The sequence below is a fragment of the Erpetoichthys calabaricus genome, chromosome 14 (genome assembly GCF_900747795.2).
Source record: "Erpetoichthys calabaricus chromosome 14, fErpCal1.3, whole genome shotgun sequence".
NCBI classification, from domain to species: Eukaryota; Metazoa; Chordata; class Cladistia; order Polypteriformes; family Polypteridae; genus Erpetoichthys; species Erpetoichthys calabaricus.
Genome location: NC_041407.2, coordinates 80,626,095 through 80,770,273, shown reverse-complemented (window position 1 = coordinate 80,770,273; position 144,179 = coordinate 80,626,095). Strand labels below are relative to the sequence as shown.

The following is a 144,179-nucleotide window of genomic DNA, read 5'->3' as shown; positions in this document are numbered from 1 at the left end:
TTCTGTCAACTCCATTATGTTACGTACTGCTACTGAAATAAATGAATGAAAAAGTAAGCAACAAAAATGTATTTTGTGATACATTTAATTATTTATATTTGCTTTTCATGTTATTTATTGTCACATTTCACCATACTTTTATTTGCGTACTTAATTTTATTTTGTCTGAAATATTCATCTGTACACAGGAACTATCCCTTATTCTTTCAAGGAAAATTTGGTTGCCCTAATCTTGAGAAAGAACAGCAGTGTGATGAAGCGTACCAAAGGGACTCTGAGGTTTAAAGGGTGAAGAAGCAGTCTGTATATGAAGAATGATTTAATATCTGCAAAAAATCAGCAGGTGATTTAAAGGGTGCTACCAGGCTGTAGACTCGCCTAACTGTAAGGTTTGAATGCTGAGGGAGAGCAAGAATTGTGCTAACAAATTGGTGGGCACATCAGTGCTACTATAAGAGATGCCCCTTCGGTCTCAGCTTTTAAATCCCGGCTGAAAACTCACTACTTCAGTTTAGTATACCCTGACTAGAGCTGCTGATTAACTATACAGACTGAATCTCTGTTGTTAGTCATTAGCACTAAAACATAAGTAATATGATAGTTATCATTTGTTACTAATCCTCACCTATTCTGTTTCTCTTGTCTGTCTCTTCTCTTCTCGGAACTCGAATGTGGCACTTGGTGCCACGGCCAACCTGCCAAGTTGTTTTGCCTGCCTAAGGTAAAGTCATCCCTGATGGAGGATCTCAGGAATTGTGGGGTAGAGGGGTTCTTTCATCGGATTGGCTGGCCCAGCACTGACTCAGCTGTGGAATGGCCAATGGGGGAGGCAGCTTGATGGCTGAGGTCTCCAGGACTCTAAACAAATCCAAATCATATTATGTGATATCATCTACTGTTAAATTCTGCTCCGCACTTGTACATTTTTTTATTTTTATACTGTATTGAAGATTTGTTCTGTTCTGTGTATTGTACTGTATTGTATTGACCCCCTTCTTTTTGACACCCACTGCACGCCCAACCTACCTGGAAAGGGGTCTCTCTTTGAACGGCCTTTCCCAAGGTTTCTTCCATTTTTTTTCCCTACTAGGTTTTTTTGGGAGTTTTTCCTTGTCTTCTTAGAGAGTCGAGGCTGGGGGGCTGTCAAGAGGCAGGGCCTGTTAAAGCCCATTGCGGCACTTCTTGTGTGATTTTAGGCTACACAAAAATAAATTATATTGTATTTTATTGTATCAGGTGTGGTATGCCTATATAATACTGTCTGGAAGGCCATGTTAAAACAAGTCAGCCAAACTCAGAACTGCAAAGAAAGGAAACAAATAATAAAGATGCCAGTGCATCACTAAGTACATTAAAGCACAGTTCTAAATGTGCCCACCTTGAGTCCCTGTGTGAATGTGTTCATGCCCTCTTATGCACTGGCACCCTGTCCAGGACTGAAGCCTGCATTATATCCAGTACTGCTGACATCTCTAACCCATGAATTAAAAACTACAGATTCAGTAATGGATGGCTTTGTATGAGAAGAAATGCATCCCAATATTTGTAAGAAGCAGACCCTTCGCAGGGACTAATAGGGGGGGGGGGGGGGGGGTCTATATTACGGTGCATCTCATGGAGTTATGTTGCACTCAGAAATGTACTGCCTGTTGTTTGAAAGGTGGCTTCAGTTCTCCAGGAACCTTTTTTTTAAAGTGACCCCCTGGTTGTCTGCATATTTTTAATACCTGTGAGGCTGCCACCTGTTGGAGACATCCATAATTACCTTAAAGGCAATTCATTCTGTAGATGTTGACAAGCTGGGTAGAATGAGTGACCCTTACATCTGCAGCTTCAAACCTTGTATGCTAAGCCATTAGAGGAACTACCAGACTTTTCATTATTTCTATATTCTAAGGTCCTTTGTAATTATACGTAAAGATGTAATCTCTCTTTGCCCCGGGGACGCTGTCACAATAGGTCTGCAGTGGTGTAAAAATACCACCAGTTAATTTAAATGCATATGACCTAAAGGCTACAGAATTTAATCCCTATGCCCCTTCAACTAAAGCTCTTTGAAATTTTCTCAGAAGCAGGTCTAAAATATTTGTCGTCTCTACCTGCCTGGACCCTTCTAACATCAAACTGGAAAAAATTTTTGAACGGTCAGATTATTGCTTATCCGCATCCAAGCAGGATTAGAGAGGGAAACAGATTGCAGGTTTTCTTTCTTTCTTCTTTCCAACTCCTTCACTGGCCCCCCCAACACTTTGAAAGCTTTGTGCCATAGAGAAATTAGAGAACCACTCACAGGATGAAATGAAAGGTTGTCTCTTTCTGACGTTGTAAAGGGGCTTACTATGTATTAACATGATGACAAAGAGTGATGGTAATTCTGGGCGAAACAGGGCACTAGAGTCTTCTTTTTTTTACATTTCTTCTTTATTTACTTTATGAACACAATTCCATATCATGGTTGTGGAGAACAGGAGCTTAGCTCAGCAGCCCTGGGTGTAAAGCTGTTAAACGTGAATATTTTAAAGTTGCTGTTTAAGTTGTATGTTTTTGAGATGTAGAAATAAAATTAAGAAAATCGATGTGCACATGGAGAGAACATGCAAATTCCACACAAAGACAAAGTCAGAATTAGAAGTTAGGAGCTGTGAGATAGCTACCCACTTCTAAATGTGCATTATAATGTTTAGAAGTTAGCTTTTCAGTTTTTCATCGGCTGCAGAGAAGAATGAATATAATCAAGATTGCGCTCAGGTGGCTGTCTGGAGAAACCTGAAGATGTGCTTGTTGTGATGTGAGATTTTACATATAACTTGATGAATATTTTGTACTGTATATCTTTATTTGTAATTTAGACAAAGCAATGTAATTTAGTGTTTACCCCCCTCCCCCTTAGGAATGGGGGATGTGTGTTTTAAACCAGTTTGGCAAGTGTTTCTTTGCTAAAGTCATTTCTACCCCCGCAAATGGGCTAAGGTGTACCTTAACATATGGTTTGGGGGCAGGTGTTAAGATGTTCTATTTCCCCCATTGGTCTGAAGTATGGCTGTTTGGAATTGGCTTGGTTCAGAAGCCTTTAAGTACCATGATGTGCTATTGGCTCTCGGGGTTGGACAGAACATCTATAAATGTATGTGTTTAACCTCAGTATCTTTCTCTTACCAACCAACATATGATGAAGAAGCATCTCTCTTGCTAACCTGTGATGATGAAGAGAACACAATGAACAGCACAGCTCAGCAGCCATTTTGAACAGACATGTGGCTGAAAGCTGAGCACCAATGATGCCTTAACTAGAGATATTTAAGTAACCAGAAGACTGTGTGCCACCTGAACTACATATCATCATTTAATCAGGTTTTATGGTTGCCAATATTCAAATATACTTTGCATTTTGTTATTATTTATGAATATTATCAATAATACTATTACATTATTTAAACTGTAACTTAACTTCTGCTTGTCTTTTTGCCTGAGGTTATAAATATAGAAGGGAAGGTGGGGATAAGTTATATACAATAATACCTTATAAACAGTGGTAAGTCTGTGAGATTAGGCATTCTAAGGCTACATATTAATAATACAATAGGGGAAAGTAGAGCAATATATATTACTCTAGACAAAACAATTGGCGTAGTCAGCAGGATTTTGCAGTAACCATTGTTTTGCACCTTGTCAGACAAAACAATTGCCGTAGTCTGGCAGGATTTTGGGAAGACAAAACAGTGCTCAGGTATGACCACCTGAAGAAGAGTTTGTAGTGGACTCTTGGTGAGTGCCACTTGGTGAATGACACACAAATGACCAAAGCATGCAGTGTGGAGAAGGATCACAGCTCTGCAAATGATTCCACCTGCAGAAAACCACTTAAAGTGACCGCCTACAAGAGGTGTGGACAGATGTGACCACCTGAAAAAAAGTTTTTAACTAACAGAAAATGCTCACTGGAGAATGCTACAAAAATCAAATTATGCCATGTAAAGAAGGATGTATAGTTGACCAAATAATCCAACAAAAGAAGGGCTCACATATGGCAGAATAAGGACAAGTGATGAAGGGTACTGTACTGAAAGCCATCTGAAGAACAATTCATTTATATTTGACCTACAAAGCCATTTGAAGAAGGCCATCTGGAGAACGCGACAGAACTGACAGTATGAGGCCATGGGAAGAGTTTTGCACTGCAGACCAAATTATATTGCTGGCAGAAGGACATGTGGACAGGGAGGCACAGTTGACTGAAGGAAGTGCACAGGAGAAGCACTAGGGTGGATCCTTGTCTACATCTCAAAAGAGTGGAGCAGAAGTCTGATGAGGTCAGATGGACTAGGAAGTTGAACCTCGGTGTCTAAAGCATGGCTTTTGCAGTGTTATTTCCTTGGCTAGTTTCAAGTTCTTTCTCTAAATGTCTGTTCTTTATCATTTTGACTCCACAACTCTCAGATAAGTCTTTTCTTCTCCTCTTCATCTTTGCCTTGAATCTCGTTGCTGTGACGACTCACGGAAGCGCATGCCTATAGCAGCCGCATTGACTTTTTGCCTGTGTTCTGTGTGATGTTGTTCACCATGGAAACAAAAAGTAAAGGTTCATGAAAGTCTAAGAGCAATGAATGGTAATATACAAATGATCTGTAAAAGTATATCGGCAAGGTAGGCGCGATTTCATAGTTTTACAGAAATTCTAGTGGACCAGGGGACATTTCTTTAAATTGTTCCTTAGCGGCACTGTGCAGACATGTCCTTGAGTTAGGTAGTTCTTACTTTCAGATGCCCAAGAACATATGAGAAGGAAGCAAGTTTATAGCTTTGAAGCTGGCAATCAGTCCTGTTACAGCTTCAGTTGGAGATACTTTTGCATTCACCTTTGAGGCCAAGATTGTCTTAAACCAACTCTCCACATAAAGTAACAAATCTGTATGGGCCATTAACAGGACCCGTTTAGTCAAAAGGTTCTCCTCTAAAAATGACAAATGGATTTAAGTTTTAATATATTGCTAACCAGCAATATAACTGTACAGAAACCTCACTGTTGGCTAGGGGGCAAAGAATTTAGAAGTGATATTGGAGTATTAAAAGCAAGCATCTAACTGCACGCTGTTTACCTGTTTATCCCATTTCCAGACATTGTTAAATATAATATGTTATAATTTGTCCCACAAACTTCATTCATTTCAAATTGTTGACCCCTGTCATTCGTCCACTTTCTTCATTTTGCATACCTGATTTTAGTGGACATGAGGCAGGAACAATTCCTCGATGAGGCACTAGATAACAATGCACCATATTTCATTGTATGTTTAATCTCATTTGAGGTGTATGAGAGATGAAGCTTTATACCTGAAAGCACACAGAAGCTGTTGAGTAAATGTATTCATTCATTTTATAATCATAATTCCAACTCACTGGCAGGCGCTGTCCTTGAACAGACTGCCAGGACAGTGCAGGATATTTTCTGTCATGTCCTCTTGGACTACTTTAGAGCCTGCAATTAATATTTGTGGCGTAAGAGAAAAAACCCACGCACAGTCCACACAGACAATGCCAGCCACACATAGTAATAATTATTATTATCAAATTCTCCACTCTGCTTAGTCCAATTCAGGTTTATTGAACCAATCAAAACAATATCAAGAGAAAAGTGGGAACCAGTCCAGAACAGGGCACTGGTTTGAATCTGCCAATTATACTAGCCTGTACAGCCAGTGACCAAATGGAGGATTCAAATCCAGAATGCTGACTCTGTGAGACATCAGCACTGAACACTATACCATTGCTGTTATTACTGATAATTAGCAGTATGGTGGTGCAGCGGTAACTTATATTGTCTCATACCTTCACAGTCCTATCTTTGTTGATCTTGCATGATCCCCCTAATCCATAAATGTTTTCTTGGAGTATTCTAATTTTTTTCACACCCCCTAAAGATGCATCTGCCAAGCTAATTGGTGTTTCTAATTGACCTCGTATCTATGAGTGTGTGCATCTGCCCTTCAGTTAACTAGCACGCTTACTCCAAGTGTTGTTGGGATGGGCAACAGCTCCCTGTAACCCTGACACTGCATAAGTGGGTTAGAACAGGGGTCGCCAACTCCAGTCCTGGAGGATCACCGTGGCTGCAGGTTTTCATTCTAACCCTTTTCTTAATGAGTGACCTGTTTTTGCTGCTAATTAACTTCACCATCCATCCATCCATTTTCCAATCCGCTATATCCTAAATACTGCAGTGGGTTGGCACCCTGCCCGGGATTGGTTCCTGCCTTGTGCCCTGTGTTGGCTGGGATTGGCTCCAGCAGACCCCCGTGACCCTGTGTTCGGATTCAGCGGGTTGGAAAATGGATGGATGGATGGATATATCCTAAATACAGGGTCATGGGGGTCTGGTGGAGTAGAACCCAGCCAACACAGGGTGCAAGGCAGGAAACAAACCCTGGGCAGGGTGCCAGCCCACCGCAGGGCACATGCACACACACACACTCCCACTAGGGACAATTTAGGATTGCCAATGCACCTAACCAGCATGTCTTTGGACTGTGGGAGGAAACTGGAGTACCCAGAGGAAACCCACACAGACACGGGGAGAACATGCAAACTTCATGCACGGAGGACCCAGGAAGCGAACCCGGGTCTCCTAACTGCTAGGCAGGAGTGCTGCCACTGTGCCACCGTGCTGCCCTAATTAACTTCTTTTGAATTATTTTTAATTGATTTGCTCTTGAAGACTCAGACCCCTTAATTGTTTATTTTTCCTTAATTATCAACCAAACAATAATGAGATACAAAATAAGCCAAAACAACTGGTGTCCATCATACAATATCTGAAAATAAAGAAAGGTGAAGGTCTCAGGAATGTTGATCTGCTCAGGTCCCCAAAACATTTTAACGCTGTTCTTAGAAAAGAGAAAATCAACAATTTCAGAAATATCTGCTAATGCACAACGAGAGCAGCAACAAGCCACGGAATTAAAGAGCGGGTTTAATTAACGGCAAGAATGGGCGCCTCATTAAACAGCTGGTTTGGAGTGAAATTGGTTGGAGTTTGAGGCCCTGACTTAGCTGGTCTTCTGTTGGCTCCCTCACTTCACATTTCATTTCTGTTTGGGTGCCATTTAAGGAAAGAAATTAAGCAATTCAGAGGATCGATGAAGAAATACAGGGGAACAAATCTGACAAATTAGCAATTCAGTTAAAATGATTACACAAGAAGTTAATTAACAGCACAAACAGGGCACTCATTAAAAAATTAAAATGCAGCCATGGTGGTCCTCCAGGACCGTGAGTTGGTGACCCCTAGGTTAGAAAATGGATGGATGGATTCTTGTTGTTCTTCTTCATCTTTCGGCTGTTCCTGTTAGGGGTAATTGATTAATCATGCTTATATCAGTAATCTGTTGATATGCAATTGAGAAAAGTGACATTTTTGCATTTGTCTAAAGTTTTAAGAAATACATTTAAAACTTCAAAACATTTTTTTTCTCCTAGTTAGACCAACCACCAGCTGGGTATGATACCTATGGGTTCCTGAGATGAAGTCTTCTGCCTGGGAAATCCAGCCATCTGATAGCACTGATTGAACTGTAAGTACAGAGAAAGTGTCGGGCAGCTATGGTTGTATTTAAGTAGGACACAGGAAACTGAAAATAACTGGAAATGCCATTCAGGTGTGTGTTAGCACACCAAAAAAGCAATAATCACAATGGAAACCTTAAATAAAGATGTCTAATCGTAGGAAGCGTTGAAAGTAGAAAACAACAGATTGGTGTAGAATAAAATGCCACAAAACTGATCAAGTGTTAACTTGCTTGCATTTATTGCTAGTCTCACATAAAATTAGGAAAATGGGAATGAGAGGAATCAATTGATATCAATCAGTCAATTAAATTATTATTTTGGCCAATTCCACTAGTTAATTAGAGGATTTGGCGAGGCTTTCATTTGATTTCCCTTGATGTTCTTAGTAGATGGTTTTCCTGTCCATTAGACTTACATTAAAGTAAATTATACAGTTTTTAAAGTTTGGAAAACGCATGGCATTACATCATTTAGAGATGTGTATCTAAATAATGTTTTTGCATCCTATGAACAATTACACTCTAAATTTAATTTCCCATCAACACAATTTTTCCACTACCTTCTAATAAGAAACTTTGCTAAACAATATCTTCCCAATTTTCCTCACCTCCCACCTATTTCTGTTCCAGAAGAGATACTGATCAGTCTTGAGGACTCGGACAACATGTTTATAATATTTAAAACCATTTTAAAGTCCCTTCCTTTTAAAGATCCCAGAGCACAGTGGGAAAAGGATCTCTTACTCAACATTTCAGAAAAGGAGTGGAAGGCAGCCATGCACAGAATTCACTTGAGCTCCATATGCGCAAAGCATTCAATTATTCAGCTTAAATTTTTTTATCGAGCACATCTGTCTCGTTTAAAATTGTCCAAAATGTTTCCAGGTCAAGAGACAACCTGTGAACATTGCAATCGAGCTCCAGCCTCATTGGGCCACATGTATTGGACCTGCACCAAATTAACATCATTCTGGACAAAAGGTTTTATATGCCTATCAGACAGCCTTGGTGTCCCAATCCCCCCTAACCCATTAACAGCTGTGTTTGGTGGATTCCCAGATGGGAGACCAGACAAACAAACTGTGATTGCCTTTGCTTCACTAATAACAAGTAGACTTATCGTGCTCAACTGGAAGAATCCTAACCCACTTCTGCTAAGTCAGCAGGTAACTGATGTTACATACTATTTGAAATTGAAATAAATCAAATTCTCTCTTAGAGGATCGGTTCAAAACTTTTTTTAAAATCTGGGAGGATTTAATCAATAATATTTTAGAATATTGGGGAAAAGAATTCTCTTCCCTTTTTTTCTACTGTTAAAGTTTTATTCTGACTGTTGGCCTTCCTCTCATTCTCATGGGTGAGGATGGAATTGAATTTAGTTTTGTTAAGTTTGGCTTAATTGTATGGAATGTTACATGCTTTTAATAAATTCAATAAAAGAAAAAAAAACGTTTTTTGTTTCAAGAAGCATAATAATACAATTTATTGATAAACACAAAGATTATAGAAATGTAATAACTGTTTATGTCGAAATTGTCAGAAAGACATATAACACAGTATCCGCACTTTGTTCATTTGAGGGTTCTTTAAATTTCTTGAAAAGTGCTCTCATTTAGTGTTTTGCTTTTGAAGTTTTAATGTAATGTTATAGTTGGTAAGAGAAGGCTAAACTGCTTGGCTGCAACTTGAGGCTTTTGATTCCAAAGGAAGTAAAAGCTTGTAAATAATACAAGTTTATCTGACAGAGTCATGAATTTGTTGTACAGTTTCAATCAAACATGAGAAAGCAGGTCCTTTATTAGCTTCTTGAAATGTATCTACAATAGTTTTTCTATACCAAGCCTTTTTAAGATGATGTTCAATGCTGTACAGAGTCATTGTGTGTCTTTGTCCTGGGTTCAGGTGCTTGCAGTAGAATGTACTGGTTGTCTTTGCCCAATGGTACTTCGTCCATGCTATGGTCTTGTCTTCCTCAGCTCCCTAGTAGACTCTGTAGCTCCATCCATCCATTTTCCAACCCACTGAATCTGAACACAGGGTCATGGGGGTCTGCTGGAGCCAATCCCAGCCAACACAGGGCACAAGGCAGGAAACAATCCCGGGCAGGGTGCCAACCCACTGCAGGACACAGACTCTGTAACTTCATAGAAAAAACGATGACTATCTCTGGCTTGAGAGTGTAGGCACTGACGTTCCTCTTCTGAAGTAATGCTGCTTCTCAATCTTCTCTGACTTGGCTCGGTCACTGACACAGTGCTTTAGCTTGGAGGAGGTGACACTTGAGCCAGTTCAGGATGTCCATTTTAAAGGTTCTACAGTAAGGTGACCATCCGTCCCCGTTTTCCGGGGACAGCCCCCTTTTTCGGACAACTGTCCCCGCTCAGAAACATGTCCCCGTTTTGTCCCCGGTTTAACATTTCGTCCCCGGTTTCAGCTGGTTCACTTTTTTGAATGTATCTCATCACCACGATAATTTGAACTCGGCGCGCATGCGCAGTGTTTTGATGGAGGTTATGCTTTACCGCATCCTGCAACTTTGGCGGGAAATCACGTGATAAGCTTTCGCTTTGTAGTCTACGCTTCTCTAGCCCCAAATGTCCCCGGATTGGCCCAAAAAATTCTGGTCACCTTATCTACAGAGAGTAGATATCTAACATTTTGTCCCCGGTTTCAGCTGGTTCACTTTTTTGAATGTATCTCATCACCACGATAATTTGAACTCGGCGTGTGTGCGCAGTATTTTGATGGAGGTTATGCTTTACCACATCCTGCAACTTTGGCGAGAAATCACGTCATAAGCTTTCGCTTTGTAGTCTACACTCATCCAAACCCCGTCCCCCTTACCCCCCATGTCCCCGGATTGGCCCAAAAAATTCTGGTCACCTTATCTACAGAGAGTAGCTTCTTGCTCAAATGAATTAAAGATGTGCATGCACTGGATTTGAGGAGAGGTGTATCTTCTGGTGGTTGGATCAAAGTCCCTTTCACCTACTGTGCCAGTGTCTGTTATGTGTTATCATGTCCATCAGAGTTTTTGATTGTAAGCTTAAACATGATTTCCCTTTTGACTGAAGCAGTCTCCACAGACATGTCAAATCATCATGGATTAACGCCTCTTGCTGTCAAACGGCACTCAGCCCAAATGTTGGTAATGCTGCCGTTTAACTGTTCATTTTAGGGTTCACTTTGAAATGCAGCTCGATTCAAAGTCTGCTTCCTTAACAGGCCTTGTGTGCTGCCGATGGTATAGAAAAGTTGGGCATTTTCCTGCATCAGTGGGCACAAAGCCATCAAAGAGTACAATAATTACAGTATATACCCATAATCATTCATATGGGTTTTTTTTCTTTCTTAAATATTATATCTTTTTATAAATAATTATTCAGTCTGTGAAGAGCTACCAGACTTTCCCAATATGAAATGCCTCCCTAGAGCACATTTTATTAGCTGGCACCCAACCCTCTTTCTTAAAAATGCACTATAAAAATACTGTTCCTTCTACACCTGCAAGAGAACTGTGTTAGGGAAGCAGAGAGTAAGGGATATGCCACATTGAAGGACAATTGTCAAGCGTGTGGGTTCCACATAAGTATTGGAAAACAAATATTCAGAACAGAATTGCATGGCATCAGCTTGTGCATCAAGTGACTAGTTCGAGTACTCTTTACCAGCTAGCCTAATACGCCGCCGGAAAGTCCAACGCTTGTCTAACCAGGCCACTTCCAGATTCGAATAGAGGCGCATGGTGCAGTTGAAGTGAATTTCAGGAAACATAGGTTTTAAAAATGATTACGTCAACATGTCCACAGGAAGCCTTTATTCTTATTATTCAAATGTACAGATCTTCATTCATAAATTAATTGCAACAAAGTTAAAGTGCTAGTGTCTTATCTTTGTACTGCGTCAGTTCACACAGGCGCTGTTACTTATTCTGGTGGGTGAGCAGGAGAGTTGGAAGAGTGAAAGCCTTTGAGATTTTCTGTGGTCAGGTTGGAGCTTTGAAAGCAACACATGAGACTGGACGTCAGTCCTTTAAACCCAGCAGTCAGCGGTGTGGACACAGCTAGAAGCTTAGAATTTGAAAGCTAGAGTCATAGGAGGGGGTCTTTAAAGATTGTGCTTATGTTGATGATGTCATTTAAAATGTATTTGATTTTCAATATGCTGATTATACTGTGTTCTATTTATAGCTGTTATCGCAGATTCTTTGTGTTACTGCATAGACATCTTCTTTGGTGACAGGCAGGATGCTGACTAGACTGTAAACTACAAACATATAATGTCTTCACTCTCATCTGGAGGAGCTGCCAGTTTTACTCTTCTGTCGGGGGAGTTCAGGGCGTTTGGTTTATCACTGTTTACTGCCTCACTCTTGTAGCAGAGCAGCACTTATTTCATGCATTCTTAAACCATTCAACTTTGTAATATGAATTGTGTAAAAAATACTAAAGAGACAAAAGTATGTATTTTTTATGAATTTTGATTTGAATGGTATGGAATCCAGAGGCAGCAGATAACGTAAAGCATAGCACCTGTGAGTAGCAATGCACAAGAGAGAGAAAATGGCATCAAGGTAAAAATGTCTTTTATTAAGAGAGAGAGAGAGAGAAAGGCTTTGTTAGGCTGTTGGGACACCACAAGACCTCCTTCACGTCCTTAAATTAAAAGAGAGTACTGTAGTTCTACTATTTTTTTTTCAAGAATAGGTTTGAGCAGCGCAGAGTTTGCATGAGAGACTCATCATTTTAAGGTGTTTAGAAGATTAAGACCTAACTATGTGTCTTTTTCGTAAGTATTGTATGGGACCAGCCGAAAGAAGAAGAAGAAGAAGATTGTGGGGTCTAGCCTGCTAAACGATCAGTCCAATTATAGTGCTTACCTCAGTGGTGCTAATAGTGTTAACAGTAAGGTGGAAAATGTTTATGCTAAGGTCACAGCTGACATAATGGCCCCTGACAAGACAGTTAAAAAATCCTCCAGCACTACCTTGGAAGACCTGAAGAGTGTCTGGTTATAAGAGAACATTCAAGAGAGCCGAGTGAAAATGGAGAAAACAAGCTGATAGTCTATTATGCAATATTGAAGGCTACAATAACTGAATATAACAACGCAGTACACCTTGAGAGGCAGTCCTATTTCTCTAAAATTATAAATGATCATGCTGGCAATCCAAGAGTTTTATTTTCAACTACTGATCGTCTTCTAAACCCAGCTCACTCAATGGAATGCCTCCTAAAAACTACTAGTGAAACTTGTGAGGCTTTTTCTATATGTCATAAACACAAAATAAGTGATATAAGAAATAATATATTACATCTCCCCAGAGTTAATCTAATTGACCCCCAGCATGCTCTTTTAAGTGAGTGGCATTCTTTCACTGGAATAGATCGACCCAAACTATGTAGAATGGCATCCTTGACCCTGCAGTATCAACAGGCTTTTTCAAAGGAGTCTCCAGTGTCCTTATTGATAATGTACTTGACATAGTGAAGTCCTCATTAGATATGGGGGTCTTCCCTGACTGCTTTAATATTGCAGTTGTTAAACCCCTGCTCAAGAAAATAATCTTGACTCCTCTGTCTTTGACATTAGACCAATTTGTAACCTGCCTTTCTTAAGTAAAATTCTAGAAAAGGCCATTATTAAGCAGCTCAATGATTATTTAATTAAATTTTCTATTCTGGAAAAGTTCAAGTCAGGTTTTAGAACAAACCATAGTACAGGAACTGCGCTGGTAAAAGTAGTAAATGATTTGCAGGTTAGTAGTCTGTTCTTGTTCTCTAAGACTTGAGTGTGGCATTTGACACCATAGATCACAGTATTCTTATATAAATCGACTTAGACAATGGGTGATCCTCTCTGGCAGCATCTTAAATTGGTTTTAGTCTTACTTAACATGTACAAAATTCTTTGTTAGTTGTGGTTCGGAGACCCATAATATTGTATATGGTGTACCATAAAGATCTTTTCTGGGTCTGCTGCACTTGTAGCAACCGCAAAATATAAAAAGGCGATTCCTACACTTCACAACCCGTACAGGGGGGTGGACGATGTTTGAAAGCATAATAGCACAACCATATTTGGTCCTCGTCCCCTCTTGCCACGATTCCCTTCTTAATATTTTGCTGCAAATAAAACGCAACAGGAAGTGGAACAGAAAAAATAAATTAACAGTTGCTGTTACATTAACTTGACTGGTGCCTGAGTGCCCCTTAGTGAACCCCTTCCCCAGACGCCCTCCCTCGCGCCCAAATACTAACCCCCAGTTTGACACAGACAAAAAAAAGAAAAAAAGTAAATAATAAGAAAAACTGTTCTTTGAGAATGCAAAAGGAAGATTTCACTTAGTCCAAAATATAGCAAAACAAGAAACACTGCAGTTTAATTCCTCCGTGAAGGCAAGAAACACAACCGTCCTTTGGCGGAACGGCTTCTCCGCGGACTATCACAAAAAATGAAACTCAGGAATCCGACTCACCAGACGGGAGCACCCGGAGAACACCAGACCCTGGCCTCTTCTTGGGGATTTGTCCTTGAATATTTCTTCGGGGTGGCCACCCATGAATAGCAGACGTCCCTGGGTGAAGTAAAATCCTGAATAGTTCTTAGAGCGTGGATAGTCGCTGCGATGCCTTCAGCCTTATCCTTTCTTTTTTCCTCCCCAACTTGTTCCGCCATTCCCCTTAAAAAGAGAAAGTTTCCCGCCGAAAATCCTTGCCCCTCTCGGTTGTTATGGCAACCTTACGCTGGCAACAGGCAGCTGGAAAGTGAACTCCGGCAGGATCCTCCCAGAACGGGACGTCACCAAAGGTGCCTGAAGGGCTATTTAAAACACCCTCCCAGTCACCATTATAAAGTGACGGACAATTCAGAAGGCTAACCCAACTGTCCGTTATGTAGCCTTGCTACATAGTCCCCCCCCCACAGGTTTCCCCAAGGGGGGACCGAAATATGGTTTAATGCTACTTACATTAACCGTATCTATTTTGGACTCAGAGTTAGTCCCTTTCTGTACCCGGTAATTATTCGGTCCAAGCTGCTTTAAAATAATAGCTGGTCCTACCCACTTGGGCGCAAGCTTAGAGGAAAATTTGCGAGCAGCATCAGACAAGTGATGAGTTCGAACCCAGACCAAGTCTCCCCCCTCGTAGTGCACTTTCCGATGACGGGCATTATAATACTTGGCTTGTCTTGAAGTTGACCTGACCAACCTAGCCTGTACCTTCTTTCGTAACTCCTCTAGAGTTGCCAGCGTACGATATTGGGGAGTATCTGGCAAAGGGATGGATTCCATTAACTGATCAAGTGGGCCTCTGATTTGATGACCCAGGGCAACCAGTGCAGGAGTTTCACCCAACGCCTCATGCTCCGCCGTGTTAATGGCAAACCGTAATTCAGGAAGCCATTTGTCCCAGTCTTGATGACAATCTCCAATGTAGGATGCAACCATTGTTTTCAGGGTCCTGTTCACCCTCTCTGTTAGATTGCTCTGGGGATGGTATGCTGTTGTCAATTTTCGCTTTACCCCCCAAGCTAAATATAACCTTTCCATTATTTCACTGGTGAACTGAGGACCACGGTCCGATACAATGAACTTGGGGACCCCCCACCAAGTAAAAATCTCATTTTTTAAGAGGGTGCAGATCCGGTGAGTCTTAGCATCGGGCAGAGCAAAAAGCTCTACCCATTTAGAAAAATAGTCCACTACCACCATCAATATAGTTTTCTTGGTGGTTGAAGATGGCTGTGGTCCCATCAAGTCGACTCCCAACATCTCTCCTGGCTCCGAAGGAATCATGGATTGAAGCTCCCCTGCTGGTTTACCAGGTGGAGTTTTATACTTTTGACAGATCTGACACTTTTTAACGTAGTCCCACACATCTCTGCGGACAGATGGCCACCATGCCACTTCTAGTAACCTCAGTAGGGTTTTTAACTTCCCCAGGTGTCCACCAAAAGGGCTATCGGGATAATAATGTAGGAATTCACGTATATATTTTTCTGGGAGTACCAGTTGGAGCTTGGTGCCCTAACAACCGAGAGGGGCAAGGATTTTCGGCGGGAAACTTTCTCTTTTTAAGGGGAATGGCAGAACAAGTTGGGGAGGAAAAAAGAAAGGATAAGGCTGAAGGCATCGCAGCGACTATCCACGCTCTAAGAACTATTCAGGATTTTACTTCACCCAGGGACGTCTGCTATTCATGGGTGGCCACCCCGAAGAAATATTCAAGGACGAATCCCCGAGAAGAGGCCAGGGTCTGGTGTTCTCCGGGTGCTCCTGACTGGTGAGTCGGATTCCTGAGTTTCATTCTTCGTGATAGTCCGCGGAGAAGCCGTTCCGCCAAAGGACGGTTGTGTTTCCTGCCTTCACGGACGAACTAAACTGCAGTATTTCTTGTTTTCCTATATTTTGGACTAAGTGAAATCTTCCTTTTGCATTCTCAAAGAACAGTTTTTCTTATTATTTACTTTTTTTCTTTTTTTTGTCTGTGTCAAACTGGGGGTTAGTATTTGGGCGCTAGGGAGGGCGTCTGGGGAAGGGGTTCACTAAGGGGCACTCAGGCACCAGTCAAGTTAATGTAACAGCAACTGTTAATTTATTTTTTCTGTTCCACTTCCTGTTGCGTTTTATTTGCAGCAAATTATTAAGAAGGGAATTGTGGCAAGAGGGGACGAGGACCGAATATGATTGTGCTATTATGCTTTCAAACATCGTCCACCCCCCTGTACGGGTTGTGAAGTGTAGGAATCGCCTTTCCGTATTTTGCGGTTGCTACACACTTTTCAATCTATATGCTTCAATTAGGTCAGATAATCTCAAAGCACAAGGTGAGCTACCACAGCTATGCAGGTGACACACAGCTTCATTTATCGATAGCACCTGATGACCCTGATGCTCATGGCTTTCTGATCCGATGTCTTGGCAGAATTTCCAATTAGATGAGTAGAAACTTTTTCAATCTAAATAAGGAGAAAGCAGAAATGTTAGTGATTGGCAAACATGGATATAGTGAGGGTATTAGAGATTAACTTTATCCCTTCGGTTTAAAAGTCAAGGAGGAAGTAAAGAATTTAGGGGTAATCATTGACTCTGACCTAAACTGTAAATCACATATTAACCAGAGTACTAGGACTGCATTTTTTCACTTAAGGACTATAGTATGTGATGGATGGCCGGCTAAATATTCCGGCCCACACCTCCAGGCCGCCTAGTGGAGCCCTCCCAACAGCATGGAGGTTCCCCGAATTTCAGCAGGGCCTTATGGACCTTGTAGTTTGTATACACAACCCTGCTGGATACCTTGGGGACCACCGGGAGTCGCTGTAGGGAGGCTGTTGGACTCTTACGTGCCCTATAACCCGAAAGTGCGTCATGATCACATGACAAGAAGAAACAACGTGTTTCCGGGTTGAAGAAACGGACTTTTACCGTGACCCGGAAGTAATGAGAACTTTTGGATTGTTGGACAGGAACACCTCTGGATCAGGGGGTATAAAAGAACTCTGGGAAAGCCCAGACATTGAGCTGAGCTGGGAGGAAGGGTGGCGAAGTGTCTGGGAGAGGAGGAGTGTTTATTGTGCTTTATTATTGATATTTGTATTTGTATGTGTAGTGTGGAGTGGAGGGTGCTTAGTGCACAGTATTATCATAAAAATAAAAAGTCTTGGACTTTTACCTGGTGTTTGGCGTGGTACCTGAGGGTTCGAGAGGTCGATAACAACCTCAAATGTTACAAGTAGCAAAAGTTGGACCTCTTATAACTTTACAAGATGCTTGAAAATTACTTCATGAATTTGTTTTAGTCAACTAGTCAGAATCTTAAGTAGGAAAAGAAAATTTGAACACATCTTATCAGTTTTAGCGTTGTTACATTGTTTACCCATGTCATACAGAACTGACTTTAAAACGGTACTAATGGTTTATAAAGCTTTAGATAATCCTATATTCTGGAATGCCTCTCCCCTACACACCAAGTCATAACCTTCAATCTTTGAATGGACCTCTCTTTATAATTCCAAGAGCCAATCTTAAAAGAAGTGGTGAGGCGGCCTTTTGCTGTTATGCACTTACAATCTGGAATACTTTACCAATAGGAAATCGCCAGGCGAATACTGTGAAATATTTTAATAAACTGCTAAAAAGCCATTATTTTAATCTGGCTTTTTCGTAGCTATATTTTAGTTGTGTTCCTGATAGACTATCTGGGCATAGAATTATCATATTCTTCAGGGATCCGTAAACTGTACTAATCCCCACTATTCTCTGCTGTTTTTTCTGGTTCTTCTGTGGTGGTGATCTGTGCTACCACCAGCTGATCAAGGCACCATGTAGGCCCCTGCGTTGATGGAATGAAGGTGGGTGCCCCAGTTGTCTACAAGACCAACATCATTAAATGTGAAGCATGAAAACAAAGAGGACTGATTTGAGAATGTTAATGTTAGATAGAATGCCCAGAGTGGGCTGAGCGATTTCCTTTAGCATTGGAACTCCTACAGATTTTGTTTTTTTTTTTCTTTTTCTCCGTCCTAACTGGAGATTTAGTTTTTCTTCTTTTCGTTCCTGCCATCTGACCGTACCTTTATTTTTGTTACTTATTCTTTAATGTTATTGCCTAATCTTATTTGTTTTTCTTTTCATGCAACTTTCTCTTTGCCATCTTATAAAGTGCTTTAAGCTACATTGTTTCTATGAAAATGTGCTATATAAATAAATCCTAGAAATTTGATTCTGTTCATCTGGACAAAGTTTTTCAGTGGGAGAAATATTTTGAGACTTATCCAAGTCTCTTCCTCAGTCTCAATTGACTGCAGGTTTCCCCAACCTTATAAACAGTACCTTTGCTTAATCACAGAGACTAGCACCATTGACAAAGGGCCAGTTGATCAGTGATATGCAAATTGTCCACTGATTAGTAGACGTGTGAACCATTCATAGAGGGTTGAGGAATGGCTGCAATCACAGCATTGTAAGATGGCGACAGATGTACCCTTAGGCCCCCTCTTCTGTTCAGAGATGGTCGTTCCTTTTTCACGTAAATGGCCTCCTTGATTCCTCTCTCAAACCAGCGCCCCTCCCTGTCCAGGATGTGCACCTCTTCATCTTTAAAGGAGTGACCACTATCCTGTAGATGTAAATAGACTGCGGAGTCCTGGCCTGACGAGGAAGCTCTTCTGTGTTGTGACATGCACTTAGCCAGTGGCTGCTTGGTTTCCCCGATGTACAATTCATGGCACTCCTCCTGGCACTTAACTGCGTAAACTATGTTACTCTGTTTGTGCCGTGGGACCCGATCCTTGGGATGGACCAATCTTTGGCGTAGCGTGTTTTGGGGTTTGAAAGCCACTGAGACCTGTGGCCTCATGTATAACGGCGTGCGTAGAACTCACACTATAACATAGCGTAAGCACAAAAGCGGGATTGTGCGTACGCACAGAAAAATCCAGATGCAGGAATCTGTGCGCACGCATACTTTCACGTTCTTCCACTACATAAATCCCGATTTGCGTGAAAAGTAACGCACGTGCACGCGCCTTCTGTCCCGCCCCAACTCCTCCCAGAATTACGCCTCTTTGAATATGCAAATCAATATAAATAGCCTTCTGTGAAAAGACAATGGGAAAAGCACGGGAGAAAATATAAGAATTTCAGCGAATACCAAGTGGAGGCAAAGGAAAAACGTACTATTTGTTGGTTTAAACAGTGGTATAATCAACAAAAGGAAGCTGATCGAGTGACAGCGTGTCGGAGAAACTCGAAGGCTCAACTTCACAAAGTCGCACAGTGCCCGAAATAAAAAAGATGTTGTCACATATCAAAGTCGCCGTGAAAAAGCGAGTCGTAGCCCACCGTCTGAGTGTCATATGAAAGCTTATTAGGGTACAGACAAAAAAAAGGCACACAGTGGAGAAAAAAGCACGAAATGTCAACTTTAATCTCGAAATTTCCACTTTAATCACGTAGTTTATTTTGCCATTAAAGTAGAACATCATAAACTTCATCTTAAAATCGTTTAATTTACTAGTTTCTCAAATCCCATTGTAACTAAAGTGGCATGTTAAATGCTTTTTTCTGTATTTGATCTTCTATGTGCTCTATGTGTATGAATCACTACCTGCTTTTTAAACGGGCTTTCTCTTTCACCGACAGGACACATAATCCATTACATTCGTGATATTACAGCTCTCTGAATAATTAAAATACTGAGATGTATACGTGATATCTTTTTCATGATGATAGGAATGAAAGCATGTTATTAAACATGGGAACACGGGTGGCGCAGTGCTTGTTCATGTCTCACGCAAGAGGCTTGCTGCGCCATGCGCAACCTTCAATGAAATAATTTATCACAGCAGTACTGTCTCTTTCAAACGTACTAACCTCCAATTCCTGTCCTTACTTTTCTTTCTCCAAAAACTCAATCGCCACACAATAAGCTATGTAATAGACGTGAAGCCATCTGTAAGCTTAGAACTTCGATTCTTCAAAACTTTTAAGGAACATTGAAATATCTTAGTAGTACGTGTTTAATTATTATATCCGTCTATCTTTCCAGTGTCGCGTCAGCACCAGCAAGAATACAGAGCAAGGCAGGAACAATTACTGAACTAGCTAGCGCTGCGGTACCGTGTCCTCACATGTTTAATTATAAACAATACAGATTATTTAAATGAAGTTAAAGTTTTATCTGTATAATATAATCAACATGTTTTGCTGCATTTTGTCTTAGAAATGAATACCGTCATCACATGTAAATACGCGCTTTATAAAGTGGCGCAGGTTGTGCAATATTATAACTGTAGTGCAAGTTTACAGTGGGGTAATTGTACTTATAAGTCCAAATATTTCTACAAGGAGCACTTGATGGACTGATTTAGTGCCTTTAGAGTTCTTGGGATTAAACTGTTTCTAAACCGCGAAGTCCGTACAGGGACTAAAGCGTTTGCTGTGGCTCAGGCAGCATCTGCTTCATGCTGTGTACCGATAATTCTCTTTCCAATCAGCTGCTGCTGTGATTTCCCACTCAGATACAGTGATATAAATACTCCGAGTGGTGCAGTGAGAGTAATGTGGAAAAAGATGATCTGCTGTGGCAGCCCTTAACGGGATCAGCTGAAAGAAGATGCAGTGAGAGTTACAACGCTAAAGCAGTTATGGTATTTGGAATACTATGGCTATTCCCTGGACCATTATATTGCTACAGGTTAATTACAATCAGATGCATTACACTAATAAACAATATGCAGTTAATTTCAGTGTATTTATAAAGCCGCGCCAGGAATGTGGGTCTAAGAAAGAAAGGGTGATCACACAGGAACAGTAGCACTGCTTTGACACTGGGTGCCGCCAGTCTGCAAAACCGGGCGGATAAATTGCGTACGCCAAGGAATGAGTTACCGTGGAAATGTGCGTGGCTTTACGCCAAGTTTAGGTTTTATACATCGCGATTTGAGCGTGGAAAGGTTCGTACGCAACATTTCTGTGCGTACGCACCGTTTATACATGAGGCCCCTGGTGTTTCGAGAAAATGCGCCTCAGCTGTTCCGATACTCCTGACACATACGGGATCACTAAGGGTTTTCGCTTAGGCAGTGGATGTCCTTCCTCTCTCATGAATCGCTTGGAGCGTTCTTTAGGTGTCCTCCCTGCTTTGACAAAGGACCAGCTGGGATATCCACATTTACTCAGGGCCTTTTTGACATGGTGTTCTTCTGCTTCCCTGGCCTCTGAGTCTGTGGGAATGGTGTTAGCTCTGTGTTGTAGAGTCCTAATGACACCTAGTTTGTGCTCTAGTGGATGGTGAGAGTCAAACCTTAGATACTGGTCCGTATGTGTGGGTTTACGGTACACATCCACTTTCAAATGTCCCCCGTTGACGATGGAAATTTCACAGTCTAAGAAGGCTAGCTTGTTATTTTTCATATCCTCTCTGGTGAACTTGATGTGTTTGTCCACCCCGTTGATGTGGTCTGTGAACTGTGGTACCTCCTGAGATCTGATTTTCACCCAGGTGTCATCCACATATCTGAACCAATGGCTCGGTGGTGTTCCAGGATAGGATGATAGAGCCCTCTTTTCCACTTCTTCCATATATAGATTGGCTACTATAGGTGAAACAGGGGAACCCATGGCACACCCGTGCTTCTGCCTGTAGTACTGGCTTTTGTATATGAAATATGTTGATTGAAGACACAGTTCCAAAAGCAGGCACACTTGGTCTGCGCTGAGAGAGGTTCTTTTACTGAGAGTGGGGTCATTCTGTAATCTCTTACGTACTACCTCCACTGCTTCAGTCACTGGGACACAAGTGAATAGAGATGTAACATCAAATGAGACCAAGGTTTCTTCTGCCTCCATAATGACCTCTCTCACTTTCTCCACGAAATCCAATGTGTTCTGAATGTGGTGTTTTGAGCTGCCTACCACCGGGTTAAGAACAGCGGCCAGGAACTTGGAGATGTTATACGTGACTGAATTGATCATGCAGACAATGGGTCTTAAAGGAGCACGTCTACTAATCAGTGGACAATTTGCATATCACTGATCAACTGGCCCTTTGTCAATGGTGCTAGTCTCTGTGATTAAGCAAAGGTACTGTTTATAAGGTTGGGGAAACCTGCAGTCAATTGAGACTGAGGAAGAGACTTGGATAAGTCTCGAAATATTTCTCCCACTGAAAAACTTTGTCCAGATGAACAGAATCAAATTTCTAGGATTTCCATACCTGGATTATTGAGCATGCATCGAGATATATAAATAAATGTTGTGTTTTTGTTATTTAGGAGGAGAGGACAAAAAAACAAAACCATGTTATCACACCCAAACGTTTCAGGCAGTGATAATGAACTTGGCATATTGTTTAGTTTGAGCCTACAGTACTTACAGTGAAGGCCAAATTATACATCAGGGATGTGATGGTGGATCAACACAAAAATTGCACATCAATCAAAAATGGCTATGTGTACTTGCTTGAAGTTTTGTATTTACATTAGTATTTATTCAATTCAAACAAAATCTTCATGGAAATTCACTGGGGTGTCACACTGGAAGAGCCAACATCAGAAAAACTCACATTACTCCAAACAGCTAAGCGGATATTCAGAAAATTGTGCAAGTATATTACAGAAAACCCAACTTCACCATAGAGAGCTTATGCAGATTCAAAAGTTTCATCATGAGTTGGAGTTAAATAAGGAGAACAACACAAAAAGTGGCAGTTTGGTCCAGTTTTATCCTTGATTCATTTATTCAACAAGCCATCTGGTTTATTAAAGTGAGGTTTAACATTTATTAATGAAACCACAATAAACCAGGAAACACAAAGATTTTGCATTTATGGTCCCAAGCTAACAAAGAGTTACCACAATTATGGAATCCAATCATTCACAAAAAGAACACATTCTCAACTCAGTAGTGCAGACAAATTGATAAAGAAGTAGTGTAGATGACAGATGAGAAAGCTGTCAAAAGGGCTAACATTTAAAAAACACATACTTATTTGACAAAATATGTGACAATGTTAAGAAAAATAAATATTTGCTTTCTTACCTTAATCCATCATACATATTTAAGTGCCATGGAGGACAGACAGGCATCCCAACTAGGAAGGAGACTGAGATCTTGCCTGGCCAGGGCACCATAATGGAAGGGCCACAGGACTGGAGACAAAACATGGCCAGAACACCTTATAATCTTCATCCCAGCTGGAATCAAACTGTAATAAATGGACTGGGTGAACGTGGATACTGGGAGAAGTTCATACCCTCACATGAAATGTGGCTGAACATTGGGAATCCAAGTGTGGAAGTACAGCCTTGTTGGGGTCCTTGGGTGCCACCAGAGGGCACAGCAGCGGGAGGACAATACTGGTTTTCATATAACCCAGAAGTGCTCCCGATGTGCAGTATGGTGACAGCAGAAGTAGTCACGGGTCCTGCTTGAAAAGGAGGTTACAACCTCACAATATGGAGTCAGAAGGTAGGGGACGACACACTTGGAGGAAGGAAGGAGGGATGAAATTGATCTCATTTATAATCGTGATATTGGTCTTTTGATGGATGATTATTGGAAAAGTGTGGCAGACATATAAATATGCTGAGCATTACTGTATCTGCAGTTTGGGGGTCAGGGACGGCATCTGGTGGCCTACATTGACGTAGTCAGCAGGATTTCCTGGCCATCAGGGTCCTCAAAAAATTTTATGTAACCACCAGGGGGATGGCCGAGCCCCAAACCGCAGACACAGTAATGTCCAACACAATTCTAGGTAACCATATTAAATATGTACATGGGCATTGACTGGCATAGGTTGTTGCTTTCTATTTAAACTTTATGACTGACTCCATGGCATGGTTATCCTAGGTTTGCTTTTCTGTGTTCTTTTGTAGTATGCTGTGTTAGCTGCGAGCAGACTAATCTCATTTGTTGGATTCATAGTTTTTGTTGTTGTTATTTTTTGACTGACTATATTGTGCTTTTATTTTTTATTTCCTGCTGCTGTACAGGCTTTTCAGTAGCCCATGAGCTACAATAATTGGCAGTCAGTAGCACTTTATCGATACATGGCATTGAATAAACACTCTGGCTTGAACGGTTTTGATTCTGTCAGGTATGAAGTTGTATTGAGATGAATGCCAACATCTGCTCCTGATTTTTGTTTCTGCTTTCTTTATGGTTTGAATTGCATTCTATAGAAAGGATGCAGTTCCATGCTAGGCTTGGTTTTGTTTAGTATGTTGTTTTGAAGTGCAACTCTTTGACAGACGTCTGGTTGTTGTCTTAGGCAGTTGGGTATGTCCTGCCAGATGTGAACGATGACAGTCATTAATTAGCCAAATCTCAGCTCTTTGTTCTTGTACTTTTTTATGTTTTCATTGGCTGACTGTTCTACATAAAGTACCCCGTTTGTTTAGTTATTTAGGTTTTCCAGGAAGCAAAACCTGAAAAAGTCTCTAAAATAACAAAACTTGTGAATGCTTACACCCATCAAATCCAGACTGTACTGTATGAATTCAGCATGTCCTGTAGGGCCTATCTCCTAAAGAAATTTTCTCCTGGGTTGTTTTTTGTTTTGTTTTTTTATTTTTTTCATTCTAAAGTGTCATTAAGAAAATAATCAAAGCTTTATTGAGATGACTGTGTGGGCTTAAATTCCTGAATAATTAAACCGATTATTTTGAGAGAAAAATATCCCACTCTCTTTCTCTCTTAGCAAGTTCTGGCAGCTCATTCAGGCCGGTGGGCTGTTGGGGAGGCCTCAAATAAACACGCTCCAGTTGCTCTGACTGATTCTTAATATATTTCATGTCCTACTGCATGTGGTTCACGCCGATAGGAGCAATGGCCTCTGCAACTCTCAAATTAATGTCTACAGTGCCTTCTTCTTTATGGACAATGCATAGCCCACAGACACAGAGCTGTGCTGCCCCATCTCCTTCCATAAGAATGACAAAAGCAGTTGTGACACAGGACACAGTTGGATTAGAAAACTTGCTTTGTGTATTTAATGGGCAAGTAAGTTTAAATGTATAGCGTGTGTATGCAGCCTGTACACTTGACAATATTTCTACTACTACTATTGTAACTGTGGTTCTTAGAATGAACAAACATTTTGTAACATTTGTATGAAATTAATTCTTACTGAGTGTCTCTGCTCTGTGCCCTAAATCAAAGAAGTTAGTTAAAAACTGCCAGACACATTGCATATTCTCCTATTAATTTTAAATGCTTCATTTAGATGTTTTCTTTGTCTTAGATTTCATCTTCAGTCTTCATTCCTTGGTTCTACCCCACAGTTCATCTTCACAGGACATTTGTATCTTCCTCATGACAAGTATTCTATAAACATGCATGTAGACTCTCGAGTGTCTTCTGCTGTATATAACCACACTCTTACATACAGTACTAGCCATGCCTCAGTACACTGTCTAATCGTGGTGACATGTCATCTTAGACTTCAGAGTCTCCTTTATAAGGTTTACTTCCTACTTTTACTTATAGGGACCTAATCAATGAATTTGTTAAATGGTGCGACTCAAACCACCTACACCTGAACACCAGCAAAACCAAGGAGCTGGTGGTGGATTTTAGGAGGCCCAGACCCCTCATAGACCCAGTGATCATCAAAGGTGACTGTGTGCAGATGGTGCAGACCTATAAATACCTGGGAGTGCAGCTGGATGATAAATTGGACTGGACTGCCAATACTGATGCTCTGTGTAAGAAAGGACAGAGCCGGTTATACTACCTTAGAAGGCTGGCGTCCTTCAACATCTGCAATAAGATGCTGCAGATGTTCTATCAGACGGTTGTGGCGAGCGCCCTCTTCTACGCGGTGGTGTGCTGGGGAGGCAGCATTAAGAAGAAAGACGCCTCACGCCTGGACAAACTGGTGAGGAAGGCAGGCTCTATTGTTGGCATGGAGCTGGACAGCTTGACATCTGTGGCAGAGCGACGGGTGCTTAACAGGCTCCTATCAATTATGGAGAATCCACTGCATCCACTAAACAGTGTCATCTCCAGACAGAAGAGCAGCTTCAGCGACAGACTGCCGTCACTGTCCTGCTCCACTGACAGACTGAGAAGATCGTTCCTCCCCCACACTATGCGACTCTTAATTCCACCCAGGGGGGTAAACGTTAACATTATATAAAATTATTGTCTGTTTTTACCTGCATTATTGTCAATCTTTAATTTAATATTGTTTTTTGTATCAGTATGCTGCTGCAGGAGTATTTGAATTTCCCCATGGGATTAATAAAGTATCTATCTATCTATCTTCATCCTCATCCCGTTACTTTGTTTTCCACATATCTGACCAGCTCTGAAATGTATCTGAATCTCTCTGCACAGATGTGGTTGCCTGATGGGTATCGACCAAATGTATGATCATTCATAAATGATTATCAGTTAGTAATTTTTTTAGTAATTTTTGGTTGAAATTCTGTTTTCAACCCAAGATGTGATAAGTGATTATTATTAAATCTTGAAAAGGTATGGCGGTGCACTGCTTCCTCACAATCTAGCATTCTGAGTTTAAATCCCTTTCTCCGTCGCCATCTATGTGGTGTTTGCACATCTTCCCTTTGTCTGCCTGTATTTCTCCATATTTACTCTGGTTTTTCTCTCAGAAGCCATTACATCCTCCTTGTCTTAACTGGTCCCATACAACTAAGTATTTTTATGTGTGTGTCTTGCCATGAACTGGTGCTCCTTTCTCCCACTGCCTTTTGGGTGACTTTGCCATTATTTTCTCTGGCCTTCCACATCCCTGATCAAATTAAATGGCCTTGAGTATGTTATGCTATATCTACTTTACATATATAAAATCCTAAGCCTAAAAGTGCAACGATTTTGTATAACAATTTTAGGTGATGCTTTGATGTCACATTTTTTGTCAGGCTTTAAATCAGGCTTATTTTAAAACCTACATATATATGTTTGGTATCATTCTTTTCAGAATTTATCAAACTTTAATGTGATGTTGTTAGATTTTCAGATTCTTATTCCGTTTTTAGATTATAAACTAAAAAATATCAAGAACCCACGTCCCACGAGACGAGACTTTGTGCCATGAGATTTACCCATGCCCGGGGCCGGAAATAAAAGACAAAGATTAGATGACAAAGACAGCTGCTATACAGGCTTTTAAATGTTTGAAATGCTGTATGAGATGTAGATCATGTGGCATGACAGCAGCAACAATCCAGCAGCTGATCGAGCAAAGAGGAGGTAAAAAAAAAAAACGTATTTGTTTCCCATTGTATCAACGTTTAAGAGGGGGTTTCGGAGTTCAGCTCCCCTCTTCACAACACGAGCGGCAGAGATGCAAATTGGCTGGTGTGTAGTGCAGGCAGGGGGGGGGGGGGGGGGCAGGCAAGCAAATCGAGCAGGGGGTAAGCGCCCTAGTAATTTGATATAACATTGTAGTAAAATACTGAGAGAAAAATAACTGCAGTGCTGCTCACTGTGAATGGCACTATATAAAACAAATATTAATTGAGTTGACATGGGTGTTAGCTAAAATGAAACTACTAGTCTATTGAGATCTCCAATTAATTTAAATATCTTCATTGTTCCCAGCTTTATTAAGTGGATTATTCTTCATGCTTTCTGCACATTTAAAATTATGTATACAGTAGCATGTTAATTTTCTAAAATAATCTGCAAGATAACAACACTGTGTTTTTTCCTGAAGTCAAGCCAGGATCAGCCTTCATTTATTTTAATCGTAAAGCTTCTCAGTGACTTTCCTGGAAAACGATATGTCAGTCAGAAGAGTCTGGTAATCTTCTTGAGGAGCTCATTTCTGGGAGGCGGTACTACTGCCTGCGACAGCATAGGCTGGGAATTAAGAAGGTGGCAGGTGGCAGAAGATCAAAAAGACGTCTTTGTTTTCTTCTGCTGTCTTTGTCACTCCTGTCTACTTGTGTAGAAAGAACTGGCATTTAGCTTCACTTACATCATTCCAGCTTGATGGTGAACTACAGTACAGCTTCCATCAGTGAATACCTGAATGATCCTAAACCATTCTCATGATTATAAGTTATTCTCATAATGAGTGATTTTACAGAATTTCAGTGACACTTCCCCATGCCTATAGGGGCTTTTAAGGGTATAGAGGAATTGAAATAGGCACTGGTTATGCTAAGCTTTAAAATTAATTAGCACTAATTGTTAAATTTCTCCCTAGGCCATAGATTTTCCCTTAGGTCCACTGGTAATGCGGGTATAATGATAAAATTATGTGGAGATACTGACTGTCTTATTCAGTCACAATCGCTTATTTTATGTCAAGAACAGGACAGAATGTTGTTTGAAACTGATCTTTGTCTTGCAATATTTCAAGCTGTCTTTCTTTAACCCCCTGGGTTGTAGTTGAATCCTGTTTTGTTAAGTTTTGATTTTTTTTCGCTCCTGCTTTCTTTTTTTTTAACTTTCTGATGTCTTTTGATTGTGTACAATGTTATTTTCTTCAAATAAAATAAATAAAAAATCAGGTTCATAGTAAATGACTAAAATAACAAAATAATGATCCAGCAAAGGGGTTAGGACTCTCCAGCCTGTGCATTGCGTTGTGTAATCGTCACCCTGTACCTGGCCCCATCTCCATTAGGAATTTCTCCTTGGGTTATTGAATTTTAGCAGGGCTTCTGACACCTTGTGTTTCACTTTTCGCTTAGGCCTGTGTCTTGGAGATAAAGTTAAAGGGCTGGAAAGTATGTAGCTGTGAAGTGATCAAGAAAATAGTGATGTGTTGACCATGGAAATTTTGTCTCAATAGCACAATATGCTCCACAAGCCAATAGGCCTAAAGAACTCGATAGGACAGTTCGGATTTACCAGAGATGACGCCTTGTGCATTGTTTTTGTAAATATTTGTTTTTGTAAAAATATCTCTGGAATACTTTTTGGTGGAGGTATTTATTTGGGTTATGGGTTTTGGTGCACTGTTTATTTTTGTATATAGTCACTATTTTTGAACATCATTTATTTACTGTTTTTGTGTGTCTTTTGCGGTATTGAACTGTGTTTTAATATATAAATTCCGCAGGACATTATTTTTTTTAAGTGCACCTGTAAATAAAACTTCACTTTATTTTTAAAAACCCAACCCTTTTTGTGTCCGTGTCTCCCTGTCATCCATTATCATCCTGGTCACGCTCGGTCCCATTTACTAGACATCCAGAGTGTAGACTGGTGATTTGATTCCCACTACACGGGTTGTCACACCTTGATTATGCTAATAGACCGCATCTCGAATATCTACGTGGCATTGCACATAATCTACAGCTTCAAGTGTAACTTGCTTTCACCTTTTTATACATTCAGTCATTGCCTTTATGTAATAAATTTTCTGTAATAATTTTGTTGCGTTTGCCTTTATTCGGCGCTCAATTGAGGTCACCCTTTTGAAGATCGCTTTTATTTATGTGCGCTTTTATTCGCCGCGCCCAATTGAGGTCGCCCTTTTGAAGGTCGCCTTTATGTGCGCGCCCTTATTGACGGATACCGAATAAACTTCTTAAATTAGACACATGAACAGTAATAATGTGTTCTTATCCATTAGACACTCTAATAGTAGTGCATTAAACCTAATACTGGAGGGGTGATGCTGTTACTACAGAAATCACTTAAGGAAGTGTTAACCAGGTAACGCAAATTTACTCGACTACAAATAAACACGTTATGTCTGTCATAATGCATGGGTAAGATCTGATTAACAGAAATAGTTACAAAATGACTGAATAATAAATACAAGCTTATTTTATTTGAAAGTTATAATCTTGAAACAAAAGGGGGTTAAACAGTTTCAAACAAATTTGTAAAAATATAGTGTTAGTCTTTTCTGACTTTAGATTTCTTGGAAGCTTGCTTCCAGGATGTCTAAAATTACAATAAATTCCAGCAGCTCATCCAGCACCTTAGTTCAGAGTCGCTGAACTTGAGAAGAGGTTTCTTGGCTGTATTATAATTGAGGATTGAACAGATCTGCACTAGTGTTGTTTAGGTAGATTGTGTGCACCCCTGAATTTGGGCAGGAAAGTCTTCAGTCGAGAGGGATTACAGATTGGTGGGTCACAGTCACTTAGCATGAAGTAAGAGATGCTCAGTGTCCAGGGGTATCAACCTAAGATCTGAAGGTGTCCATCTTTTTAAAAAAATTGCTGAGGTGAAAGGTGATTCTGATGACTCCGAGGTGTTGTCAGGAATGAGGAGCCGAAACAGGCCATATCCAAAACAATTCCTGGAGAGACCGCTTCAAAAAAAAAACTGCAAAGAGAGATCCAAAGCCCTCAGAGTGTGATGTATAACCATGCCTCCCATTGCAGATAATATTATCCACATATAATTTAATAACAATATAAAAAAAACAGTATATAGTGTTACAAACTCCACACAGAGTCATAGCAAGGTTTGTGGCAGCCACCCGTATAATTGGTATCCCGGCTGTACGAGCCATTTTCATAGTTATATAAGATTCATAAATATTTTACTAGATGACAATGCATAATCTATGGGAGGTTCCTAAAACCCCCATAAGTAGAATTGTATTGGTATATTCTTGCCATTTCTAACAGCTTTGAGTAAACATTATTCTTCAGTTAGTGACAGCCTTGCTACGTGTAAGGTGTAGAGGCATACGGCTTTAAACCGTGACCATGCCTGTGCACATGCCTATGTGCTTATGGGCCTATGGGCCTTTTTGAGTGTGTAAAGTAACTCGTAAAACAGCACTTATTTAAGTGCAGAACCATACACTTATAGTGTACAGAAGAAGAAGCTAAGAATCTTTAAGTATAGAAGAAGGAGTAAAGAACTTTTAAGTACAGAAATAACTAAAGTTTCTCAAGAAAAGCTAAGTTTAGAGAACATACATTTTTTCTTTTATTTGGACGGAGTGGTGGCTCTGAGGCTAGGGATATGCACTGGCGATCGGAAGGTTGCCGGTTCGAATCCCGTAAATGCCAAAAGGGACTCTGCTCTGTTGGGCCCTTCAGCAAGGCCCTTAACCTGCAATTGCTGAGCGCTTTGAGTAGTGAGAAAAGAGCTATATAAATGCAAAACAATTAAAAAAAAAAAATTATTCTACGTGTGTAACTATTTTTTCTTTTATTCTTGTGTGGATTATTTGCTTTTAACTTTCACTAAATAATTTTAAAACGAACTTTTGGACTGAGAGATTTCTTTCGACGCGCGTTTTACCCGTGCTTGATCACGCCTTGCGCTTCAGTGGCTACACTGGCTGCAATGTTGAAAAAGTGGATACAGCATTGATGTGCACAAAACCGAGTCCAAAACAGAACTGAGGGAATAGGGAAAAGGTGGAGGCTTTTAAAGGGGAAGACAGGAAGTGAGGTCAAAAGGTCGGGCTCATGAGGGTCTTCAGCCATAGGCTCGAGCCCGGATGTGACATCACTGGGGCCGGAGCCAGCAAGATCTTCTTCCATAGGTTCGGTCCCGGAAGTGACATCAAGAGGGCCAGGTGGAATCTTCCGTGACTGGTCTGCAGGAAAGGGAGAAAAAGAGTCAGTGTACTCTGTCACATCCTGGTCTGAATCGGAGTTGCCCTTACTGAAGCCCTTTAGCTGCCTCCCATGTGCACATGTGTTACAACAGGTTGATATTATAGCAAGGGGAAATTTTAATTATCTGACTATAAATTGAGAAAACACAGCTAATGGCAGAGTTCAAGAATTGGAGTTAATAGATGTTAATTGATTGAATTGTTTTAAGAATATTTTAAAAATCAATGATGGAAGAAATGCCTGTCTAGACTTCCATCCATCCATCCATCCATCCATCCATCCATCCATCCATCCTCTTCCACTTATCCGAGATCGGGTCGCGGAGGCAGCAGCTTGAGCAGAGACGCCCAGACTTCCCTCTCTCTGGCCACTTCTACCAGCTTTTCCAGGGGAATCTCAAGGCATTCCCAGGCCAGCCGAGAGACATAGTCCCTCCAGCGTATCCTGGGGCCTCCTCCCAGTTAGATGTATCAGGAAGGTGTCCAGGAGGCATTCTGATCAGATGCCTGAGCCACCTCATCTGACTCCTCTTGATGCGGAGGAGCAGTGGCTCTACTCTGAGCTCCTCCCGTCTGTCTAGACTTAATATTCACTAATAAACAAGACAAACTACAGGGTGTAAAGTAAATCGATCTGTTAGGATCAAATTCTGCCACTGTTTTGGCAGAATATGTATATATAAACGAAAATTGTTTTCAGGCACATTTTGAGCAAAAGTGTCAAAGAAAAACACTGGGACTAAACTTTAGGCAATTAAGATGGCTGAGGAGCAGTGGTTCAGTTCATACATTGCAGGACAATTCCATACCAAAATGTATAATATAAGTGTTTGCAATTTTGAAAGAACTCTTCAAGAGCTGAGTAAGGAATTAAACAAAAAATTACAAAATGCTTTTATAAAGTATCTAAGTTAAACAACGCTAATACTACCCATAGGGCTTATGGGTTCTTTGAGCAGAGAATATCTTAAAAATATTAGGGTGAAATGAAATATACAAAAATGGAAATAGCAGATGCTCTCAGTTCATGTGAAGAAGTTGGAAATATTCCAGTCCCTACAGGGAATATTAATGAAGTACTAAATGATTTTGAGATACGGAGAGAGAGAAGTACTGCTGCAACTACAAAAGCTGTAAGCACATAAGTCACTGAGACCAGACACTATTTATTCAACAGCACTCTAGGAACCAGCAACTACATTAAAACAATAAGCTGGTAAATGCTTAATGCATATTTTTCTGAAATTATTGCACTCTGGAAATGTTTGTAAAAACTGGAAGCTAACAAGCGTCATCCCGTTATATAACAAGGTCTGGGCCTAGTAACTAAAGGCCAATTTGCTTAAAGTGAATCACAGGCACATTAATGAAGGCAATTATGAAAGACAAAATTGAGCAACACTTCAAGTACAGGTGTATTAGCAGTAAGCGGACGTGGGTTTCTTTTTAGGGAGGTCATGTTTCATAAATATGCATATCATTTCACGAGGAAGCAAAACAAGACTTGGTTGAGTATTATTTTCAAAAAGCTTTTGGTAAGATACTGTATTAAACTAAAAGATATGAGAATTCAGGCACTGTGTGTCTGATGAGTATACAAAACTGGCCTAAAACACAGAAAGCAACGAGTTGTGGTGTGAGGAACTTTTCTGAATTAGGTGATGTTAAAAGTAGCAGTCCTTAGAGATTACTGCTCTGCTGCTGCTCGTTTTAATTTATGTGAATGTTTTATATACAAATCTTGCTAATAAGCAAGCTAACTTTGCCAATGACCCTAAACTGGGTGTTAGTGAATAACCTGGACAGAATTGAGGCTTGGGCAGATACAGTATGTAGCAGATGAAGTTTAGACTTAACGGTGTTATGTGTCCAGAACAAATTTATTAGTAAAATATTACAGGGCAATGTTTTCAATGAACTCAAGCTCTTTATCCCTTTTCTTCGATATTGGAGTGTTTTTGCTCAAAATAAAAATAAAAATAAAAAACCTTTAGCATTCTAAAATACTAATAACTGTTTCTTTTGGATTGAGTGTTTTATTTTTGACCTGTGATATTCATAGATTTACATTCTCATTGTTCCCAAAGTTGTCATATTGTGTTAAGGGAAGCTTAAAACATTCAAATCTGTTGAAATCTCATACTTGACACTCTGCCTCACTACGTTGCTTAAATATTTACTTAATGATATATAGAGTTTGTGTTTGTCTCTGTAACTGGCATTCTGACAGTCGGCCAGTGGTAGAATTGTATTTAAGGATGCCAAACACTTGTAAATCCACTCAAAATGAAGGAGAAAGTAATAAATGTAAAGTTGTACACATAGGAAGCAATATACAAGATGTTGTTATATAAAGGGGTGGGAAGTGGGCTCTGAAACTTTAAAGGATATTTTATGAAAAGGACTTTGGATTGTAGCGGATTTTTCACTTTTCACCACTAGAAAGTGTAAAGAAGCAGTTTAAGATGGAGAGCCCATAGGATGTTGGCTTACACAGCACAGGTCAAGTGAAGGTATCTATCTTTAAGAGGCCCATAATGCTTGTGAGGCCTCATCTCTAATATTGACTGCACTTTTGCTTTCCATATTCCAAAAAGACATCAATGGTATGGAAAATCCAACTAACAAACTTATTCCTGGACCGTGGGTTGTAATGCAAGAGGTTGCATCATTTCAGTTTAAGCATTTAAAGATTAAGGGATGCCATGATAGAAGAGTTTAAAATTATGAAAGGAATTATAACAGGTAAATGCTGTTTCTTTAAAACAAGTTCTTCAAAAAAAACATACGGGTGTAGATCAGTGTTTCCCAAATTCGGTCCTGTGGACCCCCTGTGGCTGCAGGTTTTTATTCCAACCAGATTCCTAATCAGTGATAACACCTGATAACGCTGATCTCATTTATTTAGCTGCTATTATTTTTCTTTTATTCAACATTCAGAAAAGCACAGCAGCATGATTTTTACATCTATAAGACATTTAGAAATATTTCTGCTTTTGCTATAGATTTAAATACGTAACTCTGTTTTGTTAATGTCATTATATTTTGCCCTTTCTCTGTGCAGTTTTCCCCCTTTTTTGTATCTTATTAATGAGAATTAAAAACGATCAGAGCAGACACGCAGGCAAACAACACGGAATAATCAAAGGCTGCAACTACTTTAGCATCAGACCCACTAATGAGTAAATAATGGATTAATTAAACAATTAGTACACCTAGAAAAGTAGAATGAAAATCAAGATGAAAATAGTTGTTTTTTTTTTAATTTTTATTGTAATCATTCCATACAAATAGATCAATTTATAACCCAACAAAACTGAAAAGATGAAAATATTGTTAAAAAAAAAAAAACATTATTCCCATATAACTGCTTGGTACATTTTAATATATATATATATATATATATATATATAAATATATATATATATATATATATATATATATATATATACACAGTATATATATATATATATATATTTTTTAACATATTTAGTTTTCTAATTTCTATATTGTTCCCAAAACACAGAACTTGGAAAATAACACATCACTTAATTAGCACAGGAGTCCAATTAAAAACAGAATCGGGTTGGAACAAAAACCTGCAGCCACGGGGGGTCCCCAGGACCGAGGCTGGGAAACACTGGTGTAGATGGAAGTTATTTAAGGGTGGGCTGTGCAGAAATGTTAAAAAGTATTTCTGCATGCAGAGTATTATTGATACTATATTGTTGAATGTTAAAGTGAGGAAAACAAAAATTTCAGTTAACAGCATTCATGGAGAAATTTTAAAAAAAATCTGAATAATAACAGGAGGCACGGTGGCGCAGTGAGTAGCGCTGCTGCCTCATAGTAAGGAGACCTGGGTTTGCTTCCTGGGTTCTCCCTGCGTGGAGTTTGCATGTTCTCCCCAAGTTGGTCAGAGCCGGCCTTAGGGCGAAGCGAATGAAGCGACTGCTTCGGGCCCACAGCTGGAGGGGGCCCACTGCGGCCAAGGTTTTTTTTTTTTTCCTGTGATGCGACGCTGCTGCGGAGGGCCCAATGGAGCAACAGACTCCTTCACTCCAACCTCTATTACTAATTTTTTTATATATATAATTCACTGCAACATATTCCATCACTTAATTACTCCACGTGGACATCCCCACTCGGCACTCCAATCTTCATTACGCTTCACTCAGGCCCGCGCGCCTGTTGCCGCCTCCACGGCTCATCTGTGCCTCTGTTCTCAGTAGGCAGCCACTTACGCTTCAGTCAGGGCAGCTCCGCCGCACTGCATTCTCGACAGAGCATAAAAGGGGCCCTTCTCTTCGTAAAGCCATCACTTTCCTTCATATCAATATATTTCCATTTTGTTAGAAAGAACGTCTTGTAGATAGTAGTTAGGCCTTGCCGAATTTCCACAGTTTGAAAGTACTGTTTTCCAAATGTCTTCAGTTCCACCGCCAAAGAAATATAAATTAGGTGCTCAAAAACATAAAGAAAAAGCCAGTCAGTGTCAAACGGAAATCGTCAAAAAGTGATGGTTGTAGATGCCGGGAAAATGCATTTCTGCAGCTCAGAATGCAGGAAATCGCTTGGCGGCCGGAGCTCTGCCCCAGACCCCCCTAGCTCAGTATCAGGTATCAGTTTGCTTCGGGCCCGAAATTGTCTAGGGCCGGCTCTGCATGTGTTTCCTCCCACAGTCCAAAGACATGCAGGTTAGGTGTATTGACAATCCTAAATTGTCCCGAGTGTGTGCTTGGTGTGTGGGTGTGGGTGTGTGTGTGTGTCCTGCGTTGGGCTGGCACCCTGCCTGGGGTTTAATTCCTGCCTTGCGCCCTGTGTTGGCTGGGATTGGCTCCAGCAGACCCCCGTGACCCTGTAGTTAGGATATGGCGAGTTGGATAATGGATGGATGAGTAATAACAAAGAAAGTTACAGTTCGTATGACCTAGGCCTAAGAATCATCTCACTCCTGGGTTTCCTAAAAATATTATAAGTACATGCCAAAAATATATGAAAGAAAAGTATAAGAAGATACAGACTGAATTTCATCGAATCCCTAGGCTCCCAATCTACATCACTTTCTGTTTGCAAGATTAGCTGCTCAGCAATGCAGCAATGGCACCAAAGGCTACAGGTGCATACGGAGTAGAGGAGGGCGAGCTGTAGTTCCTAATGATATGAAGGCTTTTATTTTTAGGAGCATGACAAACTGAGTTTCAACATGAACAGCTTAATCGGCAGCTCTAATCAGAATATGCTCGCCTAAACTAGTGAGTCTTTCATCCTGGATTTAAACCGATGGGGCACCCCATACGCAAGTAGGCCGGCCATGTTACATTCATCACATTATGACAGCCTGCAATGTGAAGTAAACTGAATCTAGCCAAGATAAGAAAACTACACCCAAATAGAGAGAAAACATAGTTTACAACCTGGACTAGACTAGTAATACAAAAAGAAATGTACATTTTCTAACCTTCATGTAACATTGGTACTATTTATTATGTGGTAATCAATACAAATGCTCCAGTACCATACTGGTTTGTTAATTACAATAAAGTTATTGTTGCATGAACTAGGATTAATTCCAAGTGGCGCAGTGGTAGCGCTGCTGCCTCGCAGTTAAGAGACCCGGGTTCGCTTCCCGGGTCCTCCCTGTATGGAGTTTGCATGTTCTCCCCGTGTCTGTGTGGGTTTCCTCCGGGTGCTCTAGTTTCCTCCCACAGTCCAAAGACCTGCAGGTTAGGTGCATTGGCGATTCTAAATTGGCCCTACTGTGTGGTTTGTGTGTGTCCTGCGGTGGGCTGGCACCCTGCTCGGGATTGGTTCCTGCCCTGTGTTGGCTGGGATTGGCTCCAGCAGACCCCCGTGACCCTGTGTTTGAATTCAGTGGGATGGAAAATGGACGCCAGTGAGCACTTGCGATGGGTGGCGTGTACTGATGATCATCTCAGTATCGCCTTTTTGCGTATTGCAACCTAACTTGCCTTGTCATTACAATGAACCATCAGATAATCTTCAGCAAGTTGCTCACCTTATTTTTAACACAAAATGTTAACAAGACTCAGGTGCTGCCTGCATGATTTAAAGTACAGTATCTTAGATCAATTTTAGAGCTGAGTACTGTACTACTAGTACTTCTGTGGATCACTGCAGTAATCATCCCAATAGAAGATCACATTCGTGTGGAAAATGTGGCCTTTTTGATGTTTAACTGAATTTTTCTGATTAGAAATATCTTGCAAGTTAGGTACTACTTTTAACTGCACAGCACAGTGTTATGTTGGGCTGAGATGTGATCATAATCATGATTTAGTATAAAATGGCTTATTTAGAGCAAAAGTAGACTGAGCTTATTGATGGTGATCACTAACAGTGGACATGTAATTCTTAATAAGAATAATTAAATTACAAACCTGCTTTGCCTTTTTTCCATTTTTAGTGTTCCTTTTTCAACTAATACCTTTTAAGGACAGATGCTAAAGTCCTAATTGTATTAATTTTAAACGATAATATCAGAAGGATGCAATAGTCTATAAGAACAGCATCTTGCTACTAATACCAGCTGACAGCTCAGGCTGCTGCACATAGCAGGACTTTGTTGATTTCCTTGAAATTCAGCCAATAAAACAAGCATCCCCTCTTTGCTGTATTGTCAGCAGCTAAGCACAGTTGAGGTATGAAGAGGGCTGGCATGTGCTGAAATGTCACTTTCTGAAATGCACATGCAGCTACTTGACGATAAGTGTGCCAGTCTCTGCAGATGGCGTGTGTGTGTGTTTGAACACTCATTTGTATACAAGAAGATGCAGTACAACCAGATACACATAACAAGTACTGCAAGTATCGCTAAAAGGCTGCTGTCCAAGTCTAAACTAGGCAGTCAGCTGTATGAAAAGCAGGCAAACAACACTGGTTGAAGTGTTCCAATATGTCTTGATCATGACAGGACTGTTTCAGACAGATCCGCCCTTTTTCTGCCGCTGATTGAACACACAAGTTACAAGCTGCCTAAGTCTACGGCTCATGCTTAATATATCCTGCCCTAGACAGCCTACCTTGCCTAATTTTAATTCTTTTGGCTCTGACGCAGGCACATCTTTCTTTAATTTGCCTCGGCACAATTGACCTGTGGCAGGAAATGCTCTGGAAAGTTCAAGAACAGAACATACAAAATTCTTCAGCAAGAGATCTGGGCAGGCTGCTGAGATCAGATGGAGGACTGAAGGGTGGCAGCTTATCTGTGGATTGGACTTCTAACTGTACCAGTCAGAGTCACCCCCACAGCACCATCAATCCTCTGTGCCTCCATTTCCTTTCTTGGCAGCCTGAATATTGACTGTATTTTGCTGAAACATAATGAATTGTCTCTTGTGCCTCCTAGTTATTCCAAGGCCTTGCAGCGTACTGCTTTGAAGATGCTCTTTTCACTTTGTGCGCCCACTCTCTGAGCTCTCTCAGTCATCTGTTTGCAAGTCTCCATCGCTTCCTTTTTTACCAGAACTAAACTCGACACACACATGAATCCTCCATTGGCTTTGCCACAAGCTTCCATTATTTAAGCTCATTCACTGGGAATCTTAAGATAAAAATGGAGATTATATTTTTAAATGTCAGTGTTCCAGTTAATATGCCTGTATAAGTTGCCCACCTAGAGGTGAGTCCCACTGTGCTGCCACTGCTGCTTGTCACTTTAAATTGAATTAGAATCATGTGGAGCCAGAGCCTATTCTGGCAACATTGGAGGTAAGGCAAGATCCAACCCCAGACAGGGAAACATCCCTCAAAGCACATATTAACATATTGTGAATTTCCCATTGGGATTAATAAAGTATCTATCTATCTATCTATCTATCTATCTATCTATCTATCTATCTATCTATCTATCTATCTATCTATCTATCTATCTATCTATCTATCTATCTATCTATCTATCTATCTATCTATTAATAGTTGTATTGGGTCATTGTTGTCACAGAGTACAGGGGGATTCTTACTTGCACGTGCTAATCAACATGTTGCCGATCTTTGGCGGTTTGAGTATGCACACGCCTACAGTGCCCTCATTTGTACTTGGTCAGTTTAGAGTTTGTGCACTTACATTTAAGTTTATACTGTGTCACACATGTGCGCATGGGAGGCAGCTAAAGGGCTTGAGGGACGGCAGTTCTGATACATGCCAGGAGGTGGCAGAGTGCACTGACTCTTTTTCTCTCTTGCCTGCAGACCGTTCCCGGGGGATTCCACCTGGCTCTCGTGACATCATTTCCGGGACCGAGCCAATGGAAGGAGACCTGACTGGCTCCGGCCCCTCTGACATCATGTCCGGGCTCGGTCCAATGGAGAACGAACACATCCCTGATCCTTATGACCTCACTTCCTGTCTTCCCCTTTAAAACCCTGCCCTCTTTCCTAATTCCTCAGTCTTATCCTGGACTCAATTGTATGTACATCAGTGCTATTCATTGGCTTTCAACGACTTTGCAGCTGAGGATTTTGAGATTATATGGGTGGCTGCCCCAAACCTTTTTCTGTCTCAGACTCGTTTTGTGACAACTGAGAGCATAGGATTATCTACTCTCTATATATAAAATCCTAAGCCTAACAGTGCAACGATTTTATGTGACTTTTTTATGTCACTTTTTAAATCTGGCTTATTTTAAAACCTACATCTATATGTTTGGTATCATTCTTTTCAGAGTTTATCGAAACTTTAATGTGATTTTGTTAGATTTTCAAATTCTTATTCTGTTTTTAAATTATAAACTAAAAAATATCAAGAACTCACGTCCCGCGAGACGATCCTTTGTGCCAAGAGATTTAACCACGCCAGTGGCCGGAAATAAAAGACAAAGAGTAGATGACAAAGTAGAACGTCATAGAGACAAGGCAGTGAGACTAAAGGACAGCTGCTGTACAGGATTTTAAAAGTTCGAAGTGTCGCGCGAGATGCAGATCATGCGGCATGGCATGGCATGACATGGCAGCAGCAGCAGCAAGCAGCAGCAGAGACGTGAAGTGGTTGACGAATAGCACAGGCCGGGGGGGTTGGCAAGCGAAGCGAGCAGGGGGGCGAACCCCCTAGTTTAAAAAAAAAGTGTGTGAATAATTGTTATAATGGTAATGCATCAAATTCTGTTTTAAATTAATACAATACAAAATATAAGTATACTGTACTGTGTGACACTAATAAAAGTCTCACTGTATTCTGTACATATGACAGCACTACTACAACTGTTACCAAATTTAGCTGGCAATGGGTTTTACTACTAAGATTTATTTTCTGAGTGTTGTTTACTTTTCTTTATTTTTGTTTAAACATCTTGGTTTTACATTCTGGGGGGTGCATGATGAATGAATGACCTTTATCAAAGAAGCGCTCATTGAACTAGACTCAGTGAGGAATGCACTCATAGTGTTAAAACTATACTTTTTGTTGAGAAAAAGTCCATCCATCCATCCAGTTTCCAACCCGCTGAATCCGAACACAGGGTCATGGGGGTCTGCTGGAGCCAATCCCAGCCAACACAGGGTACAAGGCAGGAACCAATCCTGGGCAGGGTGCCAACCCACCGCAGGACACACACAAACACACCCACACACCAAACACACACTAGGGCCAATTTAGAATCGCCAATCCACCTAACCTGCATGTCTTTGGACTGTGGGAGGAAACTGGAGCACCTGGAGGAAACCCACACAGACACGGGGAGAACATGCAAACTCCACGCAGGGAGGACCCGGGAAGCAAACCCAGGTCCCCAGGTCTCCCAACTGCGAGGCAGCAGTGCTACCCACTGCGCCACCATGCCGCCCATGAGAAAAAGTCGATCATGATAAAGAAAGTGCTATAAATTTAGAATCTTTGCTGTGATCTGTGTTTTTTAATATAGTCTTGGAATATGAATATATGTAACATTATCAGATGGAGCTGTTACAAAAAAAAAACAAAACAAGAAAATAGGTTGTTTCTTAGGAGCTTAGCATATTTTGTATTTTCAGAACTGCTCAGTCCCTTTGAGGGTCACAGGAGCCATCATTGCAGCACTGGGCACAAGGCAAGAGACAGCTTGGGCAGGGCACCAGTCCATGGGAGCATCCACTCACAGACACACATCCATGCACGCTGACACAGAGACAGTTTAGGCTTCAGTTAACATAACCTGCAGGATGTTTTGGGTGTGGAAGGAAAGTGGCGGAGAGACCTACAGGGACATGGGGAGAACATGCAGACTCTGCACAGACACAGTTCAGGCATGAGATTTACACTCAGGACACTCAGAGAGGCAGCAGCGCTAATGACTGCACCCCTGTGCTGCCCTATGTGAGCATTGTCTAACTATGAAAAAATAGTGGAAATGATGAGGATGCATTGAGCTTCACAATCACAAAGTCCCTTTGCATTTATTGTTTTCATCTTTCTTTGCATATAGTGCCTTTGATATTTGTCTGTCTGTATGACTGTGTTAATTTGTAAACCAAATCTTTTGCTGGACAGACAGCCGAAGTTAATCAAGCTTGTAAAGAGTTTAAGATTTCAAGTCCTTGTTGAAACGTCTAAAACTGATCGACATCTCTTTATGTAAATGGCATAGTTTCAGCTAAAGACTAGACACGTTTTTTCATTTTAATGATGCTCCATTCTACGTTTGTCTTATAGCAGTATTGTTTAGAAAGCAATAACCCGTGAAGGACTGCTGCTGCCTTTGACATTATACTGAGTCAGGCTGGTCTGTCTTCATCTGTACTACCACTGGTGTCTAAGGTATTTAGCTAATAGTGATCAGATGTCTCCTAATTAAAAAAAAAGACTCATTTTTTTTAATACTGAGTCATTAAAAGAGGAGAAAGTAAAAAAAAAACTGTTTAAATGTGTTTGTGCCTACCTCCCCACGGCCCCCCTGTGCCCACCAAATCCCGTTTCTGTCTCTCTCTTATGTTAATATTTGATATGATGCCTACCCTCACACTTGCCAGAAAGCAGCAGTCGCCTCTTCTGGAAAGCACTTCCTGCATGATGCCGTTTGACATTGCCAAGTAAGAGAGGTGGCATTGCTCTTCAAATCTGGATTTTTTTTTCCAGAAGACTCTTCATTTTTGACAGGATTAATCTTATAATTAGTTACAGGTAATCTCCCAAATTCAGTTTGTGGGGGTCTCAATTGGTGGGGGTCAGCCTGCCTGGTGCAGACTCCGACAGACAGATGAATAAGCATACCAATGCATACTTAATGCACACACTCTCCCACATGCGCTCCCTCACTCTGCCAGTCTGTGAAATCACATTTACACTTGCGGACACAATCCCTGGAGTTCAGCCGTACATATAAACCTCCTACTCCTTCTCGTATACACTTTCATTAAAGCTAATCTCTCCCACGTTTCTGTGTAAACAACTGTGCAGCAATAATTGTACAATGGGAGCTATCATCTGCCTTTTTTAAGATTCTAATATCAGAGTAAATTTCTCTGTGTGTTCATTTTTATATTTCAGGGCTGACTGGAAGCATCAGAAGATAGCAGATGAATAAAGGTATCAGGATTTGCGGGAAGGATGGGGTTATTGAATCCAGCTTTATGGATGAGCTTTGAACTGGGAAGGGTTGGCGTAGGCAGGCAAAGTTGTGCTGGTGGTGAGATGGCATTTGGAATATTTAAATCTAGTTGATAAAACAGAAGCTTCGGTCTTTGCATATAAACTGACGTAATTATGAGAGTTCATCAGGAGTTTTAGTATGAATGTTTTAAGTGAGATGATTATGTGAATGTCATTGACTACATTATGATGCACTGGGGTGGACTGGGTTGGTTCCTGTATTGCACCAGATGCTGCTGGGCAAAGGCTCTGACCCCAGTGACCCCAAATTATATTACAGTACGTGACTTTGAAAATGATAAGGATTATTTTGTGGTGCAATATAATGTGATATGCTTTATATCATTTTAGAGCTCATGAGATTTAAACCACACAGTTGACGGCTATATATTAATGAAATCTCTCTGCAGCTGGCAATATTTGTAAGATAAACACCATATGAAGGCAGACTGAAGATTTATTACTTAATTTGTTTTATAAATTATAATCTGATTTTCAAGTACATATTTCTAATTGTTTTTAAATTAAGGTTTGTAAAATGAATGACACTCTGTTTACTTGGGCCCTCTAGTTATAATATCATAACTTTCATTATGATATTACACAAACAGAGACTAGCATTTCTAATTGAGTTAAAATGACTTGAACGAGAGGGCCTTGGAAAATAAAGTTGGAAAACTGATAACAGCTCTTAATTCTTGTGTTATTTTTGGGGATAGCAATTCCTCCGACCAGCTGCTTTTCCAGTGTTTTGTTATTATAGAGTTTTTGAACTTCTTCCCTGCCTTTTGGTTTTTGCCTTTTCTTGCCGTCTCGCATTTTCTGCCTTGTTGTGATTGTGTTTTCGGCTTGTGTTTTATGTGTGTGTATTCCTTTTTAATGTGCAGTTAGCATTGCTAATCAGTATATCTAGGGAAAGGAGGACTACTCCAGTCAAGCAGACTCTTGATGTCCTCAACCTTCTCTTGTATCTGTGGTGTAAATGTGTGCACAATCGTCATTTAATTTAAGTATGATTACAAGACCCCATGGAGGCAAAATGTTTTATACAGTCACTACTGATGGGATTCTAGCTAGGCAGAGCCCTACTCAGATAAGCTAAACGAATTGAGCTTCATTGATGTTTTAAAGAGAAGGCTGTATGGAGGCCTAATCCAATTTTTTGAAATTCTGAAATGATTCAATAAACTGGCATATAGAACTGTTTCATTTAAACAGTGAATCACATGCTTGAAAAGGAAGCTGTTGTGCATTCAACCAGGAAGCACTTAAATCTGGAAAAAAATGCAAACTCATGTAAAATATGACTGGATGAGATACTGGGACATTTTGTCTACTGGCTGTCACCAGTAATTTGGATACTGGCCAATTTATCAAGCTTCACTGACTAAATGGTAGCCTTTCATTTGTGAAATGTCTTTTGTTTAGGATGATTGCCAGTAGACTTGAGCTTGTCTTACTGTGGGTCAATCAGCCCACACCTGCCAGGAGACACAAATCATGATTGTTAGAACTCCTGCCTTCCATTTGCAATTCAGTCCTTGACGTCTGTCTGGTGATGCGGCTTGCTGATGAGATGATACAGTCTGAAAGCTAGGACAAGCTGCTGCAGTCAGCATGACAGGATGCAGAGCTGGGGTAGCCTTTACAGCTAAGATGAGTAACCTCTTCTTTGCCTAACTGTTCAAGAAAAGATGGGGTTAAACAACCCTCACAAAATTATTCTAGAGAGCCTAAAGAACAACACTTCATTCTCCGTTTCTGTGCTAATGTTTTATAATTTCTTTAGTCACACCTCACCAACAGAGATTAATTCATTAGAGCGGAGAGAAACCTGAGAGAAGTAACTAATAAAAACAAAAAGCAGGCCGTACGTGATTAGAACACCTTAATCTCGTCATACTGTCATACAAAGTCATCTCACTCAGTCACTAACTCAGACTAGATGGGATGATATCATAAATGGAATAATGTATTATGGGGTTATTGTATTGTGTCTCATTGGCCTAGCATGTTAGGTTCAAATCCAGCTCTCAGTCACTACATAATTGGTAAATGCATATTCTCTCCATCTTTAAATGGCCTTTTCTCCTGGTACTACAGTTTTGTTCCCACAACCCAAAAACATTGCAGTTATTAATTAGTCCAGTGTGGGACTGTAAATGGGCTCCGTCACTCTATCTGGAATTGGTTCAAGCCTTGTGTAGAATGTTTCCTGGAGAGTCTCCTGCATCAAACTAATTAAGATTAATTAAGTTTAAGAATATTATAAAATGAAATAGACTCTGCAGTGTATTGAAAGCCGGGCCAGTAATACATTTTTCAAAATTTCTTAGAGTCATACAGCATAATATATGAAAAATATATGATGTTCAGTTGCAAATTAGAGATGAGATAGGGTGGCTGATGCGATTCTTCAGGACAAAGTCATATATCTTCTGAAGAGCAAAACTGCATCATCTGGGAGCATCACGAGTCATGGCTATGGAGTAGTGTTGGATCGGTATTAAAATTGTGACTTTGGCATCAAAAACCAGCTTTCGGACCACAGTTCCAGTATCAAAAAAGTTCCAAAGCAAATAACATATAACTAGAGAACTCACTGTCTAACTCCAGCCTCCCTGGTGCGTAATGCTATATACATTGTTTCCCTCTTGATAGCATAAAGTGTGCAGAGTGGCCATGCAGTTATTTGTGTGCAGCAGGGTACGGTATCTCACATCTGCCTTTTGGTTTAAAGAATGGAGTGCCAGCAAGAGAGAGAGAAAGAGAGAGAGAGAGAGAGAGAGAGAGAGAGAGAGAGAGAGAGAGAGAGAGAGAGAGAGAGAGAGACTCCATTCGCCTATAAATCGAAGATGCTATCCAAGCATCAGCCTGACTGCTAAATCTAAAAGCCATCTAACAAGACAACTCCTCCTCCAACACTTAACATAAAGAATTGTTTATAAGCTTTCTGACTTTAAAGCAAGGGTGTATTAGGGCTTTACAGCAATACTTTACTATGACTCACAGTTTTCTATCATTATTTTATTATTTGCTATTATTCTGTTTTAATAAGTTTACATATTTTGAGTGATTGAAATAATCAAATAAATGCACGGCACTTGGGGCCTCATATATATAACACTGTGTGTGGAATTCACACTAAAACACAAAAAAAGTCCAGATGCATAAAAATGTGCGTACGTCAAGTTCCACATACTCCCCCCTTTAAAAATCCTAATGAACGTGAAATTTAACGTGCTTGCCTGCGCCTACAGCTTCACCCCAACTCCTTTCACATATCTGAATATGCAAATCAGTATAAATAGCCCCTTCTTTTCAGGGTTATTGTTAAAATACAAAGGCAAAAGCACGTAGAAAAAAATAATTTCAGCGAATGCGAATTGGAGGCATGGAAAAATGTATTAAGCAACAAAAGGAAGTTATGGAGTGATACAGGGTGGCGGAGACACTTAAAAGTTTAAGTTCAGAAAGTCGCACAGTGCCTGAAATAAAAAAGAAGTGGTCAGATATCAAAGTCACCGGGAAGAGGTGAGTTGCAGCCCACCGTCTGTCTATTTTGTTTCACACAATATTACAAAAGCTGACCCCCCTATGCCAAGGATGCAACTCCAAGTGCTGCTGAGCCCAACACATCTTCAGACCTGGCTGCACACACACCTCTGTCTTGAAAACTTCTGGGTGACCATCTGGCTGTGTGCTGATGGACGCTGTTTAGGAGTCACAAAATGCAATAGTGGACGCTGTAAGAGATGTGGCCAGTGAACTAAGGAATATAAGGGCTATACTATGTGATATTGACCACAAATTAAATTAATTTGTTAAAAAATAAATGCAGCATCTGATTACCTGTTTTTACATTCTGCTAATTACATTCAAATAAAGTTGTAACACTGTGCAATTTGGATGATCATTTGGAAGGTCAGGGTTAGGTTCATCATATCGCATCTCTTCAGGTTCAGGCAAACCACGATTGTGTGCTACATCATGCAGCACACTACTTGCTTGCACAATGTGACACACTTTCTGTGGACTATAGAGCCGCATATTAATAAAGTGGCAATGCTTTCTATTTACATAAGCAAATTCATTCTCTGAAGGTGCCTTTTTGGTGTAGTGTTGGCATCGAGCTCCACATCGGATAGATTCCCTGATCTTTACATGGCTCTTTGAGGTGACTCGCTATGCTAAAAACAACTGCTTGCCTTTTGCTGCACCAATATACCACAGGCTAAATACACACATATTTATAGCTATAGGTTAGCTTTATCTGCACATCCTTTTTGGGGATGGGATTGAACAGAATACCCAGAGAAGATACGAAGAGGCATGTGGGAAATCAGGCTAGGAGTAATGAGGTAGCAGCAGTTACCACTATACAATCATGACACCAACTTTAGTTTTCATCTTCTTTTTATATAACATAACATTCCTAAAATTGCTCAGTTTATTTCTGGGTCACAAGAGTCAAGAATATTTTCTGGCTATATCAGGTGCAAAGCAGTAACCAAACATGGACGGGGTGCCAGTCTACCATATGGCATTGATTCATTTATTGAATCCCTTAATTGTTTCTTGATTTGATTTTCAAATGAAACTAGCTCAAACACAGGTGCAAATAGTAATGGAACCTTATTACAGCAGGGAATATTGTTGTGTGCTTGCTAAGCACTAATTTTGTACAAGCGTATAAAAAAGCAAGCTAAATATTCAGAGCAGTACAAACAAAGCATATTATTCAGCATTTCCAAATAGAAAGTGGCTTTTGATTAAAACCTTGGTTCACTGGTACAGTTATCCAAGTGTTCCTCAGGACCAAACACTGCAGTAGGGCATGATCTTTCCATAATGATGTTGGAAAAGACATCAAGCGCATGTGCAAAGCCACATTTGTTACATTAGCCCCATGTTTATTAGTAGCAGATCTTGACCTTTGAAATTGAGCTGTGATTTGATTTCCCTCAAGCTCATCTCTGCAAATTAACTAGTATGTCTAATAAGAGTGCAAATACTGGCAATAACTCTAGAAAGAGGACAAAATTAACACAGAGCAGTTTTTACTAATCCCAATTCCAATTCCAATTCCAATTGGGGGTGGGGGGTAAACGTTACCAATAGTTATTGTCTGTTTTACCTGCATTTTTATCACTCATTAATTTAATATTGTTTCTTTATCAGTATGCTGCTGCTGGAGTATGTGAATTTCCCCTTGGGATTAATAAAGTATCTATCTATCTATCTATCTATCTATCTATCTATCTATCTATCTATCTATCTATCTATCTATCTATCTATCTATCTATCTATCTATCTATCTATCTATCTGTCATCTGGGACAATGGAAACATTTTCAGTGTAATCTTAAGTGTGCTTGTTTCCTGCACAAGATGTAGAAATCCATAAAGCCCAGTGATGCAATTACTTGACTGTATGATGCAATGGACACTGACAGTGCACACCATATATAACATTGCTTAATGCAAGGAAAGAGTTTTTTTTTTCTTTTTAAAGCAAATGTAATGAATGTGAGCTTCCCTTTACTGTCCTAAGAGTGAAGGCCAACCTGTCATTGGCTGCCTTCACAGAAGCCCAATAATGATGACTAACTTCTGCTCCAGGGCAGAGAAGGCAACGTCCTCTAATTACAATGTGAGCTTGGTTATCATGTGTCCACTCTTCACATGTGGCTTACATCTGCCTTGAGGAGTCATGGCCACTTAAAAGTCTGTCAGCATAACTTTTTCAGATTGGGTCTCCAAGCCTGCCTCTTCTGTAGCATGCAGCGAAACATAATGATGCTTTCATTCCTTATTTTACCTTTTCCCCTCACTTTTTGTTTCTTTGTCCTGTTAACATTTATGTCTTTAATAAATCTTTCTGTAAGCTTTTTGGTAACTACTTTGCTTAGCAGATGAGTACTAATGATATCTGCTCATTCATTTTCCAATACAGATATTGAATTAACAGGAAAGTGATCCATCACAAGCACACTCATGTAGAGAAATATTCACTCCCGTGTCATACTAATCCTTCCATTTTTTAAACCTATTTTCTACTCAAAATATTGTGTCTACCTACAAAAAGGAAGTACTTTAATTGCTACCACTTTTTATTTATTTATTTGTAACAAAATATAATGGCCCAGCAAATACTGGCTTGTCTTATGCCAGAGCCTATCCTGGCAGCACTAGACATAGGAGATCCAATGCATAACAGGGCACACTCATACAGATGCCCTCAGTGTCACTCAATGTAAACTGTAAAATTGTATGCACCTAAAATCTGGGATAGCTTACCAATAGAAATTCACCAGGCTAATACAGTGGAGCACTTTTAAAAAAACTGCTTAAAACCCAATATTTAAACATGGCTTTCTCATAGCTACATTTTTATGTCTGCGGTGGGTTGGCACCCTGCCCGGGATTTGTTCCTGCCTTGTGCCCTGTGTTGGCTGGGATTGGCTCCAGCAGACCCCTGTGACCCTGTGTTCGGATTCAGCGGGTTGGAAAATGGAAGGATGGGTGGACATTTTTATGTAATCCTGATAAACTGTATATACATTGAATTGTCAGTCCATAATAATCCCTACTTTTTTTTTAAATTTTTATTGATTTTATTGAAATCACACAACATTCTATACAAATAGATCAATTTTACAAGAATAGGATTGAAGACGAATCAACCCCCACCCCTGAGAAAGAGAGCATGGGCAGCAGAATAAAACTTAAACCTAGTAAAAATAAGCAAATAGATAGATTGATAAGTGAATATAGATAAATGGAGAAGTAAAAGAAAAAAAAGAGAATAGGGAGCGAATCTGCTTCCTCAGTGCTTTAAAAGCTTATTGTAAAATGTGATTGATTAGATCCTGCCAGGTTTGGACAAATTTCTGCACAGATCATCTAAGTGAGAATTTTATTTTTTCCAATTTCAAATAATATATAACATCAGTTACCCACTGACTTAAAAGGGGAGCAGGATAAGTCTGCATGCCAATAGTGTAGTAAAGGCGATCGCAATTTGTTTGTCCTTCTCCACTTTAAGCCCATCTAGAAGAACACCAGACACACCTGTTAATGGGTTAGGAGGGATTGGGACACCAAGGCTGTCTGAGGGGCACTTAAACATTTTTGTCCAGAATGATGTTAATTTGGAGAAAGGGCCAAAACATGTGACCCAGTGAGGCTGGAACTTGATTGCAGTGTTCGCAGGTTGGATCTTGCCCTGAAAACACTTTGGACAGTTTTAAGCGAGACAGATGTGCTCAATATATAATTTTGAGTTGAATAATTGTATGCTTTGTGCATATGGAGCTCGAGTGAATTCTCTGCATTGCTACCTTCCACTTCTTTTCTGATATGTTGAGTGAGAGATCCTCTTCCCATTGTCCTCTTGGATCTTTGAAAGGAAGGAACTGTAAAATAATTTTATACTTTGCAGAAATGCTGTCTGAGTCCTCGAAACTGAGCAATATTTTTTCCAGCATAGGGGGAGGTGGGAGATGAGGAAAATTGGACAGGTTCTGTTTAACAAAGTTTCTAATTTGAAGATAGTGAAAGAAATGTGTTGCTGGAAAGTTAAATTTGGAATGTAATTGTTCATAGGATGCAAAGACATTGTCTATGTGCAGATCTGTAAGTGATCTAATCCCTAATCCCTACTTTTCTCTGATGTTCTTTTTCCGTTTTTTTCTATGGTGGTGATCTGCACCATCACCACCACCTGATCAAGGCACCATGCAGTCCTGAAATTGATGGATAGAATGCAGTACCCCAAATGTCCACATGACCATCATCATCTAATTCTTTCACGTGAAGCCTGAAAACCATGAGAATTGATATAAATCATTTATGTTAGGTAGAATACCCAGTGGCCTTGGAACCCCTGCAGATTTTGTTTTTCTTTCTCCAGTTTTTTTGTTTTTTCTGTTCTCCCAGACATCAGACCTTACTTTATTCTTTGTTATTTAGTATTGTGTAATGTTGTTTTTATTTTTTATAAACTTTTCTTTCTTCATCTTGTAAAGCACTTTCAGCTACAGCACTTCTATGAAAATGTGCTATATACAGTAATATTGTTGTAAACTAATTGAGAGAATGTGTTAACTCTAGGACCCTCAGTCAGTCTTTACTGCACACGAAAACATGACTGAACACCTTTACAAAGAGCTTGGATTAAGATATGTTCTCATAGCCAGCAAGTTTGAAATCCCGATAATGTGTGGTCCACAGGACTGAGCAGACATGATGGTTAGCAGACTCTAAAGTATGTCCTCTGTTGTGTTGTCATGTCAGCAGCACAGGTTACTCTAATGCAGGTGGTGTGTAAGTTGCTGCACTGGGAACTAACAGGCCATATCTGGATTGCTTGGTAGCCCCAAGCCACTGTGTATTTTCAAGACTTGTGTTTTCTTGTTAAATTTTATCTTTTGTTTACAGCAGGCGCTCTGGCGTGACATTTGATGTGCAAGATGCTATATAAATTGATGGAATATACTGCTATTGAACAGCTTTACAGTGTGACATTTCAAAGGAAACAATAGGCTTTGCCACTTTTAAAGTTCTTTTTCAGGTTATTCTGTCCTGTCTGGTACACAGCACCAATAAACCAACTCCGTGTTATCTAGAACCCTTCACCTAAACAGCATAACAAAACACTGAAATTGTTTCCAAGCAGTTTAATAACAAGTGTCCATTTCAAGAACATACAGCATATTGAATGGTGATGGAGTTTGAACTGGTATTGTCATGCTTTACTGTCTAACAACTTCACCATTAGGCCATATCACCAGCTTAAAACTAACAAAAGGCGGTGTGATTAGGACTGCAGTTTCTATTCAGAGCATTGTGTCTTCCTACAAAAAAATGACTTTAATTGCTACTGATTTTTATTTATTTATTTGTAATCAAATGGCTCAGCAAACAGCTCTAAAGTGACCAACTCCCCCAAACCCCCAGCTGCTCTTGTTTCCTTGTGTAGACCAGTGCTGCTTATCTAGTAGCTGCTGCTGACTGTGCATGAAGAGGATGATTCTGGTTATAAATCGTGAAGCTCTATTCATCAAGGGACTTTAGTAGCAGAGATTATCCTGTTTTAAATCCCAAGACACTAAGTATGGATTCTGCTTCATCTTAAAGCTGACCTGGGAATGTGATTGATGCAGACGTCCTAAGATACTGCTGTGGTGTTGAGTTATGATTAGGGAAATAATTTTCTGATTTATAATATAAATTATAACAACATAAGGGGAAGGGACCCGATGTGTTAAGTTTGAAAGACACAACATTTTCATAAAATATTTTGTTACGTTTATATTTGGCTATAACAACAAGTGTTCTCTGTGGTTCTAATAATCCAGAGGACAGCTAATTATGAACATATTGGCAATCTGAATTCAAACAGGATGGAGGTCAGTGAAGTATGGAATTGCTTTACCTGCTTATGTATAAAAAGCACATTTCAGCAGAGCATTTCATTAGAAAGAGTTGAGGAATGGAGCAGTGGTAACAACTGTCTTTGGTTTCCATTCACTTTGAACTGTTTTCATCATTTTCATTCTACTCTTATTCCAACACCCTGAGCTAAGTAGGTTGATTTGATGTACTCTTCAAATTGTTCCAGTTGCATTATGATTAGACCCTGACAACCCTGGGCACTGCCACTTGCTCTCAGGTGTTGCTATTATGTACTTGTGTCGGTCGTCAGTTGATGCATTATCAGATCCAATTCAGAGTTCCATGAGGTCAAAGTCAATCCAAAGAGCTTTGGGTGCAGTAGAAATCAGTCCTCAAATTGGGAACCACTCCATGACACAACACACTTCATCACTCTGTACCAGACACACACACTCACACTCATTTGCATCCAATTTTGAATTTCCAATTAACTTAATACTCTTCTTTGGGGTATGACAGGTAAACAACAGTGGAACATGGTCAACCTCAAGCAAACAATACTTGAGTCAGAATTTGAACTCTGGGCGCTCTGGAGCTGTAGGGAGCCGTAACTTATCATGAAGTGTTAGGTGTGATCAAAGAATCAGACCTTAATGGGACAGTGGTTCTTCCCAGAACAGTCTCTCTCAGGTTTGGCCACCTAGCGTTTAATTCATTAAATTAACTTCACTTATTAATTTTGAGGTGTGAGAGAAATCCTCAAAACAAAGAACAAGGTTTACAAGGGGGAAAAAAACCAACCTCGGATTTGTGAAGGAGCAGTGCTAACCACTGTGCCAGTCTATACTCAGGCAGAGGTAACGTCAGGCTGACTACATTCAATCACTCGGTACCCACTGGCAGCCACTCAGCACTCTTTGTTGCTTGCAGCCATCATGGTGGTCTAATGGATGTAATAATTTCATGAACTGCTGAAGGTGCTTAATAAACAATAATGGAAATAAAAGCAGAGGCGTAGCTAGGGTTTGCAGCGCCCGGGGACAACTGAAGATTTCGCGCCCCCTCCTGTTTGCCAAAATGCAATGGGGAAGGGAAATTTGGTGCCCCCTGGATGCTGCACCCGGGGACAGATGTCCCCCCATGCTCCCCCCCTAGCTACGCCACTGAATAAAAGGCACATATACACACTTCATTCACATTACCAACATAATCCTCTTTAATAAAATCCCTGTGTGCGTCCAGGTGTCCATGTGTGTGTGTCTTCTGGTGAAGTGCGCATGCGCGGGGCACGGTGCGACGCACGATATTACTGTCAGAGAAAGTTACAGTCGTTTTACAGAAATACAAACCAGTATTACTGCGAGAGGAAATTAAAGGTACACAATACAGTGACGCATATTACAGCCACATACAAGCCAGTATTACTGTCAGAGGAGATTAAAGGCATATTACCGACGCGCACGCCTGTATTACCGTCAGAGAAAATTAAAGGTATATTACGGACGTACGGACGTATATTACGGATGAACAAGCCAGCGGACGTACAAGACGGTATCCTTCAATAAAGGCGCACATAGGCATCCTTCAGTAAGGGTGCGCACAAAAAGGCGAGCCTCAAAAGGACGACCTCAATTGGGCGCAGCGAATAAAGGCGTGCGTAAATAAAGATCTGCACCTGTTGCTCTTCACATATTCCAGAGCCATTTGAACTAAATTATCTACGCGCCCTTATTGAACAGAGCCGTACAAGACAGTATTACTGTCACAGAAAATTAAAGACACACAATACACGGCGGCAGCCCACGAAGAACGGTCAGCTCAGCAAGTAAACATCAACAAAAGAAAGGCTGAAAGAAAGAAAAATACGACCAACAAAAAGCATGAGTTCAAAGTCCCTTGCCATTTAATATAGACTGTTCCTACTAATGTTTATGCACTACTGTTCTAGCGCCCGTTATTGTAACGGGCTAAATGACTAGTTCTTAATAATCTGAAATCTGTATTTGTTATCTATACTATATTGGTAATTATTGTATATTGTATTGGGATAATAACTGGATGTTTGCTTAATAAAATTAAGTTGAATTGAATTAAATAGTTTCTCTAATCCAGTACGATACTTAATACAATAACAGATGTGGCACCTGGCTGGGATTCATGCCCGGCCGGGATGCCCAGGAGGACCGGAGGAGGGCTTGCGCCTCCTCCAGAACACGAGGAGGCGACCGCCCTGGTTCTATTGGGGGCCACGGGTACAGAGCTTGGAAGCTCAACCCTGTAGGGGCCCGTGGTCACCGCCAGGGGGCGCCCCGATGCCTTGGGAGCCCTGGACCTCAGCACTTCCGCCACACCCGGAAGTGCTGGGGGGAAGAGGATTGGGGACACCCGGAGGACTTCCGGGTACACAGCCAGAGCTTCCGCCACACAGGGGTGTGTCAACGGAGGCTCCTCGGGAAGCACCTGGAGTCCATCTGGGGGTGTATAAGAGGGGCTGCCTCCCTCCATTCAATGGCAAGAGTTGGGTGGAAGAGGACGAAGCTCAGTGGAGAGGAGTGGAGGCGGACCAGAGACTGAGAAGGCATTGTGTTGTGTGGCCAGGATTTAAGGGGTGATTGGTGCTGCGGCACTGGGTTTGTGCACTGTGATAATTGTAAATATTGTAAATAAACGTGTGTGTGGTGAAACCATCATGTCTACCTGTCTGTGTCCGGGCTGTTCCCCACACAGACAATTAAAAGTTGTAAAGATAAGTTCGGTGCCCTTGCTCCTTGATAATATAACGTATTGTATGTGCACATCTGCCTGGAATCCTTTATCTTCTAAACTGCTTTTCTTGGTGCTTTAAAAGACACGTCTCAGTAAAGCTGTCTGAAGTTGTGTCTCCCCTAAACTGTGCATAAGGAGCTGTTTAACAGCAGGACTTTATTTTGCAGCCAGGTTTTCGAAATGTGCTGTTTTTTTCAATGTCTATATTAGGACTCATTTAAGTATTCTGTGATTACTGGCTTGGGGTGTGGACCCTAAAGAGAAGTATTATGTGTTCTTCCCTCTGGAAATGTTTCATTTTATTGTGCTTGGCCTGCTCAGCAGTATTACATCATGTTGTTTCCCTTTAGACTAAACTATGTACATTTATTGTGAAAGTAATTAAAAGAATTATGCTTTGTCTTTACAACTTTTCATTGTCAATACAAGAAGTTTGTTGATTCCGTTAATTTCTGTCACTCTGTGAGTCAGTGAACATCTGGCCATTTTAGGACCAGCGTGGTGATGTCCTGGATGAGTGGCATGTGAAGGCCACAGGCATTGGGGATTTACAGCCTGCAGCCTGATTCAGAAAGGCATCCTGGAAATGAGAAAAGCATCATATGAGGAGAGCTCACGAAAAGATGCCATCTATGCCCACGAGGTACAGTAAAACTTAATAAGGAGAAGAAATTTGGCTGGTAATGAGACTTGCTGAGCATAATTGCTATAAAGGGAAATACTTTTCTTTTACCATATTCAATAAAAAAGAAGGTGCGAGAGTTTAATTTTTTTAATTAGGGTAACAATTAGAAATACACACACACACACACAATATAGCTTGTATGCTTCCCAAGTCTGAAGTGTAATTTTTTTAATGACTGACAGAATGTCCTTATCGTCATCAAATGTGATGAAGTAACAACATTTTTGCCTACAGAAGTGTAAATCACTCACCCACTGAAAGTTCATTCGTTTATTTTTTTCAGTACCGTCATTCATCTTTTTAAGGAAATGCATCCCACTACAACATTAGCAAATCTGAACAGTCAGAGCGTGGTAAATATTTTGTAACGGAAACATCAAAAGGACTTAATGAGTCAGCAGATTTGGAAGATCCTTATAATGAATGCTTCTTTATAAAAGATGGTAGCTTTTAACAGTGTCCTGGTAATAATGTATAACTGCCGTAATATTAGAGCACAGAGTTGGGCAGAAGGATCTACCTGATCACCCTGTGTGTGGGTCGCAGTCCACCAATTTTATTTTCAAACAGGATTATTGAAGTTATAGGCAAACATTGAAAGTGAATTTTTGCTTTGATTCTTTGTAATATTTAAATTGAAAGAAAAGTTGAATGTTTCTGAAATGGATAAATTGCACACTACTTAGGATCTTTCAGTTCTGCAAAATATGCTATTGCTTACTTTGCTTTTAAAACCCAGCTTTCATTTTTTCATTAAATAAAAATACATTGGAGGGTCAGAGGATATGGATGGGGCAGCATAAACATTTGAAAAGATATGAACAATCTTCACAAGCACTTGCAGTTTAACGTAGAAAAGTGCAAAGTGCTACATGTGGGCAGAAGGATCATCAATTACAAATAAAAGAAGGGAGATAGTGTCCTACAGGGAGCAACCTCTGGAACAGATTTAGGAGTTTTACATTGACACAACATTCTCATCATCTAAGCAATGTGCAGAAGTGATTAAAAAGCTAATAAAATATTCAGCTATATCATAAAAACTGTTAAATATAACTCTAGGGATTTGATGCTCAGAATATACAATGCACTAGTGAGACCGCATCTGGTGTAGTGTGTCCAGTTCTGGTCACCACGGCACAAAAAAGACATAGCAGCACTTGAAGCTGTGCAGAGGAGAGCAACCAGGAGCATCCCAGGACTTAAGGCTGTGTCCTGCTGTGACCGACTCGGAGAATTAAACAAACCTGTTTAGTCTCAAGCAGAGGAGACTGGGTGAGGACCTAATCCTGGTCTTCAAAATCCTCAAAGCCATTGATAAAAAGAAACATCCAGACAAGTTTTTTCAACTTAATAGCAAATCACGTACATGAATATGGAAATTAAGGGTGTGTGCACTTAAAACTGAATCCAGGAAGCACTTCTTTATGCAGAGTTGTGGCAATTTGAAACAAACTACTGAGACATGTAGCTGAACCAGAAACCTTGGTAAGTTTTAAGAAGTGTCCAGATGAAATATTGGGACAGCTTAGCTATTAGCTGATCAATGGACTAAATCAGTGGTAGTCAACCTGGTCCCTACCGCCCAATAGTGGGCATTCCAGCTTTCATGGTGGGCAGTAGCGGAGCAACCAAACGGCACAGCGATTACATACTAATCGACTAATTTAACTATAGTAAGTTGTTTTATAGATTTATTCTGCCAAACTTAGCAAAAATCCGACATAAAGTACTTGGTAAGTAATTATTATTATATGATTTAACTTGCTGTAACTCTGCTTTATAAATTTTATAAAGTAAAGTTACTTCCCTACTTTATAAATCACCGTTACTGTGGAACCAGTGGGCGGTTAGAAAATTTTACTACTAACAGAGATACAAAAGTGGGCAGTAGGTATAAAAAGGTTGACTACCCCTGGACTAAATGGTCTCCTCTAATTTGTCAACTTTCTTAGCTTTATATAGTGCTGTTTCAGCACAGTTTAAGAGGCCCTTAGCACAGTTTGGCAGATAGGCCTGTATGTGGTCTTTCTAGCTGTACATATATTTGCCTTCAGGCGTACAGTATACTTCATTTCATAAAAATATGCAGAGTAGACTCACAGATGATCACTTTTTTTGTACAGACTGAGTATGCCAGTTGGTTTGTGAAGGAATTAGAGATGAGACTGAAATGTGTAACTTAACCCCATTGGCGTCTTCCCCCAAGTTAATTCCTACATAGCAATACAATCAAATACCTGTGTATCTTTGGGATGTGGCAGGAAACCAATATGATCCTGTAGGAATACTTGTGTTGCTTTTAAAACTTTATAAACCACTTAAAATTGAAAAAGGTTTGAGAATGTTTTTTCTTCACTTCCACAAGCCGCGAACACTGCAGTTATGAGACAATATTTTTAACCCTTGTGCTACTGTGCTGCCTAATAATAAACAAATTCAAATAATTATCTATCCATTTTCAATCCCAGCCAACACAGGGCGCAAGGCAGGAACCAATCCTGGGCAGGGCGCCAACCCACCGCAGGGCACACACACACACCAAGCACACACTAGGGCCAATTTAGAATCACCAATCCACCTAACCTGCATGTCTTTGGACTGTGGGAGGAAACCCCACGCAGACACGGGGAGAACATGCAAACTCCACACAGGGAGGACCCGGGAAGTGAACCCGGGTCTCCTTACTGCGAGGCAGCAGCGCTACCACCTCTCCACTGTGCCGCCCTCAAATAATTATATCACTGTTATTAGTTTACAGAATTACTAATAATCCAGTAAACATTATGCACATTCCTTATAACAATCTTTAATTTTTTTCAGGAATATTAAAGCACTAAATGAGCAAACTGTGACCGGATAAGCCAAAGAAAGTATTCACATTTTTGGACACTGAAAATATTTGGTTAAAAATGGCACGTTTAGAATTCGAACGAATACATGTATGTGATGCTGTTTCTGTTACTCTCCTGTGCTGGTTATAGAAAGTTCAAGAGTAAAGTGCCACTTTAGCCAAGGCATGTTGCCAAGTTGGTCCTTTATCACCTGCCCTCTTCTGCTGGTTAAGCTGTTTGTCAACATGAGAGGAAAGCGTTCACTAGTTGATGGACCTATATACTGTATGTCATTATTTATTATTTACAAAACTATTTTTTTATTGTTTTATGTATTTGTTTCATTTATCTGTTTTAAATTCATATTTTTTTAAATATGTCATCTTTGGAAAGGCTTACTTCAATAACAAATTCATTTTAATCAGCTTACAGTTTTATAATTCAATTTAATTGAAAAGCATAAATTTAATTTAACTTTCCAGCAACACATTTCTTTCACTATCTTCAAATTAGAAACTTTGTTAAACAGAATCTGCCCGATTTTCCTCACCTCCCACCTACCTTGATGCTGGAAAAAATATTGATCAGACAGCATTTCTGCAATATATAAAATTATTTTATAGTTCCTCCCGTTCAAAGATCCAAGAGGACAATGGGAAAAAAGATCTCTCACTCAGAAAAGGAGTGGAAGGTAGCAATGCAGAGAATCCACTCAAGCTCCATATGTGCAAAGCATACAATTATTAAACTCAAAATTATATATCGAGCACATCTTAAAATCGTCCAGAATATTTCCAGGGCAGGATCCAACCTGCAAACTTTGCAATCGAGCTCCTACCTCATTAGGCCACATGTTCTGGATCTGCACCAAATGAACATCATTCTGGACCAAAATCTTTAAGTGCTTCTTAGACTGCCTTAGTGTCACAATCACTCCTAACCCACTAATAGCTGTCTTTGGTGGGCTCACAGAGGGGCTTAAAGTGGAGAAGGACAAACAAACTGTAATGGTCTTTACTACACTATTAGCACGTAGACTTATCTTGCTCAACTGGAAGAATCCTAACTCTCCTATTCTAAGTCAGTGGGTAACTGATGTTGTATACTATTTGAAACTGGAAAAAATCTAATTCTCACTTAGAGGATCTGTGCAGAAAATTTTCAAAACCTGGCAGGATCTAATCCATATTACTAACCGAGAATGGTAAACCGGATATGGACGCAGGTACATGGCATGCCCATGGACGCAGGAGACATAGTGCGCAGGCGCCGACAGCGAGCGAAGTCTGATCCACCGAGAATGAAGGAGTCACAGCTCAAAAACGAAGGAGCTCAACTAACGTAAATAAGAAATGAGGCAACGCGCCCATAGGTAACGACACAGCCACACAAAAAAGAAGATTCCGTGTTGCACCCCAGAGTCAAACGGAAGAGGCTACAGAGGCCCCACAGGTCCACAAAGATAGTACGGAAGGCGCATGAAAGTACGAAAGGCGCATGCCTCCTACAACGCACTTCTGAACTAAACGGCCACACTACACAGCATGGTCCACGCGCTTCTAACACACCTACGGAGGCCCCACAGGTCCACAAAGATGCAAGCCCGCATGGATAAAAACAATAGACGTGGGCGCCTACAATGCGCGTCTGAAACCACGGAAGCAAAACTGTCTCGGCTCCAAAACCAAACAGCTCGACTAACGGAGCTACAAAAACGAGCCCGCATGGACAAAGACAATGTACATAGATGCCTACAACGCACGTCTGAAACTGCGGAAGCAAAGCAGGCACCGGTTCAAAACGAACGACCACAACTGACGGAGATACATACAGAAGCGAGCCCGCCTGAATACAATTAATGAACGTAGACGCCTACAACGCGCCTCTCAAACAGCAGAGTGAATAGATAAACGGCAAAGAAAGGAACGACAGACGGCTGACAAACAATTCCGCCAATTAGCTGACAACGCATTCTATAATGAGTCCACTATTAGTGGACATTCATTAGGATTAATGAATATACTTCCTTTGTTCGTCATCTACACCTTTACACTCCAATATACAGTATCTCATACATTCATCGATGTATTTTGGGTTACCCAACACCGGGGGTAGGCGAGCGAAGCGAGCAGGGGGCGGAGCCCCCTTGTCAATAACATATTAGAATAAGCTTTTAAAGCACTGAGGAAGCAGATTCTCTCCCCCTTTTTATTTCTTCTCCATTTATCATTATTCCCTTATTAATTCATCTATTTACTTATTTTTACTAGCCTTAAGTTTTACTCTACTGGCTTAGCTCTTTTTCTCAGGGGTCAGGGTTGATTTGTTTTACGATCTTTTTTTTTTGCAAAAATTGATTTATTTGTATGGAATGTTGTGTGGGCGGCACGGTGGCTCAGTGGGTAGCACTGCTGCCTCGCAGTTGGGAGATCTGGGGACCTGGGTTCAATTCCCGGGTCCTCCCTGCGTGGAGTTTGCATGTTCTCCCCGTGTCTGCGTGGGTTTCCTCCGGGCGCTCCGGTTTCCTCCCACAGTCCAAAGACATGCAGGTTAGGTGGATTGGCGATTCTAAATTGGCCCTAGTGTGTGCTTGGTGAGTGGGTGTGTTTGTTTGTGTCCTGCGGTGGGTTGGCACCCTGCCCAGGATTGGTTCCTGCCTTGTGCCCTGTGTTGGCTGGGATTGGCTCCAGCAGACCCCCGTGACCCTGTGTTCGGATTCAGCGGGTTGGAAAATGGATGGATGGATGGATGAATGTTGTGTGATTTCAATAAAATCAATAAAATAAAAAAAATAAAGAAAAGCATAAATTAAAAGTGAAATCAATTGAATTGAGGATACTGTATATGCAAAGGCACACATAGAAATGGGCAAAGAAATAATGAAAAAAGGTAAGGTATTTAGTTATTGGCCCAGCGTATTCTGAAATTTGGCTTCTCCAAGAATTTTCATGTTGGTGAATCACTAGCTTTTATGATTTAGCTCTCTACTGTTTACACAGAAAGCACTTAATATTGCAAGTTCAAAATTGAACTAATCTGAATCTCCTTTGATGAAAAGAAGCTTAATGTCATGCATTCATTCAAATTTGTAAAATTGCTGTTTTTCATAGAGAATATATTCTGTCTGGTAAAAATTGTATTTTTTATAGAAATCAATTTTGCGTATTGGTGCAACAAATAAAAATGAAACATCAACTTTTGCATGGCATGTGGGAAACGTATTATGTCATAATGGGGTCCCATGCCAAAATACAGTGAGTGAAAGGAGTGTCCTCACTCCATCATTTTCATCCATCCATCCATTATCCAACCCGCTATTTCCTGACTACAGGGTCACGGGGGTCCACTGGAGCCAATCCAATACAGGACACAAGGTAGGAAACAAATCTCAGGCAGGGAGCTAGCCCACTGCAGGGTGCACACACACCAAGCACACACTAGGGCAAATTTAGGATCACCAATCCACCTAACCTGCATGTCTTTGGACTGTGGGAGGAAACCCACGCAGACACGGAGAGAACATGCAAACTCCACACAGGGAGGACCCGGGAAGCGAACCCAGGTCTCCTAACTGCAAGGCAGCAGCACTACCCACTGCGCCACCGTGCCACCATCATTTTTATATATCTTAATGGAACAAACAAAGACAACCCAGCCAATCAGAGGGCCCAGATTCATTTGTACGCATATCCTTTAGCCCTCTGTTTCCAGTAACATTGTGACTAATTTCCCTAATTATTACTGCATGGTTAGACATTCATTTTTACAAATATGAATTAGTGTCCACTTTAATAATAGTGAAAATAAACACAGCAGATGATATGAAACACAATCCTATCCCTTCTTTGTTTTGCAAAACTAAATGTTTTCATTATAAACACATTTATTATAAACTTGATTGTGCTAAATGAAAGGTTATTTAAATGCTGAAAAATAAAAGAAGATAACAGACGCAACATTTTGACTGTATAGCCTTCACTCTAAAAATTATTATACTATCCATCCATCCATCCATTGTCTAACCCGCTGAATCCGAACACAGGGTCACGGGGGTCTGCTGGAGCCAATCCCAGCCAACACAGGGCACAAGGCAGGAAACAATCCTGGGCAGGGTGCCCACCCACCGCAGATTATTATACTATTTAAATTAAATTAATTAAATTAAGTGTGTGTAAATTATGTTGCGAGAAAGTGTACAGAGAACAAGTAGCAGCTTCAGTCATCCTCAAGCTTATTTTAAAAACTAAAAGGTGTTTCTCTTCACCAATTACTCAATCAATGAAATAGAGAGGATGGCTCATAACAGACTTCTCTGGCCTCTCCTCTTGCTTTTGCAGTCCTCAGTAAGGAATTGCTCACTTTTTCTGAAGTCTGGAAAGAGCATTGCCAGTCCACACAGCAAAGGTGACCAGAAGGGTGCTCTACATATACTCAGCAAAAGGCTCTTTAAGGGGGATACGTCAACATCATATACTACACGTACAATCTGCATTACCAGTAAGGCACTACAAAGAGGAAAAGACCATGGATAATGGAGTCTTTTAAGACCAGGCCGCAGATTTAGCAAAGTAAGCACAATGTTCAGACCATCGCCCAGGCCTTTTTTCACCATCACGAGTGCCAGCCTTTAATTGTCCTTTAATGGTCTCCTTGTAATGTGGTGAGATTGCTGGAGATGTCCTCAAACTATAAGAGAGGCCTACTTTCAGATATTTTTTCACAACCCACCTCAAGAAAAGTGGATAGAAACCAAGATAAGATATTTATTTCATAACATTTTTGTTTAGTTTGGACAAAGTAAGATTAAAGTTACATTTCCTTTGCCATTCTCTTTGAAGCTCTTCATTGACAGAGCTGGATGTGTTACCCCGTGTTAAACTCTGTTTGGCAGGTGGTTAGTACTGATGCCTCCCAGGTTAAACCTCTGGGGTCGTGCACTAGTTAATTTCAGGACACCAGTTGCATGTTCTGCCATGTCTTTATGGGTTTTTCTCTGCCTGCTCTGGTTTACCTTATCTCAGAGATGTGTGCGTTAAGTTAACTTGCAATTTTAAAACATTATATAAAGCATTGAAATATTTCTTCTATTTTTTGAACTACAAATATCAAACCTAGACAAGTCAAGTCAGAGTCAAGTTAAAGCAACCAATTTCACGTTAATCTCATATTTCTCAAAGTCCTTACTAAGATTTCTGTTACTCACATGAACACCATTATTGGTGGTCTTTTCCTTGCTATATTTTTGCTTTGCAGCTGCTGTTAAAAGAGAGAAAAGTCTTATGACTTTCCTTAATAGACTATTAAAGTGAGGATACAAGAAATTTCAAGCGTGCCAAAGGCACGTCAACAACTGGCTGCCAACCTCTGTTAATAATCACAGCTTATTTCCTCGTTGGTGGGCTTTATTCCTGCCTTTTGCCTGTGGTTTCTAAAATTCTGTGATCAAAGCCTACCAAAATAAATAACCAACTGAAAAAGTATGATCAAGCACTTTGGATGAGACCGAGCGTTTGCATCTGGCACACTGAAGTGGAGAGGTAACATTCCCTGTGCCTACTTCACACATACAGAAAGTGCTCGACACACACAAGGCAGAAAGCTCTCAATCCAGTTCGCCTGCTCGGCTCGGGCCCACGTGCTCTCTGTCAAATAGCCAGAAGGGCTTTGGGCTTCGACACTCTGGGTGTCTGTGTTCACCTGATGTTCTTGTTTCAAATCTCTGAAAAACTTTTTGGTTCCCACTATACAACCAGTCTGCCACAGCAGGCCCTCTTTCTCCTGGAATGCGGCCCAAAAATCTATCAGTAACAAAAAAAAAAAAGAAGCCAGCATTCCAGGGTGCCTTCGGCTGCTCTCATCAGACAAGCAGAGAGAGCTGCCCATGTCACACAGCAGCTTTTTAGAGGGCCAAGGACCGTGGACTGGTAATTCTGTGGAATTAGCAGGTAGTCAAAGAAAGTTTTGGAGACCCTCAACCTCTAAGCTTTCTTCCAGATAGTCACTGCATGTGGAAGCCACATTTTCACATATTTTTCCTCATCATGTTCTATACTCTTTTCTTTGTTACTGTTACTATATTTTTATTTAAGTTTATTTCATGAACACCATGTTAGAGTAACCAATGAACAACAAACCAATGGGAACCATTGGTAGAACAACAATTGAAATACTAAGAATTTATTCATGGTTAGTTCCTACTTAAAGCATCTTGTACATCTTGTAATAGCACAAAAAGAGAGTTATTAGGTTAACAATAAGAAAATGTATAATCACTATGGCCTTGTTTTCAATATGTCTGACGGCAAACCGCACCAGTTACCAGTTCAATCCCCACCGTTTTCTGCCTGTCTGACCCTGAGCGTGTCACTACATTTGCCTGTACTCAGTTTCCTCTGTAGTACCCAATACATTATGTAGTGAAAATTTCAAGTTTCTCTGGAGAAAAACATCAGAAAAATAAAGAGATACAAATATAAATTCATTCTCAAACAGGCATGCATCTATTCATTCTCATAGTCTGCTTTTTAGGCTCTTGAGTCATCTGACACCTCAGAATCAGATTTAGAAAGAATGTTATACGAGTATTTACAAGATAAGGCACCTTTACTGGTATTACATCATTTTTTTTATGCATTAATTGCCCACAAATAAGTAACAAATAAATACAGAATAATACAGTTGCTATTCCAAAATGTTAGCCAAATTTTCTGATGCTGAGCAGAATGTACTTGTTTTAGTCAGATTGATTAATTCATTTTTCAGTATTCAAATTACTTACATGTCATCAAAATATATTCTGTTAAAGAGTATTTTCCATTATTCACATATTCAAATAATAAAATTTAGACTGTATCTAAATATGTTCTATGTACTTGGATACATGAAAATGTTAAAAAAAAAACAACAATATTCTCTTCTTCTATTTCAAAAATACAGTGGATAATAGATATCAAAATAATTAAAATGCCAATAATCCAGAAGTATTCAATGAATTTCAGACATAAAGAACTATTCAAGTGGGTTCAATTGTGAATGGTACTATCAGTATAAATAAACATGTTAATGTTATTTAAATACTATATGTTTAAAATAAGTTACAGCTATCAAAATTCCTAAGTACAATTTATACAAATATATTCAAATTACAGGATGCCCATATACAGTATATTCAATATGCTGTGTACTGGCTATATCCTATATGTGATTGATTAAATCATGTACAGTATGTTTATTATATATTAGATATATCAGATGTCAAAATAAATAAATACTAGATCTGAAATAATTCAATACAAATGGAAAAAAAGTCATTTTTTCAAAAAATAAACCACATCTTACACTGTACATGGAATATAAACTGTACATCAGCTTTCTAAATAATTATACTACTGTTTATACCAATATCCTTTATAATGATATATTATGTAAGTCATCTAAAGAATTAAATTATACCTGCAGTTCAGTATATATATATATATATATATTAAATATACAAATAAAGAGCAGTTGAACTTTAATCTCATTCAGTAATGCACAAAAGCAAAAAAATCGAAATAAACTGCTGCTGATTTTTCGCTCTCCCTGCCCTTTAGCAGCCTCTCCAGTGTACTTTAAGGTGCTTTGCATAGTCACCAGAGCTCTTATTTGAAAATGTCTAACTAATGAAAACGCAGCCTGAGGAGCCTTCAGGATGAATTCAAATGAACTCTGGAGTTTGGCTCGCTTCTCCATGAAAGCATATGAGAATCAAGTCAAGTGCTAATTCAAGAAACACATCAAATAATTAGATGGCTTTTTCTTGTATATTGTGAAGCACCTTTATTTAGAAAAGTTTGTTCTTTTTTTCCATTTAAAATTTTGGGGAAAAAAAATCCTGGCTAATCCAGTTAAGGACTTTTTTTAACGAATACACAGCAGTCATTGACCACTTGTTTCTTTTTGCAAAAATATATTTGATTGAGCATTCTATAAATATTTTCAGACAAAGCAACTCTTTTAAAACACAACAATATTCTACATCAATAAGAAAAAAATGAAAGCTAAACCTCCTCGCAAGTACAGGTACTGTAGGTGAACGTTTTCCCATGTGAATATAAACTCCTCACGGTGAGGAGTTTACAGCTGAAAGGCTCTACCTCTTATAAAAAGATTTGACTGACTTCTTCAAAATGGTGATTACTTATTGTCACTTCCAGCTTTCTTGGAAGATCATTCTAGCTTCATCTTGGTCCTCCTCACGTTTCATTACAGTTCTGCTCCCACTGATATAACTGCTGCTCCAACTGATCCAAAAGCTTATCCATTGTGTCCTCCCTTTCTCCCAGTTTTGTATACCACTTGATATTGCAAAGGTCTAACCGAGGCCAGCTGCGGTTTTTCCTCTCCTCCATAGGAGCTACTAAATGTAACCCAACTTGGCCTAAATCTAAAGATTTGGAATGGCCCGCCATATTAATATGAGTGTCTGAGGTAAATTCCTTCCTGCTTAGTTCTGGAGGGCAGAGCTTTTTGGTCAACACATTTTGCACTGGGAAGGAATCCATGTTTACTACAACATGACCTCTGCTAAAATTGTCTCCTATCACAGCCGTGCCACTTTCGATACCTGGAGGAATCTCTGTAGGAGTTTCAGCAGACTGCACCGTCACTCCGTGGAACCCATTTCCGGATTCAATTGGCCAGTTGTTAACTTTGATCACAGGAAGCAACAGCGCACTAGCAGCTGAAATGGGAGTGCCAGGCATATCCTCTGCACACGAAAGGATGTGGACATTTCCGTCACTGGAGTTGCATGAATCAGAGTGGATGCTATGAAGGGACAGTGAAGGGGAATGTTCCTTTTGCTGAATGAACTGCACTTGGGTTTGCAGGATAGTTGGCCTGCAACACTCTGCCCACTTGGCCACATGATCAGACTTTGCTCGCATTGTCGGCGAATCTGATCCACTCAGCACATCCAGGCATCGGATATTTAAATCAGGAGAGCCCATGCCAGTCAATCCATGAGTGTTCCTGTCCTCTATGCCATCTTGCCCTGCTGACTGGCTCACAGCCATCATAGAATCCATAATTTGCTGAGTCAGGAGCAAACGAGTCTCCTTATCACGGTTTTCATACAACATGGTGTTGGCACAGATGAAAATGAAAAGCCCCACTCCCATTATGACTGGTCCCAGCAGCTTCATCCGATCATTTTGTAACCGGCTGTGGGCAGACAAGATGTTCCTTACTCCTACTGCTCTGCTGCTGGAACGGGAATCCTCACTTCCCCTCTGTCCTTTGTTTGGCCAGTAGCCCGCCACTGCCACTCCAACACCCACAAGCACGACAAACACTCCGAGGATAAGAAAAGCTCCCGAGGGGGACTTGATTCTCAGCTTTCCTTTGACTGAGGTTTCTTTCCGAGGCCACCGTCTGAACCTGGAACGCCGCTGGCGGAATGGGGCAGGTTCAACTAAATTCGAAGGCTCCTGTCGCCTCATTGCCTGCCCCACCCAAGCTCCGGTGGCTGCAGTCATTTTTCAAGGTAATCTGTGAAGAAAAAGAAAAACTGGGGTTGGAAAAAACCAAGAAACTAAAATAGAAGTAAAAAGTTTAAAACATTACCTAAATTAGTAAGCAGAAGCTTTGTAGAAATGCATTTAAATATGGATCACAGTGCCGTACTGTAATAAAGGGAGGCTGGCACACTGGCACTGTACAATGGTTAGCGTTGCTGCTTCCTAGATCCTCCGTTCAAATCCTGTGCCTGATTATTGTCTGCGAGGAGGCTGCACTTTGTCCCTGCTAGTGCTTGATGGTTGCCCAGGGTACTCTAGTTTTCATTCCTCAGTAGGTTAAATATGAATTCCGAGTCGTGCCTTTGTAAGTGTGGGCATGTGCGTAAGTGAGCTTTACAATGGACTGGTCCCTGACTTGTGCCACTGGGATAGGCACTGCCATGCCAAAGCCAAGAATTGAGAATGTTCTGTTATGTTATAATCTCATGAACGATAGTAACTTCTGCATTGCACCAGAAAGGTAATGTGACACGTATGGTGTCATTAATTTTCACCTCCTTTTATTCCTTAGCTTCAGCTTAGTCATGCTCTGCACACCAGTCCTCATATTTCTTTCTAAAATGCACAGTTGAAGAATATCCCACTCCACTTGTGTATTACTCACAACTGTCATCAAGAATCAATGCTTATATTTTAAACAAATCGATTTTTTTATCAGGAATTACTTAAATTTCAAGTATCAAACTTCTTTTTTCATAACAGCTCACAATTGCTCGGACATTAGCTGTACTTTTTCTGTTATACTTGATTCCTGTTTTTATCACTTGAAATTATTTTTTTACAACACAAGCTTTTTACAAAAACCAACCACAGTCAGGGGTGAAGGGGTATAACTGCCAAAACAGACCCCACATATTTACTTAAATCCTCTAAAAAGATTACTGTATTCTAAACGTGTTTTGTGTGCAACACGACACACAAGAAATTAACAGAAAAAGCAATCGAAATACATTCTGATCAGTTCCCTTTCACTTTGGATTGGACCTTCCAGTTAAGTTTGCCCTGTGATGGAGAAAGTATGTTCAGAAAAGGGACAGACAGACAGACCTACCCTTTAACTAATATTATAAATAGAATTAACGTGCTGCGAGTGACTACTGAGCAAGTATTCCTTCACAAAGTACCAATGTTTTCAATCAATATTTGAAAAATGCAACGCATTTGTGACAGAGCTCCCTTGCTGAATCTAATTGGTTTAGAAATAAATGTAAAAAATAAGCCTCTGTGTATTGTGAGGAAAAATAAATTAGTAACGAATAAGAAGTGGGAAGAGAAAAAGATGTGACAGCAGTTAATGATACATGATTTTAATCAATAATGAAGAAAAAAGGATAATGTTCAATAAGAAATTGAAGTGTGATTGAAAAAAGGTCAATACAATAAAAGGCAAATCTTGACAACCCATTTTTGATGGTGATACGTGAAAAAAATCAAACGATGAGAAATCAATGACTTAAAACCAGTTATAGAGTGAGAGGTAAAAGGTGAGGACCAACACACAGTGCATTTTAATGAAGACATCCGAGGGATCGAAAAATGAGCACTAAAGATATGTACCTTAAATGAGGAAAAATGAGGTCCTCAAGTTCACATTGGGCATGAGACCTGGGCTGAGCCGGACTTGGGACCGTAACTCAGACATTTCTATTATCTGTTGCCGACTGGATGTTGTGATTTACTATAATCCAATTTGACCTTTTTATGGCGCTTTTTAAAAAAAAAAAAAAACAACAAGGATGCAACAATGTCGCCTATAAAAAGGAAGAAAACAAACCGGGAGAAGTCAATGTCCTTGGACTGGCTGATGAAATATGGATTCACAGAAAATAAAAGTGCAGGATGCTGTAGGCAGTATAGAATAATTTCTCCTATTTCAAAGCAAATAAATGCTAAATAATTTCAAATTGCTTACTGCCTTTTACAGAAAAATGTTCTCTTTCAAGTTATACACAGATGGCATCAATGTTTCCAAATGGTGAAATTTTGATGAACTGTGACTGCTGAGCAAGGTAAGCCAAAATGCAGAAGCCAATATAAACACAGAACATTATGGACTATATAGCAAAGTGAAATAAAAAGGGAAAGACAGTAATGTTAAAGAATGAGAAGTGGATATGTAGAAATGTGAAATAGTCATTAATTAAGGATATTATCTCCACAATAAAAATGCATTCAGTACAGCAAAGTTCAAATGAATCGATTCTCAAACACAGTAGGCCTCTGTGCAGTAAAATACGTGTGCTGCAGAAGTTGAAGTATTTTGGCAAAATAAAATAGTAAGAAAATAGCCAGGACCAAAGCAATACACTCATTGTAACACACAAAATGTATTGTGATGTATACATTTATTTATATTCTATAATCATACGTGTATACATCAACACATGCACACCCTAGAAATATACATCTATATGCAAACAAGTGTATTGTTTATCAATATATCCTTATTTTATATAGAGCTTTTCATACCTATCTATTGATCATACAGTGTCTATCTATCTATCTATCTATCTATCTATCTATCTATCTATCTATCTATCTATCTATCTATCTATCTATCTATCTATCTTAAACATAAGTATTATAAACAGTGTAGGCTATGCTACAAGTTACCAAATGAGAAGAGGAAAATAAAAACTCCAGCACATGGTAGTGGAATAATACACAAACTTCTAGATGGCACATCTTATCTGGAGAAAACATGTACGACTTTATCTTTCTACCTTTTTATCTATTTCACTGATCACTCCTACCACTTTCTTTTATGTGGATTGTTTTTTTATCAGTATGCTGCTGCTGGTGTATATGAATTTCCCCTTGGGATTAATAAAGTATCTATCTATCTATCTATCTATCTATCTATCTATCTATCTATCTATCTATCTATCTATCTATCTATCTATCTATCATATGTGAAGTACTAGGGTGATTACATCTTGGCTGAAGAAGAGGCCCGAGTTGCCTCGAAAGCTTGCATATTGTAATCTTTTTAGTTAGCCAATAAAAGGTGTCATTTTGCTTGGCTTTTCTCTACTGTCATATGGGAATATTTATGCAGAACTTTAGGGGTTAGTTCTGTCCCATTCACAATTTTTTCTTTTACATATTCATTTTATAATTATATTTTTAGAGTTGGTTAATTCTACTTCTTTACGGTATTACCTACATCTTAATATGTGCAGCATCACCATCTCCCAAAACAACAGTAAACCTAATCCCATACTCTAATTTTCTCATAAGTGACATATATTCAGTCTTCCTTGAACACTTAAATTTAAAACCTTCTAAAAAATTAGACTGTGAAAGTTAAAGGGTAGTAAAGGGGTTTCATTTATTACTCAGAATTATTTTTTCCTTGTGAACTTTTTGACTTGTGATTTAGGATAACACTGAATAGGTTTATAGAGTCAACACTGTCACGTGTAACCTCCTTGTTATAGCAAGTTTTTGTTTAAAGCATCTCATTAATGGTTGTAATATAATCTGTGACAGTATAATTTTGGATTACTTGTGATATTCTGCCAGGTCAAATGTGGCTTAATGAGTTTCTGATGCTATCTGTCTTTTATTGTGGTTTTCAAGGTCCTTCAACTATAGTGTAACAGATATGGAACATCATAACATGAGCAGTTTGACAGGAACATGCCACTCAGCCCAACAAAGCTTAGCAAGTACAGCTCAGGCAATTTCTCAAATACTGCTGATGAAATACATAAAGGTCTTCATGGTATGGCTTTTCACAAAAATGTCAGGTTTCCTATATCTACAAATGGATGGACTGATAGACATTTTTATTATTTGTAAGTGTGTTCACTGCACTGAAGTCTCAGTTCTGCTCCTTTCTTCATAAAGGCGTTTACATATTCTCTGTGTTTAATGTAATTGGCGACTTTAAATTTGCCAAGTGTGAGTGTGTGCACCCCATCCAGAGCTGGTGTCTGTCCTAACCGTGAAGCTGCATTGACGGGCTGCAGCTCGGCGCCCAACACTTAGTAGTGGTGGCGACGGTACTGTTAAAAATACCCCGTATTTTGCATTAGTACGCAAGATATTCTAGTGATCTTGCTATTGTAATGATATTACTATTCCAAATAAACGACCAAATGGCACGGTGGCACAGTCATTACACAGATAGAGACTTCGATTCAAATGTCAGCCCTGCCACTGTCGCACGTTCTCCCCGCGTCTGCGTACGTCTTTCCAATTGCGTTTCAGGTTAATTTAAGAGGGCGTGAGTTTGCCCTTAATGACGATGATGATGATGACTATTAATGATATCGACAGTTTTCATATTCCCCGTAATACACTTGAACAACGACGGTCTTTTTATCATTTCAGGAGTAACATCATCAATATTTATTTTTACTCTCCAGTATAATCCATTAGTAAAATGTTATAACTACAAAAGAGACGTCTCAAAGGTATTACCTTTTCCTTGTCACGGCTCTTCCAGTACTTCCACAGTTCGACCCCCGTTTCGCGCTTGACGCCCCCACGCCTGCTCCCAGCTTTGCCAATGCGTGTAAGAATCGGCCGCCGCTGCCGAAGGTCACTTGTCATCTGCGCACGAATGTTGCTTTGTCGGTTTTATTATATTGTAACCGTGACAATAAATAAAATCTTTGACAGCCTGAAGATTAGTTTTTGTAATCAAGAAGGTGTTTGTGCCGCAGCTGCTTCTGACCGTTAGACTCCAGATATTGATTTTTTTAATATTATTATTTACTCCATTTTATAAATCTAAGCGATGGTGCAGCTGGGAACAGTGACAGCAACAGCATTGCAGCAAGTTTAACTGGTTAATAGTTGTGGACTGTCATGCATTGGCGACCCGTCCAGGGCTTGTTCTCTCCAAGGGTACCGGGACAGGACAGACCCCGGCTTTCCGAAGCACATCTGAATAAGCAGGTTAGAATTTGATGCTGGTTGGATATACTAAGTACAGATTCGTGAAAAATATAAAGATTACTTTTATTTCTCTAGACAGGTTAAAGGTATTTTTGTGTACATGAACAACCAGGCATAATAAATGTATTTCTCGTTTTAGTTGTGCTAAGCCCTTTTACTAAACACGAAAGGCCGCCTGCTTGTCGCGCTGCCGGGCACTATAAAGGCACACGTTTTGATTACTTTGACCAAAAAGGCGCAGCGAGTCAGACGCTTGTCTTCGCGAGCGCAACCGCCTTCTGATTCAGCCTTCCAAACATTTCCTGTTAGAAAGTGTAGATTTTTATTAAAAAAAAATGTTTTTAGGTCAAACTTGTTGTCACTCCCACGCTACTTGGGAGTTCAAGCGAATAAGAGGAGTGTCGTGAAGCTGCAGACGTAAAAATGCATCTGAAAACCCATCCAACGTAGTTTTGTTTCTGCACCGATTTATCTGCAGTGGAGAAAACCTTCATATGGAATCGGATTTGAATAGAAAAGTTTCTCGGGAGGACAGCGTCCACCACAAGTGTCTGTCTGTGGGGTTACTGTGCAGCCTTAATGCCCACCGATTGCCGTTTAGATTCCATTTCGTGTAGAAACTGCATAGCGGAGATTTTCATTGTTTTCCTGACAAGAGTTGAAAGCGTCCCGCGGCTGTGGAGAAATCCTAAGCGAGATCGGTCCGTTTCAGCTTAATTTTCACATTTAGCTGCTGTGCGATAAATTCCTTAAGATAACTCCTCGTTGGAAGGGAACAGAGAAATCCCGTTTACTTGCCTTAAGAGTGCCAGCTGCTCCGAACCATAGCGCTTCCAGCTTTATTGCGCTACTTTCCGCCTCTGTCTGTCCGTCTCTTTCTCCGACTTCAAATGCGGCAAAGCGCTTTCACCTACGGACTGATTTTCCATGCTGTCATCTTGGCCGCTGTTCTGAAGTGCCATCTGAAGGCGCGGTGGGGGTGGGGGTGTTGGGGGAAGGGTGGTGTATTATTAGGGGCGTGGGGCACCGGCTCTTGGGGTGTTTTTACGGCGCCCTTGTGATTCTGCGAAAAGCCGCACGTCAGACGGAATGAAAGAATGGGACTTCGGCTCCTTCATTAGCTGGCAGAGAGAGAGAGAGAGAGAGAGAGAGAGAGAGAGAGTTGCGCTGATTCGCTCTGCTGACAATCCACCGCAACACACTTGGAAGTCAACTTGACTGAGTGTACACTTCATTTACACAGCCGCAGTCGCACGTCCCCATCGGCAGCGGCACGGCTACGGAACTACGCGATTTCGAGCGGACTCGGACCTCGTCGGTGGCCTCTGCTTTGATCTCGGATTTCATTTTTTTAACCATCTGGAGTCATTTCGGGCAGTCGATTTTACACCGCACAGTACATAGCAACAGGATTATTCCAATAAAGAGATGGGAATAAACGTGCCAATAAGAAATACCCAAAGTGAATACAACAGCAAGATTAACTACACACATGTTCAAAACACACGTAGTTTTTTTTCCATTTCAGTAATGCCACCTGTAATTTGCAAAGTGGCCACAATCTGGTCCATACTCATTTGTAGAATATTTAAGGGGGGTATGGAGGGGTTAAGGTGGACACTGCTTGCCCAACATTAACTCATGTCAGTGCAATTCATTATTACCAGTTTGTCAGAGTTGGCCAAGCTGCCAGTCCTGCACTTACTGAGACGGTCTTACCCAATTTGGCCAATGTTCTTAACCACAGAAGAGTAGCAAAACTTGGGGGAGATCATCAGTTTACTGATGATGGGAGGGAAGCTCTGCAAAAGTGGCTTTAAAATCAACCCAAAACTTCAGATAGGAAACTTGTAGACTTGATGGTATTCATGTATTGTACAGTGTGGAATCTGTATTGAGAAAGAATATACTTTTTTCTAATTAAAAAAAAGACAAAGTAGACATAGCACAGTGTAAATGGCTTACAAAATCAAGTTTGAATGAGGGGAGTTTAAAAAAAGTTTTTCATATAATTTTTATTTCTACAAACTGTACATGGACGCAAAAATTTCTACAACCAAGGACCATTTGACTTGCTCTTGCACTTCCACAGATGTACTCAAAAGCTCCCTTTCTCCCCACAACAGTCATTTTGTTCAGGTTCTCTCTAACCTACTGACCACGATGCAGCATTGGTTCCTTTCAATCTTTGAAGTCGGACCATTCCTTTGGCAGGTTAGTGTTCATCATTCCTCATCAGCATTCTTGAACATGAGAATGGCATTGTAGATTTTCAGTGCAGGCCCCAGTTTCACACTTAGAATTTTCACAATGTCGGCCTGGGTGAGTAGAAGGAATGCTTCTCCATCAATCTGCTGTTGATAAGAAAATAACATTGTACACTTTACTTTTTATCCAGAGAGAATAACCTTAAGTAACATTTGCTTGCAAGATTTTCTTTTTATCCATTATGTGTGGGGGCATTTTCCTGGTTTGATGTTAATTGCAAATGAGATACGGATAAAGTGCAAGAAGGATTTGCTAACCACCATCATGGCTCCATTCTCTTGCAGGACATTTATCTACTTTAGTTGGAATGTATAGGTAACCAAAAATGATATTTCTAAAACCAAATGTGACAAGTCTGCAAAGGAAATTATGCATTTCAGGTTAAGCGGGCTTGGGAGATGAATGAATGTACATGTCTGTGCTTTTGAAGATGAATGTGTTCCACTAGAACAAGTTACACTTCAAAATTTATTATTGGGAGTTTGCAGCAAAATGAGATATTACTTGAATGTCTCCCGCAGACTAATGAAAATGGTTCGATACCAACAAAAGAAAACAGCAGAGAATGGGAGAACTTCGGGTGGTTTTATAGTGGTCAGTACAATTAGCTGCTGGGTAGCATAAACGTGTCAGCCAAGAACAGCCTGTGCTCTCACACAAAGTGGTGGGGACACACAGACAGCCTTCAGCTGTATCACGTGCTTATGGACTTATGGACCACCACACAAGAGTCCACTGTGAGTAGGTTAGAATCTTTATATATAATACGTTACCGTGGTTGTCCGCTTGTCTGTCCATGATCTTAAACCCCCTGTAGCTCGCAAACCGTTTGACCAATTGACCTGAAATTTGGCACACATATACTACCTGACGTCTACGGTTTGCTTTCAGGGTGATGATTGATCTCCAAGGTTATTCCTCTTTTTATTTTATATTTTTTGTAGAATCAATTCTCGGCAGCAGCCAGCAGGGTGGCCGTGCAGCACATGCGCCATTCTCATCCCTACCACCTTAGCCGTCACTTCCCCTACCTCTTCATATCTTAAATCATTCTTGAGGCAGAGTGAAGACTTAAGTGCCAGCTTAAGTGAAAAATTAAAGAAAGCGTACTAAGTAATTGCAACACAAACACTGACTTAATCAGTTTTAACGTGAAAAGATGCCGACGAAAGAAGAGAAGAAGCGGGACGCTAGGGTGGAGAACAGAAGAGCTGCTCAGGAAGCAGCAAGCGCGTCAACCTCTGAGCAAACGAATGCTAAACGTACAGAGAAAGAGGATGAGGACTAGGAATGCTCGAGTCAAGTGTATTCACTGAATGTTATCGTGAAGTGCGCCATTACTGGTGGATTATAATTCATGTAGCACTGAGGTGAGCAAGCGATTCCGTATAATTTTATACAAACTACTTGCCTCAGAAATATGCATTTTGTTTAATTTTTAAAAAGGTATATTGTAATCTTACAAACAGCAAAGTGGAAAAAAATTGATTTAATTCCCCACACTCCATCAACAAGGACATTAATAAAATACGTTAATAAGCAACAGCTTTTAATGGCATTTTGTGACTAAATGAAGTGTCTCTGATTTCAGTTGTACTTAAATGTTAACTCAAGTTATACTCCATTCATGAGGCCATTCTAGCGGTCAGTGCTGCTACTGCATGGCTTCTTTGGATTGTTTTTGTCCCCTGCATGTGCAGTTCATTCTCCTCTCTGTCTTTGTGCACCTTTCTCAAATATGCCAGTTTCATTTTGCATCCCAGAGATGGATGGGCTGGTTAGGCTGAGTGAGGGGAGGTCTATAATAGTGCCATCGAGGGCTCGATCCTGCCATTGTGCATACAAATGCCAGAAGAGTTTGGCTGTCTGCAACACTGATGTCGAATATGGGAATCCAAAAAATGAGTGGATGGCTGGCAGTCTTCAAAATCCTGAGCACAACTGCTGGACAGTTCAAACAAGTGCAGTGCAATCATTCAATCTGAATAATAATTTTGCTCAATATTAACAAGTCAAAACAAATTTAACAAAAAAAGGTCAAGATGCACATTTTACTGTTTGTGATTCTGTAAACATATTCTACAATAGAGTTGTAGGCTTACATCAATTTGTCAGTGTCCTTTACAGAATATGTTACTAAGTAGAATATTTAATCTACAGATGAAGGTGCTCATTTATCAGCTGTCAAGAAAATGAGTATTGTACTAATTACTACAACTTCCAAGAACAAATACACAATATTATGCTTACCTCCCAATTAATACAAGAAAACAATTACAAATCTACTTGGAATAAATTACAAAAATGTATGACTTTTACGACAGACTGATTGATGAGAGGCCTTCTTACCTCATTTCGGAAGATGGATGCGTGTTCTTTACATCCAGGTAAGCCCTCCACAAAGCATGCCACCTGAATGAAAACAGCGAGTCGGTGTCAACGTGCATGACATTAGCAGGCCACACACAGCAGCAGAAGGTAACTGGGAGGACATTCAAAAAGCAACACTTTGGTGCATTAAAAGCCATCTGGAGTTTTAGTCTTAGCTTTTTCGTTCCAGTTTTACTATTAGATCACTGCAATGGCTATTTAAATCTTTATTGCTGCATATATACTTGTTCATAAAAATGTACTCAAAAGTATTGGCTAATTTTGTTTATTATCTGTAATAGAAATTTTTATGTAACCAGCACTGATTAGAACAGCATAAAAATAAAAATATTACAGTGTCTCCAGAAAATACAGCAATACACAACATTATATTTAGGGGGCTCAAGTAGAGTTTGCTTTGAAAAGCAGCTGAAAAGATGCATCCAGACCACATGACACATTACTGCAATTTACCAACACTCCACCTAAAGTAATGCTCACCTGTGCCACCCACACAGCACACACCTGTGGCACAGGTGCCACTTCCTACTGTAAACCCTCTATGCCACTTTGCTCTGCTGAACCCTCTATTTTACTAGACTATGATCGATTTTTCATGTAGTGCCACACAGTCGATTACGATTGTTCTTTTAATACTTGCTGTGCGATACATTGATGGTATCTGCCCAGTATTAGTTTCTTTTTCTAATAATGTTTCTAATAGGTCTCCAGGAGTCTAAAGAAATCTGTATCCTCATATGCAATACCTCTGTATTTAGTGCGTGATATAATCTAATCTTACATTTTGCTGTCTAGTTTGTACTACTGCTATTGAACTCCTGCATTGTATTCCTGAGGTAGCCATGACAGATGGGTCATCCAGCTCTGTGAAGAGGATTACTTGTGTTCTCTTTTGTGATATTTTATTTAACCCATTTTTTGACACCCACTGCATGCCCAGCCTACCTGGAAGGGATGGGTTAGGGATGTGGGGGGGGCTCTCTCAGAATTGCCTTTCCCAAGATTTCTTTCGTTTGTTTTTCCCCTACAAGGGTATTGTTTTTTTGGGGAATTTATTCTTGTCTTCCTAGGAAGTCTAGGCTGGAGGACTGCCAAAAACTGGGCCTATTAGAGCCTATTGCAGCACTCCTTGTGTAACTTTGGGCTATACAAGTAATAAATCATTTTTGTTATGATCATTTTACATTTATTTGGTACTGAAAAGTTGTCTTCTCTCTAAACTACCTTGCAATTTTTCAGACCATTAATTGTATCGAAAAAAAGGCTGAGTGAATGTGTTTACATCAATGTTGATAGAGAAATATTGTTGAAAATTGCATAGAATAAAATTTAGCCTGCTTACATCAGAGTACATCTCCCATCATTCCACATGGTGGAGTGCTTTCATGCAATTCTTGTAAGAAAATCAAATCGTGAGCACAATGCAGAAGGCACCACGACAGGCATAAATGAGAAATGGCAATGGCAGCTTCTTCCATAGAGTCAAAGGACCTTTTTTGATATACACATCAACATTTTTTTTTTTTTTGTAACTGATTTTTAGGAAGTTGTGTTCTCCTGTACTTTGTATATCAGAGCAGGCTGCCAGGATGTCATTTTATTTAAGCAATCCTGATCACTTACCTCTTCAATGCTCCACTTAGCAACCCGCTTGGCTGTCAGTCCCAAAACCTCTGGTAGGAGCTTGCAGTGCTGTTCCCAGCACATCTGGATACGATGACTGGGATTGGAAGAAAAGGGAGGCATGTAGGAGGATTCGTGGAGTGCCTGCGGCAGGCTGAACAAAGACCCTGTTACAGAATTATAAATTGAAAACAAAACAAATAGAAAAGGGGAGGCGTGAAATTGATATAAGCTCCAATGAATCTGTTAAAACTGTAACATTTAAATGGCAAGTTTAAATTGATTGTGAAGTGCTGAGGTAAGAAACTAAATCTATTCACATACGTTTTTCAATAATGAAAAATCCTGTATTTTTGAGCTTGGAAAATTCATTGTTTCAATGGCCATGTTTTACATTTACTAAGATTAGCCAGTTGCCCCCAGTATATTCTTTCCTCCACACTTTGCATCCTTTGGGTGAGATGCATTCTTTCCATATCATTTTTCGATACCAACACCAGTCTCAAACCCTCCACCTCCATCTTGGTGCACTTTTTCACCCAATCATCCGCCTGCCTTTCGCACCACAGGCCCAAACATCTGTAGCCTGCTTCTCCTCAGTATAACAGAAATTCCTTCCACATTAAGGTTTTCTCTTTCTTTCCCTCTTTCTCTCCGACACCCGATCATTCCCATCTTTATTCTTTTCACCTTTGCATCATGTTCTGCCTTCAATGTCCATGTCTCACTCCAATACAGCATACTGCTCCTGTTTTCTTCAATGCTGAATGGCAGCCACAGGAATTTCTTCCACTCAGCTCTCACCCAGACTATCAGTGCTGTGCCCACATCTCTATCTCTACTCAACATGTCACCTACACCAAGTGTCAGAACATCCATTCTCTGTTCAAACTTCTCTATTCCAGATATCTACATTTACACCTGGTACATCAGCATACAACAGAATCAAATTTTATTACATTGGTGAATATAACGAAAAAATGCAAATTAATGATTACTAATAAATACCCAAAGTATCTGTATTGTTTAGATATAAAGATGGAATAACTTTGCTTAAAATAAAAATGATTTTCTATTATATCCATTGTACTATTTACTCTATATTTCCTGTCTTCTTGTTAATTAATAAAAATGTACAAAAAAGGAATTTGAAATGAACACATGCACTTTGGCTTCACTGATACTTTTGTTTGAAATTCTACTAATAAGGAAAACAACCATAATTCCAAGTTTAACAACACTGTCTTTAAAATATATATACACTATTGGTAATTTTATAAATATCAAACAATCAAGCTGATTTTTTTTTTCAGCTAACACTCTTCTTCTTCTTTCGGCTGCTCTCGTTAGGGGTTACCACAGCGGATCATCTTCTTCCATATCTTTCTGTCCTCTGCATCTTGTTCCGTTACACCCATCACCTGCATGTCCTCTCTCACCACATCCATAAACCTTCTCTTGGGCCTTCCTCTTTTCCTCTTCCCTGCAGCTCTATCCTTAGCATCCTTCTCCCAATATACCCAGCATCTCTCCTCTGCACATGTCCAAACCAACACAAATCTCGCCTCTCTGACTTTGTCCCCCAACCGTCCAACTTGAGCTGACTCTCTAATGGACTCATTTCTAATCCTGTCCATCCTCGTCACACCCAATGCAAATCTTAGCATCTTTACCTCCGTTACCTCCAGCTCTGTCTCTTGCTTTCTGGTCAATGCCACCGTCTTCAACCCATATAACATAGCTGGTCTCACTACCGTCCTGTAGACCTTCCCTTTCACTCTTGCTGATACCCGTCTGTCACAAATTACTCCTGACACTCTTCTCCATCCATTCCACCCTGCCTGCACTCTCTTTTTCACCTCTCTTCCACAATCCCCATTACTCTGTACTGTTGATCCCAAGTATTTAAACTCATCTACCTTCGCCAACTCTACTCCCTGCATCCTCACCATTCCACTGACCTCCTTCTCATTTACACACATGTATTCTGTCTTGTTCCTACTCACCTTCATTCCTCTCCTCTCTAGAGCATATCTCCACCTCTCCAGGGTCTCCTCAACCTGCTCCCTACTATCGCTACAGATCACAATGTCATCAGAAAACATCATAGTCCACAGGGACTCCTGTCAAATCTCGTCTGTCAATCTGTCCATTACCATTGCAAATAAGAAATGGCTCAGAGCCAATCCCTGATGTAATCCCTCCTCCAACTTGAATGCATCCGTCACTCCTACCGCAGACCTTACCACTGTCACACTTCCCTCGTACATACCCTGTATAACTCTTACGTACTTCTCTGCCACTCCCGACTTTCTCATACAATACCACAGATCATCTCGAGGCACCCTGTCATATGCTTTCTCCAGGTCCACAAAGACGCAATGCAACTCCTTCTGGCCTTCTCTAAACTTCTCCATCAACATCCTCACAGCAAACATTGCATCTGTGGTGCTCTTTCTTGACATGAAACCATACTGCTGCTCACTAATCATCACCTCACTTCTTAACCTAGCTTCCACTTCTCTTTCTCATAGCTTCATGCTGTGGCTCATCAATTTTGTTCCCCTGTAGTTACTGCAGTCCTGCACATCCCCCTTATTCTTAAATATCAGCACCAGTACACTTCTTCTCCACTCCTCAGGCATCCTGTCAATTTCCAAGATTCCATTAAACAATCTGGTTAAAAACTCCACTGCCATCTCTTCTAAACACCTCCATACTTCCACAGGTATGTCATCTGGACCAACGGCCTTTCCATTTTTCATCCTCTTCATAGCTGTCCTTACTTCCTCCTTGCTAATCCACTGCACTTCCTGATTCACTATCTCCACATCATCCAACCTCTTCTCTCTCTCGTTCTCTTCACTTATCAGTCTCTCAAAGTACTCTTTCTATATGCTCAACACACTCTCCTCACTTGTGAGTACCTTTCCATCTTTATCCTTTATCACCCTAACCTGCTGCACATCTTTCCCAGCTCGGTCCCTCTGTCTAGCCAATCGGTACAAGTCCTTTTCTTCCTCCTTAGTGTCCTACATCTCCTGTAGTTTTCTAGCTCTCTGGTAACTCTTCACTGCCACCCAGTGCCTGTCTCACCTCCTCCCTAAACTCAAACTTGCAGTCTTTCTTTTTCAACTTCCACCATTTGATCCTTGGCTCTGCCCTCACTCTCTTCCTCTTCTTGATCTCCAACATCATCCTGCAGACCACCATCCTATGCTGCTTAACTACACTTTCCCCTGCCACCACTTTGCAGTCTTCAATCTCCTTCAGATCTACTCTTCTGCATTGGATGTAATCTACCTGTGTGCATCTTCCTCCACTCTTGTATGTAACCCTATGTTCCTCCCTCTTCTTAAAATATGTATTCACCACAACCATGTCCATCCTTTTGGCAAAATCCACTATCCTCTGACTTTCTTCCTTCCTCTGCTTGACACCATACCTACCCATCACCTCCTCGTCTCCACTGTTCCCTTCACCAACATGCCCATTGAAATCCGCTCCAATCACCACTTTCTGTCCCTTGGGTACACTGTTCATCACTTCATCAAACTCACTCCAAAAATCTTCTCTCTCACCCTTTGCACACCCAACTTGCAGTGCATATGCACTAACAACATTCATCATCACACCTCCAATTTCCAGCTTCATAATCATTACTCTGCCTGACACTCTTTTCATCTCCAAAACACTCTTGACATACTGTTCCTTCAGAATAACTCCTACCCCATTTCTCCTCTCATCCACACCATGGTAGTACAATTTGAATCCACCTCCAATCCACTTGGCCTTACTCCCCTTCCATTTAGTCTCTTGCACGCACACTATATCAACCTTCCTTCTCTCCATCATATCTGCTAACTCTCTCCCCTTACCAGTCATACTGCCAATATTCAAAGTTCCTACCCTCAGTTCCACTCTCTTTACTTTCCTCCTCTCCTCCTGCCTCCGGACACGTCTCCCCCCTCTTCTTCTCCTTCTTCTGCCAACAGTAGCCCAATTCCTGCCAGCACCCTGTTGACGAACAGTACTGGTGGCGGTTGTTGTTAACCTGGGGCTTGACCAATCCGGTATGTAAATTTGTATTGTTGTCCGCATATTGATTTTTTAGCTAACACTCATTTTCTTTAATCTCATTCCAAGTTTTTTCAAAGCCATTGGATAACTTGCTTTAACTAAGTAGTGACACTGTTCAAGATTCCCACAACATTTAGTTTTAATAAGCATTTCGTTTCAACCGGTGTCAGTGTGTCTCACTATGACAGAGACTGCAAAGCGTCTTTCCGGCATGGCCGTCATTAAGTACTCACCTCTACAATGTGCACTGCACTTGGGGTTGACACTTGAAGCTGAAAACAACCAGCTGTGCAACATCAGTTGTATTAGGGATCCATTTTCATTTCAAAACTTTCAAACCTTCGTTATATTCTGCTATTCACTTAATACTGCATTTTGACCTTCCAGCTTTATTGTTTACTGTATTAACGGGCAAACAGGACTGCAAACCTCAATACATATCCCTTAAGTGCAGCACATTGTAGAGCATCCTGGGACCTCACTATTAAAGGTGCTATATAATAAACAAGATGAACTACTCTGTCATAAATCTCTGACATGCAGTACTTCAAATAGATAACACACTCAGGCCAACCAGAGACAAATGTACCCTGGGGTGTAAGATCATTTTCGTGGAAGCAGACTGCTGGATGATTGGTGTGCTCAATGTTTTTCTGGTAATGATTTCTCTTGCTTCCCTCACTGAATCTTTTATTACACAATCAAATTGCTTTATGATTCCTTGCCCTCCTAATTTTTCCTTCATCAGAGCAGTTGGAAGTCAGCAGAATGAAACTTATAGTATACTGTACGTATATAACGTACATTAATGCTACGTCTTTACATGTGGCTAAAATGTTTAATGAGGAGCCACCTAAGCCAGAAAAGGAAGAGCTTTATGGCGACCGGAAAATTATATGAAGTGTTACATTAATGGACAGATGAAAATAAAGTCAATAAAGAGAACACTCCTGTCAGCTTCTGTGCCTCTAACATACATTTGCACTTGAAACTGAAGTTGTGTTTGGGAAACAAGTTTGCTAAAAGCTGTTCAATTTGTCATTTTAATCCTAGTCCAATTCTGAATTTCAGAGTCTCAATATTACACATTAGATCAAAGCACCTGTCTAGTAAACAGCATTCTGAGGTCAACTCTCAGCACTGCCTGATGAGTCAAGTTTATTTTGTCTCCTGCAACTCACCCCTTTGGGAAGTGCATTTAGAACAATAAGCCAGCAAGCTCTTCTTCACACAAAGAGTTGTGGGTATCTGAAATAAACTACATAGTCGTGTAGTTGAAGCAGAACGCTTGAGAACTTTGGAAAGTATCTGGATGACATATTGGCTCAGCTTCACTCTTAGCTGATCTAATAAACTTTATGCACTGACTGGGCTCAGACTTGTCTAACTTATGTTCTTATTAATAGGGAAATGTTTCAACAGAAACCATACAAGCAGTGAATTTGCTAGGACTGGAAACAAAATCCTTACCTCTTCCATCTCCCAGTTCCTGTTTCACTACTTGCATCTTCAAGCACAAGGGGGGGTGGCCGGACCTAAACAGGTAAGGACATGTTTTTAATGAAATGCACTGTATATGTAAGCAAACATTCTGACAGAATCTCTCCTACCTTTTGACGTTTACACCATTTTCTGTAGACTCACAAGAACCCTCAAGTCTTTCTTCAATGCTTTCCCCAAGACTTTGTACGCTACTGCGACCCGACCTTTCACTGTCAATGCTCCAGGAATTTCTAACAAAATTAAAATTATATAGCTATTATTAAGAAGCACCCTACACCTCTCAATAAAGATGCCTCATAAATTAAAAACCTAGCACTACTTCTGTAATACTTAAACAATCATCTTAAATTCTCTGGGCTAATGGTCATCCCAAATGAAGTAGCTGATAATGAAAGAGAAATCTCTTTTGACAGAAAGTGTACAGTTTATGTCCTGATCTACTTATGAAAGTAATGCTGCTCCCTGCGTTTTTTTTCTGAAGACTGGTCATAATGGTTTTTAAGTATAAAAAAGCAAAGTGAAGTTTGAGGCATTCTTATAAATAATAAAAAATGAGAAAAACTTTGCAGAACTCTTCATTAAACTCTGACCTCAGCACTCAACAGGATCTCATATCTGAATAAAATAAGCTAGATTAAAATAACTAAAGCATGTTATGTACACCATGAAGACAAAGCAAATGTGGACAGCAGTCATATCAGTAACACAAGTACAAAAGTAATGAACATCTTGGACAGTGAGCAGCATTGTAAGTTTGTCCAGTCTCTGCCTCCTACATTAAAAAATGACACCACTTGCTCTACTGATGGCTTCAAAGCTCAGTACAAGAAAACGGCAACCAAAAACACAGTTTCACCAACATGCAATGATCAAATTTCTTGTAAAGGAGGACATTTCCAGTGATATTCATGCATGTCCTTTAAATGTTGATGATGACACCTGTATAGGTCCCAGCATTGTCAGCAGACAGATAAAACACAAAAATAAAGCACGGTATTGTAGGACAGCTCAGGGTGGTCATTCACAAACTGCCTCTGCCAACAGCAACAGGGAAAAAGAAGAAAAAAAAATCACTGAACTCATTGCAAAGAATCAGCAGGTGAAAAAAATGGAAATGGCAGTAGAGCTTGATAAGGGCACCGTGTGATCAGACAGGAATTGAGTTTTACTGCAAAGAGATCTTCAAACTACTAGAACAAAAGCAATGATGAAAACAATGGGGATTTTGTAGATAATTAAATACAAAGTATAAAGATGTAAACCAGGTCTACAAAATTTGAAGTAAAGTTGAGCCAGCATGACTCTTTTCATTGAACCCACTTAGAGATACCAGTGGAAATTGAGGGGAAGTACATTTAAGACTGCAGCCAGGAAGCATTGACAAAGAGTCATCAGACTCTGAAAATAACTGAAAGTAATGGAGATAAAGCAGTAAACTAGATGACTGGATATGGTATTGGCTATTAGATAATGAAACAAGGTTAGGGGGGTTTGGATGTCTCCACACGTTTGTCAAATGAATGCTCTTAATTGCCATTATATTGAATCAGTAATTTAATACGTTCATCAATACTCTACACACATGACAGTAATAACTCTATAACACCAGTAGAAAATAAATTTATTCATTTCCTTTTTCTAAGTGCGCAATATTCTGAGCAGGGTTGCGGGGAAGCTTTAGCCCATCCCAGCAAGCATCGGGCCCAAAGCAGGAGCAATCCATGGACAGGGTGTCAGTCCATCACAGGATGAACACACACACACCAAACACACACTAGGGCCAATTTAGCATTGGCATTCCGCCTAGCCTGCATGTCTTTGAACTGTGGGATGAAACTGAAGCACCCAGAGGAAACCCTCGTGGACACAAGAAAAACCTGCAACTCCACATAGAGAGTACCTGGAACATGACAGCAGTGCTTCCACTGTGCAGCACTGAAATCAATTTTACTTTTATAATTTTTAAATTATGGATACTGGCATTACTTTAATAAGCTAAACATATACAGTGGAAGACACTGAATTATAACAGAATTATAACAAAGAATTAACTAAATTAACCTGATGTGCGCACAACTGTCCAACAAAATCTTTTGTTAAAAATCACTACTCTGCATTCCAACTTAAGTTTTCTGCTCCCTCGCGTCAATTCAAGTAGCTGACCTGGAGTGAGGTGATCCATCAACCAGTTCCTGTATAGCAGGGACTGCTGCTGGTCCATCAGTTTTCTTCGTTTTCTGAGATCCTGACAACACACAGGGCTTCTCTCCACTCAAGCGGTCCTGCAGGAGGCCTTCTTTGTTCAAGTTCATCTCAGAATATGGGCAGCTTACAAGGCTGAGAAAGCAAGAATATATGGATGAAAACACCAGTGACTACAAAAGACAGCAATCATCCAGCTCTACACCAGACAGTCCTTGTCTCATCACTTTCAAGGCAAAAAAATAACAGGACAGATTCAAGAAAAGAGTAAAGGGATACAAAAGCAACTCTTAATAAAGCGGCACGTTTCCTGAATTAACTGAGAAACAGTTTGTGAAGGACTCTGGCATTTCAACTACAGTACTCCTGTCGCTCGCATACTAGGCTCTAAGATCACCATCAAGCTCTCCCGACACATGTTTAACAACTACAAAATTGTGTTATGCCCTAAAGAAAAGAGTCTACATCAGTTCTTATCAACGAAAGCCAAACACTGCTTAATACCTGAAATAAAGAAATAGTTAAACAAGAAATTAACAACCTCTTAAACTTTTTACACATCACTTTGGGAAAGTTTCTGTAATGAAAAACACATTTTACTGCAGATTCTAAAAAATCCAAACAACACTGTCTTATACACCAACACGTACCCAACACTGTAGATATACAGTACATATTACACTGTGGTGTGCTAGGCTGGTAATATCGCTTCAGGGGAGGCCCACCGAATCAACAAGCTAATTAAAAAGGCAGGCTTAGTTATGGGACGCACTCTGGACCCTTGGAACTAATAGCAAAGAAGAGAATTAAAACAAAACTGAGTGCCATTATTAGCAATGCTGCATATCCTTTCTCTGTCACAGAAAACACTGAAGACTTTCAACCAACCAATTATTCAGCAGAAGTGGGCCAAGAAACACGACTGAGTGTCCTTTATACCAACAGTAATACTCCTGCATAATGCCTCACTGGGCCTGGGACTGCCAAGTCAGAAGGGTTCTTTATTTTTAATTTTCTTTCTTTGTAGGCATTCTGGTGTGTTCAGACCAGTGTGTGCGTGTGTGTGGTATTATATACAGGGTGGCGCAGGGAAATGGGAAATTTTGGAACAGGTTGTTGACGACCCTGGGGTGTTGGCAGTTGTTTGGGACCAATGCAACCTTGTTTAGAACCCTTTGCTATTCGTTATAATGGAGCAGTGGAGTGGTGTGTAACGGGTGTTTGCTGTGAAAGCCCTTTATAAGAATTGTGATAGTGTGACTGCTGCGGAAAGGGAATTTCATCATCATTACCAGTTAGGACATCATGGTCGTGTCCAGTCTGGTCACACAATTAAAACATGAGAGCATAGTTTCGAAGAAACGGGTTCAGCCTTAAATAAGAAGTCCCCAGGTGGAGCCACTTCGTATAATGCCCGACAGTCAATGGCAGCTATTCGACGATTGTTTGGAAGGTGCGTGATTTCACGCAACGGTGACATTCTATGGCCTCGGAGATCCCCAGATCTCACCGTTTCTGATTTTTTCCTGTGAGGACATTTTAAAAGCCAAGTGTACCGCACACGTCCTGCTGCCATTGCTGAACTGACAAGGATGATTGAAGAGGAAATCGCAGGCATTCCTTGACATGTTATGTCGAGCAATGCAGAATTTTCACAACAGGCTGTCAGAATGTGTACAGAGAAACGGACAACACCTTCATGATGTTTTCATAAAATGAATATTGAATGAACATTGATTACCATCATTAATTGTATATTCTGTACAATATATTTCATCATTAAATGTATTTTGTAATGTGTTTATTCGTGCATTGAATGTCAACTGAAAATTTCCCCTTTCCCTGTGCCACCCTGTACATTAGATGATAAATTGGACTGGACTGCCAATACTGATGCTCTGTGTAAGAATGGACAGAGCCAACTATACTTCCTTAGAAGGCTGGCGTCCTTCAACATCTGTAATAAGATGCTGCAGATGTTCTACCAGATGGTTGTGGCGAGCGCCCTCTTCTACGCGGTGGTGTGCTGGGGAGGCAGCATAAAGAAGAGGGACGCTTCACGCCTGGACAAACTGGTTAGGAAGGCAGGCTCTATTGTAGGCATGGAGCTGGACAGTTTGACATCCGTGGCAGAGCGACGGGTGCTCAGCAGGCTCCTGTCAATCATGGAGAATCCACTGCATCCACCGAACAGTATCATCTCCAGACAGAGGAGCAGCTTCAGCGACAGACTGCTGTCACTGTCCTGCTCCACTGACAGACTGAGGAGATTGTTCCTCCCCCACACTATGTGACTCTTCAATTCCACCCGGGTAGGGGCATGTGTAAACGTTAACATTATACAAAGATATTGTCTGTCTGTATACCTGCATTGTTATCACTCTTTAATATTTTCTTTATTAGTATGCTGCTGCTGGAGTATGTGAATTTCCCCTTGGGATTAGTAAAGTATTTATCTATCTGTCATATATATATCATCTATTTATTTTAAGAGGTTCAGCCAAATTTCACTCTAGGGACAAATAAAGGTCCATCCATCCATCTATATGTACATGATATTGCAATTCTTTTTAGCCTTAAAATTTATAGCAGTACACCAAATGCAACTGGGAACATCTTTGATACATTTCAGCGATGTATAGGGAGAAAAATGATTTGAAACATATTTTAACATTTGAGTACTGAGCAAACCACAAGTGGAAGACAACTGTAAAATGTTATCAGTACCCAACAGCAACTCCACAAATTATGGTCAGCAGTACCTAGACCTTTCTGATGACACATCAATGGGCTATCTTAATGAAAAACACATTTAACATCCATTTACAGTTCACAAAATTGTCTCACTGAAAAATTTCTTCTGCCTTAACATTTTGAATTGTAAAATACTAACGCATTTGAAAAGGTAAGGTAACAAGTCCATGCACTTTAAACAAGAGTTTGTACGAGTTGTGTGAATACTCCCACCTGTTTAACAGATTATGTGTTGTTATAGTTCAGGGCATCAGAGGGTGTTATTAATCATCTACTGCTGTGCATGCCACTTTGCAGATGCCTAAAGAAATGGCCAAACATACAAGGTGTGTATAATGATCCAAATTCTGTGTGGTAAGGGCACATTCATATGTGAAAATTAGCAACATCTGGTAGAGGTGTATGTTCTCACATTCATTTCACAAAAATACCACTCTGAAATTGTTATGGCACTTTGCATGGGAACTGATGGTACAGCCTGTAACATACAAAAAGCAATCAAGAAAAAAAAATCAATGAAGTGGCAAGCAATCTGCAAGTAATGGTGATGTACAGAACATTGTAACATTCTAACTGCTATACTTGACACCCATTTTTTCTAGGAAGGTATAGACATCTTTTTGTCAGTATGAAACAAATGCCAGGATAAGTTTGGAGATTACATGGAAAACCAGTTTATGTCCACTCCACATCTCCTGATTTGTGTCACAGTTGTGACACGATGAGCTGGACAGACCAGGCACCCATATGTTAAGAAATCTTTTTCATCTGTTTCTAGACACTCAGAGGCTAAGAGAGACAGAATTCCTTCAGTCGGTCCTGAGTTTTCTTCATGTAAGCTGTGCCCATTACACCTCTCCATGGGGCAGGCTAACTAAATTCCCAGAGAACCTTAAAGTCTCCTTTGGTTCTACTGTGAGGTCTTCCTGTTTTGCTAAGGTCCTCACCACTTCATGAAGTATTAGCTCAACTACCCTGTACAGGAATCAAATTTTGCACTTGTGTTCTCATTCTTTTGGTCACTAGCCAGAACCTGTGACCATATGCAAGGGAAAAAGAACAAAAAACAAGCATCCTGCAATGGGCTAGAATTACGTCCCAAGGTTGTTCTTATCTTATATGCCTGATGCTTCCTGGGATGGGTGCCAGCTTACTTATAATCCTGATCTTGATAAGCGGGTTAAGAAAACAGGTAAGAGAGATTATTACAGGTATATTTTATATACACAAAAGAAGACATCCTACTAAGTCTTTATAAAAACACATTTTTAAATAAACATATACACAGCCATGATACCTCACTTTTAAAAATTAACCTCATACTGAAATACTAAAAGTAGATCATAAAATGTTTAGCTGTGGCACAGAGATTGCACTTATCTCTTTTTCTATTCAATGATGTTACAGAATGATTATTTATTCACTCACAAAGATGAATAACACTTTGCTTTAGTCATTGTAGTTAACAACAGATACATATTAGAGCCTCCCCATCTCTGTTGGGAAAATGATGAAACACATTTGGCATACGTAAGCCTCAACTAATCAAATGGCTCTTCCTACACAAAGGAAACGTTGACAGCTTAAATCAATCAAGTTCACACGATGGTTTAATCTGTGACCCTTTTGTAAAATGTTGTAATGTCTTTTGGAAGTAAAATGGATGTAAGACACCCATTTACATTATCTTGTGTATAAATACTAGTACCAGTCAAAGGTTTGGGCACACCTACTCATACAGGGGTCTCAACTGGGATGCTTTTCCACCAGTCGCAAAAGAACTACCACATATGCTGAACACTTGCTGGCTGTTTTCCCTTCACTCTCTGTTCCAACTCACCCCAAACCATCTCAACTGGACTTAGGGTGACTGTGGAGGCCAGGTCATCTGCTGTGCCTGGTGGTGTGTTTTGGGTATTTGTCCTGTTCAAAAACAGACAACAGCCCAACTAACATTAACCAGATGGAACGGTGGGCCACTGTAGAATGCTGTGGTAGGACATTCAGAAGGTAATGAGACCCCTTCACTTTCTTCACATTTTGCTATACTGCATCCTTGTGCAAAAACTTTTTAAATACACTTAATACCCCAAGACTGAGAAGCAGAATGCAGGATTTTAGAAATTTCTGTACATTTATTAAAAATAAAAAAACTTGAATATCACAATGATGCAGTTCTTTAGGTTCTTTGGTATGACACTTGACATTTGGCTCACTTAAATGTTTCCACACCTTTTTTGGAGCTCACCAGTGACCAATTCGAGTAGCTGGGCATGATTAGGCAAGGCACAAACTTGTCTATGGAAGCTCCCATGTGTATCAGAACAAAAACCAAACTATGTGATCGAAAGAATTGACGGCAGAATTTAGAGGAAGGACAGTGCTGAAGCACAGATCTGGAGAAGGCTATAAAAATTAATACAGGATTGCAGGTTGCCAAGAACACATTTGCCTCCATAATTCTTAAATGGAACAACCAATACTCTAACTAGTGCTGGCCAACTGGTAAATTTAAGCAGGTGGGTGAGAAGGGCTATGGTAACAGGTGACTAAGGACCTCATTGTTACTCTGGATGAGATGGGGAAAACTTCCAGAAGGACAACCATTAATTACTACAACTCCACCGATATGGACTTTATGGCAAATTGGGCAAATGAAAGCCTCTTTTCAATAAAAGACAAACTCTTTTTGGGATTTGCAAAAAGGCTCCTGAAGGACTTTCAGACTATAAAAAAACAAGATCCTCTGGTCTGATGAGGCCAAGACTGAACTGTTTGGCCTCAGTATTGAGAATCATGTCTGGAGGAAACGAGGCATCCTTAGCCACCTGCGCTACACCACTCCAGCGGTGAAGCATAATGCCGGGGGGTTGTTTTTCAGTGGCAAGCATTGGGAAACTGCACAGGGGTGTGGATGAGCTGAAGTACAGAGAAATCCTTAATGAAAACCTTCTCTGGATCTCAGACTTGGCTGAAGGTTCACATTCCAACATGACACTGACCTTAAGCACATAGCAAAGCCACCACAGGAGTGGCCTGGGAACAACTCTGGGATTGTCCTTGAGAGGCCTAAATTTAAATGATTTTAGCATAAGGAAGCAACACAACAAAACGTGAACACAGTGGAGGGGGTCTGATGCCTTTTCTGATAGCACTGTATATTGGTTAAGGGTGTATTCAGTTTTAAATATGTTGCCAACTATGTCACCAGCAAAGTACCCCCACGTCATTATTCTTACTGGCGGAAAGTAAACAAATAGACATCATCCATTCACCTTCTCACAAAGGTTAACCAAATCTCAAATTTGTATTAATTAGACCAGAGGACCGATTACATCTACTCTGATGTCTATTGCCTGTGCTTCTAGGCCCATACAAGTCATTTTGTTCTAATTTGTTTCTTTTAGTAGTAGTTTGTTTGTGGCAGTTCTACCATGAAGGCATAATTCACACAGTCTCCCCTTAGTAGTTAATGTTAAAGAAAAAGACACTGCATTTATAGAGTGCTTTTCAAGGAGCTGAAAGCGCTTCTACAGGGTTGGGGGGGGGGAAGTCATTTGAACCACCACAAATGTGCAGCATCCATAAAGATGATGCAATGGTGGCCATTTTTGCATGAGTACGCTCACTACACATTACTTATTAGGTGGTGAAGAGGTGATAGAGATAGCCAGTTACAGACAGGGGATGATTAGGAAGCCACATGACCAGACAGTGATGGGCAATTTAGCCAGGACATCGGGAAATACTTCACTCTTTATGACAGGTGCCCAGAGATCTTTTATGACCACACAGAGTCTGGACCTTCTGTTTTACATCTCATCTGAAGGATGGCACCATTTTTACAGCACAGGGTCCCTTGCTGGTCTCACCAACATCTCTTCCAGCAGAAACACAAGCTTTTCCTAGATGGTCTCCCATCTAAATACCGGTCAGGTTGATTACATGTTCTGAAATGCATGGCTGCTGGTTGAGATGTGTCTGTTGCTTGAAGTCAACTAATTAGAGATGAAACCTGAAGTGCAGTTAACAGACCTTCACTGAGGCTAGTTATCCTTCCTCTGCAGCACAGTAACTCATGGCCCAGCTGTCCTGTGGTTTCAGCACAGAGCTTGATGTTTTTTTATGACGGCACTTGAAGAAAGCTCTTATATTTTTCCAAACTGACCCATCTTCACTTGTTAATAATAATTAATTGTCATTTGTTTTTGCCTAGTTGAGCTGTTCTTACTAGTAAAGTGAAATTGTTCAAAGAATCAAATTAGAATAATTAAATTACAAAAAATAATTAAATGTGGGTTATAAATGCTTGGATGTACATTTAAATTTTTGATTGTATCTGTTTTTTTTTAAAAAAGGTATTATAATTATTTTTTACTTTTTTTGGTTCATCTGTAAAGCATGAAGTTTGTAGTCTCCTACCTAAAAGACACATTTAAAAACAAAGAAACCCCTTCAAAGTAATGTGGTTAAATCATAAAGTGGAGCCAGGCACACACTGCACTACTTGTAATGGACAAAATCACTTGTGGTCTCTCGAGCACATTCAACGCGTCTTTAGACAATTGTTCCCAGCTATGCTTCTTTTAGCTCGTAGAGGTCAGACCACAATGTTCCTTACCCATCTCTCTTTATATAAATTGAGGTACTGGGAGTCTTCACTTGGTTTACAAATGAAGTAACCGAATATGTTAAATGTAGTATTGTAATGATCTTTACATATTTACTTCTCATTATTAATGCATATTTAGCAAACATCATTTACTCAATGCAAATTACAAAAAATATTTAAAGTAAGACTGAAGGTTTAAAGTAATACTCCACCCAAAAATGATCCACCTGAATTAAAGGACGTGTCTGTCCAGTTGCTATGTCTGTATCATTCCAATAGATGGAGCATCACAAACATTAATACTACTTTTAGGAATTCCATACCAAAAGGTGTGTAACAGAGACATATGCATTGCACACGTTCATACTGAGGTCTATGTTGATTACCTAAATTTCAACTTATCTTGGACGAGGTAGCACAACCTGGTCATTCATCACTTCAAAATACATGGGATAATTAAGTCATACAAAAAATACAATTATTTATGTGAAGTAATCAGGAAGCTACTAAATTAACAAATAACACAGAATAAATCTTTAAAGTAAAGCACTATAAGCACATGCTATAGTTACTTCAATGAATAAAAAAATAGCAGTCAAAAAACGTAACATGCAGGAGTCGATTTGATACGTTAAAACGGACTCCAACTGAGTGCTGCAAGTGGGAGCAATCGGTCAAGTTGAAGCAAAAATCTAATACAGATGACCTGAATAGTCTTTTTCCGTTCCACCTTAAGGTTATAGGCATTGATTGGCAAGTCAACAGTCTTCTGAGAGGTGGACTGTGTGTGAAACTGTGGGTTGCTGTGGTGGCAAAGTGAGCATTGCTGTTGTTGAAAAAGACCCACGATATACAGTATGTCAGTTACCGTCCATTGACTTTAATGACAAAAGCAAGCCAGGTTTCCTTACCATGAAAGATATTCAACAGTTCTAAAATAAAACAGCAGCAAGTCGGGAATTTCAGAATCAAGAATGTCTTTCAGTATACCGGATAACTGCTTAAAATCTGTTATTACCACAAATGTAGATTTAACAGTGGAGCAATGGGATAGACATATCTGTCCCAAAATGCATTGTGAACGTGTGTGTTTTGGAAGCAGAATGCTATCCATTTTAACAATGACAATACAAGCTAACTACAGTATTCAAAAAGACAAATAGGCTGAGCACAGAAGTGATGTGTAAAAACAGATCTGTAAAATATGCAATATTGGGCATCACATCTGAAATAATATGGTAACAAAATGAGGGCAAGTTAAAATAAACAACCATTTGTTTACATTCATATCCTTTGTTTTAAAATAAGACTTTTTAAAATACACTCAAAATTCTACTCAAATAGTAACATTCAATTTGATAGCCCTAGTTCTTACCATATTTTGCACTGTTACAACCAGAAATAACAGACTTCTACTAAACAGGACAATCTACCCATGCTACCTTGTTACACCACAACAAAATGGCTCCATAGAAACCGTACAAATTAAGTTTTAAAGAGGCAGTGCAGGAGAGCAGGACAAGAACTGGACTTGTTCTAATGTGGTGAAAGCTGCTCACATTGGAGACCTGCCGTGTAAAGATGTTTACCAGTAGCCATGTGCTAAGAATTTAAAGGCGAGGCCCCAACTTTCAGTATGTATTAACCATCCCCATGTGTTTGAGGGTGCCCACCGTTTAAACATTTTAATTAGCTAAATACTGGTTTAAAATATGTGAAAGCAAAAAAAGGGACTGCCTTAGAAACTTACGTGTAGTGTGTGCCATAGCGAGGGCCTTTTATATGTCCAATTCCATGGCATCCTGGTGTGGGACATCCTTGCCCAGGAAGATTGGGAACATCAGACGGTCCTGCGTAAAACAGAATTGATAGCTCAAGCCAAAAATACAGCCGAATGAAATCTCCTACAATGTATGATATATTATCAGTTTAATTCAACACATACACAAAGAAACGCATGAAAAAATACTTGTAATACAACACTTTCCAAATTATTATTAATGGACATTAATCTTAAGAAACTGTTGCTGAAACTTTTTGTGTATGTTTTTTTAAGATCCAGCCTGTGCCTTAAAATTCAATTTTTTTTTCTTGTTAATGTGTCACCTAGTATGATGTAATTCTCCTTCAAGTCCTACATTTAAACTGCATACTGTATCAACTTTTACAAAGTATCCTTGTCACGTTCCAAACAACACAGATAAGTATTTTAAGTAATACGACAATTGAAATGCTCTCAAAATATGATCAATTTCATTTGTAAAATCTGATTTCTCTTTCATATCATGTTATTAGACTAGACTTTTATCATCCTATATTTTGTAATACAGTAATCCCTCCTCCATCGCGGGGGTTGCGTTCCAGAGCCACCCGCGAAATAAGAAAATCCGCGAAGTAGAAACCATATGTTTATATGGTTATTTTTATATTGTCATGCTTGGGTCACAGATTTGCGCAGAAACACAGGAGGTTGTAGAGAGACAGGAACGTTATTCAAACACTGCAAACAAACATTTGTCTCTTTTTCAAAAGTTTAAACTGTGCTCCATGACAAGACAGAGATGACAGTTCTGTCTCACAATTAAAAGAATGCAAACATATCTTCCTCTTCAAAGGAGCAAACAAATCAATAGGGCTGTTTGACTTTTAAGTATGCGAAGCACCGCGGCACAAAGCTGTTGAAGGCGGCAGCTCACACCCCCTCCGTCAGGAGCAGAGAGGGAGAGAGAAAAAGAGAGACAGATAAAAAAATCAATACGTGCCCTTCGTGCTTTTAAGTATGCGAAGCACCGTGCAGCATGTCCTTTCAGGAAGCAGCTGCACAGAAGGTAGCCAATGTGAAGATAATCTTTCAGCATTTTTAGACGAGCGTCCGTATCGTCTAGGTGTGCAAACAGCCGCCCTGCTCAATCCCCCTACGTCAGGATCAGAAAAAGTCAGCGCAAGAGAGAGAGAGAGAGAGAGAGAGAGAGAGAGAAAAGTAAGCTGGGTAGCTTCTCAGCCATCAGCCAATAGCGTCCCTTGTATGAAATCAACTGGGCAAACCAACTGAGGAAGCATGTACCAGAAATTAAAAGACCCATTGTCCGCAGAAATCCGCGAACCAGCAAAAAATCTGCGATATATATAAAAATATGCTTACATATAAAATCCGCGATAGAGTGAAGCCGCGAATGGCGAAGCGCGATATAGCGAGGGATCACTGTATGCATTATAATGATAATTATTAATTTTCCACAAGTAGCATGGCCGCTACTCATAATTAACATCCATCTTCCCAGTTTCCTTTCTTCTGCTCTACACATCATGACCAGGCCTTCTAAGCTACACCTTGACACAAGCCAACTGTGCTATGCGTGGTCTAGGAAGATTATTAACAGAACGTTAATCAGTGAAAAGCTCTGCTTTGTTGGCACCAGATGTTGTCTTGCAGCCTGAAAATAGCAAGCATCTAATGCCTAATGCAACCGCATGAATATCACGCTTGTTGCCTTTTACTGTTTGAATGCCTTTTTCAGTGTCTGATTGTTTGTGGGAAGAGAAGCCAAGACATAAGACCTCCCTTGAAGCAATTCCCAATTTGTTCAGCTCCTGTTGTCAATGTATACTGCATTGATCATATACCACACATGTACACCATTTTTTGTATACCTATGCTAGTTCATCTTCATGCTTCTGCATAAATAGTATTTCTAAGACATATTTCTTACTATCTGATGGCTGTACAGAACAAATGCTGATAAATCACTAGTCCTTGAACTGGCTAAGGTGATTTGAGAATGCTATCTGTGGATGATTAAACAGAGATGATGTCATCCTGTTCCTCTGAGCCTGTTGCAAGTATACCACTATTAGCCACAAAACAAAGACTGTAGGTGTAGGAATTTGAAGGGTCTATCCCAGAAAGTGGGAGCTTCAGAGGGGTCGTATCAAAGAATACTGACCAATTTCTACTTATAATGTGTAAATGAGAAAGGGTGGCACTTTCAGCATCTCATATAAGTGAGTAATGGTAGCTACTGCTGTATTTGCTAATTTTGTATTTAGTTATTAGTATAATCTATACTTGCATTTTACCTGAGAATCTGTCACTGCGGTCTGCATCAAAATAAAAACAAACTGAATCGTATCATATTACAGTACTGCACTTTTAGGGAATCAATTTCCTCTCCATTAAGTGTCCACTTTAATTTATTAAAATAAAGAAATGCTCCTCCACCTGTACAGATAACCTAAAATAAGAGCATTATGATTATTGGTTGTATACTGTAACTGAATCTGTGTAATTATATTTGGAAATGTTGCACTGTTTATTAATTTACTGTGATCATATAATTTTAGAGTAAATGTTTAAACACCTGCACTCAGTGAAAAGCACTAAACAAGAATAAATACAACTCATTAATTATACTTCTATAACACACAGGCAAGTTCAAAATCTGTTTTATAGGAGCAAAATTAAATTAACCCGTAAAATTACTCAATGTAATTAATGGCAGCTACGTAAATACTGCTCTCTTACCATTGGGAGTTTGCAGTGGGTGTCCAGTTTTGGTACACCAGCCAACTGGATGACTATCTGGAGAATCGGCATCTACCCAGTAGTCATACTCTTGGCTCCAGCCGTCAAAGTGGATCTGCCATAGGTAAACAAATGCAAATCTTAAAAACAGCTTCACTCTACTGCATATTTATTATCAAACAACAGACAGTTTTCATAGAGGGTGAAAATATATACATTTCTAGTACAATTAAAAATATTTAGGTTTTGAACATTTAAACTGAAGCATACATTTTCATATTTGACACAACTATTCTTGATTTTTGTGTACTTCTACCTAGAACAGTTTATGCTAATTTGGACTTTTTGTTTTCTTTTACCTTTAAACGGTGGTCATCCGTGCCCACAACTGAAGCCACTCTGATCAAAACTGGATTTCTCTTATCCACTGCTTCTAACTTCATATTTACTTGAAAACCATGGTGTGGTCTCTGATGGGGTTTAGGACATACAAAAAATCACTCAAAAGACATCTTACAGGTACAAATATTGCAAAATGAAATACAATCATGCAATGTAATAAAAGTACACTTTACAGGTCCTGTGCTTATGCCCTGGGCGGACACTTTGTCTATGTACTGTCTCTGTGTGTATTATTGCCCTGTATGAGGCATTGTGGGTGCTGGTGTTTCTGATTTGTACCTCAAGCTACCAGGATAACCTCCAGCCCCATATTCAGAGAGGCTAAATGATGAATAGTCACATTAGAATCTAGAACTTAAAGGTTACAGATATATTAGAGCCGAGAAGGTGTTGTACTGTTTAAAAAATGACGGTCTTTCGGAGCCTCAACACCATTGTACAATCCACAACTCACATCACATGCAGGATGCACAATATCTCACACAACTCCACCTTCCATATACTAATAACACAGACTGAAAGGTCCCTAAGGAGCAAGTTCTGTTACGGAGGGTCCATCATAATTTTTTTGTAATATATGTACAAGGTTTAGACCACAAGTAATAAGCACATTGAAATTATCAAGAAATAAAATGTACACAGCACACGAAAAAAGCACTTCATTAGCATGTGTGATTTTTATATAGTGATGGCCAGAGAGAAATGAGCCTGCAGACAGAATTGTGTACATTTAACTAAATGAAGGCTCAGGTCTTAAAACATCACTGTCAATAATACTACTATATAAATATATGATGAGACACATACTCAAGATAAAATCCTCACTAAAATGAGAATTTAAGTGACATATTGAACAGGGAAAAATAAATATTCCGTGCACAAATTCCACTGAATGATGTAAATGTAAGTTCCACTTTAAACAGCACCTGTTCAGTGTCAGCTTCTGCTTGACGATGAATAAGATTTTCGTGCATACTTCCGTTTTCAGGGTGTGTCCACATGTCTGTATTATTTGAAAAACTACACATGTTCCTCAGTGTTATTGTTTTTAAACCAATTTTCAACATTTAGATGATGTATCAGTGTGCAAGAGGAAAAGTAACTCACTGGCCTGTACACACTTCAGATATTAACAGGCTGTTTCCGTAAACCGATGCCAAAATATCAACAAGGCCATCCCCTAAAGCAATTTTTTTTAAACTTTATTAAAAATAATTTGATTTGCAAAAGTCATTAATGCATGCAAGAAGCTGGTACCTCAATCTGTGAATTAGTAAAAACAGTTACTTTTGAGTAAGTCAGTGTATCATCGTGCCACATCTCCATTTCTTCATTTAAAAACATCGTGATCAAATACTTTGACTGTGCCTCAACACATTTCATATGGTGAATCAGGAACCTTAAATCAGCTTTCTGTACAATCTGAAGACTTACCACCTTAAAGGCTCTGGCTGGAGCTGGCTGACTGCTAGTTTCTTCAAGATATTTCTCCCAAGAGAAATTTTTTGGATCTCTGTACTCTGTAAGACATTAACACTGCAGTTATAAATATAGACCTACAATGAGTGCATAAAAAGGTTCAGCCTTGCCAACTTAATATCCACAGCCGTCATCAGCAAGCCTGCTGTAATATTTCAGATAGTTTACTCCTAGGAAAGCAAGTATGGAGGAATATTACAGACAAAATAAAAATAAATAAGCAAATAAAAAAGGTACTGCAAAATCTGACAATATATAAAGAAAAAGAGCATGAAATGTGAGCGTAAATAAATAAATGTGTCACAGAATAGTTTTTTTATTGCTTGTTTATTTATTTAATTTTACCCATAATATTCCTCCGAATGCATCACAAAATAAGGCTTGAATTTAAAACTGTCACTTTTACTCGTCACAGCTGAGAGGGCAGGCTCTAGTGAGTGCTGTTTTTTGATTGGTAAATCGTCTGCAGAGTGGACATACTGTCATATGTGCTTTGCTTGACTTGGGAATCCTGTGGCAGCTCATGCGAATGCTCAAAGTTGACTGTGCAAGTCGATTACAATTACTGTGTAAAGCAGTGCCTTTATGTCTATAAGCCCCAAATCTATCATTAGGAGTCTGTCTGCATGTGATATCTCTGTTGTAAATGTGGCATTTGACGGCCAAAGTCTAGTGGAATGACAATTTACAAATTAAAACACAGCACTTGGTGGAGCCCACCCTCTTAGCTCTAATGTGGGAAATTGACAGTTTTAAATTCAAGACATATTTCGTGTTCCAGCTGGAGGAAATACAGAAGCAACAAAAAATATTCTGTTCTATTCTATATTCTGTTTACACTCCTATGTTATTCTCTTTTTTTTATTTATTGTCACATTTCACAGTACTTGTATTTATTTAATTTTGTCCAAAATACTCCTCCATAAGTAAATTCTTGACAAGATTTGTCTTGTACTGAAGTGACTGCTATAAATGTTATATGAATGAAAGCGAGACATGTGCTATTTATGAATTTCAGATTTGCATAGCAAACCTACATGTCACACTTTAATGTATTTTTGACAGCAATTTAGTGATGACCTAAATTTAATACCATTTATATTCAAAGGAAAATATACTTTTTTGACTGGTGGACTTCTATTATCATATATCTTGGCTTATGTCAAGATTTTATACCATTTCCATCTGTTTGATTTAGTTTAATAATTTGCATTTTTACTGCCTTCTAAATGCTTAATTTTGAAGTTATCTAAACTGTTATGTAAATCTCATTAATTTTCCATGCTATTAAAAGTATACTGATAGTTACCCTGTATTTATTAAATTTCTTCTTATTTGGCTGAAGCCTCTATCCAAGGTGACTTACAACATTTGAGATACAAGTGCTTACTTTTTTTGTCTTTCTAGTTGAAGCACAGGCCAGTGAAGTGACTTGCTCAGGGTCACACAGTATCAGTAGTGGGACTGGAACCCACAGCCTCAAAGCCTTTACCACTACGCCACACTGTCTGAATTTCCAAACCACATTTTTAAAAATTACAATGATAAAACAAGTGTTCATTTTTTAATATTGGCCTTTAAGTAGACATGCCCACACTGACCAGCATGTGTGAATTATTTCATTACTTTACGCACTTCAAAAAGTATACAGAAAATATTAGTTCAGTTTGAACTGCAGAAATAATTTAGGCAGAAAAATTATGCTGACACCTTATTTTCATAGAATACAAAAAAGTGAAGTCCACACTTAAAACTGGAATGCAAATTTTTTTGATATTTAATGACTTTCTTTGCAGACCAGGAACACATAACATAATTTGGGAATGTCACCTGGACCCTTGCAAGTAAGTGAAAAATGAAGTATAATCCTTTTCAATTCCATTCTATATAAATAAATGTTGCACTGTCACTTATGTGTTAATAAAATGAAATGTGACTAGAGGCAAGCTGTTAAGCAACACCTTGGGTCACAATGTGTAAAAATATAACATGATGGCAAACACATTAAAGGTTTCCAATTTTCATTATCATCTTTTCGTTTTTAAATAGTGCAAATTTTAAAATGCTGTTAATGTTTAATAATAATAATAATTCCACAGATATTTCTTACTCTCAAATAATTTTAGTGAATTTTACAAACAATTTTCAAAACAACTGGAAGTGTAAGCAGCCACACAGGTATCCAAGGTCACACAACAATAATACTAGAGACTAAAAGCCAACATCCACAATAATTCATGAACTCCGGCTTTCGCGCTCTCCTCTCTACTCTAGGCATACACACATATGGCTGTCATTTGCGCCTTTGCTGCTGTGGAGGATTCCATTAAACTACAATCTGCTTATCAAATGGACCATCAAAAGATGTTGGCAAACATCAAGCCCATTCTCTACAAAGTAAAGATGTGTTTCAAAAATTGGATGAATTGCTTCTGACCTTATTATACATATAGGACTTACAACTGAAATAACTTCTAATACCAAAACTCTTCTTGCTTACAAACCTCCACATTATAAAAACTCATAGTACCATAGATTTTGTTATTCATGGGGATTACGTGTTAATGCCACCGGTGAAAACAGAAATCTGCGAATATAACAGTTCTCACTTAAATATGCAATTTTTTAAAATTTTCATGTATGTGAATCTATGAATCTAAGCTGTGTATTTAAAGGAGATAAACATGATCTTTAATGTTATGTAAAAGACATTTAGATCTGTAATTAATAGATACCTTTTAAATAAAGGTTTTTAAACGTGTACACATTTTACAAAACAAAAAAATCCTGTGTGTACTCTTTTTATATCTACTGTAAACTAATATAAATCTGACCTAGCATTTTAGCAACTAAGTATATTTTACTTACAAAATGTATAAATGCAAATAAAATATAAACATAACAATATAATAGATAGGTTAATTGATTGAGGTAGTTCCATTTTACAAACAGAATACCATCTTTAAGAAGTAAATAATAAGAGGTTTAATTAAACAGGACAGACTATACTGTCAGGATTTAGTGTCATTTTCACTAATTTTATAAATTGTATAATAGTAATAAAAATATTATAAAATGGTCATAGTATACATAAATTAAATATGCAATTCATATAAAGTGTATGCTGACCAGTTCAGGGATCAGGCAGAGCTATAGCCTTGGAGTATTTTGATTCCCCATATCAAACATAAAACTACAAACATTCAGCTAAAGAGCACCCTCTGTGAAGCCTAGCACACTACACCTTGGGACTTGAAAGACCACCTGTAAAGGGTGCCCTTGTCAGCACATATATTCGAGAGAGAGTGGCAGTCCGGATGCTGGCGAGAATTTGTTGCTAAAGCAAAGTACAGCAGTTTACACCGGCATTATTATGAGCATCACGATGGATGGCATGTAACCTCCTTAAAAAAACTGATGCAGCGTGTACTGTAAAGTCACTGGTGAAGTAGCACACAGAGCACATTTGTTAGTCAGAAACAGACTGCAATCATGTTTAACATGAGCGGAACTGCAAAACACTTTTTCCATCCACGTATAACAATCAAATAAAGGAAGTGACAAAAAGAATTGTGGGGTGGCTTCAGCACTCCAGTAAGCGGTGGAAGGATAGGCAGCTAGCATGGACTCCTGCGTAGCTTTAAAAAGTGAACACAATGGCGTGTGTGCAGTCATGCTAGCATTTCCTTCATGAGACAGTCACATTTTTTGCATTTTGTCAAAACACTAAAGTTTTTTGTTACCTTTTCTTGTTGGGACATTATGAGCAGCCCGGTTTCATTTTAATTACAGGTAAGTGTCAGTGGTTTGTTGTGCTGTTGCATAAAGGTAACGACCACTAGTGAGTCTTTTGAAAGCCAAGTGTAAATGTGAATATGTAAAAGATTGATAAACTGAAGGCGGCACGGTGGCGCAGTGGGTAGCGCTGCTGCCTCGCAGTTGGGACACCTGGGGACCTGGGTTCGATTCCCGGGTCCTCCCTGCGTGGAGTTTGCATGTTCTCCCCGTGTCTGCGTGGGTTTCCTCCGGGCGCTCCGGTTTCCTCCCACAGTCCAAAGACATGCTGGTTAGGTGGATTGGCAATTCTAAATTGGCCCTAGTGTGTGCTTGGTGTGTTTGTGTGTGTCCTGCGGTGGGTTGGCACCCTGCCCAGGATTGGTTCCCTGCCCTGTGTTGGCTGGGATTGGCTCCAGCAGACCCCCGTGACCCTGTGTTCGGATTCAGCAGGTTGGATAATGGATGGATGGATGGATGGATGATAAACTGAAACACATCAGGCTGCTTAAAATATTTTGTGAAGTAAAATGATGAATTTATTGGGGAATATTAAAAAAAAAAAAAAACAGGAAGAATGAGGGAAAAACCTGTTATGAATTTAATAACCCTTAAAGGAGTGACTTGGAAGGAGCCTCTCAACTTTGACTGAGATGGCCTTTAAAAATGCCTGAAGAAAAATAAAGAAAATAAAATTATTGAGTAATAAGACATCTCCACTACCCCCTAAAATATCATTAAGCAAATTTTGGAAAGAAGGTAAATTATTAGTCAGTCATTATCCATCCATCCATTATGCAACCCGCTGTACCCTAACTACAGGGTCACGGGGGTCTGCTGGAGCCAATCCCAACCAACACAGGACGCAAGGCAGGAAACAAACCCCGGGCAGGGCGCCAGCCCACTGCAGGTAAATTATTAGTGTTTCACCAATCATTCAAATAATCCATTATCCAACCCGCTATATCCTAACTGCAGGGTCTCGGGGGTCTGCTGGAGCCAATCCCAGCCAGCACAGGGAACAAGGCAGTAAACAAACACGGGCAGGGTGCACAAACACACACACACCCCAAGCACACACTAGGGACAAGTTAGAATCGCCAATGCACCTACCATGCATGTCTTTGGACTATGGGAGGAAACCGGAGCACCCGGAGGAAATCCACGCAGACACGGGGAGAACAGGCAAACTCCACGCAGGGAGGACCCGGGAAGCGAACCCAGGTCTCCTAACTGCGAGGCAGCAGCGCTACCACTGCGCCACCATGCCGCCCCATTCAAATAATAATATACTCAAATTACACACTACATTTCAGACAGTTTTGAGCAGCATGGTGACATGTAGGGTAGCACTGCTACCTAACAGGTCTGAGACACTTTGTTCAAATCCCAGTGTTATCATTGCTGTGTGGAGTTTTCATGTTCTCCTCATACCAACATATTTTTGCCCCCAGTGGTTTTGTTAACTGGCTACCTTAAATTAGCCCAGTGCAAGTATGGCCGTGAGAAGCAGAGTTTCCTATGAAAGACTAGTGCCCAATCCAGAGATGTTTCCTGTGTTTCATCTGGTGCTACTGGAATAGCTTCTAACTCCCTTTGAAACAAAATCGATAAAGTTTAAAAGAAAAAGAATGAATGCATTACATACAATTTTGTATCATAAGGTGTGCTGTGGCAGTACTGTGCAGAATGCTGGGGTCTGAGTGAGAGACCGCTCAGCGGACATCATCGGTAAGTGCACCACTTGCAGTGCTTATAGGCATTGCCTGCACGTGAGAATGGAATTTCAACTTTAATTCATGGCGTAGAACAGGGGGCTGCACCTAAGAGCAATTGTAATCCAGACATTGTGGTTTCATAGCTGATTAGTAGTACTTATACAGTGCGAAATGAGCAACCTTGGATGGATAATGGTGTAATTCTATAACAAAATACTAGGCATTATCGGCAGGATTTGGTTGAGTATAGTGTTGGTGGTCATGTAACCTGCCTGTAAAAATATGTTAAGCCAGTTGTAACAGATTCTGAACTTGCATGTCACCTTGGATAAAGCTGTCAGCCAAATATAAAATAGGGCAATGTTTTTTGGGAAAAAGGTGGAGCAGTTTCTTAATAATGTAACATTTCAACTTTGATTTTTTTTTTTTTTTTTAACAAAATCTTTATATAGGTCTTAACACATACAACCAGCAGTTTTTCTTAAAAGATTAAACTAACACATAGCAATGAGGCCTTCACAATCACCATAAGCAGACCCACCTGGTGGTGCCATTAATGTCAGGTTATTATCTTGGCAGAATCCTACTGGGTGAATGTAAGGGCTACTGGCATCACACCTGGAGCACAAAGAGCATTCAGCAGCAAAGTAAATAATAAAGCGTGGCTGTCCTCTAAACACACTAGACCATGCAAGCAGTTAAACAATCAAATGTCTAGAATTATAAGGCAACTATAAGACTAAACAACTGTGAGAAAGTAACATGAATTGTTACACAACCCAACTAAAATTCCTAAACACATCTATTTCATAAAAAGACTAGTTTAACTGTGTGGAAATCACCCCCCAGGCTTCATATTAATAAATATAAATATTTGCAGAACACAAGGATTAAATACAGTTCATCTGCCACTAACATGTTTGATTTGTCTCAAGTGTGATTGTAAATTAGAGAAAGGCTGAAAACGTTCTCTAAATTTAACTGAGGGTCTACAGAGCCTTGGAGGGCTACAGTGCTGCTGTTGAAACAGCTGGAATAATCTTGTTCTTCAATAAAGTTCCTCAGAATTGTAACTCAGTGCTAAATATTAATGTATTCTTAAGAATTGTAATTGAAGGAGTGAAAGAAAAAGTATGGCTGGAAAGATCTGTCACATTTAAATCAAGCAAGCACTAAAGAGACACTGCACAATCGTCAACCAAATGATATTCACCACGGGGCCTAATCAGAATTTTAATGGTAAATGGTATTGCTTCCTTATATATTGTCTTCATATTGTGGCTGGCTATACATTCCTTTATATCTTAGAAGGGCAGATAATTGGGCATTACTTCACTGGAAATGTCTTCTCCAGTGTATTATTTTAAAATCAACACTCTTCGACAATTTTAAGATAAAGGAGCACTGTACATTTCTCTTTTCGCTTATTGAAACTGTTTTTGTATACAGTGCTCGCAAAAAGTCAATATTATGTATGTTCTTTAAGAACTTCTCATTCATAATACAGTACTAATGGCCTACTAGAGCAGCATTCACACTGCATCCTTGGGGCTCCCCCTACTGTTGCATTTATGAAATCTCTGTGCCGATTTTTATAAAGAGCAAAGACTGCATGTACTTTAGTAAATTATAGTTTACAGACACCGTAAGTGATTGTCTAACACTATTTAAACATATAACTTTTTTCCCCATGTGTACAACCCCAAAGAGTACACATTAATCTAACAAAATAAAGCACTGTGTAACCAGCATGAAGATTGTAAAATTAAATGATTATACCAGTAGTCATAGGTATCCTCCCAGTTGTCAAAATGGATCAGAAGCCGGTTATCAACAACAGCTGAAATAGTAGCAACACAAATGAGAGATGGATTCTTTTTGTCCACAGCTTCTAATTTCATTCCAGGCCGGAACCCTGATGGTGTCACTGACTGGGAGAAGAGAGGATACGCTGTGAACATTTTTGCTTTGCACATCACTCTGAACTGAAAAAATCAACAGCTGTATGACAGACCATGCAATTGAAGGATAATTCATTAGGGAGTTTCAGGTTCTCCTTCTATAGTTTGAATCTTAATCTGGAACTGAACAATATTCATTCCTCCAATTTAAACATTTTATTAAAGAAAACAAACCATCACACACATAACAAAAATCTTCTGCATGGACAATCAAGCATTTGTCTAACAACACACCTTGGAAAAAGCAAGCAAAAGAAGGCCTTTCAACCTGCAGGATTAACAGTTAGTCATGTGACCTCAGACAATTTGATTCCATAAATATAAAACATAAAAATTTAATTTAATAATTTAATATAATATACATTTATATAGTATATAAGATACTGTGCAATAGATTATAAATGAAACTGTTTTCACCACACTCTGAAATACTTACAGAATTTAAGCTTTTGAAAAGGCTTTTAGGTGCCATCTGGCCTCTGCAGTTTTTAACGTATGTACTCCAGCTGAATTCTCCTTCCTTACAGCCTGAAAACAATGTTGTTATTAATTAATGTCTTATAAAGAAAAAAAAAAACACACACACACACAGCATTTGGGTTAACCAAGTCATCAATCAAGCGTTCATTCATTAGCTATTCTGGCCTAATCAAGAACCAGAGCACAGTGAAATGCTATTCTAAAGAGAACAAATCAATCTTTATTTTATATAAAGCTCAACACAGATGGCCTAAGCCCAAGTCATAAGATAAAACTACTCTTTCAATACAAAATGGATTAAAAAGAAATAAAGTCTGAAGACTGATGACATAGAATATAATCTGAAGAGTCAATTAGGGAATAAAGTATAATCAATGAAAATGAAAGAAGGAAAATATTGATGATTAAGCACAATATGACCACTGACGCATCCAAGGGCAGGCTTAGCAAAAGCAGACTGATCATATCTCTTGAGGTGCTCACTTAATTTTTCATTAATACACAGTGAAAATTTGTTACTGGTCTGATTTTAAATAACCTAGTAAATACAGTCAATTGTGGATGATAAAAGCTAAAACTAAAGAAAGCTTAGTCTGAAATGTAAATGTTTGTAAAATTTTGAATTGTAGATATGAGTGTGACATGCTTTTCTTGCAGTTCTGAATGAAAATCTTCAACACTAGTATGAAATTCATAGGCACTACAGTTAATTTCCATTTGGGAAATGCAGGCCTCTTGGCAATTTCCATTGACTGAAACTGCGACAAACAAGAACATTTGATAATAATCCAGCTCATCCATTTGAATGTAATTTGGAAAATGCATGGACATAAGTTATCTGTTTATAATTTGTTTCAATATTCAAATATTTTTTTAAACATTTTTTTTCTGGAATTTTGGTGACAACAGTCAGTTTATTTTGTTATTGGTTTATGGAAAATGTTTAAAAACGAAAAAATAATAAAAATAAACACAAAGAAACAAAAACCTAAAGTTTGTTCACCAAAAAAGAATTTTAAAACATTTCCATCTCCGCAGAAGAAAAGTCATTTAAAAGGTGGTAACAGAGTCACCTCACTAATGAAGTAAATTTTTTGATAAACATTTTTTTCTGCCACTTTAAGTCTTTGTGGAGTATACTGTCCATTTTTTATAACCAATTTCATTTTAGCTTCTCCATAGTTCTGCATAACAACTTTCATTAAGATTAAAGACATCACCTACAAGATGAACACGTCACTTACCTTTATTAACTAGACAGCCCTTTTAGTGAAAAATATTCATGTTGCTTTCAACTGTAACACATTTGCAAATCTTCACATTCTGACCTTAAAACTAAGATTCAAGTAGAAAAAAAACCCACTTTTAGGAAGGAGAAGCTTCTGTCCCATCTTTTCACACCAACCAGGAGGCTTCAAATCCCAAGAATCAGCATTTACCCAAAAGTCATAACATTCAGGATAGCCATCAAAATGTAGCCTGATCCTGTATCCCTGGACCTGCACATGGTTTGAGGGGGAGGAGGGTGGAGAGAAAGTTCAGTAATATTAATGGAGATTTCACTAGAGAGATACACAAGTGAAGTCCATCCATCCATTTTCCAACCCGCTGAATCCGAACACAGGGTCACGGGGGTCTGCTGGAGCCAATCCCAGCCAACACAGGGCACAAGGCAGGAACCAATCCCGGGCAGGGTGCCAACCCACCGCAGGACACACACAAACACACCCACACACCAAGCACACACACTAGGGCCAATTTAGAATCGCCAATCAAGTGATTTAGTTAATTCAAAATATATGTAGTAAAAAAATATTTGCCTTCCCCACTTTTGATATGAAGTACCAAGAAATGTAACCCAAGTACACCTGTCTATTAGTGAGGGGCATTTTCAATTCATCTCGATATCGATTCTTTTGAATTGCCCACTTAAGTGAATTGACTCTTTTGATTCATTTTTATGATTAGACAATAGCACATATGTAAAGTCTGGGTTGGCATGTTTGGGGCTTCCCTTCTGATCACATCACAAATTTACAATTTAATAATTCATATATTCTTTTGTGTATACATATGAATTATTAAATGTGTATGTATATATAATTAACAATATACTAAACATGATGATAATTCAGTTTGAACAGAAAAGAATCAGTAAATGATGTGTGTGCAGTGCATTCAAAGAGTTCTAAAGAATTATTGTTAAGAAATCGGAATTTTTTTGAAGGTTCAATTTTGTGTCATTAATTTTTGAATGTACAAAGAGACAAACATCTGTTTTAATATTGTTTATATATTCACTTTAAAACACTTTCAATGACAGCTTGTACAAAACATATATTAATATGTTCTTATAACATAAATGTCTTCATGCTGTATTGTACTGGTACGATGAATGAACTATCAGCGACAGAGTTTTAATTTGACAATATTGATATAGTTTGAACTCAAAAGAATCTCAAGTGAAGTGAGTCGAGACTCCTGACTCTTGGCAGTTCTTGCTCAAGTGCTTTAAACATCTATGAGCCAAAGTCAGAGAAACAAAACATGCTGAAGTCATCATGCAGGACGCGCAAGTGCTTTGGCACGTCAGCTCAGCTCCACTGAATCGATTTGTTTGTTCTTGAGAATCGATTTGTATCATTCACTGAAGAGTCGTTCAGAAAGAATGAACCGTTGTCGAGTTGCCCATTACTTCTGTTTGTTACTTTGGAAAATTGCACATAATGAAATTTATGCTGTAGTGAAACTCATAATGCATTAAATCTAGTGTAATATCATTTAAAAGTTGAATCATAAAAAAAGAAAATAATATACACTAATAGCTATTTTGCACCTTTGAAATTTACTTCCATCAATTCAGAAATACAGAATCTGTTACATTGTTTAACTAACTTTCTTGTCCTAATCTCCTCCTATCTAGTAAAAAATTTACTAATTATACATGGCATTAAAATTTTTTACCTTTTGGTGGAAAAGCAAGCAGAACTGGATCACCATCCTCACCCAAATCTAAACCAAATGCACCCCCTGCACCCCATTAGTATCAAAACAGTCAGAAGTGAAAAGTGCCAGATAAAAATAAAGTTTTTTTTTTTTTTAACTGACCTCTGCAACTGTTAACACACAAAACAATGATGGGTGACACGGGTCAATCCCTTCCAGTTTCATGCCCACTTTAAATCCATTGCGACTCTGAGGAAATGACTGATGCTGAAAGACAGGAAAAGACATTGCCTAGGTTTGACCTCTACTCATTTCTTTCAAATAATTTAAACCAAATAAATATGACAAATCATAAACAAGAGCCACACTTTAGTAGGAAAGAGGACAAATTAAAACGGACAGTAAGACCATCTTACATAAACAAAAAGCAAATTCACTACAGAACTGGTCAGTGGATCACTATATTTACTTCAGGAGTCAAAATAATAAGCAATTTTGATATGAGATATATATAGGAGATATATTAAGCACCTTAATAAGTGGTGGGTTATATGCTTTTATTTAAACCAAGGTCTTAATCTGGGGCCAAACTTAATTAGATGACTTGAGTAACTCTTTTTTTCTTAAATTACAGATAATAATAATTCAGTAGCTTTTACTCCTCTTTCATATTCAGCAAAAAAAAGCTACCATGGTCCTTTATGCATATGTCTACTAGTTTTCTACCTTTAGTGCTTCATTTTAGTAATTTTCTAATTTAGCTGCTTAAGTTCAAAATCTGAGATTCTGAGTCAGAAATTTCACGTGAATACACATACAAAGTCAGTGCTCCGAATTGATAATTTGAAGGAAAGTACCCCAGTTCTCCGAGTTATGAGGCAACACTTACCTATCATCTCATTCAACTATATAAAGTAAAAAAATATAACCTGGTCAGCCAGAAGTGGCATTTATGTGATGATGTGGAGCAACGCAACACAACACACCTTTAATATGTTTCCCTTGCTCCTTATTTTCATGAACAAAAATACTATTGAGTTGCTTTTTTGCCAAACAAGTAACAGATCAATAGTAACCTTTCAGTTTTCCTAAAAACCCAACCAGCAACTCACATAAATGTACTAAATTGGTGAAAAGTCACAAGTCAGAGCTATGAAAACTCAAATAGCACCATTTTGAATAAAATATATATTGTATATTTATAAAATATATTATAATATTATTCTAATTGGCAGCAGTTCACAAATCACTATGTTAATTTTTGTAAGAAAAGCAAAACTTTCAGAATCATAGGAAAAATACCTATGACAACTTCAATTAATAACAAGAATAACTTTCTAATTAAAATAAAATGGTTAACACAAATATGTGTAATCACATCAAGATTTGGTATAATAAAACAGCACTTTGATCAAGGAACCTTAGTATGATTTCCTTCTCACCTCTTTGAAAAGCTTTACAGGAGCAGCTACCATCTTTTCCTCTTCCAGATATGCTGGCCAGCTCCAAACTTTCTTTTTGGCTGGAGCAACTGCTACTGCAGAAAAATAAATCTGTGCCATTCATTATGTGCTTCTTTAAGAAAAAATGAATCACATTCCTGTGAACATACTTAATTTAATCATATAAACTCATACATATTAATGAGTATTAGGCCAAGTACTCACAGAGACTAAACCTCCAATATTAACCTGACATACACACTCACACTAGACAAAGGCCAAAACAGACAAAACAGAAATTGGGTCTGCCCTTAATTCAATATTAGGAATTATTTTTAAAGCAGAAATAAAAGATGTTTGAATTTAACAGGATATTTTTAATACAACTATAAAATTGTGGATTAATGACAATATTGCAAATTGTTAACAAAAAGAAAAAACCTATGAAAACAAAATCCTTTTTCATTAAGAACATATTTTATCAAAAATATACCTTGTTTATTTGGTTTGGCACCTCTTCGTCCTTTGCCACTTCTTGATTTTTCCTTAAAAAATAAGAAAAAATTGATATTTCACCAATCATACATTCATCCATTTACTAAACACACTTTCTAAAAAACTTTATAAAATTCCAGGGGTCCAGAGGTCATCAATCAGCATCAACTACAATGCAGAAAGCAGCCTTAGACAGGGAGCCAATACACTGAGAAAAATGATAGGGCATACAAACACACACACACGCATGAACATCAACATACATGCACACACACACGTGTGCGCACCCAGAACTCACTCCTTCAGGGCCAAATCCAAGTCACTAACTAACTTACAACCACTTTTCTAATAACACAAAGCAATTTTTTAGTCAACGATATTCCAGTTTTCATGTACTTGGTTACAAAGAGTTTGAAAAAGACCAGAGTTTAAATACAATGTAATTCATAAGCAGCAAGGTTGTACTGTAAAACCTGGTTCCCATATATAAATGAAACAAATTCAGTATACGGTTAACCGAATTTACCTAAAGTCCAATTCTCCTGACAACACAGGGAGTGTGAGAATTTTGTTGTATACCATTCTTACAAAAGTGACATGCAATTTGTGGTGACTCACTAAAAGTAGTACTACTAATATTAAAGAAGTGTTTCCCTTCTTAGTGCAGCAGTCTACTTATAATTGAGCCATGTCAGAAGTTATTTTTCTATTTTTCATTTTTGATCAGATGAACTTGCTTTGAAGTTTTGCTGTACATAACCTATTTGTATTTAAACACTATTCGTTAATCACATTTATACCATATCCCTTCTTCTCTGTGTCTTCCTCTAACAGGATCTTTTCCCCTTTTTCCAAAATAAATAATTTAATACTGGAATACATGGAATGTTGACAAGTATTGCTTGACAGACAGACCTTGTCAAACTAAATTGATTTTTCCAGGTATTTTGATTTTTCCCACATCTCCAAGACATGCTCATCATTATTGTACGGATGTGGGTGTAGTCACCCTATTGCACTCTGGGATGGGACCAGCACACTGTCCACAACCAGTTCCTGTCTTGCATTTACAAAAAACACAGATTTGGAAAAGATGAATGAAACAATAGCAAACGGACATCAGGCTGACCAAAAGAACAAACACTGGGAATTTATTCCCTTTCCCAAATGTTTAGTAAATATTTATATTTCAGTACAAACATGTATTGTGGAAAGTACCGGTAAATCTATTGTGTTTAATAATGCATTGTGTGTATTGTAATCATATGGGGACATATAGGTCATTACACAATTTATTTTCAATCTTTATTTACTTCCACAAATATAGAGGAATGCTATACAGTACGATACTTTGTGGTAGAACCTTTGAATATATAATTTTTGAGTTGGCTATATGATTTTCATTATAGTTACTGTTATTATTATGTAACCATCTGTCTGCACTTGTTTGGAAGTCGCAGCTAACACACTCTTCAAGTCATCTGAACCACCTGAGCCACTTTCACATACACACAAGAAAGGATTTTTGTTCACCGGAACATTTTTTCTCTCCAGACAGCAAAAACGTCTTCCCAGGTTATTCAAAGGGTCATGAAGTAAACCTTGACAAGATACCTCATGAAAAGACACAATCATACACACATCATTCCATTTGGAAAATATACATATATATTCCTCTAGTCCTGAGGCCTCATGCATAACGCTGTGCATAGAATTTGCACTATAACATGACGTAAGCACAAAAGCAGAAATGTGCTTACGCTCAAAAATATCCAGATGCATAAATCTGTGCGAATGCCAATTTTCACATTCTTCTGCTCCATACATCCCAGTCAGCGTGAAAAGTAACGCACGTGCCTTCTGTCCCGCCCCAACTCCTCCCAGAATTATGCCTCTTTGAATATGCAAATCAATATAAATAGCCCTTAAGATGCTTGCGGTGCCATATGCGACTTTCGATGAAATACTTTATTGTAGCAGTACTGTCTCTTTCAAACGTACTAACCTCCAATTCCTGTCCTTACTTTTCTTTCTCCAAATACCCAATCGTCACACAATCAGCTCTGTAATAGACGTTAAGCCATCTGTAAGCTTAGAACGCCGATTCTTCAAAACTTTAAAGGAACATTGAAATATCTTCGTAGTACATGTTTAATTATTCTATCCATTTATCTTTCCGGTGTCGTGCCAGCCACAGCAAGAATACAGTGCGAGGCAGGAACAATCCGAGAACGGAGCGTCAGCGGCTTGCTAGCACTGAGGCTCCATGTAGTTAAAGTTAAAGTTTTATCTGTATATTATAATAAACATATTTTGCTGCATTTCATCTTAAAAATGATATCGTCATCATATGTAAATACGCGCTTTATAAAGTGACTCAGGTTGTGCAATATTATAACTATCACAAGTTTACAGTGAGGTAATTGTACGTATAAGTACAAACAGTTCTACAAGGAGCATTTGATGGATTGATTGAGTGTGTTTAGAGTTCTTGGGATGAAACTGTTTCTGAAGTGCGAGTAAAGCAGTTATGGTATTTGGAATAGTTTGGCCATTTCATGGACCATTATATTGTTACAGGTTAATTACAATCAGATGCATTAAACTAAAACAATATACGGTTAATTTCAGTGTATTTATAAAGCCGCGTCAATGATGTGGATCTAAAAAAGAATGGGTAATCACACAGGAACAGTAGCAATACTTTGACACTGGGTGCCGCCAGTCTGCAAAACCGAGCAGAGAACTTGCGTACGACAGGGTATGAGCTACCGTGGAAATGTGCGTGACTTTACACCAAGTTTAGGTTTTATACATCACGATTTGAATGTGGAAACGTTCTTATGCAACATTTTTGTGTGTACAGACCGTTTATACGAGGCCCCTGGTGAAAGTAACATTTGCAACTTTCTTTCAGTGTGAATGCTGGTATCAAAAATAATTGACAACTATGGACTGAGAGCTAGTATATCCAAAGTATTTATTGGGATTCTGTCATTTTTTATTTAAACAGAAAGAGAATAATTGTTAAACTGCAGCCAACATCATGATCTAAAGATAGGAAATAATAACTTTGAGTGTAAACTCTGTTTGATTGGAATTAAAGAGAATATGTATGATCAGAGCAATGTTCACATAAACAACCTTTGTGTTTTTAAGAAGAACACTGCAGCCATTCTCAATCAAATGACAGCAAAGAGATAACCAGGTAGCACTGTGAACTAATCTTACATTTGCAGGTCTTGGTTAAAATTACGCAAAAAATGTAAACAAATTCAGAAACCTCCTTATATGTAAATCTTTATTTGCATTAGCGCAGTGTGTAAAGTTCGTTTTAAATTTATGAATCTGAACCAACACTATGAAAGAGTCAGGATGCATGGCTGTTTAAGATAAACCAAATTATTGCTTCTACTTGACTTTTACTTCCATTTTTACTACTGAATTATTTCAGTACAGTGATCCCCTGCCTATCGCAGAAGTTACTTTCCAGACCCATCCGCGATAGGTGAAAATCCGCGATATAGAAAGACCACTTTTTTTTATAGTTTAAGCCTTAAAATACCCCTCCCACACGCTTTAAAGACATGTAAACTTATTAAAACACACTTTGGATACACAGATGTCGGGCTAAAGATATGAGTAACATAATAATCATCATCAGTTTTACCTTCTCCTGTATGGTCAAGGTCTTCCTCTGGCGCTTAGGCTCACTGCTACCAGAAGGCTTACAAGATGCAGGACACTTGGGAGCCATTGTAGGGCTTAAAACAAAACGAAAAGTTCACAAAAGTTTGCTCAGAAAAGTCGGACCACAAGCAAGGTACGCGATTCGTCGGGGACCCACACTTGCTATTCTTGCGAGCTTACACCACGTTAGCAGCAGCTAATCAGAGCCCAAGAGAATAAAATCCGCTCTGATTGGTTGAGTCTCCTCTTTCAGCCAATAACGGGCTTTGTAAGAAATCATCTGGGTGCTGTAACACAAAACTCTTTGTCTGCTGAAAACCGTATGCTTTGTTATGAATTGAGTGCAAAGTAGACTAACAGGTAGGATGTACTTATTGAATTTTTCCACGATATAGTCGGGGCACAATAGCTGAACCGCGATAGAGTGGGGGATTACTGTATTTATTATAAACAAACATGTGGTCATTCTCCACTTACAAGAGTCTCTAACCATTTGAATGATTCACTCCGGCTCTATTACAATCGCACAGTATTCCCTTTGTGCTATAATACTATCCTGTACCCTGTTTGTTTTTATAAATATAGCACTTTTCACTACTGACATATGCTGCTATTTTTTTAATCAGCTTGCAGGGCTCTAACTAAGTTTAAGAAGTCAAAACAATATTCAGTATCTTGTAATAAACAGCCCTTTGAAATGATTTTCACTTTGAAAAGTGCTATATAAAATAAACATCAGCTAAGAACTGGATTCCAGCCTCTACTTAACACATCCACAATAGTAGTTTTAATTTTCATCCTATGTATTTATAGGGCTCTTTAATAATGTCTAAATATACTTTGCTTATTCAGAAGCACATTCAGAGGAACACCACATTTTTCATTCCTTATAAGCACATTCTATTCAGTACAAACATGTAGGTGTATATCCATCCATCCATTTCCCAACCCGCTGAATCTGAATACAGGGTCACGGGGGTCTGCTGGAGCCAATCCCAGCCAGCACAAGGCAGGAACCAATCCCAGGCAGGGTGCCAACCCACCACAGGACACACACAAACACACCCACACACCAAGCACATACTAGGGCCAATTTAGAATCGCCAATCCACCTAACCTGCATGTCTTTGGACTGTGGGAGGAAACCGGAGTGCCCGGAGGAAACCCACGCAGACACGGGGAGAATATGCAAACTCCACGCAGGGAGGACCCGGGAAGTGAACTCAGGTCTCCTAACTGCGAGGCAGCAGCGCTACCACTGCGCCACCGTGCCGCCCGCAGGTGTATATGTGTACAGAAAATGTAAATTCAGTAGATATGTGCAGAAATACTGTACATATGCTAAAGTCAGGAACCAAACCTGGATTTGAGGAGTGAGAGCCACTGATGTGTGGGGGACTCTCCGATTACTGCAACGTTAAAGCATAGGCCCTAAGCACGATTGCCTCATCATAGTATATTGGTAAAGAAATGCACAGAATTTAACTTAAATGCAATTACTGAAGTATCCTATCATGGCAACTGCTGCCTCCATAATGTGAACACGGTAACATAGTCAGAAAATTACATTGGGTTCTGAGTGGTTTCTGGCGATCCTGCTGTCCCATATTCTGCAAATATTTAGTTTCAGAGTACAATCAAGGTTAAGCATCAACATTGTAATGGAAATATGAATCTCATTGTATTACAAGACTCTGATGATTACTTTTTAAGGCAACATACAGATTTGTGGAGTTGGTGTCTTCATAGATGGGTCATGGATGCGTATGTAATGGAAGTGTTCAGCTCAAACCATTAGCTAGTTCTGGAGTAAACTTAGTAGAAGCATATTTGGTGCCAGTGGTTAATGCTAATACCTCACAGCTGCGGAGCTGGTGGTTCACACCTCACAGTGGGCAATGTCTGTGTGAGTTTTACATTTTATCCCAATAACATGCAAGTTAGGGTGACTGGCTAATCTAACTAAAATGATTCTAGATAAGCAACTGAGTGTGACCCCTGTAACAGATTAACACCCCATTTGCTCCCAATGTTGAGATTTCAAGGGATCTGAGCACAATTCTCAATCACGGTCACGGTGCATGTGGACTTTGCACATTCTTCTCAAGTTCACATGTTCTTTTACTGGTTAATACACTTTTAGCACAAAGATACAGTACAGCAAATTTTAAGCTAACTGTGAGTGAGCTCCCACTTGCACCAGTACAAGTTCTGGTTCCTGAAAACGATTATAAATAATATAGATGTTTTTGTTAGAATATTGATAGCTCCCTGAAGTATATGATTGGGCATGGACAATGGATGAATGGACAATGGCAAAAAAGAGGGATTTATACATTTGACTAAAAGTGCCCTCCTTATTGTGTAGCAATGCCACATAAAAAAATGTTATTTATTTTCTGCAGTCTGTCTGCTATTAGGTTGGCCCATATAGCCTGTGATTGACAGTGGCTCCTCAGAACAGGGGACATCCGGTTGTTTTTTTCTGGTGGAATTTGTATAAATCGTGCCATTTTTCAAAAGGAGATGGGAACAGCCATCGAGGAGGAACAAAGGGATAAGACCTATCTAAACAGATCAGCAGCTACCCGGTCTGCGGGAAAAGGTTCAGCAGCTCCCAAAGGCCTGTCTATATAGGAGGAGGTCAGCGATTCGCTCCAAGAACGTGCATTTTTTGCAATCAGTTATATATAGCGGACTCAAGTCTACTAATTAAAACCTCTTTTTTTTATTTTATTTTTTTTAAAATGACGCAGACTGACTGAGAAACATTTCACAGTTAAGATTTTGACTTTTCTGGGTCGGCTGGCATTCTACAATTCCATCACCCGCTGTTAACAGTTGGCTGGAATTTTGGAATTGTGTGTGAACTTTGGAAGGGGGCTGGGGGTATGATTTTTCCACTCTCTATATTTTTTATTTGCATGTATAGGGGTTATTTTGGGTTGGTGGTGGGGAGGAAAGGGATTGTTGCGGTTTTTTATCTTCTTTACTTTCTCTTTTGTATAACATATTTCTCATTGCTTACAGATGTTGCCTTATAGCTATTTTTTTTTTTTATACTGTATACATTTATGCGTCTGTTTGAGCTGATCATTTCAAAAGGGGCGTACGGCGGGGCTCTGCTGGGTGTGATATTGGCCTAACCTGTTTATCAACCGCCTTAAAGTTAGGAAAGGTGAGCGGTAGCGATCGGCCCTTTGTAGCGTGTCAGGGCTGATTTGTTACAATTGTGCTACTAGCATTTTGCCATGAAAATGACGTAATTAACCACTGTCTACACAAAGACACCAAAAAGCATTCTTATTTCTTCATTATTACTCTTTCTTATGTTAACCTCTAATCTCCAGCTCCCAAATGTACAGCAATTTGTATTTCAAATGAGTTTTCTTGCTTAAAACAGTAAAAGGTGCCACTATCCTGGCAATATTTAACATATTGTTTGTTCAGATCAAGAGGAGCCAGTTGGGTCTAGTTGAGGTAGTTTTGACATGTACCGAGGATGCCCAGTTATGCCCCAATGGAAGATTTATCAGGTATCACTCACTTTGAAGACAAGCTGGGGCAAACCCAGAATAAACCGCATATTGTATCACTCATTTGTCCTTGAAATGCATGGAAATACCTTAGACAGAGCTTGAAAACATTGCCAGGTTTAGGGAATTTACTGATTTACTTTACTGATTTCAACTGTTGAAATGGCCTTGCAGCACTGACAAACCAGGTGGCTAGTAGTAGTGACTCAAGTTGAGACTGAGGATATGTCAATACTACTACATTTTAATTTTAATACGCAGACAATGGTCTGTTTCGGCCTGTCATACACACCACCCAGCATTTTTAACCCCTGACAATGAAGACTTGCGAAATTGCTCCCCAGGGCCATATACTTCTGAAAATGCCAGCTCTGTGTTGCGGTGTGGTGGGGTGAAAATGTATGGCTTTGAAAACGCAGACTCTGATTTGTTTGTGCTTATTACAGTATTTGGCACCTCTGTGTCTGGATCTGCTCTTTACATAGTGTCACTCCTTGACTGGTTAACCTTTCATTGAAGACAACCACGTTCCACCATAGCAGACATACAGTAGATGAGTTGCTTTCCAAAGCGCTTGTTATGTTGCTTACCTATATACATCTGAAATTAAGATATGTACAGTTTAAAATGCTGCATATTTGTGCAAAAGGCAAACAATTCACTTGTCGCTACAGATTGGCAATAAACCCCATGGCCGGCAGCAATCCCATCACTTTAAGGATTTTTTCGGCCAAACATTTTTGGTAGTTTTAGTGTGGATGAAGACACTTCTGTAAATTATGTGAAAACACTAGTGTGGATGGAGATCGTTTTCATTTAAGACCCCTATTTTTAAATTAAAATAGTAGTAATATGTATCTGCAATCAATCAGTTACAATTTGGAACTACCTAAACAGAAATTTGCAAGGTCATAATTTAACAAATGCACAGGCAGTAGTCTATAGAATGTAGAACTTCATAAGTTCACACTGTAGAGTATCTTCTTTCACTCAGTACAGAATCTTACTTGAAATGCAAACTCACTAAAGCTGAGTGGCAGTTTGCTCACTGGAAGTGTGGATCATTGTGCTTGATTATCATATATGGTATGCAGTTATTCTGTAAACATATTATGATAAAAACTGACATGAGTAACCAAATCAAACAAAAATGTACTTTTGGCTACAAAATAAGGACCTACACCTGTTTAAAAAATGTTTTCCGGGGACTACCATCCACTTTCCTATAACCTAACCCAAGTGAAAGAAAGAAATCCGTGCTGAGCTACGCACTTAAGTTGTCACCTTAACTTAGTTGAAAACCATGTGGTTTTCCTCAATATACAGACATGAATCAACCCACCTCTAAATATCTTTAAGCACTGCTAACTAAACAAAAAACAATCTTGTCTTCACTTCAGTAAAGAAATAAGCTCTGCACACTTTCATGTCTTTCATCTGCACAGCAACATTTTGTAACTGCCAAATGTGAACTAAAGACATGTAATATGTGAACTGTCCCAATAAAGGAGCAAAAAATGCTCACCTCCTCTTCCTCAGGATTTTCTTCTTCATCATCATCTGAATCCATGAACAGTTTCCTTTTCTTTCTAATTCGTTTCAGAGGGCGGTCACTGTCATCACAATGTTTAACTGCATTTGCTAAATCTTTCTGTTCAGTGGGGCTACTTTTGGAATTGCTGACAAAGAAAATAAGGCAAACTTACACAGTGCATGATATAATAAAACATACGTTAACATTAATGCTACCTGTTCAACCACATCATACGGAGCAGCTCCAGTACTTACAAGTGTATACCATCATATTTAGAGAAGTGCTGTGAACTTTGACTTCAAAAATAATCTTATCTCAATCTTTTGATACGATTTTTAAACATTTTGTTTTATGTATATCATCATGCTGTATATACTGTGAATCAATACAATCACAAATTAAATTACAGACATTTCGCCATTTCTCCAGTAAAGTTTAACCTTTCTGAGCTTATGTTTCCATACCTATTTTGTGCATGTATGCAGCCCTTGCTGCAAAATTTGCCCTCGATGAAATTCTCAATGCTGCCAGAGACCCCACACATTTGGCAGGAGACCACTTCAACACTTGGAGCCTCCTCAAGGTTGATCAAGACTGGGGATGGAAGAACTGATTCTGGAATAGTAATTAACAAAATAATAATTTGCAAGCTTGCCGAGGCAGAAGAAATGTAAACATCAAGGGGTACCCTTCTGATATGCAGAATCATTATAAAATTTAATATATTTTACCTCTTTAAAGCATTTTGATTAAGGAAGCATTACAATAATAAATCCTAAATGATACACAATATCAAACATGGGACGTACATCAAATCATTTTCACTCCTCATTTCTGCCACTGAATGATATAAAATATCACCCAAGAGAAAAAAAAGGCCTAAAATTGCTCCAGGGTGAAAAGAAAAGAAGACATCCAACCAAGACATGCCGGCACCTTCTGACGAATAGCTAGACAGCTGTTAGCTAGATGTGCATACATTTTATTAAAACCCTTTAGTATAACATAGGTTTCATCCATTGTGAAATGAAGAGTGCAGAATTCCATCAACTAAACAAGAATAATTGGCAAGCTAGCATGTAGCAACAGCTAGTACCCACAAAAACAGCTCTTAAACTGACAGTATCTGGAAATCTCTGATGTATTTTAACATTTCACGTTTCCACTCGATTCAACCAAGCAATTCAAGAAGTTTACCAATGCCAGTGTCAAAACAGTAAACTGTATCAAGACCTTGGCTCTTCAAACCATGCAGCTGTACATATACACTTTCCTTACATGACACGCTTACCTTCAGATGGTTTGGCATTTTTTGTGTCTTTCTCTGATGTGGACATGGTCAACTTGTTGGCAAGGGACTGGTCAGAGATGTTACTGGTGCTGGCAGTGGACTGCAATGCATCCATTTCTGTGTCTGTAATAATCTCTAATGTTCCAAATTCATTGACACGGAACTATCAGAAAGAATGGCAAAAAAAAAAAACACAAACACAAAATGCCAGTTTATTCCATTTAAAAAGAGAAGTGATTATTTAAAGTTATTTAAAGTTTCACTGAATATATTTTTTCATGACACAAAATCAAGCAGAAATTCCATTATACAGTGTCACACAGGAGAACATGGGAGGTAGTCAATGGGCTTGGTTGGGTGCGTGATGCTGAGACAAGGGATGGTGGGATGCACTAATGCCTTTTGCTCTCTCTCCTCCAGACCCTCCAAAAAGGGACCGCAAAGCCCTACAACAGATAGTGAAGACAGCTGAGAAGATCATCAGTGTCTCTCTTCCCTCCATCATGGACATTTACACCACACGCTGCACCCGCAAAGCCACCAGCATTGTGAATGATCCAACACACCCTTCACATTCACTGTTTACACTCCTGCCATTGAGAAAAAGGTACTGAAGCATTCGGGCCCTAATCACCAGAACATGCAACAGTTTCTTCCCCCAAGCAGTCAGACTCCTGAACACTCATGGACCAGTCTGATATCTGATATATGTGTTCTGTTCTACATGGTTGCACATGTTTGCACATTTCACTCACACGCACCTTGTTATACGTTATGTGTCTTTATGTTATGTGTCATGGATTCTTCGTTGTCCTGTGTTTTATGTAGCACCATGGTCCTGGAGGAACATTGTTTCGTTTCACTGTATGCTGTACTACTGTATATGGATGAAATGACAATAAATACTCTTGACTTGAACAGAAGCCTGCATAAAAAAAATGTAACGCTAAGGAGGCTACTGAAAAGAAATCAATGAAGTAAGATTAGAGAGAACGGGATCGGTGGGAGCCACTGGTGGGAGGAAGCTGTTGACCATCCCATCTGCTTCATAACTACACCCCACTCACAATGCATAGATGTGGATTCAAGAGACTTCCCCAGAATTCTCCAGACCTGCTCTCTTGTGACTAACGTCTGCTCCTCAATTTGATGGACTTCCTCCATGAGATATTCTATGCAAGTGATGCAGACATCAAGTCTGCTACTAATGAGCAGTTGCACAGGCAAGACAAAAATGTCTCATTTGAATGACACAGAAACATTTTCTGAACTTCCCAACAAATACAGTATATCAGCATTCACAGCAATTATGCTGAAAAATAAAACTTGTTTGGTTTAACTGACATTTCTTTTATGAAGTCAGATATGCCTTTTAGCGAACATTGTCAGTATCTAATCACATAAGCGGCACAACAAATACACATTACTGACAAGAATTCACATAGGATGGTAAACACGAAGATTCATTAAAGGAGCAGAGTGGTAATTTGGAATCTTTTAAGATTATCTACGCTCCCCCCAAATGGATTTGGAGGTGGCAAGTGAATTTACCCGTATGTTGCTACCAGGAAGCGTTGCAATTCCATCCTTCCAGTCAAAAGCTTTCATCATATCAAACTCTATCCCAGAAGCTGGGGCATCCGCCTGTGTTTTTTCCTCCATCTGCACAAGGGTAGAGGGAGGAGGACCCTGGGCAGTATTTCTACCTGCCTAAAAAAGACAGAGAGAGAGGGAGAAAGATCAGCATTTGCATTAATACAGCAGCAATAGTGATTTCCATCCAAGCAGAATTTAATACCCAATTAGGTGTACTTAAAGGGAAAACTTTGCAACCCTATTGTATCAAGTCAAGTCAAGTTGGGGATGCAGCAGAAAATATAAAAGTTTAAAAAAAAAAAAAAAAAATTCTCCATAGAAAATGCTGCGGCTCTTTCTCTGCTTTACTGGCACAGACCAAAGTTAGATATTTTCCTCAAAGAACAATGATGCAATCTAGGAACACAATGTATAATCCATTCTTTTTCTGAACCAATTTTTCAGCACAGAGTCACATTAAGTGGAAGGCACCTTACACAGACCACTGCAACAGGTAAGAGTAACAAGTGTGGTACATAGTCACATATGTAGAAAGTACAGATATAAAAGCTTCCATACCAAACAGACAACACATCAGCACATACAACCCATATCAAAAAGACAACTTTAAAAAGATCTGAAAGTATCACTTATTTACCTAAACAGAGAAACTGAAATTTTTATGTGTTTACCACTGTAAAGCTGCCCCTACTCTAAACATTTGATAGGAATTTTACTTGCCTTTTGCTTATATAGATTCATCATGGCTTTGTGTAAAGAGAACTGTGAACTTCTTATTTGCATGAGTTACGAAGGTAGACTGCCTCTTCTCCAAATGTTTTAACATCAAACTATCGAGCCCTCCCGGGCTTTGGCCATTAATTTCCTCTGTGCTCTGCATGCAAATCCAATCATCCATTCTGGAAACACATTTCTTAATTGTTTTCAAAAACGCTAACAGTCTACTTTTTTTGCCCAAATCTCTACTTAAACTATTGTTTTTAAATGATGCCTGCTGTCCGTCTACAGAATGTGAAATAAAGGAGGAGTGATGAATAAATAGCTTAAAACCAAAACATCTTTCATTTACTTCTACAGAATGATAGAGGATTTGTAAAAGACATTTCAAAATGACTAACTGAAAATGTATAGAGACTGCGGAAAAAGCCAGTCATCTTCTCCTCAAACCAAATAGATTGCCACTGCTTTATTAAAACCTAATTTAGAAAGAAATCCAAAAATATTAATAATGAAAAAACTATCAGTTGCCATTTAAAGTATACTGAATAAATTCCTAATGTATACCCACTAGTTGTGTTTACTCTCACATAACCATTCCTCCATTTCTTTCACACCCATCTTATGTATTACAGGAATGCTGAAGTATTACCTGAAGGCCCTGGAAACCAACCTCAGATTTGACTCCAATCCACTGCAGAAAATCCTAACACACATATTTACACCAGAAATATTTTGAATTAACAAGAAACTTAATGCATATTTGTGAGCTGCTGGGAGGAAACTGAAGCACCAGGAGAAAATCCATGCAGATACAGAGAGAAAAATACATAAAGCTGACATAACTTGGGAATGGACTTGTAGCCCCAGAGCTCTGAGGCAGCTATGCTAACCTTCACTTCAAATATAAATGTCTCCTGATTCAATGAATATACTGCCATAAACACAGCAGATCTATGATAAATGTGTGGTACAGTCCATGGTAAAATTCCAACTCTGCAAATGTGCTGCCAAGTACAGTACATCTATAAGACAGAATGGTGGTGCAGTGGCGAACGCTGCTGCCTGAAAGCTCAGAGGACAAAGCCACTGTGTCTGTGAAGTTTGTAGATGCCCTTTGGCTTTTCTTTGCATGCACTAATTTTCTAGTACATCCTACAGATGTGCAGTATTTTATAATTGTATATATTTGTTTAATGCCTTTAAACTATGTGACTTCAGGATAGCATCCAGTGCATCTGCTTATGTTCGTTTTAACAATTGGAGCACACGTAGTTTAACCAACACACTCGGGTGACACAGCGAGTTGAAAGCGGGAATTCAATTGTCATCCAAAGCGTTAACCAAAACACCACACTGCAGTCTCTAAAGAGGCCCAGGATGAGTAAATGTGAATGCGCTCGATGAAGGACTGGTGTCCACCTAGAGTTACCTCCTGCAGAGACAGGCTTCTGGTCTCTGTGTCCTTCAAACAGATACAGTGGGTTCAGAGAATGGAAGAACAAATGATCGTTTATGCAAAGTTACATTAAAATTGGGGTTCTATAAAACTTTTTTAGATAATATTAAATACTAAACAAATAAAGGCTCACTAATATTACATTTTTAGATTATTTATTTATAAAAGCACATTGAAAACAAAAGAAGTTGCGCCTGAATGCTGTACAAAGAAGCATTAAAATAAACACAGTACAAGCAATCACAGAGAAGCAGATCAATAAAAACAACCAAATTAAAACCATGAACCATTATACACAGTGAAAGGTGGGAGAAAAAAAGTAGATCTTGAGCTGAGTTTTAGAAACCTCAATAGAGGTTGAAGACCTGATGTGGAAAGGCAAGTCATTCCCAAGCCGAGGAGCAACAACTGAAAAAGCTCAGTCTCCCCTGGACTTCAGCCCAAGATCTTGGAATTACAAAGCTTAGATGTCCAAATCACCTCAGTGCCGCGTAGGGGCACCTACTTAATAACGTGGTCCAATTTTTTAACTACCAAGCTAACACTCTGTTTATAGCACGTCTAGCTATTTGACACTACTGAAAAGCCATTATTTGGTAAAGAAACTTTACTTGCAACAATTAGTGTCTTGTGACAACAGTGGTGGACATTATTCAAACAAGCCGTTCAGCCACTCACAAGATGAAATATTTTTTCATTTAATTTTCAGAAATCCTCTTAATTTTGCAGGTTTTCACTCAAAATTTATTCTGTAGGAATGAAACTGTTGTAATACATCACACTCTAGTATACTCCTTAAATTTAGGTTCCTTTCAACCCAAAGATATTTAAAGCACAGGAACTCCATCCATGCATTTGCTGTACTCACATTATTCAATTCAGGGTCACAGAGGCTGGAGTGTTACCCAGTAGTCTGGGCTATTCTACAAATTACAAGGCCGTCACATGGCACAGTCACCTCCACTAGAGTGGCCGCTTAACGTAGTGCACAGTATTGGGATGAGAACAGCCCAACACTACACAGACAAGGACCAAGATGGGAATTCAGAGCACTAATCACAATATCACCTTCCACACAAAATAATTTTCTTCCTTACTATATGTAGTCATTATATCCATTTGCTAATTCCATGAAATGTGCTATATACAAGGCTTTATTTTTATTGTACTGCTCAGCTGGCATATTTGACACTGTGTTGTAATCTCATTAGTCCTATAAAATGTGCATGCTTTTCAATTTAGTATATAAAATAAAATTTGATCTAATGAAAATAAGCTTACAGGAAAATGAAAAGTTTCAATTGTAATGTTAAGTTTAGCGTACATCATATTTCAATACATTATTTCTGAAGAGAAGGGTTCTGGTTGTGTCCAAAGGACTTAATGATTTCTATGTTTGTTTGTGGATAAGCTGATCCAAAACTTTTAATTGTTTCATACATTTTATACATGTATATATATATTTATTGCTCAAAAAATTAAAGAAATACTTTAAAAACACATCAGATCTCAATGGGGAAAAAAAAATCATGCTGGATATCTCTACTGATATGGACTGGGTAAAGTGTTAGGAAGGAAAGGATGTCACATCATTTGATGGAAATAAAAATTATCAACCTACAGAGGGCAGAATTCAATGACAGCCTGAAAACCAAAGTGAAAAAATTATGTGTCATGCTAGTCCATTTTGCCGAAATTTCATTGCAGCAACTCAAAATTGGCGATGTGGTGGCTCTGACGCTAGGGATCTGCACTGGCAGTCGGAAGGTTGCTGGTTTGAATTCCATAAATGCCAAAAGAGACTCTGCTCTGTTGAGCATAAAGCAAGGCCCTTAACCTGTAATTGCTGAACGCTTTGAGTAGTGAGAAAAGCGCTATATAAATGCAAAGAATTATTATTATTAAAATTGTATTCAGTCTGTCACATGTGCTCAGGGTGAACCTTCTCTCATCTGTGAAAAGCACAGGGCGCCAGTGGTGAACCTGCCAATTCTGGTATTCTATGGCAAATGCCAATCGAGTTCCATGGTGCCGGGCAATGAGCACAGGGCCCACTAGAGGATGTCGGGCCCTCAGGCCACCCTCATGAAGTCTGTTTCTGATTGTTTGGTCAGACACATTCACACCAGTGGCCTGCTGGAGTTCATTTTGTATGGCTCTAGCGGTGCTTATCCTGTTTGTCCTTGCCCACAGGATCAGATACCGGTCCTGCTGATGGGTTAAGGACCTTCTACGGCCCTGTCCAGCTCTCCTAGAGTAACTGCCTGTCTCCTGGAATCTCCTTCATGCCCCTGAGACTGTGCTGGGAGACACAGCAAACCTTCTGGCAATGGCAGGTATTGATGTGCCATCCTGGAGAAGTTGGACTACCTATGCAACCTCTGTAGGGTCCAGGTATCGCCTCATGCTACCAGTAGTGACACTGATCGTAGCCAAATGCAAAACTTGTGAAAAAACAGAAAAGAAGAGGAGGGAAAAATGTCAGTGGTCTCCACCTGTTAAACTATTCCTGTTTTGGGGGTCGTCTCATTGTTGCCCCTCTATTACACCTGTTGTTAATTTAATTAACACCAAAGCAGCTGAAACTGATTAACATCCCCTTGTGCTACTTAAATGACCAGATCAGTAGCCCAGACGTTTCACTGACTTGATGCTATACTCTCATTACAAAGTGTTCCTTTATACATAGCAGTTTATATATATATATATATATATATATATGGGGGGGGTTGTTCAAAAAGATTCTGCACTTTTATATTTTTGTTGGAAACAGTGAAGGCAGGAGGAGCAGTAATTGGGCATTAAAAAGTTGGTATAACGCTGAGAAAATTGCATTGCACACAAAGGTAACTATGTAGAAAACTGATGTAATTTGTTTCTGAAAATCTTAATAGAGTTACAAAAAAATGCAGAAACTTTTTGAACGTCCCTCGTATTTATCTGTTTAAATTGTTTTAAAGGTTTTCCATTACTTGGATTCATGACCTAGGGATGTAGGACAGGAAGCAGCCCTGAAGAAAATAACGATGCCTTGCTGAGCCGAGCCCACAACTCCTAACTCATTCATCACCAATTTACCTAGTGCTCAAATCCTTATGATGGGGGGAAAATCCAAATGAGTAAGAAAAAAAATCACTGCAATAATACAAAACAAGTCCCAGACTCCTTTAACACTGCTGATGACGCAGTATCAGTAGAAGTGCTTTCCAGCAAAGAAGAGACAGCTAAGGAGTTGAAGATAAAGCTATTAAATAAATAAGAGGTAAAGAGCAATATGTCTCTTAGCGTGAGCAAGTCAAGAAGCTGATTGTAGAGAAGGATGAGTAAAGTCCATCAGACCCCTGTGGATCCTAACTGACTTCAACAGATACAAGTAGAAAGCACATTAAATGGCTCAGTCACAGCCTGGTATGCAAACTGCACAATGCCACAAAGAAAGGCCCCACAGTAGGCAAGTAAAACAGCTCAGTTCATTACAGGGCAATAATGCTCACTTTAACGCAGGACAATTATGACAGGAGATTCTTAAAGAAAGCACGCTCAATCAGCTTATACGTCACACACCCCACTAACGGACTGTTTGTCCCCCTGCCATCTAGCAAGTGATAGCATAGTATTTTCTGCCATACCAGATACTACAATACACATTTAATCTTTTCCCATTAAAGTGCAAGCCAAAAGTGATGTGTTTGTTACATGTTACTTTCCCCAAGTACTTTGTCATGATAGCTGAGAAGTGAAGGAGAGAGTCCTGACTTCAATTCAAATGTCAGTCCTATGAGGCTTTAGTTTAATGTTTACGATATGCGCAGATTACTCGGGAGGTAACTGTTGTAACAATATTTTAGCAAAAAAGCATGTATTTTTCACGTTTTGAGCATACAACTGGATAAATTAACACGTGCATTATGCCTACACGAATAATGCAAGATTTTTTTTTCTTCCTTTTTCCATTTTTTCCCATCCTTTATCACTGTACAGCATTGGTCACTAAAAAGTTTTCTCAGCCACCACTGCAAGGTACAAGGGGTAAGTAACATGAAACAAATGATGCTTTAAGATGTTTGCACTCACCCTCTATTTTACATTACTATTAACCAGCTTTATTATAAATCATGTTTTAATTATTACCCCTACTGTGTTATTCCTGGACATTCTGTACCTCAGTTAAATATATTATACAATTGTCAGTTGTACCATTGTGTCATTTACTGTATATACATAAATTCAAATGTAATCTGATTTTTTTTTCTTCAATATTCATTTTGTACTGCATCCGCTTGCTCCTTATCTATGCACACATTTTTCCAAATCAAAGTAGCTTAGGCCCGGCAGCTCAGCAGGTACAAAGCGAGAAGTAACCCCGGGCAGGGTGCTAGTTCATCAAAGGCCAAACTCACATTGGGCTAATGTAAAGTTACCTTCCTCTTCTTCTAAAGCTTTACCCACTTTCATGTAGGGTCTCTGTATTGGACCACTCTTGTCTGCTTCGGTCATTTTATTCTCTGTCGTGACACCTCCGTATTGATGACTCTGCTCCCCACATGGTTTATTTCTATTCTCATTATATGTCTGTATCACTTTAACCTTCTTTCCTGTACGTTCTTTGAGATTTCCCCAACTTAACTGTACCTCCGATTCTCTCATTCCTGAACCTGTCGAGCTTTGTTACTCCACACATCCCTGTCAGCATTCTCATTTCTGTAGCATCCAGTTTCCTTTCACACACGTTAACTGTCCAGGTTTCTAATCCATATAATGCTGGCATAATAATAATAATAATAATAATAATGCAATTTATTTATGATCACTGTTGTTGTACCTTTCACTCCTTGCACTGAGTCTATGATCACATAACATTGCCAATACCTTTCCCCAATTTTGCAACTTCATAAAGCTCTGTGGTTAATTTCTAGATCTTGCACTTTATTCTCCGTTATTGCCGATTGTAGATATTTGAGCTTTTCCATCCTTTTCTCTGGAAGTTAACATCTCTATCTTGTTCTTGTCCCTTAACTCTTAGATATTGTCTTTTCCCTACTAGTGTAAAGTCTCTAATTCACCTAATACTAACTTCTTTGTGAAAACTGGAATACCCAGTGACGAGCACAAGCAAACACTGAGGAATGTGGAAACTCCACACGGTGGCGAGACGAAGGGTTCAACCCTCGTCTCCTGGAGCAGTGAGGCAGTACTGTCAACCACTGTGCCATAACACCTACCTATGCCTCCATTTATTTATTGTTATGCGCAGTCTGTGTTTCCTGCAATACATTATTGGGCCAGTTATTTCACCGAATTTTCAGTGCTTCTACACCAAAGGGAATAGCTGAAAATACGGCTTACTAGTCTTTAAAATATGAGGATTAATATAAATATAAAAATCTGAATTAGTGTAAGCTGCCATAATTAGGGGTGTTGATATGAAATATAATGATTTATTTCATGAGGTAGAAGTACATACTTAAAATAAACAAGAATAGTTGCAAACATTTGAATAATAAAATGTGCACCAATTTAAACGTTTATAGTCTAAATTTGTCATTTTCCCCCATAGTAAAGGATCAAGCATAGCAATATATTCATAAATCACTGACCTTGAAATAGTCCAAAACAACACCCCAAATGCCTATATATGAAATGTGTCCATGTAAACCTTCTGGGAGTGACTCCTAGAAAGCTAGGACCACCGGCAAAGAATTAAATACCAAAAATATTGTAATTGTGATCAGCAACTTCGAAAAAATCATAAAATAACACTCCATATGTCTATATTATCGATCCCATTTTCTCTAGGTTTTGCGAGGAGAAACTTTGACCACTTGTTTCACATGGGGGGGGGGGGGGGGCACCCCTGGGGTCGACTGATGTGCCATGCACAACCCCAAGTCCTCCTTGTCATTTTTGTTAGAGACACCTATTACTTTTCTATTTATTATAAAGGTGTAATTTCCTACATAGAATATAGTCCGAAAATTAACTTAAAAAAATGAGGATTTTCGGGTCTATATGAGCAACAATGGGAGAACCCAAAAAAGATCGACATCTTGCATAACTATATATGAAGCCGAGTAGGACGGTACATGATATGTGTGATTTTCCTCGTGCCATCAAGTGAAGAGGCGCCAGAAAAAAAAAATATTTACAAAGCGTTTATAAGTAATGCTTACAAACACAATACAATTAGCTTATTACTTAACAATCCTAAGATCAAGTTCTTATTGCTGCTAGCCATCAGCACGAATCTCTGGACAGTAACATAAGCATGCAATGCTTAACAGTTTAATTTGCAAAGTTAACCCTACACCAAACTTTAAACACTAAAATATACCATGCGGGGGATACCCGTCTAGCATGCTTTGGACCAGAAGTGCTTTAAATGTGATCTCATTTTTAAAAGTACACCTCTAGGATATGAAACTCAAGAATCCTAAGTCTGACGTTCAAACTTCATGTTTTGTGTCGCAGCAACGCAACGCTTCCTTGAGCCTTCCAGCACTTCGCTTACGGTGCCGCGAGAATCTAACACTCGGTAATAAAGAAAAGTTGGGAAGCCGAACTCCAGCCGTGTATAGAAACCCAGGCCCCGCTAGAGGGCGACGAATGTGGTTTCATTATTTTTGTTCTCGCTTTCAAATAATGCTACAATAATAAGGAGACTGCGAGATCGCGTGTACGCGTTTTAATTTTCCACAGATTTCTTCTAAAGGGTTGTATTAAAAAACATTCCTCGGGTCCGTTGCTCGGTATATAATAATAAAAAAAACGTTTCCTCACCATTCGCCCGTCGCCACAAACTTCACCTAATCGGCGAAGTTCGTCTTACACTTGTTTTACCGATATTTGATTTTTTTCTCGCCTGCCTCGTAAAATACCGTGCCCGGCGAGAGCACACACGGCCCAGCCTTAACATGACCTAGCACTTGAAAAGCAAAACAAGTCTATTATTATTATTATTATTTAAATTCTCGGTTGGACGTGTTTTCCTTTTATTAAGTGACAAGCGGTGCGACACTGCCGGCCTCAAATACTGATGGTGACTGAGATCCAAAACAAATCGCTGCGCTGCTCCAGTTTTCTTTTCGCTACGGACGTAATATCCACGCGACGTGAATAAACGCGCACGGTCCAGGTGCGTTCAGAGGAATTTCAGTGCTCACTACCCCCCATATTCGCCCCCCGCCCTCATCACTAATAAATAAAGTGTAATGTGGAGCGCCCATGATTAGAGTCATACAAAATGGCGGAGCAGAGGGGGGAAGGCCCCCAAACATGCTAAAACTATGTTATTAACGTGCACGCGAGTAATTTTTTGAACTCGCACTCATAAGAGAAAAGGCACCTAAACGAACTGCGACTATTCTCCCCAATTCCGAGCTCCTTTTTCCGAAGTTAATTCAACACTTTCCTCCGCCCCCTCCTCCCTTGTGACGGCGCTTGCATCTCGGGTAATCGCAATCACATTTCATCTGACAGAAAGTTTTCCCAGGGTCGCGTTTCTTAACGGAAAACCACCGGCGAGCCACGTCGCGGGACCCCGCCACACATCCACGTCCCGCCTTACCCCGCACCGCGTCGCCCCTTCCTCTGTTTATTTCCAATTACAGACACACAATTGCCCGTAATTTCTTGTCTGCAACTTGCTCCGTATTATTGGAGAATTTTACAATTTCTCTAAAGGGTAGCGTGGACCGAACCTCACAGAACCTGTAAAACAACCTGGCATCTTTGCTTTGCGCCGACTGTTAGGATTCGCGGGGGTAAAACAAAGAAAATATTCACCGTTTTTAAGGAACTCACCTCCTTTCTGTAACTCTATTTGGTGCTGGATGTTGGGCACAACGCGCATGCGCCAGAGATACGCTCTTCTGCCAACTTCTGGACAAACTTTAGCAGAGCTGCTCGTGGAAGGTGTGCGTCTCGGAATCTTCCTCTCGTTCGCTTATCTGTATCGCAAGTGTTCGAAATAATCACCATCTACAAAGCCGCGACCGATAAACTGCTCATTTTGCTTAGTGCACAGCTTCGTTCTTTGTGACGGAATGCATATCCGCAGTAGAACAGAGTTAGTCGTCATCACCTAAAACATCAGCCGACAAAGGAGTTCCAAACGTCAACAGTTAGAGCCGCATATGTGTTACGGGGTCCGATAAAAAAAAGTCAAACGAGGGCGGCATGTATTGGTGTGCCGCCAAAGAGCAAAACACATCGAGAATTATGTGAAGGAGGGCTTGAAGTAAAAAATGAGGAAAAATGAACAAACAAGTCAACTTTTCCCTTATACGCGTGTCGTTTGGAGTTAATTGGCAGCTTCTTTCAAAAATTAAAAGAAATGCGAAAGTATGTAATGCAGAACGACTTCAGTGGTAGCATCGGGTAATGCAGATACAGTTAAATGCGACGCGTGGTTTAAAATGTAAATGCGGTGCACTCAACAACACGAAATGTACATACAGCAGGTGCTTATTGGGGAGTTTGATTTGTGAAGGGTCACCCTGTCTCCGTAGCACATGAAACGCTAGTCTGCGTCGCACCTCCACAGCGTAACCAGCTGGACCACAAGCAGCGGGCATCCCGACCAGGTTCGTTTTAAGAAGAAAACGGATAGACTGTCGCCTTCAAATAGGTTTTACTATCTTGTAATCTACAACTGGAGTCGATCCTGACGAAAACTGTTCGATTATTGTCTTTGAACACTTCATTTTTTTTAAACGTTCGCCTCGTGACTCAGCGGTACAAGAACACCCCAACATATGATATTCTGTTCGACTCGTCTTAAGGCTTAATGTAAGACGTTTTGATGAAACTGTAGCCATAAAGGTGAAAGAATATTCCAATAAATTTTGATTTTGTAACCATTTAAAAAATCAAGGAGTGTTTTTGTGGGCACCCTGTATTTTCAAAACATACAAATTTTAATGTAAACTGCACTGCTTGGAGTGAAGATGATGCAGAACTCTTTCATGTGTGAATTTTCACTCATAAAATAAATAAGACAGTAAATAAAAATGATTGTGAAATTCTGCTGAAACTTGTATATGTAGCCAAAGCAGTGGGCACCGGAGCACAGCCTGAACAGAAGATGTCCAAAATAAGTAAGATGGATCCCTCAGTAATTTAATATATTGTTAAAATATTTATAACCACCATCATCTTTATCTTCTTAAAAGCAAATTGTGTTAATTTTCTATCATAGGTTCAATGTTGTTTCTTAATATATTATTTTTTGCAGCATGTGAAATTGTCTTTGTGCTGGGTGCTGCAAGCCTGCTTCCGGCTGAGGTAAGGTCCTATTTTGCACCCAATAATCCTTGGAAAGACATCAGCACACCCTGCAACCTTACAATAAAAAGCAGCTTCAGAATGTCGGCAGATGGATGAATTTAAATGTGGTGGTCATTCAACACCACGTACACCACAGCATACTGGGGTTTAATTTTTTGAAGCATGAAAGCCACATGTAGATCCCGTTTTCGACTAATGAACAAACGTCCACGCCATTTTGTGGTCACATTCTTTCAAGAAAGAAGTTGTGACTGTATGATAAACTAAAATGTAACATTTGCAGATTATTGTATGTTTATAGAGTCACTACTGTTACATGTACAGAATTTAGTGAGATTCTAAGTACAGTTCTAGTCTTAGGACTTAAATGCACATGGTGGCAACAATTAAAAAGATACTAGGAATGTTAAAAGGCAGGTAGAGGAATATTGCAGAACATGCAAAATCTGTCAAGAAGAACTTTTAGTGTTTTATTAGTACAAGAACAGTCAAGGAGGAGGTGAGGTATGTTAGGTGAAGTACATAGAGAATTAAACAGCAAATGTTCTGAATTTGTATTTTTCTGAGGTGTTCACATGAGAAGAAAGCTAAACCCTCTATAGCTACAGGGAGTGGTAAGGAGATATCAGTATAAATAGTGGTAGTATTGTCATGTACAGAAGACGTTCAAATTATGACTTGCACATCCAACAATCATGCAACACGTTGCCACTCTCTGGCGCCAGGATAAACAAGAATATTAAAATTCCAGACTTCATTTTCAGCTTACTTGATGGACTGTTTACTCCTATTTTTTATGCTCCTGCTTCCATGTACTCAGTGATCTGGAGATAGAAAAGACAAAAAGAAATGCTGCTAGGATTAAAAAGTGTAAAATGAATCAAATAGCCAGGTACAGGACATTTTAGAATGCTTACAGAGATTAATGATGACATTTATCAACTATTGACGTGTATTTTCACAACTCTCTGCACAGTAAGGCATTTCCTAAGGATGGTGACCTAGGAAATGCCCTGTTATATAAAAAAAGGTATATCATACTACAGTAATTATAGACAAGTAAGCTCAATATGTATCACAGGTAAGTTAATTGAAGCAATTGTTAAGGAAAACGCTGAGGACCTGATGTCAAGAACAGGGGGCTAGTGAGACCTCAGTACGGGTCCAGAGTGCAGTTTCACTGACATGCTGGAATTCTATGAGGAAGCACCAAAAGTATATGATAACACAAGTACATGCAGTATTATTTACCTTGATTTTCGGAAAGCCTCTGACAAGGTGCCACATGAGAGGCTTGTGGGCAAACTAAAAGAAGTGGGATTTCAAGGCACAGGTTGTGTTGATGGGTGCAAAATGGGCTCAAACACAGAAAGCAAAAGGGGTCTGGTAAGAGGACTGTTTTCCTGAATTAGACAAAATGTTGTCCTTTAGTGACCAGAGCTTGGGCTCCTGCTCATTTCAATTTGCATAAATTATCTTAATAAAAATAACTAATTTGCTGTAGACACTAAACTAGGCGATATGGCTGATACACTAGGAGCCATAGTGAGACTGGACGGTTTCACACGTAATTGGGCTATTTCTAAATCTGTTGTGCGTGGAAAAAAAAATTCTTGGGTGTGACTCCTCATTTTGGGCTATAGTTCTTGAAATTGTGTACAATTTCGTAAAATCTAAAAACGTCCATTTGCATTTACGCAATTGCTTAGCCCACAAAACCGCCTTTTTCTTTCCAACCTATGAAAGTGAAATGTCACACTATCCCCTTCATTTGAAAGTTTAAAATCTGTCAATAACATAGACAGTTCAAGTTCTTTCAACCAATGACCATGTAGTCACAATTCCTGCTACCCAGTTACCAATAAAATTGGGCAATGCAGTGGGTCGACCCAATTTTGCCAACAAGTATTAGGTACAAAATATAGATTTCTATCAACTTTTGAACTATTTCAGTTAACCGGAAGTGGTACTTCACCTTTTATTCATGCAGCTGCAAAGTCTGATTTATTCAACTTTACTTTTATAATAATTGTTCAATATATTATTAATTTGATTTGTTGTTGATGGTTGTTTAATGTACATAATATAATTTTCCTTTGCAGATGCATGCAGACACAGTCCTTCACTGTCTGTTATGTTATTTCACCTGAAAAGAAAAAAAATGCAACGCATAGCCAAATGAGCTTTCATCAACTTTGTTTTGTGCTATTCATCATATTTATTTTAAAGAAATCCATTTAAAGTCTTTGCTGTGTGAATTGTACCTTTGCACCTCAGTCATTTGGGAGCCATTTGGGGAAAAATGCTATCAAAATGTCCATCCATCCATTTTCCAACCCGCTGAATCCGAACACAGGGCTCTCAAAATGTAACTGTGGCATATGAAAGACCAGTTATGGTCATGAATGTCTACAGCTTAGGAGTAGGGAGGTGTATTTGGGTGGCGGTTCTCTTGCTTCGGATGGATTAATCGGTATTTGGCAAGATTTTGTAGGATTAAGCGGCATTTGGCCGTGATTGGGCTGTAAAGTGACTGTCAAATCTGGCAACACTGCTATGATCGTTATAGGTCCATCTGGTTAGATTTCACATTAGGGCCGATAGGTGGCAAATTATATTTAATGTATATAAATGTAAGGCATTGCATATAGAAAGGGAAAAGTTAGATTTGAGTGCTCAATGTGTGTCAGAACCTTGAAGGTACACCTTAGGAATCATAGTGGACTAGTACAGTAAAAAGAGGACAAAAGATGAGATTGAGCACATTCACACTGGTGTGGCCGTGCAAACATTTAGAGACTACTATAAATCCTTATATTCTATTGAGTTTAAAGAAGACAACACACAATCTAATGCATTTCTGGATGCATTACAGATACCACATATAGATACTCTTAGTGCAGAGGAACTGGATAAATCTCTGGTGCTATCAGAATTACTAGATGCTATAAAGTCACTTCAGAGTGAGAAAGCAGCAAGCCTTGATTGCTACCCTGTTGAATTTTATAAGAAATTCTCCACTCAGCTACCTCCCCTCTTATTAGCAACATTTACAGAAGCTAGAGACAATCAAATTCTACCTCAAACTTTTCACCAAGTATTAATCACCATCTTTCCTAAACAAAATAAGGGCTTATTACAATGTGCATCATACAGACCAATTTCACTTCTGAATAATGATGTTAAGATACTCTCCAAAGTCCTAGCTAGAAGGATGGAGAAAGTGCTGACTTCGGTAATATCACAAGATCAAACTGGGTTTATTAAAGACCGACACTTAGCTTCCAATCTTCGACGCCTGTTTAATATATTCACCAGCAAAGTCAAACACCCCAGAGATATTATTATCGTTGGATGCAAAAAAAGCATTTGATATGATTGAATGGAACTACCTTTTCACTACATTGGAGAAATTTGAGTTTGGCCCCAACATTTGTGCATGGATCAAACTACTGTATACCAATCCAGAAGCTTTAGTTTGTATTAACAACATTTGTTCAGACTACTTTAAACTAGAACGTGGTACCAGACAAGAATGCCCCTTGTCACCACTGCTATTTGCAATCGCCATTGAACCACTGGCAGTTCACTGTCAAAATAATTATCAGATAAAGGGGATTATCAGAGGACTTGAACAGAAAAGTTCTCTATATGCAGATGATATTGTACTGTATATATCAGACCCAGAAAATACTGTGCCTGCAGTCTTAACAGCACTTAGAGAATTTCAAAAGATCTCTGGTCTCAGAATTAATTTGAATAAAAGTGTGCTCTTTCCACTGAATTCTCAAGCATACAATATTAGATCTGCGGTGGGTTGGCACCCTGCCCGGGACTGGTTCCTACCTTGTGCCCTGTGTTGGCTGGGATTGGCTCCAGCAGTTCCCCGTGACCCTGTGTTCGGATTCAGCGGGTTGGAAAATGGATGGATGGATGGATGGACAATATTAGATTGGACACCTTCCCTTTTATCATTGCAGATCAGTTTAAATACCTAGGGGTAAATATCACAAGTAAACATAACGCTCTTTATCAACAAAATTTCACCGTCTGTATGGAAAAAATGAAGTAAGACTTGCATAGATGGTCAACCCTCCATCTCACTCTAGCTGGAAGAATTAATGTTGTTAAGATGAACATCCTTCCTAAGCTTTTCTTTTTATTTCAAAACATTCCAATATACATCAATAAATCATTTTTTAAGCAATTAGATTCAACCATAACCTAATTTATTTGGAACTTAAAACATCCACATATTCAAAGAGCGACCTTACAAAGACCTAAGGCAGAATTACATTGCTCTACCCAACTTTCAGTTTTATTACTGGGCAGCAAACATACAAGCTATAAAAAGCTGGACACAAATAGATGAACATACACAGGCTTGGTTTGCAATAGAAATAAAATCCTGCAGTACTTCTTTTATATTCCCTGCTTTGTGCCCCTATTAATGCAAGTTATTGCCGATATTCCAATAACCCAATTGTGCAACACTCACTCAGAATATGGAACCAATGTAGAAAGCATTTTAAGATGGAGAATCTTTTATCTGTGACACCTCTGCATGAGAACCACCTTTTTCAACCCTCGCAAACATATGCATTTTTTAATATCTGGAATATATTTGGGATTAAATTACTTAGAGATTAATATATAGACAACATCTTTGCATCCTATGAACAATTACCTTCCAAATTTAACTTTCCAGCAACAAATTTCTTTCATCCATCCATCCATTTTCCAACCCGCTGAATCCGAACACAGGGTCATGAGGGTCTGCTGGAGCCAATCCCAGCCAACACAGGGCACAAGGCAGGAACTAATCCTGGGCAGGGTGCCAACCCACCGCAGGACACACACAAACACACCCACACACCAAGCACACACCAAGCGCCAATTTAGAATTGCCAATCCACCTAACCTGCATGTCTTTGGACTGTGGGAGGAAACCGGAGCGCCCGGAGGAAACCCACGCAGACACGGGGAGAACATGCAAACTCCATGCAGGGAGGACCCAGGAAGCGAACCCAGGTCCCCAGATCTCCCAACTGCGAGGCAGCAGCGCTACCCACTGTGCCACCGTGCCGCCCCAAATTTCTTTCACTATCTTCAAATTAGAAACTTTGTTAAACGGAACCTGCTCGATTTTCCTCATCTCCCACCTTCCTCTATGTTGGAAAAAATATTGCTCAGTTTCAAGGACTTCGACAGCATTTCTGCAATATATAAAATTATTTTACAGTTCCTCCCTTTCAAAGATCCAAGAGGACAATGGGAAAATGATCTCTCACTCAACATATCAGAAAAGCAGTGGAAGGTAGCAATGCAGAAGATTCACTCGAGCTCCATAAGCGCAAAGCATACAATTATTCAACTCAAAATTATATATCGAGCACATCTGTCTCACATAAAACTGTCCAAAATGTTTCCAGGGCAAGATCCAACCTGCGAACGCTGCGCCTCACTGGGTCACATGTTTTGGGCCTGCACCAAATTAAGATCATTCTGGACAAAAATTTTTAAGTGCCTTTCAGACAGCCTTGGTGTCCCAATCCCTCCTAACCTATTGACAGTTGTGTTAAGTGTTCTTCCAGATGGGCTTAAAGTGGAGAAGGACAAACAAACTGTGATTGCCTTAACTACACTATTGGCACATAGACTTATTTTGCTAAATTGGAAGAATCGTAATTCTCCTCTTTTAAGTCAGTGGGTAACTGATATTTTATACTACAGTGGAACCTCGGTTTGCAAGTAACTTGGTTTACGAGTGTTTTGCAAGATGAGCTAAAATTTTTCATAAATTTTGACTTGATAAACGAGCAAGGTCTTGCAATACAAGTAGTATGTATATGTTTTGTCTGCTGAGCATTATGTGATCACAACTTAGCTGATGGTTCTTCTCTCTCTCTCTCTCGCTGCAGGATTGTGGGCAATCGTCTCCTATTCTCCATCTGAGTCAGCGTGCCTCACTCATATAGCCAACATCCGTACGAGCGTATACTGTTTACTACAGCATTGTGACTGTGTGTGTGTGCGCGTGCTGTGACGTGTGAGTCCTCGTCTTGCACCCCAAAGCACGAGGCTGAGTCTCAGTACTTTAGCAACACCAGCTTTATTCAGCTTGAAACAGCAACAGTGCGGTTATTTATTGTAGTGGGATCTGCCACTCTGCTATACACAGACACAGCAGTCAGGCAGGGTCATGGCCAAGTAGCACTGTGCCCTGCGCATTTATAATGTTCCTCGTATCACCCATCGACGGCAGGCGCTTATAGCATGTCCGCAAACTGCTACAGCGCTGGGAGACTGCGATTGCTTTGGGACGCTCTTCCGCGTGTCGTCCCGTTGGGTGGAATCCCACAAGAGTTTAGAAGCTCACTCACACCAGCCATTATTCTTTTCAAAGGTAAAGTGCAGGTTAATTTGTTTTATGTATTTTTACTTTATATTTTGTATTAATCATTTTTATATGAATAGTTTTGGGTTGTGGAACGAATCATCTGAGTTTCCACTATTTCTTATGGGGAAATTCACTTTGATATACAAGTGCTTTGGACTGTGAGCACGTTTCCGGAACGAATTATACTCGCAAACCGAGGTTCTACTGTATTTGAAATTGGTAAAAATCAAAATCTCACTTAGAGGATCTGTGCAGAACTTTTTCAAAACCTGGCAGGATCTAATCAATAATATTTTAGAATAACCTCTTAAAGCACTGAGGAAGCAGATTCTCATCCCATTTCTTTATCTTCTCCATTTATCTTTATCCACCTATTATACTCATCAATTAATTTATTTTTACTAGCTTTAAGTTTTACTCCGTTGGCCATGCTCTCTTTCTCAGGAGTGGGGGTAGATTTGTTTTCAATCCTATTTTTTGTAAAAATTTATCTATTTGTATGGAATGATTACAATAAAATCAATAAAATAAAATAAAAAAAACACGACAAAAGACAATTTAAGAAAGCTTAGGGACACAAATGGAGAAATCATTGAAAATGAGAGGGAAATAGCAAATGAACTGAACAAATATTTCACCCAAGTATTAATAAAGGAAGAAACAAGTGGAATACCTTGTTACAGAAGTGAAAACAAA

General features: G+C 39.4%; 2 protein-coding genes across 5 annotated transcripts; both read right to left on the bottom strand.

The window, feature by feature from the left end:
- Positions 1-66,783: 66,783 nt before the first annotated feature.
- On the bottom strand, positions 66,784-68,382 carry LOC114665226 (transmembrane protein 200A-like). Its single transcript, XM_028819667.2, has one exon. The coding sequence runs from the start codon at positions 68,371-68,373 to the stop codon at positions 67,090-67,092; it is 1,284 nt and encodes a 427-aa protein (XP_028675500.1). The 5' UTR covers positions 68,374-68,382; the 3' UTR covers positions 66,784-67,089.
- Positions 68,383-75,308: 6,926 nt separating this feature from the next.
- l3mbtl1b (L3MBTL histone methyl-lysine binding protein 1b) lies at positions 75,309-135,865 on the bottom strand. Of its 4 annotated transcripts, none has more exons than XM_028819024.2 (22): positions 135,599-135,865; positions 125,578-125,736; positions 124,027-124,189; positions 123,200-123,350; positions 122,727-122,880; positions 113,974-114,025; positions 113,481-113,575; positions 112,201-112,305; positions 110,456-110,591; positions 109,049-109,140; positions 108,431-108,582; positions 107,193-107,269; positions 101,115-101,200; positions 99,638-99,748; positions 99,279-99,393; positions 96,507-96,606; positions 87,352-87,525; positions 85,296-85,418; positions 85,156-85,220; positions 79,606-79,772; positions 77,941-78,003; positions 75,309-75,677 (listed from the first exon to the last, which is right to left on the bottom strand). In XM_028819024.2, the coding sequence occupies exons 2-22, from the start codon at positions 125,686-125,688 to the stop codon at positions 75,549-75,551; spliced, it is 2,421 nt and encodes an 806-aa protein (XP_028674857.1). In that variant the 5' UTR covers positions 125,689-125,736; positions 135,599-135,865; the 3' UTR covers positions 75,309-75,548. The 4 variants fall into 4 exon arrangements, with proteins under 4 accessions (XP_028674857.1, XP_028674853.1, XP_051775041.1 ...); XM_028819020.2 differs by lacking the exon at positions 135,599-135,865 and adding an exon at positions 134,576-134,938; XM_051919081.1 differs by lacking the exon at positions 135,599-135,865 and adding an exon at positions 126,339-126,378 and having other exon boundaries at positions 125,578-125,732.
- Positions 135,866-144,179: the final 8,314 nt, after the last annotated feature.

Excerpts from the sequence above, each read along its gene's own strand:
- LOC114665226 (XM_028819667.2), bottom strand. The coding sequence starts at position 68,373 with ATGACTGCAGCCACCGGAGCTTGGGTGGGGCAGGCAATGAGGCGACAG.
- l3mbtl1b (XM_051919081.1), bottom strand. The coding sequence starts at position 126,366 with ATGATGAATCTATATAAGCAAAAGGCAA. Across the intron at positions 123,351-124,026 it reads AAATGCCAAACCATCTGAAG|AATCAGTTCTTCCATCCCCA; the intron begins GTAAGCGTGTCA and ends TTACTATTCCAG. Across the intron at positions 85,221-85,295 it reads AATGGTGTAAACGTCAAAAG|GTCCGGCCACCCCCCCTTGT; the intron begins GTAGGAGAGATT and ends TTACCTGTTTAG.